The 144,179-nt window shown below is 44.3% G+C and overlaps 4 protein-coding genes and 1 long non-coding RNA gene across 10 annotated transcripts; 2 read left to right on the top strand and 3 right to left on the bottom strand.

Moving 5' to 3' along the window:
- Nucleotides 1-282: 282 nt before the first annotated feature.
- Nucleotides 283-10,879, bottom strand: gins3 (GINS complex subunit 3). The gene is made up of 3 exons (XM_062460862.1): nucleotides 10,596-10,879; nucleotides 1,463-1,696; nucleotides 283-775 (listed from the first exon to the last, which is right to left on the bottom strand). Exons 1-3 carry the CDS (start codon nucleotides 10,764-10,766, stop codon nucleotides 545-547), a joined length of 636 nt encoding a protein of 211 aa, XP_062316846.1. The 5' UTR covers nucleotides 10,767-10,879; the 3' UTR covers nucleotides 283-544.
- Nucleotides 10,880-12,165: 1,286 nt separating this feature from the next.
- Nucleotides 12,166-56,935, top strand: znrf1 (zinc and ring finger 1). 2 transcript variants are annotated; one of them, XM_062460859.1, is made up of 5 exons: nucleotides 12,173-13,408; nucleotides 42,494-42,589; nucleotides 50,837-50,942; nucleotides 52,250-52,337; nucleotides 52,469-56,935. In XM_062460859.1, exons 1-4 carry the CDS (start codon nucleotides 13,024-13,026, stop codon nucleotides 52,305-52,307), a joined length of 645 nt encoding a protein of 214 aa, XP_062316843.1. In that variant the 5' UTR covers nucleotides 12,173-13,023; the 3' UTR covers nucleotides 52,308-52,337; nucleotides 52,469-56,935. The 2 variants fall into 2 exon arrangements, with proteins under 2 accessions (XP_062316844.1, XP_062316843.1); XM_062460860.1 differs by lacking the exons at nucleotides 42,494-42,589; nucleotides 50,837-50,942; nucleotides 52,250-52,337; nucleotides 52,469-56,935 and adding an exon at nucleotides 38,646-38,823 and having other exon boundaries at nucleotides 12,166-13,408.
- A 4,630-nt stretch (nucleotides 56,936-61,565) lies between these two features.
- On the bottom strand, nucleotides 61,566-75,777 carry ldhd (lactate dehydrogenase D). 4 transcript variants are annotated; one of them, XM_062460855.1, is made up of 11 exons: nucleotides 75,573-75,776; nucleotides 75,326-75,438; nucleotides 74,348-74,489; nucleotides 74,122-74,263; nucleotides 71,104-71,263; nucleotides 70,264-70,463; nucleotides 65,882-66,010; nucleotides 65,655-65,782; nucleotides 64,210-64,300; nucleotides 63,734-63,845; nucleotides 61,566-62,198 (listed from the first exon to the last, which is right to left on the bottom strand). In XM_062460855.1, the coding sequence occupies exons 1-11, from the start codon at nucleotides 75,654-75,656 to the stop codon at nucleotides 62,033-62,035; spliced, it is 1,467 nt and encodes a 488-aa protein (XP_062316839.1). In that variant the 5' UTR covers nucleotides 75,657-75,776; the 3' UTR covers nucleotides 61,566-62,032. The 4 variants fall into 4 exon arrangements, with proteins under 4 accessions (XP_062316839.1, XP_062316840.1, XP_062316841.1 ...); XM_062460856.1 differs by having other exon boundaries at nucleotides 75,326-75,488; nucleotides 75,573-75,749; XM_062460857.1 differs by lacking the exon at nucleotides 75,326-75,438 and having other exon boundaries at nucleotides 75,524-75,749.
- Nucleotides 75,778-85,367: 9,590 nt separating this feature from the next.
- On the top strand, nucleotides 85,368-109,356 carry snrkb (SNF related kinase b). 2 transcript variants are annotated; one of them, XM_062460874.1, is made up of 7 exons: nucleotides 85,368-85,645; nucleotides 92,063-92,292; nucleotides 92,525-92,975; nucleotides 96,819-96,960; nucleotides 104,450-104,659; nucleotides 105,565-105,666; nucleotides 105,853-109,356. In XM_062460874.1, the coding sequence occupies exons 3-7, from the start codon at nucleotides 92,552-92,554 to the stop codon at nucleotides 107,078-107,080; spliced, it is 2,106 nt and encodes a 701-aa protein (XP_062316858.1). In that variant the 5' UTR covers nucleotides 85,368-85,645; nucleotides 92,063-92,292; nucleotides 92,525-92,551; the 3' UTR covers nucleotides 107,081-109,356. The 2 variants fall into 2 exon arrangements, with proteins under 2 accessions (XP_062316858.1, XP_062316857.1); XM_062460873.1 differs by having other exon boundaries at nucleotides 85,369-85,645; nucleotides 92,063-92,360.
- Nucleotides 109,357-111,421: 2,065 nt separating this feature from the next.
- LOC134021737 (uncharacterized) lies at nucleotides 111,422-114,518 on the bottom strand. Its single transcript, XR_009930550.1, has 4 exons — nucleotides 114,338-114,518; nucleotides 113,692-113,761; nucleotides 112,959-113,026; nucleotides 111,422-111,992 (listed from the first exon to the last, which is right to left on the bottom strand). It is a non-coding gene; the product is annotated as an uncharacterized LOC134021737 (long non-coding RNA).
- Nucleotides 114,519-144,179: the final 29,661 nt, after the last annotated feature.

Below are 144,179 nucleotides of genomic sequence, written 5' to 3'. Positions count from 1 at the left end.
ACTCTAATGAAAACAACAAATGGCCAAAACCTACTAACCAAATGAATTCTGGAAATGCTAAATACTGTAACCACCAGCTCATGATGAGCACGTCTGAACTCAGGGGAGAGCTCCCTCTGCAGGGTTAACCAAGCACACTAACTGCCCCAGTACAGTGGAAATGGACACACTTGGGAACAAACAGGTCATCTGATACTGGAGCTAATTAGTTTAGAGCGTTTTTAGAAGAGAAATGTCTCAGTTCTGAGATCTCTCTTTTTAAATAAAGCAATCTTGGCTGGATACAATTCACCAGTCTGACGTTTATTTTCATGAAAAACACTTTCCATTAAACAATGTAGCATACATAAAACAATGTAGCATACATAACATATTTCCAGGTTTGGAAGGTTAGAGGCTGTGATGGAGCCGGGTGTCTGGCCTCTCTGGGGGCCTTCCCAGGGCACCGTTAGGGTCAGCCTGTTACAAAGACGGCTTGACGGGAAGGAGGCATGTACAGCTCATTGAAGCATATCCCTGGTCTAAGAGGCAGGGAGTGTGTCCTTCAGGCCTGCAGTTCTGCCATCTTCCTCTTGCGGTAGTTGAGCACCAGGCTGGAGGCGGAGAGGTGCGAGCTGCGGCCCCTCTCCCAGCTCTGGAAGGCGTTGAGGCCGCACTGCCCCGCCCTGAACAGCGCCCTCTCCAGGCAGTCCAGACGCTCCACCAGCGATGACGTGTCCTCGTTGTAGGCATTCTGGGAAGAGTCCATGGTCCGCCGGAAACGCCCAATGAAGGTCTGCAGAATATCAAGCACAGAGGAACAGGAGACGCTGAGCTGTTGGCAGGGTTCAACAGTTCAGCATCACAGGACACGCTCAGAGCTGTTTTATAGGGGCCAAAAACTGCTTCAACCTTGGAAATTAGTGACTAGAGCTCCACCCATATGGGGTTTTCAATGTCCGACGCCTGGTTTTAGAGGGAAGGGCAGCCGATGGCCGATACATAATGCCAATATTGTGAAGTTGGAAACAATTGCCAAACAGAAACCTCACAGAAAGTCTTCAGAATCACAGTGACTTGACCTGGATATTAAGTTTCCGTAGAGCTAAATAATATAACTGTCTGAAAAATTAAGACAGACCCAGCTATTCAGCGGTCGTCATATTTCAGCAGAGGTGCATGAATGGGAAACTGTCTGATTCAGTCAACAGGAATCAACAAGAAACGACGGGATTATGATGCCTGACCCTGGACATTATGTGGGTTCACTTCACTTACCTATCCCCCATACAACACCCAACTATGTCTCTGACTGTCCATGTATCGCTCTGCCCCTTTCCTGTACCACTTTAACCCCCCCTGGATCCCCCTAACCCCCCTGCACCCACCTATCCCCCCAACCTCCCTTCACCCCCCTACACCCGCCTAATCCCCCTACACCCCCCTGGATCCCTCTAAACCCCCTACACCCCCCTACACCCACCTGCAGCACAGCCTGGGCGATCTCTGTGTTCTCTGGGCTTTCAAAGTGCAGCATTTGGGAGCCCAGGCCGTAGTAGTAGGGCCCCATCTTGTAGAGGTCCACCACCGTGGGGTCGGCGCTAAACACGGTCCTCCAGGCCTCGCGGTACACTTTGGGCACCTCCACAGACACCACTCTCCTCTTCCTCTCATACAGGCCCCGGGCCAGCCACAATGGAAGCTCCATCTTGGTTCCCTGGAAAAACAAAAAAGTGGTACATTATATTATTTATACATATGAATTCCAACAGTGAATGTTCATTACAATTTTAATGTGGTTGTTCAGAGGTTACACTATAGGGGTGTAACAATATATTGTGGAACAATATATTGCAAAATGTGTACAATATGTATCGTAGAGTTATGGCAATATTTTTACAGTATGATGTCCGTTTAATCCTACTGGTTGAGCTACCAGCACGCAACCTACTCTGAACCTGCCTCATGCGTGCATTCACTGAATTCACAGAAATCACTTGAACTGAGTTCACTAAATTGTATTATTGAAAATCCGTCGGTCCGTCGTGGTGAAGAAGGAGCTGAGTCGAAAGGCGAAGCTCTCTATTTACCAGTCAATCTACGTTCCTACCCTCAACTATGGTCACGAACTCTGGGTAGTGACCGAAGAACGAGATTGCGAATACAAGCGGACTAAATGAGTTTTCTCCGCAGGGTGTCCGGGCTCTCCCTTAGAGATAGGGTGAGAAGCTCGGTCATCCGGGAGGGGCTCAGAGTAGAACCGCTGCTCCTCCGCGTCGAGAGGGGCCAGTTGAGGTGGCTCGGGCATCTGATAAGGGTGCCTCCTGGACGCCTCCCTGGTGAGGTGTTCTGGGCACGTCCCACTGGGAAGAGGCCCCGGGGAAGACCCAGGACACGCTGGAGGGACTATGTCTCTCGGCTGGTCTGGGAACGCCTCGGGGTCCCCCAGGAAGAGCTGGTGGAAGTGGCCGGGGAGAGGGAAGTCTGGGCCTCCCTGCTTAGGTTGCTGCCCCCGCGACCCGACCCCCGGATAAGCGGAAGATGATGGATGGATGGAAAATGTTTTGGAAATAAATCTGTAATTTCAAATGTTGTTCAAAATATCGTGATACGTATTGTATCGTACACCTAGTATCGTGATACGTGTCAAATTGTGAGCTGAGTGTATCGTTACACCCCGACTATACTGTCACACATACATTTAAATTTCATAAAATTTGTATACATACACATAATTAGCAGAAGTATGAATAGATCTGAGGAGCTGTATTAATATGAATTAAACCCCACAACAGTAGCCTACATAGCTTGTCGTGTGTGCAGTCACAAGAATACAGAACATACAATAGTAGAAAGTGCAAGGGTGGATGACCATCTCCACCATTCTCATCCGGGGAGTATTCCAGAAAGCGGATTTAACAAACTCTGAGCCTAACTCTGCTCTGAGTTGATTTAACCTAAAATGGGAAACTCTCTTTTCGGTGCCAGAACAGCTGATTTGAATGAGTTAAATCAACTGGGAGAACATCCACTCAGAGTTGAGCGTGTGAATGAGGTCTATTAAAAGGGTCCTTGAGCTCGGGACAGGCGCTATAAAAATGTAACATACTACTATTATTATAATTAGTAAATGCCTTCGTTTTACATGGACCTGTTGTTATGAAAACTGCGTTGCGATTAGTTTTAGGAAGATTTTGAGCCAAATCTCAAAATGGTCCTAGGGTCATCAAATCTAAACGTATTTGTATAGCCCTTTTTACAAGCAATGTCAGAGGTGGCTTCACATAAGCCCATAGAACTGCCAACCAACCTAAACCCTCAAGGAAGACAAGGAAAAACTCCCAGAAAAACTCACTAGAGGAGAAAAAATGTAAGAAGAGCAATTCACTGAGGGATCCCCTCCTCCAGAGACAATCAGGGAAGTAACTGTGGTGTTGGTGTGACTGTCTCAAGCATGATGTAATGAATTATAACGCTTATCAATTAAAACTGCACCCGAGGCATCATTCATCATCCTCCTATTTTAGTGTCTATTTTAGAAAACTGCAATAATTTTCTTCATCCACATATTTTTAAGTGTTGGAACTGATACAATTTGTCACTGAAAACCATGTCCTACGGTGTGACGCCATTTCCTGATTTAAAAATGGGCAATTCCACAGACAGCTTTATTTAGTTGAAGGTAGGGCGAAAAATATTTCTGCCGTCGACAAGTCGTTTGATCTAATATGACTTATTTTAAGGGCCTGCAATAACGCGATTTGATAGCCATTGTTCGCGACACCAGTTGATAAAAACAGGCGAGTTGTATGTGTCCATTAAAATAAACGGGTCATTATCTAGCTCTGCAGAAGCCTGGTAACAATCATTCAGGTGTGTTGGAACAGGGAAACATCTCAAACATTCAGGACAGGGGTTCCCTGAGGAGCAGGGTTGAGAATTGCACACATATGCAACCCTCTACGGACACAATGAAGCTTGAGTCGCCATTGGCTAGTACATTTTGTATTTTACTCTCCAGACTTTTTACATGAAATGCATGAACAATGCAACTGAAAAAAAGTACATTATCTGTCTGAATTATTCTTTATGTTGCATATGGATTTAATCTACAATTTTTTTGCAAATGGCTTTCTCTTGCCACTTGACTTCAGCCACCTCTCCACAGCTGATGATGGATCATACTGCTGAAGCTCTTCTGTTGAAATGAAGATCATGTCTGAAAGGCGTGAGGATGTGAGACTGTTGCGGACATCTGATTTTATTCTCCTTTGGGCACTGAAGGCTCTTTCGCAGTTGACCCTGATACAAAAGGCGTTTTACCTGCTAAGCTAGGTTTTCTACTGCAGTACTTACAGGTCATCACATCTTCCTCCTCATCAAATAAAACCCAATCAAAGTCCGACAGCCAACGATTCTGTAACTTTCGCTTTTCCATGACACTTTTGCACTTTTCCACTCCTCACTTTTTTGCATCCATGGTACAACAAAGAAAGAAGACAATGTAGATCTAGTGCTTCAATTCTCTTTACATGGCATCTTTCTCTCACATTGAGTGCGTGTGTGTGAGAGAAAGTGCGCGTGTGTGAGAGAAAGTGCGTGTGTGTGAGAGAAAGCGACAGAGGGCGCCCTCAGCTAACAGACGGTGTGTAAAGATGACTGAGCAGGCATCGATGTCCGCGTTAAACGTTCTTTGCATCTAACTCAATCACAGGCGACTAAAATCTGAAAATGTACTAGCCATTGGCTAATTAAAGACATGTTTTAGTCACCTAGAGTTTAGTCGCATTTGCGTGTGATTTATTCACATTGTAGAGGGTTGATATGTAACTTTTTATGTCACACTGAAAGTGTTAAGTTTTGTTGTCCTTTAGTGTGACACCGTAAAGCATATTTTTAAGTAAAAATATGTATTAAAATACATAATTACGTAAATGTATGCAAATATGTCTTGCTAGCTGCTCATGACAGGTTAGTGAGGAACAGCATGATCATTAACTGACACTAAAGCTGAAATGTCCTTTGGTGTGAATGTCTGGTGTGACCAGGCAAGCTAGTTAGATACAGTAATATCCACCTGCTCCTCACACAGCAGGACAAGACGTCACACAAGAGGACAGTGTCTCTTTAAGAAGCATTTTCAATAATTAAATAAGGTTTGATAACTATTTAATATTATTTTATATCCCTATTATAAATATATAGCTATTTTTAACGCTCTGCACTGCTTGCCTTCTCAGTACACCACGCTAGGGGGCATGTTAGACAAGTTAATACAGAGTTGTAGTTCTCTAAGGTCACTGTTGTACTCATGGCCAAGCGTGCAGACTTGGATTCATGTACTCACAATATCGATCAAAATACCACTTTTACACTACATTTGTGAAAAAATACACAATCATTTAATAGTGCAAGATTACAGTAGATTACATGTTACGCCACCGGTCACTTAACCAGTCGTGTGTTGGCCGGGCTAGCGGGCTAGCAGTGGCACAGAACAGTCACGTAATGTGACAAGACTGAATTCAAAAGTATAAAAACACACCAGGGACACTGACAACATCGGCAACCCTGCACCATACATTATTATTGTAATGTCTTCTTTAAATGAATCTTTAAATTCAGGCTTGTCACATTACGTAACTTTGTTCTGAACAGGACTGGGTGTGCAGCCACACACGATAAGTTTCTCCATCTTGAAACTGTGAAACCTAGAAATGTTTACCATGACCAACGGTTGCTACTTTACAAGAAACCAATTCGATTGGCCAACGCTAGCGTTTAACGCTCCTCATTACATAAAGTTGAGAGATTTCAACTCGCACCGCTCCGTTCACCTTCCCACAATGCCCTATGCGAGCGTTAACCCCCGGCTTCATTGAAAATGAATTTGAAGCAGACGCGCCGCCTGCTCCGCTGTAGTGGACATGCAGCCTACAATAGCAAAACGAACCTAAATCCATACATCTATCCTCCATTTTCCCGACAAAAGAACCATTTTAAAAAGTTAGGCTGCTAGATAATGTATTGATTAATAGTTGGCTATTCATTTAAAACAATGTCAAAAAAAGTCCATTTAGATGTGTTTAGAGGGTGTCTGTTTTTTAATCAATGAAGTAGGACCTCGACCTATGTAGCCTATCGTTCACGTCAATCATGGCGTGTCATTTTATTCTGATGAAGTGGTGGATGAGGGAGCTGCTTAAAGGGAACGTTCTTTCTGGAAGAAGTCACGTGGCCGTGTGCATTGCGTTTTGCCGTGGTGGATCGATATGATTCATGTTCAACTTCTCGGGCAGTCACGGATTCAGAGGGTTGGCCGGGGTGGCACTGGACCCCCTGATATCGGACTGGCCACCCCAGGTGCCACCCCAAAGTGTAATTCGCTATCCCTGGCAATTGGATGCTAATTGACACTTATTGTGTCATTGTTTATTGTTTCTTTTGACATCTGGCAGCGCATTTTTTCAATCGAGGATATTTACACAGTTCACCAGTCAGACACAAATCACTACGCCAGCGTCTGATACAGCATCAGCGGCGGAAGACTAGAGCATCATATTAAAGTAATCGTTTTAAAGTTTAGCATTGGGGTTGAGGCTTTCTGTTGAGTTGCTGGGCCGCAGAACCATTGAAAAAGATAAATTTTTCTATGGCTCTGCTGTGCAGATGCATATTGGCAACAGATTCAGATAAGAGAAATGTCTCTGTTTTTGTTTAGCGCTTAGCACTACCTTGGTAGCAAATTGCACAGTATCTTACTGTTGTGTACTTGATTCAATGTAGTTGTTTTTTTATTTTCATTTATAAAGCACACTTTTAAAACAACAACAGATGTTTTCATTTAGCCATTTGAAATCTATTGTAATGACCGGACTAGGTCAGAAAGGAACAATCGTCCAGGCATAAGATGACGTTCCCGAATTGACGTTTATTAACCACACGGTACACAGGCTACTGTTTGGCCGTAGCCCACGCCAAATAAAAGAAAGGTAGCCCAAAAAACAATAGTAACCGTCTCTTGTGAAACCCAGACGTAACAGTAAGAACAAATGCTAAACCTGGTCTTAACTTCCAATGCTCCATCCCTTCTGCCCAACCCCCCTCCATGCCCCTCCGCCAACCACCAGGATGCCCGGCATCCGAACATTCCGGACATTCCCGTGATTGGCAGACAGCAGGTTGATTAGCATTTCGGACCCCGCGAACACAACCAACTAACAGCCTAACATATAACACATGTCTCTCTGTGCGGGTCGCTACACTATTTTTGTACTTTAACTGCTAAGATTCCTTGATGAGATGCATTATCAATCTATTAACGTTACTCAAAAGATTAACACACTGCAATTAGATAGCTACCCTGTTTGCTATTGTATAATGCCTGTTTGAAATATGTATTTCAGAGTAGGGATAGCCATGATCTAGTAACTTAAAGCCTGGTAGTTGATTGAAGATAATAATGGGGATATGTTTAAGATTGAGATTGGACTCAAATGTGGGTAATTGGATGTGTAGGCCTACATGTTTTAGCATAGGGTTCACTTCAAACATGAAAAGTAAGGGTGAGATAGCAGACTTCTTCAAAAAGCTGAGTAAACAGGATCAGGTGGAAATAGACCCCAGTCCTTGCACCACCCCAAGACCTCAGAGCAGCTCCCTTCCCGAGGCTAGTCAGAGTCTGGATGTGGATGTGGTCAGACTTCACAAGGACCCTGTCTACCAGCACCAGGTCAGAACATACTAGGCAGTCGGTCACATGCCATGTAGAGACACAGTCTATTCATAGCAAATGTAGAATTTGATTAAAGTAACCCTAGTGGACCATACTAGGCCACTCTGAAGAACTCAGGCTTAACCCTTGTGCTGCCTTCGGGTCACATGACCCAAAGGTTCACAACGAACCATCGTTGTGTTGGGACAACTTTACCCAATACAAAAACAAATAAAAAGCATTTTCTTTTAACCTTCGCGATGTGGGGGGTCTGAGACAGCCCGACGGTTAAAAGCATTTTGTTTTTGTATGCGGTAAAGTTGTCCCAACACAACGGTGGGTCACAATGACTGATGGGTCAGAATGACCCGAAGATAACACAAGGGTTAAGTGAATTATAATTTCTACTTCTAATCTGAAATCATATGAATAATTGACACTCCTTAGGATGCTGTAAGGGTGGGTGCCAACCTGCCCCCACCTCTCATATGCTAAAGTGTGGAGTTTCTGGACGGTTTAAACTTGATGGCCCTCACACCCCATTGAAGATTTGGTCTGATTGGTTGGTCTTGTGTATAAAGGGAATTGTAATGCTTTGTTCTGTGGATTCTTCATCTCCTGAGACCTTTCTCCTCAGTTCTCCCTTGTCCTACTGTCCTACTCCTTGCTCAAGTCTTGCTTTCTCTCTGATTTACAATGATCATAGTAGAGTAGGTAAGATTTAAAGCCTTCATTTTTTAACAAGTTTGCCTTGTAATTGATTTCATTCATTTGCAAATTTATTAAATCCATATGTAATTTTAAACTTACTTTGACCATTCTTTATCTGATTTAACTGATAGTCAAATAACTATAATTTCCATTTCCATTTGTATTGGCATTATTTGGTTCATGCTAATACACTTCAGTTTCCCATCTTCCTTTAAACCATAGGGGAATTCGTTTTGGTTGTTTGGATGATATTTAACCCCCTACAATGCCAGGCTAAGGTTACACACACATTTTCAATCTTGGTCTCTGGACCCTCTGAAGTAGCCCTGGCCACCCCTTGGACACCCCATATATAGAAGTCTGGTTCCGCCACTGCTCTCTGGCTGCTTAAGAATAGGGTGCACGCGCAATTATCTTGACTTCTTGAATCTTACTTGAATTAGTCGGATTGCGTGAACTATAATTGTCCTTTATGGAACAGCTTTAGGCCCGACTGACTTGTTATGTTAATTCAAGTCAGGTTTGGGATTTTAAGTCCAACTTTTTTGAGCGGCCTTTATTGAACAGGCCTCTGGTATTATTTGGGGCAGATGATTAGGAAGGTTTTTCTTGAAATTGATTTGCTGGAACACCAGTTACAGGTGGGGGCATGGTCACATGTAAATAATGTTAATTGTAAGAACAATATATGTTTCAGAAATAATTATTTCAGTGCCAAAAAGCATTTGGTCAGTTCTGAGTGCTCGTCCACGGTGTGTAACTGAGAATGTTGCTAAAATAAATTATGGAGTGTGATGGAAAACGGTAAAGTTCACAGTATTCATCAGGGAATTAAAGCACATAATCGCAGTCTTACAATCCTCTCCCGATGTAAGCCCGTTCTCGCATAGGGTGAATTCGGGTAATCTGGGACATTGGGTAATGTGGGACACTTAAACTCGAGATCATTTTCTTCCCTCCTATGACAATGTCTAGTCCACAGAACTTGTGACTATAGGTTTAGCATGGATGTTATCTGACCGTAATCACAAAACATGATTGGTGTGGTTCATGTTGTTTAATTGTAATTTGTTTAACTACATGCTCCTCTGGTTCTTCCCATTGGCACTCATTTGCTTTTCAAAATGTATGCTTCATGTTTTTGCTACCTGCAATGTTTTTGGGGCTATCTCGTTGTTTATGATCATTGACCTATACACTTTTTGTAAAGCTCAATCTTGGAAGTCGCTTTGGATAAAAGCGTCTGCCAAATGAATAAATGTCATGAAATGTAATGTATGGTGACCAGATGTCCTCTTTTACCCGGACATGTCCTCTTTTCGAGACCTAAAAAATGCTTCCGGCAGGGATTCCAAAGTCGTCCGGGATTTTGCCTTGTCGGACATTTGTGTTTCTCTGGGTCTTTCACAAAATAGTTATTGCGCCCTCACAAGTTTTGGAAAGGGTATCTTGCGTGAGCTCTGACTGTAGAGAGAACTGTCATTGGTCGACCGTCTTCCCAGTGTTGCCAGATGCACGATAATTATTCTTCAAATACGATCATTTTGCGCCTTTGGTACAACACCATTTCCAATCTGGCAACACTGAGCACCTTGACGCATTTGTTACCATTATTTCTTTAATATATGAGGAGGACTGAAAAGTGTCTTAATTTTATTGTTTTAATATGTGGCCATATAAAGAATTTAGTATTTAGTATTTTGAATTCATCATTATTGCTTTAATATATGGACAAGACACATTAAACAACCACTGAAAGCCACAGAAGCACTGGACTAAATGCCACAAAAAAGATTTGTTTTACATTTGCACTTTGCAATTTTGTTACGGTTCAATAAATAAATGATCATATAGCCTATATCATTTGTGTCATTTGTGTGTGTGTGTGTGTGTGTGTGTGTGTGGGGGGAGGGGGGGGGGGGGGTCGAGAAGCCACCTCCCGGAAATGAGTCTCTGCAAGTTGGGATGTCTGTAGAAGTGTCCTCTTTTTCACAGAATAAAATATGTTCACCCTATGTAATGTGGTGTCACAGAAAGGGTAAGAACAATTTCCCATATTACCCGAATTCACCCTACGTTAAAGTAAAGCGAGAACACGGGGATAAAGATGTAGTATGCTTAGTTAATATCTTGAGAACAATACTGTAGCTACACCACGGCGTTGGCGTGCTTCCTAGCTGCGTTTACTAACCTCCGGAATGTCCCGAGTATCGCTTGACTTCTCTAAAAATCCAAGTCGGGGGAAAGAGCACTCTGTTCTGCTAGCCAGTCTTTCGTGAGACAGCAAAATGTCGTCCAGGGAAAAGAAGTTCTCCTCCATTCCCACCCCTGGAGGAATGGGCACATACGACTGTGTTTCCATGTAAACCTTTATCTCAAAAATTCAATCACTATTACGAACGACATTTGTTTACAACACCAGACAGCTGCTGTGTTTACTTCCCTGTTGGTAGGTTTGGCGCGAAATTGTTAGTGCTTCCGGTGGTGTCGAGTTTGGAAAGAGCAATCGAAAACCGACAATGGAACATCGATGGAATAAAGTTATTTAATGATAACATAATAAAGTTATGCAATAGTACCATTGTTTAACATTGCCTCTGTTGATAATGATACTATAATGGTGGTCATTAATTTAGCTAACGTTCAAATGCATATGTAACATCGTGTACAGTACTTCCTATGATGCGTGGTGATTATGAAGAAGATGAAGTAGATTATCATCATAATTAAATGGGGAGGATACTGACAGATATTGTCAGCTACATTATTCTTAAACTTACTGTTTCAGTAACGGGGTTGTTAGACTAAGAGCATGGCTATGGCAACCCATGGGTCTAGACCAAAGAGAGACGTGTTGATGTTGGTGATGTTCCGGGACAGACGTTAACGGGTCCAGCAGACACGCTGGCGGGTAACCTTGGATCCGCACGCTCTCTATGACAGAACCCTACGCTGCCATCACACAGGCCCCACTGTTTGATGATGCCAGATCTGCAGTATTTGATCTGGCCTACAGATGGCGCTATAGTCTATGATTACAACTAATATCAGTCCAGACACCTGCAGAGTACAACATTGATAACGTCTACACGGGTCGCTGCTGCTCTTGGCTTCATACTGTGGTCTAAACATAGAAATAAGGCTTACAGATCTGCAGAGACACCATTAGCCTATGTGTCTATAGTGATGATTTATTGCTGTTAGATGCACTTCTGATCCTTGGGCCTATGCACTATTTGTATGTCGCATTAGATAAAAGCGTTTTAAATGAATTCAATAAAATGTAATGTAAAATGTAATGTATTGCAATTGCCTATAGTGTTCTTTTTTTATACCTGGTTGCAATGAGCAAGCATTTCATATGCCTTGTGTAGCCTACCCTATGCATGTAACAATCAACTTCTAAATTTATTAAGTGTCTTAACCTACTTGTTGTCATTGTCTCCGAACTTTTAGCTGTGTTTATTCTAACTGTTAGTAGGCTACATTGATCTCTTGACATCCTTTTGTATCATATATTGGCCCGTGCAGCTCGTCCCATGCCTCCACGCTCCACGTTCTTAGAAACACTTAAAGGAAAAGTATTGGAACAACAGACATACCGGGTGACGTCAGAGACATGACTGAGTGTGCCAATCACTTCATTTGGGGGATTTCAGTAATCCCATGTCTGACACGAGCGCTTAATCTGAATAATTCAGCATATGGCAAGAAATCTGACAGCCTGGCCAGCTAGCATGTTCAAGTTTGTCATGGCAACCATAGCCCATAATGAGACCATCTGTAGCCCACGGGCCTTGTCTGCTCTCACGCGCCTGAGTTCGCACACGCAGACACTCGCCGAATATCTGTAAGGGATTTTAGAACCTATTGCTGGAGATTAAGAATTGGCCTGTATACACACTGTATTTCACCACACCGTGTCTCATTGTTAATCCGAGTTTGCGCACTAAACGCACCCAATGTCTGGCGGCACAGAGAGACAAGAGCGAGCGTGATGAGAGTACGTGAGAGCGGCAAACACTGACCCGAATCTCTGGGAGCTTGAGGAACGAACGGACACGTTCACGTCGATAGACAGATAGACTGTCTAGCCGACAGACAGCAACAGTTGTCATGGCTTCGATCAGCTGAGCCAGTCCTACAGACAAATACTAACAGGAAGGCAGTGCTGTTGCGGAGTAGCGCGCCTCATCGAATTTGTTGTTGCGCTTCCTGCTTGTCATCAACGTTATTGTGATTTGGGGCAGATTGTCCTGTCAGCCTTTTAGTGGAGAAAACGTGTTGCGTTTTGCTCGTCATCTCGTGGAATTATTTATCTGTATTTGTCTTTCATCGTCACCATCAATCTGATTTCGTCTGGTATTTTTCTCTCGCTTGAGGAGAATCAAGACATTGGGTCGCTCATGTTTCGGCGAGGAGGAGGCTGGGCTGTTGCGTCTGCTGTGCACAGCAGCTGTGGTCAGACTTGACAACCCCGGGATTACAGCTGCCGTGTTGACGCGGGGAAGGGGCGAGAAGACCGCTGCAACCAGGCGTGTCGGGGTGATTCCAGTGACGCTCGCGGCTCTCTGCGGAGCCCCCTTTCAGCCACCCCACCCACATCTAGGGTGCTTTGGATGGGGGGCAAGCAGAGTACGGCCGGGCGGCCGCGGGGTGCTTTTTCCGGTGTCTCAACAGATGACAGCGCAGTGCCGCCCTCGGCCCATTTCGGGCACTACCGACCGAGCGGAACCATGGGTTTCCGCAGCCGCTCAGTGAGCTCCGTGGCTGGGATGGGAATAGAACACAGTCCCGCGGTGCCCTTTGGATTTTACACACCCAGAGGAACGGACTCGGACAGAGCCGGAGGGGGGTCTGGCACGAATGCTGCTCACGGTAACGGTTATCAGGAAACGGTCGGCGGGCATCACACGGACGGTATGCTCTATCTAGGATCCCGAGGGTCGTTGGCAGATGCCTTGCCCCTGCATATTGCCCCGCGGTGGTTTAGCGGCCACAGTGGTAAGTGTCAATCTCACGGATCACCTGCACGTATCTGTAACCCCTTCATAACGAGGCTTAACTGGGAGTAGGCTACATGACATCAATGCAGATGTTATTAAACTCTGCCAGCCATGCATACACTTTGTGTGTGTGTGTGTGTGTGTGTGTTAGAAGTAAATCAGAGAAGTGGATTAGGAGAAATGATAGGAAATATGCATAATTATCTAATTCCTTTGTGTCCGAGTGCTGTTATCTATGATAGAGGTGGGATTCCTGGGTGCAGGGGAATGGGGTAAAGGATAGGCTAAAATGATAGTTTTGTAATGTTTGTTTTCTGCTTGGAGTGTGTGTTTGTATCTATGTACACTGCCTTGGCTCATCATGCCAGGGGGGGAAGGGGGGGGGGGTAATATGGGGGGAGGGGCAGAAAAACTGTTTTGTCACCATATTTGTCATTTTCTGACTGTGATGATACTTCCCCCTTACCTTATACAAACAATAAATAATTCATTTGATCACAAAATGAAATCAGAAAAGTGCAGTGTACTTCCATCGACTGTTAGTTTAAGGCAGCCCTGGAACTGTTGTGAGAAATGACTCCAATACGTCGTGCTGAGTCAGGTAGCGTCTGATTAGAGAGAGAGATACAGGAGGGGAAGGACTCATGGATATCATCCGCTTAAATCTATCCACAATATGTCTGTGACCGGGCCTGTCAGTCCCTGACGACACTGCTGCTGTCTCCAAGGGCTCGTTATCAAAGCCCAGACCGGTGGTCTCACAGGAGAACCAAGACTCAGATGTCAACATGCTCTTCGTTACTGCCTAGCTACCCTGATGATGCTACCAGAGGGAGCAGACAGCATCATAGGGGATGGGGGGTGTGATGGGAGCAGACAGCACCATAGGGGATGATGCTACCAGAGGGAGCAGACAGCATCATAGGGGATGATGCTACCAGAGGGAGCAGACAGCATCATAGGGGATGATGCTACCAGAGGGAGCAGACAGCATCATAGGGGATGATGCTACCAGAGGGAGCAGACAGCATCATAGGGGATGGGTGATGCTACCAGAGGGAGCAGACAGCATCATAGGGGATGATGCTACCAGAGGGAGCAGACAGCATCATAGGGGATGGGGCCAGAGGGAGCAGACAGCATCATAGGGGATGGGGCCAGAGGGAGCAGACAGCATCATAGGGGATGATGCTACCAGAGGGAGCAGACAGCATCATAGGGGATGGTGCTACCAGAGGGAGCAGACAGCATCATAGGGGATGGGGGGGGTGTGATGGTTAGGGGATGGGGGGGGTGTGATGGTTAGGGGATGGGGGGGTAGAAGGTTGGAGGGTGGATGGTTAGGAGTGAGGGGGTGGAAGGTTAGGGGGTGAGTCAATACGGAGTTTAAGGGGGAAAAGGGTAAGCGGGTTATTGCGGAAGGAGAGAGAAGGGTGGGAGGTTAAGGGAGTCAGGGGTGAGGGGAGTGAGAGGTTGAGGGAGTCAGGTGTGCCAAAATGACGTTGTGTCCTTGGGCAAGGCACTTCACCCTACATGCCTTGAGGGGAGTGGGAGATTGAGGGAGTTAGGGGTGAGGGAGGTTGAGGGAGTCAGGGGAGGGGGGTGGGAGGTTGATGGAGTCAGCGGTTAGGGAGGTTGAGGGAGTTAGGGGTGAGGGAGGTTGAGGGAGTCAGGGGTGAGGGAGGTTGAGGGAGTCAGGGGTAAGGGGGGTGGGAGGTTGAGGGAGTCAGGGTTGAGGGGGGTGGGAGGTTGAGGGAGTTAGGGAGGTGGAGGGAGTTAGGGGTGAGGGAGGTTGAGGCAGTCAGTGGTAAGGGGTGAGGGAGGTTGAGGGAGTCAGGGTTGAGGGGGGTGGGAGGTTGAGGGAGTTAGGGGTGAGGGAGGTTGAGGCAGTCAGTGGTAAGGGGTGAGGGAGGTTGAGGGAGTCAGGGGTGAGGGAGGTTGAGGGAGTCAGGGGAGGGGGGTGGGGGAGGTTGAGGGAGTCAGGGTTGAGGGGGGTGGGAGGTTGAGGGAGTCAGGGTTGAGGGGGGTGGGAGTTGAAGGAGTTAGGGGTGAGGGAGGTTGAGGGAGTCAGGGTTGAGGGGGGTGGGAGGTTGAGGGAGTTAGGGAGGTGGAGGGAGTTAGGGGTGAGGGAGGTTGAGGCAGTCAGTGGTAAGGGGTGAGGGAGGTTGAGGGAGTCAGGGGAGGGAGGTGGGAGGTTGAGGGAGTCAGGGGTGAGGGAGGTTGAGGGAGTCAGGGGTGAGGGAGGTTGAGGGAGTCAGGGGTGAGGGAGGTTGAGGGAGTCAGGGGTGAAGGGGGTGGGAGGTGGAGGGAGTTAGGGGTGAGGGGATCCGAGAGTGAGGACCCTGCATGTTCTGCTGCTGTGCTATCTCTCTCTCCCTCTCTCTCTCTGTCTATCTCTCTATCATAAAGGGATAAAACAAAGGGAGGACACAAATTCCCATCGCCATTGTGTCTGTTTGTGTGTGTGAAATATGGATAAGGTATGTTTAGAATGTAGGATCCTGTATGAACCTAACCTAGTAGTGTTACTGTGATCACTTGGAATTGAGAGTACTGTTAAAAAGGTAATTCTACAGGTACTCAAGTCATTATACTAGTATTATAAGTGAGCCATAAGTTTATAAATGGGGTTTATCTGTGTTGGTGTGGCACTAGGGCCACCTGAACATGATACCCTGTTGGATGCAGTACTGAGACACATAGAGAAACAACATGATAATCAGCAAGCAGACAGACAGACAGACAGATGCAGGCAGTAATTCCAGCATGATCACAATGTAAATATGCATATACTGTACATAATATCCAATAATGCTTTTATCATTATACATGTCACAGAGTCTGGTGATGTTACCAACATCCTTGGTCCTGCAACAGCATTAGTATTTAATAAATATAGAATTTATTCAATATTCCTGACTGAAAGAATCTGGTAGGAAACATCCTCAGGACTTAACTCAGCAACAGCAACACTATTCGTAGCAATCCTAACCCAACAGCTACAGAACTCTACACAACTACTCTACGAGCAGCTGGTCAACACTGTGACAAAACTAAGAGTTGTTTTACTATAAAACTAACCCGACCCAGGAAGCCCCTGGACCAACTGTTCACTGTTTCTCAAAAGCCAGCTAGATGGAAAGGTAATTTCATGCAGTCATGAAAGGTCAGGTGTTTAGCCAATTATGAAAAACACTTAGTCAACCAGACCCAGATAAGACTATACTAGATCCAGACCAGACCAGACTACATCCAGACCAGACCAGACCATATGCAGACCAGACCAGACTATACTATACTAGATCCAAACCAGATCCAGACCAGACTAGATGCAGAACAGACCAGACTAGATCCAGACAAGACTAGATCCAGACCAGACTCGATGCAGAACAGACCAGATCCAGACCAGACCAGACCCAGACCAGAACAGACCTGCTCAACCACTAGAGCAGGTCTCCTGTCTCTGGTGACGCAGCATTTCTTGTAGGAGGGTTAGAGGGAGGAATGATGAAGATAAACAAGCCCAGTGTCTGCAGCCTCCATGCCATTTCCTGCAACAGCAGAGTGTGTGGTGTGTTTCCTGTGAGGCCAGATCATGATGATCTTTCGGTTGATTAGTGTTGTCATAGACACTGATCTGAAGTCTGTCAGCAAAGAAAACTGTAAAAAAGAACATATTTATAGTTTGAACACTGTGACATTGCTTGTGAAAAGGGCTATACAAAACTACATTTGTTTTGATTTGAGTTTAGTAGCTTTTTTACCAACCCTTCTAAATGTAATTGGGTGTGCTTTGCCTTCGGCAAGGGCACAACCTTTGTTCTCTCAGATATTATTATTGGGTGTGCTCAAGCCTTCGGTGAGAGCACAACCTTTGTTCTCTCACATATATATTTATTATTATTTATTTTTTCCCCCCTAAATCTTTGTCAATATTTGGCCTACATAGACAACCTAGGTGTCAAAAGTTTTGTCTTGGTAGCGATTGAGTTGCTTGTATTTTTATTTACGTTCCGTTGCATGGTTTAGGCTGAAGTTAAGTTTTTGTGGCGAAAAGTGAAGCTAACGGTGGCTAATTTGCTAGCCACACTCACTGACGTTACTAACGTCACTACGTCACTAACGTCACGAAAACACGCGTGACTACCTTTGGCAGAACATTCATTTCGCATCTGTTAACTTGGGGGATAGCTAGGCTAACTATAGCTTTACTGCAAGGCAGCTGCAGAAACGCCACAAGCAAAGAGGCCAGGGTGATAACTATTTACTCATTTTACTTTGTGATATGACACACAATTGTGATGTGTAATGTACAATATAAGCTGATATTATTAAGGAAGTACATCTACTTTCGGAAACAGTAGTCTAGCAGAAGTATTAGCATCATGACATTAGCCTGTGTTGCCCGGGCAACAAATACTACAGTGGTCTATGATATATGTTTTCAATCGTTAAAATAAACATTCCTCACATATACATTTTCGTTGTAGGATTTATTCTGACATTAGTAAACGATTTGTTGGTGAAATTACCATTACCTGTGGTTTCAAACCGGTGTAGCTAGCTCACTGCAACGCTGTAGCTTACGCGAGACACACTACAAAAACATCTACAGTACACAGCTGTTTAGGAAGTCAAACGGCGACAAAACATCGGCACTCTCCTTACTTAAATCAAAAATCTATCTAACTACTAACCTTAACTTCATTGCCACAGCCTGAACTTTGTCAATCTGTTCATGAAAATAATTAATTTCAGCCTAAACCGTACAACGGAACGTTAAATCCAATTCAACCAACGCAATCGCTACCAAGACGAACACAACAGTAGTCTAGTACTGTACTGTAGTAGTAGAATTTACCGGGGCAGCTTCTCCACACAGGGCTATATCGCATTTTGCGTTGTTACTGACTGATCGCTACCAGTGAGCTTTTTATGAATGAGCGATTTTCCACTAAATAAATGTCAAGCTTATTTACGTTTTTGGGGGCATATTTTCAGTTAGCAGATTCCATCTTCTACTGCCGGTAACGTCGTAGAATAATCTTCAAAGAGGGTTCTTTATTAATGAATGAATGCAATATGAGTAGGCTAAATGCCTGAAAATATCACGAGAAGGGAAAACTTAAAAGGACGTTTAAATCATAGAGATTAGGTCAATTTTTACACCGGTCTGCCAAATTTATTCGTTTTGATTCAGCTATGAGGCTGCCTCTTGCAGGGGAAATGAGAAGACATCATATTTAATTCTACACTTCACTCGTATTTTCAGTTGTAAACGAGCAGCACAAAAAAATGCTTTTAAATCTATGTAATCTTTATAAATAATAAGTATGCATTTTTATATAAAATATACAGAAATATCAGTTGTAAAAATGTCATTCAAAGGGTGACATTTGGGTGTGCTTTGCCTTCGGCAAGGGCACAACCTTTGTTCTCTCACATATTTATTTATTATTGTGATTCTCACTATTGTTTTCCTGTTTCTCTTTATTATTGTGAGAATGCTGTTAACCCTTTGACACGTACGAACACACCGGTGTGTTGAGAACTGGCTGGTCCCTGAAGCGTACCAACACACCGGTGTGTTGGAACGCGTCCTTTAGAACGTCCAATTTTGTTCAAAAACGTCACAATAGAGAGTTCAACATTAGCCTACATGTATATTATGAACATGTGTTTACCTTACCTTTACAAGTTAACCTTATCCATATGAAAACGTTCAGACAATTTAGTTTAGCTAATGTGAGCTAACAGCTAACCAAAAAATAACTCACGCTTCACTCACTGCACCTAGTAAACCATGATATTATCCGTTTTCCTTGACTTGGATATGACTTTCAACACATTTTACTATAACCAACCAGAGATCGAAATAATATACATACACTGTATATTTGGAGAAAGTTTACCTTTATTATCTATATGAAAACGTTCAGACAATTTAGTTTAGCTAATGTTAGCTAACAGCTAACCAAAAATAACTCACGCTTTACTCACATCACCTAGTAAATGTGTTGAAAGTTTCAACACATTTTACTACTGTATAACCAACCAGAGATCGAAATAATAGATATACATTCACAAATATGCATCCAAAACATCCGACAAGCGTCTGTCTTTCGTCTCGTTTTGAGCTACTAGAGGCCATCTTTGATTCTTTTTGTGTTCCGGCAACAGATATGACCCTTGATGATGTACCACTTGACCCTGTACACCTCAGTATTTTCTTGTGAGAAGAGTAGTTTATCTCGTTGACCCTTTGACACCCACAATGCATTGAGTACTGATCAAAACAAAAAAACATGGCAGCCTACATTATCGGTATTAGCCAAGTTAGCTTGTCAACAGCTACACTACGATAATATATCATATCCATTCACTGTGGATTCACTTGTGTGAATATTTGAAAATCGGAACAGTAATGACAGTACTAAGTTATTTTAATAAATATTTTAGTAAGTTAAAAAACCCACACAAACACGTTTATTAATTTTTACCACAGTATCCCTTTACTCATTTCAGGTACATGTCCAGGAAAGGGTACAATCTCGTCATTGTCACGTTACATAACAAGGAATATCATTACCACAAACATACAGCACACAGCTATAAAAAATATATACAAATTATTTAAAACCTTGATGCTGTGTAGGGGTAGGCAAGGCTTCCTTCAACATATCGGCAAAAAGGTACAGCATGTTTGAGTTGTGTGATGTACTGGCTATATTTAGGACATGATCCATTACACAGGATCCACTATGGACATCCAGGATCATGAAGGGCTTGGGATTTCTGGGTCTGTTGTCAAGTCAACTGGCATTTATTGTCATCATATACTTACAGTACACAATGAAATGAAACAACATTCTTCCAGGACCTAGACAACTACAACAACTACATAGAATTAGGTTAAAAAAAATTGGTCCAACAAGACAAGATCCAATTTGTGACAAATGCCTCAAGACACCAATAAGTGGGGATACTCTGAATGTAAACAAGTAGGCTAGTGCAAGGGAAACTGAATGTAAACATAACCTACTAAAATCATATGTGGACATCAGTTATTGAGGTAGCAGCCATATGCAAAAAAAAAGAGTGGAGTGATGATGTACAGGAGCCTGGGGGTGCATGGGTTTGTCCACAATGCGTGTGGCTTTGGGGATGCAGCGTTTGTGTTTGTGAGGGAAGAGAGATCCTGACTATCTTCTCAGCTGTCCTCACTGTCCTCTGCAGGCCGTGATGCAGCTCCTCGGGATGCTCTCTATAGTCCCTCTATGCAATGTGGTGAGGATGTGGGATGGGAGATGGGCTGTCAGCCTTTGCAAAAAATAAACATGCTGCTGGTACATCAAGGAATTAGGTGTTCGACGGTCTCGTTGATGTTCAGCAAGGAATGGTCACTTTGTGCTGACCGTACTTGCCCGACACCTGAGAAAAGGCCATGTACTATACATGGACAGTTTGTACAGCAGCGCTGTCATTTTCTGTCTCTTGGAACGGGGCCTGTGCGGGCCAACATTCACCTGTCAAATTAGAAAGGGAGATGTTCAATATATAGAAAACGGTCAACAGCAGGCAATAAAGTGGTATGACAAGTGGTGCGTTTCATTACCCTATGAAACATTACAGTCATACATTGCCGTCTTGTCATTTCAATAGGTTGTTAGATTGAATAAGCATAAAGTCTGGTTTATTCTACATGTCGTCCATCAACTAGCCCTAGCCCAGATTTTCCAAACAAATTACACTTGCCTCTCATTTTTGCTTGAAATGTGGCCTGACAATAAATGAGGAATACATTTTCTATCAACACGGAAATTAATGACAGTAGATGGTAGCAAGAGATCACAAAACATAGCCATCAATATAGAATGGATGTCTGAATTATTGTGTTTGCTTTAATTTGACTAAACATGGCAAGTTAGTAATCGCTAGTTACCTGAATAATACCCTTTACTACGAGCTAGCTAGCAAAAACATCAGATAGTGGAAAACAACCACAGGTCATGCTTTCGTCTCAATATCATGCCACAGGTATGTGTATATTTTGTGGGTATAAATAATCTACTCACCAGAAAAGTTTCCCAGATAAATTGAAGCCAACCAAAAAGGTTTGAAGGTATCCAAGCAGCATGAGCTTGCTTGATCGCCTTTCGTCGAGGTGTCTGGGAGTCATGTTCCAGTCTCGCCTATAGTTCAATTTGGTTGACGATCAACAGTTTTTGCTAATTTACTTGGCTATGTTACGTAGTTTGTGTAGTAGGATTATAACAAAGTAATGCAAGTGCATCTAGTCAGTCTAGCGTGTTACTAGGAATGTAATGTATCGTTTTGTTTTCGTTTAGCTGGCTTCCATCCAGTAACTTATTTTGTGAACACGGGCTGCGTTGCCAACTCAGAAGGTTTACGAGATGGAAGCCAGCTAGAGAAAACAAAACGATGCATAGCAATCAAATCAGACTGACTGGATGTATCCGAATTATTTTGTATTCGTTATAATCCGACCACACAAACAACGTAACATAGCCTAGTAAATTAGCAACAGCTAACTTGTTGATTGACTCTTTACTACACTACGAGCTAGCTAGTTTGGCAAAAACTTCACCTCGTGAAATACAACAGTTCATGCTTTCATCTCAGTATCGTGCAAACTATATGGGTGGTATAATTTGAGTTATACAAATACTTCAGTCACCAGAATAATAGCCAAACTATCTACTTTGAAGGTTTCCGTCAGTCCCCTGAAGCAGAAGAAATACGTAACGAGAAGGTGGATAAACAAAACAACCAATGAATGGAGTATTCGTCACTAATACGGGGTGCAAACTAGGTCAATGGAAAATGCGAACCGAGAAATACTGAAATTGTATAGCAATTCAATTTTAATGCGTCATAATCAATTTCTGGAACGTTGATATTGATCCAAAGTCACGCGCATAAAAAACTCACTCTGGGGGACCAGTCAAGGAATTTAGAACCTACGTGTGAAAGGGTTAAGCATTCTCACTATTGTTTTCCTGTTTCTCTTTATTATTATTATTGTGAGAATGCTGTGAAGCATTCTCACTATTGTTTTCCTGTTTCTCTTTATTATTATTGTGAGAATGCTGTGAAGCATTCTCACTATTGTTTTCCTGTTTCTCTTTATTATTGTGAGATTGTTTTCCTGTTTCTCTTTATTGTTTTCCTGTTTCTCTTTATTATATTGTTTTCCTGTTTCTCTTTATTATTGTGAGATTGTTTTCCTGTTTCTCTTTATTGTTTTCCTGTTTCTCTTTATTATTGTGAGAATGCTCACTATTGTTTTTTAACTTCTTAGTTTTTCCGCCGTTTTTTGGCCTTTAACTCGTTCTGCATACTTTAACCGATTCCTACAACTTTTGTATCAAAACGTTCAGCTCCTTCAGGAGATGATGGCTATGACTTTTGGTATTTCTCACTTTTATACTTTTTAAGACATTAAGGTTTTTGTGCAAATTATTCTCCCATTAAAAGTAATGGTAAATCCTTTCAAATCATTAAAAAGCTTCCTCCTCTTTCAAACGTAACTACTTCAGCTTACTTTCAGCTAGAGACACTATTCAACCTTTAAAATGTTCACAAGACATTCAGCTATTCCCAAATGATTCAGCTTTTTCAAATGTTCAGCCAATTTTGAATTATGACAGTTTGAAATACATTAAAATGTTTGCTCCTTGATTTTTATGAATGAGCAGCTTGCTGCTCTTTTTCTGATATTCAACTAATTTGTCAAACAAATTCCTCTAACGTTCATATAGTTTAACTTACAGAAACAAGTTATACCTTAAAATGTAGGAAAAATTGTCCTCTTTCAGCCAATGTAACTACTAAAGAGCTCACATTTACAGATTTTCAGCTATGAGCCTTGAAGCGAGAGCAGCCTTTCAAATTCTCTCACTAACTTCAATGGAGAGGTGAGTAAAATCAGTCAGAGAAAGCAAGAAGGAACAAGATTTTGAAACTGCCGATAGAGTCGTATTTCTGACCGCACAGACATATAAAGGACATCTCTGGTTTCGGCAGAGTCTTGGGTCTCGGAAAATATCCTTATATTTTGGATTGGACGTATAGTTTTGCGTCTAGGTCAACTTGTTTGAGGTGTGGATGCTAGGTAAATGTTCGTTTTTCTCTCTGCCTAGCTCGTTAGCTATCACAGCTGCGCCATCACCGTGGCAACCAAACAAACAAGCACCAGGAAAGCAAAAGGAACACGTTTTTGAAACTGCAGGTAGAGTCGTATTTCTGACTGCACAGACATATAAAGAATATCTCTGGTTTCGGCAGAGTCTTGGGTCTCGGAAAATATCCTTATATTTTGGATTGGACGTACAGTTTTGCGTCTAGGTTATCTTGTTTGAGGTGTGGATTCTAGCTACATTTCTCTTATTCTCTGCCCTCAGCGCGTTAGCAATCATAGCTGCTCCATCGCCGTGGCAACCAAACAAACACGCACCAGGAAAGCAGAAGGAACACGTTTTTGAAACTGCAGGTAGAGTCGTATTTCTGACTACACATACATATAAAGAATATCTCTGGTTTCGGCAGTCTTGGGTCTCGGAAAATATCATTAGATTTTGGATTGGACGTACAGTTTTGCGTCTAGGTTATCTTGTTTGAGGTGTGGATTCTAGCTACATTTCTCTTATTCTCTGCCCTCAGCGCGTTAGCAATCATAGCTGCACCATCACCGTAACGACAGACACGCACCACTCAGTCTCTCACACAGGTGATTGGTACGTTTACTTGACCATGAGAAACACGATTACTAGCAATTGTCGGTTTATGCCAATAATACGATTACTCCGTTTACATGTGTAATTAGTTATGCGATTACTCAATAAACGCGTCTACATGATTCTTTTTTATTAATCGTTGTATGCTCCACGGACAAAACTTGCACCATCATCCTTCTGCAACAAAGTGTCGCCGTGTCTTCCTGTATCGGCTCTACTGCTGTATGTTTCATTCCATCAACACATTGAATCCTACTAAGAAAGCCGAGTAAACGCACTCAATGGTAGGCTACATCTGCTACTGCTATTACTATCCCAACTATAATTTAATCTGTTAAAACGATAATATTCTTGTTACGAATAGCTAGCCTACTTCTTCTTCTGTTTAACAGTTCAGCTTTCAGCTTCTCCCACATTGTAGGCTATTTTAGCTATTTTAGCTCTTTGAAATTCATTTCAGCTTGCGGGTATTTTCTCATTTCTCACTTTTATACTTTTTAAAATATTAAGGTTTTTGTGCAAATTATTCTCCCTTTAAAAGTAATGGTAAATCCTTTCAAATCATTGTTGGAATGCTGCTCCAGCCCCTTTCAAAAATACCTTTCGGTTGCTTTGAAGCTTCAGCTTATAACTTTCTACTAAATTTTCACTATTTTCAGCTTTTTTAGCATGGTCAGCTATCCCCATTCAGGTTTTCAGCATTCTCACTGCTGTTTCGCAGGAACAGCCGTTTCTAGTTATTATTATATCAACTTCTTAGTTCTTCCGCCGTTTTTTGGCCTTTAACTCGTTCTGCATACTTTCACCGATTCCTACAATTTAGGTATCAAAACGTTCAGCTCCTTCAGGAGATGATGGCTATGACTTTTGGTATTTCTCACTTTTATACTTTTTAAGACATTAAGGTTTTTGTGCAAATTATTCTCCCATTAAAAGTAATGGTAAATCCTTTCAAATCATTAAAAATCTTCCTCCTCTTTCAAACGTAACTACTTCAGCTTACTTTCAGCTAGAGACACCATTCAACCTTTAAAATGTTCACAAGACATTCAGCTATTCCCAAATGATTCAGCTTTTTCAAATGTTCAGCCAATTTTGAATTATGACAGTTTGAAATACATTAAAATGTTTGCTCCTTCTTGATTTTTATGAATGAGCAGCTTGCTGCTCTTTTTCTGATATTCAACTAATTTGTCAAACAAATTCCTCTAACGTTCATATAGTTTAACTTACAGAAACAAGTTATAGCTTAAAATGTAGGAAAAATTGTCCTCTTTCAGCCAATGTAACTACTAAAGAGCTCACATTTACAGATTTTCAGCTATGAGCCTTGAAGCGAGAGCAGCCTTTCAAATTCTCTCACTAACTTCAATGGAGAGGTGAGTAAAATCAGTCAGAGAAAGCAAGAAGGAACAAGATTTTGAAACTGCCGATAGCGTCGTATTTCTGACCGCACAGACATATAAAGGACATCTCTGGTTTCGGCAGAGTCTTGGGTCTCGGAAAATATCCTTATATTTTGGATTGGACGTATAGTTTTGCGTCTAGGTCAACTTGTTTGAGGTGTGGATTCTAGGTAAATGTTCGTTTTTCTCTCTGCCTAGCTCGTTAGCTATCACAGCTGCGCCATCACCGTGGCAACCAAACAAACAAGCACCAGGAAAGCAAAAGGAACACGTTTTTGAAACTGCAGGTAGAGTCGTATTTCTGACTGCACAGACATATAAAGAATATCTCTGGTTTCGGCAGTCTTGGGTCTCGGAAAATATCCTTATATTTTGGATTGGACGTACAGTTTTGCGTCTAGGTTATCTTGTTTGAGGTGTGGATTCTAGCTAAATTTCTCTTATTCTCTGCCCTCAGCGCGTTAGCAATCATAGCTGCACCATCACCGTAACGACAGACACGCACCACTCAGTCTCTCACACAGGTGATTGGTACGTTTACTGGACCATGAGAAACACGATTACTAGCAATTGTCGGTTTATGCCAATAATACGATTACTCCGTTTACATGTGTAATTAGTTATGCGATTACTCAATAAACGCGTCTACATGATTCTTTTTTATTAATCGTTGTATGCTCCACGGACAAAACTTGCACCATCATCCTTCTGCAACAAAGTGTCGCCGTGTCTTCCTGTATCGGCCCTACTGCTGTATGTTTCATTCCATCAACACATTGAATCCAACTAAGAAAGCCGAGTAAACGCATAGGCTACATCTGCTACTGCTAATACTATCCCAACTATAATTTAATCTGTTAAAACGATAATATTCTTGTTACGACTAGCTAGCCTACTTCTTCTGTTTAACAGTTCAGCTTCTCCCACATTGTAGGCTATTTTAGCTCTTAGCTTTGTTAAGATGATGCAGTTCAGCTTCCACACTGCCTCTTTTGTGTGACTCACACATTTTTGAAATTCATTTCAGCTTGCGGGTATTTTCTCATTTCTCACTTTTATACTTTTTAAAATATTAAGGTTTTTGTGCAAATTATTCTCCCTTTAAAAGTAATGGTAAATCCTTTCAAATCATTGTTGGAATGCTGCTCCAGTCCCTTTCAAAAATACCTTTCGGTTGCTTTGAAGCTTCAGCTTATAACTTTCTACTAAATTTTCACTATTTTCAGCTTTTTTAGCATGGTCAGCTATCCCCATTCAGGTTTTCAGCATTCTCACTGCTGTTTCGCAGGAACAGCCTTTTCTAGTTATTATTGTGAGAATGCTGTTAAGCATTCTCACTATTGCTTTTCAACTTCTCAGTTCTTCCGCCGTTTTTTGGCCTTTAACTCGTTCTGCATACTTTAACCGATTCCTACAACTTTTGTATCAAAACGTTCAGCTCCTTCAGGAGATGATGGCTATGACTTTTGGTATTTCTCACTTTTATACTTTTTAAGACATTAAGGTTTTTGTGCAAATTATTCTCCCATTAAAAGTAATGGTAAATCCTTTCAAATCATTAAAAAGCTTCCTCCTCTTTCAAACGTAACTACTTCAGCTTACTTTCAGCTAGAGACACCATTCAACCTTTAAAATGTTCACAAGACATTCAGCTATTCCCAAATGATTCAGCTTTTTCAAATGTTCAGCCAATTTTGAATTATGACAGTTTGAAATACATTAAAATGTTTGCTCCTTCTTGATTTTTATGAATGAGCAGCAAGCAGAGTGGCACACTCTGCTTGCTGCTCTTTTTCTGATATTCAACTAATTTGTCAAACAAATTCCTCTAACGTTCATATAGTTTAACTTACAGAAACAAGTTATACCTTAAAATGTAGGAAAAATGGTCCTCTTTCAGCCAATGTAACTACTAAAGAGCTCACATTTACAGATTTTCAGCTATGAGCCTTGAAGCGAGAGCAGCCTTTCAAATTATCTCACTAACTTCAATGGAGAGGTGAGTAAAATCAGTCAGAGAAAGCAAGAAGGAACAAGATTTTGAAACTGCCGATAGAGTCGTATTTCTGACCGCACAGACATATAAAGGACATCTCTGGTTTCGGCAGAGTCTTGGGTCTCGGAAAATATCCTTATATTTTGGATTGGACGTATAGTTTTGCGTCTAGGTCAACTTGTTTGAGGTGTGGATGCTAGGTAAATGTTCGTTTTTCTCTCTGCCTAGCTCGTTAGCTATCACAGCTGCGCCATCACCGTGGCAACCAAACAAACAAGCACCAGGAAAGCAAAAGGAACACGTTTTTGAAACTGCAGGTAGAGTCGTATTTCTGACTGCACAGACATATAAAGAATATCTCTGGTTTCGGCAGAGTCTTGGGTCTCGGAAAATATCCTTATATTTTGGATTGGACGTACAGTTTTGCGTCTAGGTTATCTTGTTTGAGGTGTGGATTCTAGCTACATTTCTCTTATTCTCTTCCCTCAGCGCGTTAGCAATCATAGCTGCACCATCACCGTAACGACAGACACGCACCACTCAGTCTCTCACACAGGTGATTGGTACGTTTACTTGACCATGAGAAACACGATTACTAGCAATTGTCGGTTTATGCCAATAATACGATTACTCCGTTTACATGTGTAATTAGTTATGCGATTACTCAATAAACGCGTCTACATGATTCTTTTTTATTAATCGTTGTATGCTCCACGGACAAAACTTGCACCATCATCCTTCTGCAACAAAGTGTCGCCGTGTCTTCCTGTATCGGCTCTACTGCTGTATGTTTCATTCCATCAACACATTGAATCCTACTAAGAAAGCCGAGTAAACGCACTCAATGGTAGGCTACATCTGCTACTGCTATTACTATCCCAACTATAATTTAATCTGTTAAAACGATAATATTCTTGTTACGACTAGCTAGCCTACTTCTTCTTCTGTTTAACAGTTCAGCTTTCAGCTTCTCCCACATTGTAGGCTATTTTAGCTCTTAGCTTTGTTAAGATGATGCAGTTCAGCTTCCACACTGCCTCTTTTGTGTGACTCACACATTTTTGAAATTCATTTCAGCTTGCGGGTATTTTCTCATTTCTCACTTTTATACTTTTTAAAATATTAAGGTTTTTGTGCAAATTATTCTCCCTTTAAAAGTAATGGTAAATCCTTTCAAATCATTGTTGGAATGCTGCTCCAGCCCCTTTCAAAAATACCTTTCGGTTGCTTTGAAGCTTCAGCGTATAACTTTCTACTAAATTTTCACTATTTTCAGCTTTTTTAGCATGGTCAGCTATCCCCATTCAGGTTTTCAGCATTCTCACTGCTGTTTCGCAGTGTGGTAACCCGAGGGTAATAATGCACGCACATTTGTACTTAGTTTTGGGTCTTTACTGAAACCAATGCTCACAGCATGGTGGTCAAAACGTACCTGAGACATGCAGGTGGCGCCAAAACAATACCCCCCCGGCGGGGTACGCAGGTGTCGGTCCAAAGGTTCCGGGGTGCAACACTAACTCAGTATATAACACTTCTCCCCCTTTAAGTAAACACTTATAATACGGTTACCCAAACAAACTGAAATTGCATGTATGTCCCCTTATAAAGTACAGAAACTATATTGCACGAAATTAACTTAAATTCACATTCCAACTTTAGAATTCTAACAACAGGCAATCAACAACATCCGGTAATGCACAACAGTTTTGTTAGTTTACCAGTTCAGTCTCTCTGGAGGCTTGTGTTGCCTCTCTGACCTTCTTGGTGCAACAGGAGAGTCCACAGACTGGGTAATAGACTGTGCTGTACTGGGAGGAATTGGGGTAGCGGCAGGGGCAGGTGAGGTAGTTTGCTCAGACAGTCCATCAATGCACACCGGTGCAACACAGTCCATAGAGCTACTCACACCGTCCTTGTGTGAAACACTCTGAGACCCCGTCTCCTCTGCATCAGTGCGGACACGCACGTGATCTTGGTGCCTGCGAACCTGCCTGCCGTCCAACAAGTCAACCACAAAAGAAACTGGACCAGACTGGCGGTGAATAACTCCTGGCAGCCACTTTGAGCCGCTGGCAAAGTTCTTGACATACACACAGTCCCCCTGCTGTAAAAGCCGCTCCTTTGCATGTTGGTCCCGTCTCACTTTTTGGTTCTCCTGTGATCGGGCAACTTTTGCTCCTACATCCGGGCGAAGGAGGTCCAGATGAGATTTGGGCTTTCTCCCTAGCAACATCTCTGCTGGAGGCAAACCAGTGGTTGTGTGTGGGGTAATCCGATACTGGAATAAGAAACGTGCCAGCTTAGTCTCCAGCGTGTGCCCTGTCATTTTCCGCAGTCCCTCTTTCAGTGTCTCAACAGCACGCTCTGCTAAACCGTTGGAAGCAGGATGGTATGGTGCAGTCAGGATATGTCGGATTCCATTTTTCTCCACAAACTCTTTGAAAACTTCACTTGTGAAAGTGGGCCCGTTGTCACTGACAACCGTATCTGGTAGCCCGTGGGTGGCAAAGATGCTTCTGAGCGTGTCAGTGGTAACTGGGGCTGTGATATTTGACATGATGTGTGCTTCCATCCACTTTGAATGAGCGTCCATCAGCACCAGGAACATGTGGCCCATAAACGGACCAGCGAAATCCAGGTGGAGCCTGGACCACGGGCGTGCCGGCCACTCCCATGGGTGGAGAGGCGCAGGTGCGGGCATCTTCTGGTTACTTTGACACTGTGAACATGCTTTTACCTTTTCTTCCAAAACACCGTCCATCCCAGGCCACCACACAAACGACCTGGCGAGGCTCTTCATCCTCGACACCCCGGGGTGAGCTTCATGCAGCACTTCCATTATCTGAGCCCGTCCCGCAGGTGGAATAATCACCCTGGAGCCCCAGAGGATACAGCCATCCAGCACACTTAGCTCCAGCTGACGCTTGACATAGGGCTTGAGCTCCTCCTGCTCAACTGATACTGGCCAGCCCTGCAATAGCCATCTCTGTACTTGTGACAGCACCGGGTCTCTTTCAGTCCACTGTTTGATTCGCTTTGCTGTCACCGGAGAGTTAGACAGTCTGTCTAACAAAAACACAGTCTCTGGAAGTAGGTTAGTTTGGCTTGGTGACTCTGGGAGGGGAAGACGGCTGAATGCGTCTGCATTTGCATTTTCACTTCCTGCCTTATACACAATGTGATACTGATATGCTGACAAAGTTAATGCCCAGCGCTGCACTCTTGCTGACGCCATGGGTGAAATACCCTTAGTCTCACTAAACAGGCCCAGCAAGGGCTTATGGTCGGTAACAATGGTAAATGGGCGACCATACAGGTACTGGTGGAACCGTTTCACAGCAAAAACTACCGCTAGTCCCTCTTTCTCTAGCTGAGAGTAACCCTTTTCTGCTGATGTGAGAGTGCGAGACACGTACCCAATAGGTTTTTCATCTCCGTCCTCCATACAGTGCGATAGGACCGCCCCCACGCCGTAGGGCGATGCATCACAGGATAGGACAACGTCTTTGTCCGGGTCAAAGTGCACGAGTAGTGTTGCTGAGTGCAACAGTTCTTTTACCTGCTGGAAAGCTGTCTCATGAGCTTGCCGCCAAGTCCAGGAACAGTCTTTGTGCAGCAGCTGATAGAGGGGGGCGAGCACAGTGGAGAGCTCAGGCAAGAACTTCCCGTAATAATTCACTAAACCCAAAAACGACCTGAGCTCAGCCACATTCTTTGGAGAAGGAGCTTCCTTTATCGCCCTCACCTTCTCTGTCATGGGGGAAAGACCCTGAGCGGAAATCCTGTGACCCAGGTATGTGACACTTGAAACCTGAAAAACACATTTACTGCGTTTTAAACGCAGCCCGGCCTCCTTCATCCTCTTCAGCACCTGGTCGAGGTTTTGCAGATGCTCCTCTTCTGTTTTACCTGTCACCAAAATGTCGTCTAGGTAGACAGCGACATGGGGAATGTTCTGCAGGAGGTTGTCCATGGTGCGTTGAAAAATGGCTGGGCTGGACGCGACGCCGAAAACCAGGCGGTTGTACTTAAACAGTCCCTTGTGGGTGTTGATGGTCACATATTGTTTAGAGTCCTCATCCAGCAACAGCTGTTGGTACGCGTGACTCATGTCCAGTTTTGTAAACGTTTGTCCTCCTGCCAGTGTGGCGAACAAATCCTCAACTCGTGGCAGGGGATACGTGTCAAGTTGTGAGGCTTGGTTAATTGTCATTTTGTAATCACCACATATCCGCACCGCACCATCCTCTTTCAGCACAGGCACAATCGGGGCTGCCCAGTCAGAGAACTCCACAGGTTCAATAACACCTGACCGCTGCAGCCTGTCCAACTCTGCTTCCACCTTAGCCTTCATGGCGTATGGCACCGTGCGTGGTTTACAAAAACGTGGTTTTGCGTTGGGGTCCACGGTTAACTTCACTGTTGTGCCGCGGAGGGTACCAAGCTCATCCTTAAAAACGTCTGCATACTTTGATAGGATGTCTCCAACCACTCTCATGTGCATGATTTCCCCCCAATTGAGGCGGATTTTCTTTAGGAGGTCCCTTCCCATCAGACTAGGTCCCTCCCCGTCTACCACTAACAGCTTCACTTTAGCTGACTGGCCTTCATACATCACGTCTACTTCTATAGCTCCCAGTAGAGGAATGCACTCACCGGTGTATTGTCTCAGTCTGATGTTAGTCTTCCTTAAAGCAGGCACTTTTCCAGAGCACCACAACCTGGAGTAGGTGGCTTGACTTATCACCGAAACTGAGGCACCCGTGTCCACCTCCATCGTCAGCTGTTTTCCGTTTAATTGTAGCGTTGCGCAGACCGGGTCTGCCCGGGGTTCACTCAGGTCCATATTAAACATGTTAAATGAACACTGCTCCTCCGGCTCTTCACTTTGCACATGATGCGTTTTCATTTGGGGTTTTGACTCTTCCCACTCCTTTTTCCATGTCTTTTTAGAAACTCTGCACTTCTTGGCTATGTGCCCTTTTTTCTGGCAGTTATGGCAAGCGGCATCTTTAAACCCACAGTCATTAGCAAGATGCGCTCCCCCACAGCGGTAACACTCAACTGACTTCATCGGCTTGCCTCTCCCTGCATTAAACAGACGGTTAACGGCGCCCTGTGGCACACTGGCGTTAGCTGCTTGAATGTCTTTAGAGTTGATAGCTGCCGTTTCCATTGCATGAGCAATCTCCAACGCTTTCTTGAAGGTTAGCGCAACTTCACCTAGTAATCGGCGCTGAATGCTGTCATTGTTGATACCACAGACTAACCTGTCCCGTAGCATGTCGTCAAGCACCGGTCCAAACTCACAATATTCCGACAGTTGTCTCAGCTCCGCCACGAATGCAGCAACTGAAACTCCAGCTTTGCGTGAATGTGTGTGGAACTTGAAGCGCTGAACAATCACTGACGGCCTGGGGTTGTGATGCTCTTGCACCAGCTTCACCAAGTCTTCGAATGACAATTCGCCTGGCTTCCGTGGCGTTGCTAAATTGCGTATCAACTTGTACGTCTTGGCACCGCACGCACTGAGGAGAATCGATCTTTTCCTTTCGACCTCCTTAATGTCATTCGCCAGGAAAAAGTGCTCCAGTCTCTCGACATATTCAATCCAGTCACCATCCAGCTCAACGAATTCACCGAGCGTGCCGACCGTGGCAGTAGCCATGCTGCAAGCTAAAAGTCACACGGAACTTCGTCTTCGACACTAACGTTACTCCGTCATCTACGTTTTAATCCTCGTCGCCAAAAGTGTGGTAACCCGAGGGTAATAATGCACGCACACTTGTACTTAGTTTTGGGTCTTTACTGAAACCAATGCTCACAGCATGGTGGTCAAAACGTACCTGAGACATGCAGGTGGCGCCAAAACAATACCCCCCCGGCGGGGTACGCAGGTGTCGGTCCAAAGGTTCCGGGGTGCAACACTAACTCAGTATATAACACGCAGGAACAGCCTTTTCTAGTTATATCAACTTCTTAGTTCTTCCGCCGTTTTTTGGCCTTTAACTAGTTCTGCATACTTTCACCGATTCCTACAACTTTTGTATCAAAACGTTCAGCTCCTTCAGGAGATGTTGGCTATGACTTTTGGTATTTCTCACTTTTATACTTTTTAAGACATTAAGGATTTTGTGCAAATAATTCTCCCATTAAAAGTAATGGTAAATCCTTTCAAATCATTAAAAAGCTTCCTCCTCTTTCAAACGTAACTACTTCAGCATACTTTCAGCTAGAGACACCATTCAACCTTTAAAATGTTCACAAGACATTCAGCTATTTCCAAATGATTCAGCTTTTTCAAATATTCAGCCAATTTTGAATTATGACAGTTTGAAATACATTAAAATGTTTGCTCCTTCTTGATTTTTATGAATGAGCAGCTGCTCTTTTTCTGATATTCAACTAATTTGTCAAACAAATTCCTCTAACGTTCATATAGTTTAACTTACAGAAACAAGTTATACCTTAAAATGTAGGAAAAATGGTCCTCTTTCAGCCAATGTAACTACTAAAGAGCTCACATTTACAGATTTTCAGCTATGAGCCTTGAAGCGAGAGCAGCCTTTCAAATTATCTCACTAACTTCAATGGAGAGGTGAGTAAAATCAGTCAGAGAAAGCAAGAAGGAACAAGATTTTGAAACTGCCGATAGAGTCGTATTTCTGACCGCACAGACATATAAAGGACATCTCTGGTTTCGGCAGAGTCTTGGGTCTCGGAAAATATCCTTATATTTTGGATTGGACGTATAGTTTTGCGTCTAGGTCAACTTGTTTGAGGTGTGGATGCTAGGTAAATGTTCGTTTTTCTCTCTGCCTAGCTCGTTACCTATCACAGCTGCGCCATCACCGTGGCAACCAAACAAACAAGCACCAGGAAAGCAAAAGGAACACGTTTTTGAAACTGCAGGTAGAGTCGTATTTCTGACTGCACAGACATATAAAGAATATCTCTGGTTTCGGCAGAGTCTTGGGTCTCGGAAAATATCCTTATATTTTGGATTGGACGTACAGTTGTGCGTCTAGGTTATCTTGTTTGAGGTGTGGATTCTAGCTACATTTCTCTTATTCTATGCCCTCAGCGCGTTAGCAATCATAGCTGCACCATCACCGTAACGACAGACACGCACCACTCAGTCTCTCACACAGGTGATTGGTACGTTTACTTGACCATGAGAAACACGATTACTAGCAATTGTCGGTTTATACCAATAATACGATTACTCCGTTTACATGTGTAATTAGTTATGCGATTACTCAATAAACGCGTCTTCTTTTTTATTAATCGTTGTATGCTCCACGGCCAAAACTTGCACCATCATCCTTCTGCAACAAAGTGTCGCCGTCTCTTCCTGTATCGGCTCTACTGCTGTATGTTCCATTCCATCAACACATTGAATCCTACTAAGAAAGCCGAGTAAACACACTCAATGGTAGGCTACATCTGCTACTGCTATTACTATCCCAACTATAATTTCAGCTGTTAAAAAGATAATCTTGTTACGACTAGCTAGCCTACTTCTTCTGTTTAACAGTTCAGCTTTCAGCTTCTCCCGCATTGTAGGCTATTTTAGCTGTTAACTTTGTTAGATGATGCAGTTCAGCTTCCACACTGCCTCTTTTGTGTGACTCACACATTTTTTTAAATTAATTTCAGCTTTCAGCTTGCGGGTATTTTCTCATTTCTCACTTTTATACTTTTTAAAATATTAAGGTTTTTGTGCAAATTATTCTCCCTTTAAAAGTAATGGCAAATCCTTTCAAATCATTGTTGGAATGCTGCTCCAGCCCCTTTCAAAAATACCTTTCGGTTGCTTTGAAGCTTCAGCTTATAACTTTCTACAAAATTTTCACTATTTTCAGCTTTTTTAGCATGGTCAGCTATCCCCATTCAGGTTTTCAGCATTCTCACTGCTGTTTTGCAGGAACAGCCGTTTCTAGTTATTATTTATTTTTGCCCCCCTAAATCTTCGTCAATATTTGGCCTACATAGACAACCTAGGTGTCAAAAGTTTCGTCTTGGTAGCGATTGAGTTGCTTGTATTTTTATTTACGTTCCGTTGCATGGTTTAGGCTCAAGTTAAGTTTTTATGGCGAAAAGTGAAGCTAACGGTGGCTAATTTGCTAGCCACAGTCACTGACGTTACTAACGTCACTAACGTCACGAAAACACGCGTGACTACCTGTAGCAGAACATTCGTTTCGCATCTGTTAACTTGGGGGATAGCTAGGCTAACTATAGCTTTACTGCAAGGCAGCTGCAGAAACGCCACAAGCAAAGAGGCCAGAGTGATAACTATTTACTCATTTTACTTTGTGATGTGAAACACAATTGTGAAATGTAATGTACAATATTAGCTGATATTATTAAGGAAGTAGGCCCACATCTACTTTTGGAAACGGTAGTCTACTATTTCACTGAAGCATTAGCATCATGACATTAGCCTCTGTTGCCCGGGCAACACATACTACAGTGGTCTATGATGCATCTGTTTTCAATCGTTAAAATAAACATTCCTCACAAATATATTTTCGTTGTAGGATTTATTATGATATTACATTACAAGTAAACGATTTGTTGGTGAAATTATCATTACCTGCGGTTTCAAACCAGTGTTGCTCACTGCAACGCTGTAGCCTAGGCGAGGCACACTACAGTACAAAAACATCTACACAGCTGTTTAGGAAGTCAAACGGCGACAGAACATGTTCGGCACTCCCCTTACTTAAGTCAAAAGTCTTTCAATAGGTGAAACTATCTGACTACTAACCTGAACTTCATTGCCACAGCCTAAACTTTGTCAATCTGTTCATGAAAATAATTAATTTCAGCCTAAACCGTACAACGGAACGTTGAATCGAATTCAACCAACGCAATCGCTACCAAGACGAACACAGCAGTAGTCTAGTACTGTACTGTAGTAGTAGAATTTACAGGGCAGCTTCTACACACAGGGCTATATCGCATTTTGCGTTGTTACTGACAATGATCGCTACCAGTGAACTTTTTATGAATGAGCGATTTTCCACAAAATAAATGTCAAGCTTATTTACGTTTTGGGGGGCATATTTTCAGTTAGCAGATGGTACTGTTTGAATCGCGATTCCATCTTCTACTGCCGGTAACGTCGTAGAATAATCTTCAAAGGGGGAAAAACTTAAAAGGACATTTAAGTCATAGAGATTAGGTCAATTTTTACACTGGTCTGCCAAATTTATTCGTTTTGATTCAACGATGAGGCTGCCTCTTGCAGGGGAAATTAGAAGACATCTATTTCATTCTACACTTCACTCGTATTTTCAATTGTAAATGAGCAGCAAAAATCTATGTAATCTTTACAAATAATAAGTATGCATTTTTATATCAAATAAACTGAAGTATCAGTTGTAAAAATGTCATTCAAAAACGGACCCCTGTGCAACCGACGCAAGCAAGCACACCCTACAATTTCCCCAGAAATTGTACCCTCTCTAGTTAGAATATACATTCTCTCTCCCTCTCTCACTCTCTTCCTCTCGTATGTCTACATGTCTGTCACATTCACACAGACACAGATGTATTGTACATTTCTGCATTTCTACATACATACAGTACACTTGTGTTGTGGCTCTGTTCCATGGCAAGTTTGTTGAACATCTTTTCTCAACTGTCTATCTGCAGGATTCTAGATTATAGGTCACCATCTAGATTTATTTCGATTTTCTCTTTATCTTGCTCTTACACTCTCTCCATCTCTGTCTTGTTTTTATTAGCTCCATCGTACATCACACTGCACACAGAGGCTCACGTGCACACACATGCCTATGCACACACATGCACACAAACACACACAGACACAAACACCCACTGTACACAGGGAAACAAACACAAATACACACACCACACTGTTCAGAAGGAAAGTGCGACACCAGGGGTTGTCTGAGGGAGGTTTTCAGTTGCTGTGACAACCGCATAGCTGCCTGCCATGGCTGGTTTCAGTATGCTGGATCCTTTACCCCCCCCACAATGTCCTGACACTCACTTTCTTCGCACACAAATGTACACACACATACACACTCACATCACATACACACACACACGTACATTGAAAAAAGTTCAGTACTGTCAATGCACATTCTTTTTCTCACACACACCTCACTGACTCGTTTTAGACACACACAGGCCTGTGTGTGTCCAGTCAAACACACACACACACAGGCAGGCAGGCTGACAGACCAATACATAAACAGACAGAGAGAGAAACCAACAGATGGACAAGCAGGCAGTCAGACAGACAGACCAGCAGACAGTCAGACAGACCAGCAGACAGTCAGACAGACCAGTAGACAGTCAGACAGACAAGCAGGCAGGTAGACAGGCATATAAAAAGACAGTGCATGTGGCTGGCCAATTAGGAGTCAGGGCCTTGGCACCAGCAGAGCCAGTGGTGACCGTTGCCATGGGAACTTAATCCCTGTCATCATACAGAGTTCTAAAGATAAACTTCAGCAGGGTTAGTGTGTGTGTGAGGGTATCAGGACTAGGTGTGTGCGGGTTGGGGTTAGGGCTAGGTGTGTGTGGGTTGGGGTTAAGGCTAGGTGTGTGTGGGTTGGGGTCAGGGAGTTGTGGGAGTTAGGGTGTCGGGGAAAATAGGTGAGAGAGAAATAAAGAAAAACATAGAGGCAGACAGAGAGAGGAACTGGGAGAAAGAGAATAATAGAGAGAGGCTGTTTTGCTAGAAGCACAGATATTGCGCTTTATGAAAGAATCTCTGAGCGCCCAATCAACCCAAAAATGTTAGATCTGCCAACAGATAGAGGACCTCTTTTTGTGCTTTCCAGCCCCTCCCAACCTCTTGTATTTAAGGTCATATTACCTTCAGAAATCAGCGCTAAACTAACCAAACTAAACAATACGTCTCTCTCAGTCTCTCTTTCTCCCCTTCTCTTCATCTTCACCACCTCAATTCCCTTCCCTCTCTGTCTCTCTCTTTTTCTTACTGTTTCCCTCTCCCCCTCTCTCTCTGTCTCCCCTTCTCGTATATACCTCCTCATTTCCTCTCTCTATCTCACTCTCTCCCTCTGTCTCATTTAGCTGTTTCCATGGAAACTGCTGCTCTTTCCGGTAAGGTAAAAAGTTGTCAGGAGTTGCATGGAGTTGGCAGTGATGCAATCAAATGGCAGGTACCATATTTGGGCATGGTAGTCATGATTCCTTCCACACAGGACAAGATCTTCCTAGACACGGTGGGTCCACCATGACGAAGCACTGATCACTCAGTCAGCAAGATGACTCAGTAGATACTAATGATGGTGTGTGCCATTTAAAGGCTGAGATTTTGTCCTGTTGTCCTTGTTGTTGTCAAAAGGTACGTAGATATTTGAGCATGAACTGAGTGCAGGGACACTTCTACAGAGAGAACTGATAGTCTGATTTCTGATTTGAACTTTGTTTTTCTACTTTTCTCCATGTCTCGCTTTCTCAATTTCTCAAGATTTACTAATCCTAACCCTACTCTACTCCTGCCTCTCTCTACTCCCATCCCCTGCTGTGTCTTCAGTCCACTATTCCTTTTCATACATTTACATTTAGTCATTTAGCAGACGCTCTTATCCAGAGCGACTTACAGTAAGTACAAGGACATTCCCCCGAGGCAAGTAGGGTGAAGTGCCTTGCCCAAGGACACAACGTCAGTTGGCATGACCGGGAATCGAACTGGCAACCTTCGGATTACCAGCCCGATTCCCTCACCGCTCAGCCACCTGACTTCATAACCCCACCCCTCTTCCCCCTCTCGCCCCCGATAAACCCCTTCAATATCCCTCTAGCGCCCCTATGAAGACCTCACCCCCTCTACCTCCCTCCAACCCCCTTATAAACCCTGTTTACTTTCTCTCTCAGCCTGTCGATCTCTGTTTCTGTCTGTTCTTACTCTGTCAATTTCTCTCTAACTGACTCTATGTTTCTGTGGCAAAGGACGAAGACTTGACTTAGTGTCACAGTGACACAGTGTACAGGATGGTATTGTCCGGCTGTGCTTCAATCAAGCATAAGCAGAATATCACAGACAAGCTGCTTGTGGTGCATTTGTTACATATCTTTTCATTCTTTTTTAATCCACACACACGCGCACAGACAAACGCACACACACGCACACTACCAAGCCTCCTTACCTTTCCTGGTATGCCTGATCACTCCTTCCATTTTTGTCTCCTTTTGTCCCCACGGAGCATCTGGAAATAGCGGCCTTGGGAAAACTGGGTCAGCAAGGGGTCTAGTCTACCCACTACATTCACTCTACCTAGTTCATAGAGTCTGGTGGAGAGATGGTCTGGTGGTAGTGTTGTCACAAAAACCGATACTCCTGTACCAAATCAATACTCAAACCCAAAAAACAGTACAATATCAGAATTTCTGAAGTTTCGGTAGTACCGAGTAGCAGGTCTAACCGGTACCCATGCAGAGTCGGATGCTGACAAGCACAGTGTTGTCAAAAAAATCTCACCAGAAGTTGCAAGTGGCTCTCTGAAAAGTCGCTAAATGTTGCTAGATTTGTCACTAAATTTTATTTTTTGTCATAAGGGAAGGCGAAAAGTCACAAAATATAGCAACAAAGTTGTTAAATTGGCAACACTGGACAAGCAGATAATGCTGCAGGGTTTCCACTAAAAGTTGACAACAAGAAAAGAGGAAGAGTCACGTATGGAAATACTTTGGGTGTTACGCAGATGACAATGAGAACATTGTTGATCCCCAGAAACCAATTAGCAAACATCACCGTTCATGTCCTTTATGGTTTGCGGCAAACTGCAAATGCAATACCTAATACTGGGAAATACGAAAGGAGAGGGAACAACAAGTTTAACACCTTTTTACAGAAGCTTTTAGATAGTTTTCAGGAATTTTTGTTTTCGAGTTTGGGATGTATATGAAGCATGTTGAATCCAGTCTTTCTACTTCTTACAGTCATGATTTATATTTATATTTGAACTCTACAAATGATCTCTAAGTCATCTGCAGAGTTTTCTTAATGTCTACACCCAGTCCACACACATTTTTTGCCTTTAGGCCTACATGCATTGTGATTGTATTCATGTTCTGTTGTTGTCATAAGTAGGCTTAGATGTTGTAGGTGACTGTTACTGTCAACAACTTTTTAAATATTTCTTTGGTTTCGAAAATGGTATAGAGTACTGAAATTGTGGTATAGTGACAAAACTATCTGATGGTCTAACTGACTATCTGAGATGGTCTGGTGGAAAGGTGGTTTGGTGGAGAGATGGTTTGGTGGAGAGATGTTCTGGTGGAGAGATGGTCTGGTGGAGAGGTGCTGGTGGAGAGATGGTCTGGTGGAGAGATGGTCTGGTGGAGAGATGGTCTGGTGGAAAGATGGTCTGGTGGAGAGGTGCTGGTAGAGAGATGGTCTGGTGGAGAGATGGTCTGGTGGAGAAATGGTTTGGTGGAGAGATGGTCTGGTGGAGAGGTGCTGGTGGAAAGATGGTCTGGTGGAGAGATGGTCTGGTGGAGAGATGGTCTGGTGGATAGATGGTCTGGTGGAGAGATGCTGGTGGAGAGATGGTCTGGGGGAGAGATGGTCTGGGGGAGAGATGGTCTGGTGGAGAGATGCTGGTGGAGAGGTGCTGGTGGAGAGATGGTCTGGTGGAGAGATGGTCTGGTGGATAGATGGTCTGGTGGAGAGGTGCTGGTGGAAAGATGGTCTGGTGGAGAGATGGTCTGGTGGAGAGATGGTTTGGTGAAGAGATGGTCTGGTGGAGTGGTGCTGGTGGAGAGATGGTCTGGTGGAGAGATGGTCTGGTGGATAGATGGTCTGGTGGAGAGATGGTCTGGTGGAGAGATGGTCTGGTGGAGAGATGGTCTGGTGGAGAGATGGTCTGGTGGAGAGGTGCTGGTGGAAAGATGGTCTGGTGGAGAGATGGTCTGGGGAGAGATGGTCTGGGGGAGAGATGGTCTGGTGGAGAGATGCTGGTGGAGAGGTGCTGGTGGAGAGATGGTCTGGTGGAGAGATGGTCTGGTGGAGAGATGGTCTGGTGGAGAGGTGCTGGTGGAAAGATGGTCTGGTGGAGAGATGGTCTGGTGGAGAGATGGTTTGGTGAAGAGATGGTCTGGTGGAGTGGTGCTGGTGGAGAGATGGTCTGGTGGAGAGATGGTCTGGTGGAGAGATGGTCTGGTGGAGAGATGGTCTGGTGGATAGATGGTCTGGTGGAGAGATGGTCTGGTGGAGAGGTGCTGGTGGAGAGATGGTCTGGTGGAGAGATGGTCTGTTGGAGAGGTGCTGGTGGAGAGATGGTCTGGGGGAGAGATGGTCTGGTGGAGAGATGGTCTGGTGGAGAGATGGTCTGGTGGAGAGGTGCTGGTGGAGAGATGGTCTGGTGGAGAGATGGTCTAGTGACTGGAGAGGTGCTGGTGGAGAGATGGTCTGGTGGAGAGATGGTCTGGTGACTGGAGAGGTGCTGGTGCAGAGATGGTCTGGTGGAGAGGTGCTGGTGGAGAGATGGTCTGGTGGAGAGGTGCTGGTGGAGAGATGGTCTGGTGGAGAGGTGCTGGTGGAGAGATGGTCTGGTGACTGCAGAGGTGCTGGTGGAGAGATAGTCTGGTGACTGGAGAGTTAGTTGTAGGTAGTAGTAGCTGCTATATTGGAATGCTTAGGTATTCCTCAGTGGTTAGAACATTTGACTACTGATCCAAATGTTGCAGATTTAAATTCCCCTATGAACATCGCTTTGGATAAAAGTGTCTGCTAAATAAACACCTTTGTTATTATTACTGGTTCAAACAGAGAGCCATAACACTCTGGGATCTGACTCAGACAAATACCACTGTACACACTGATTGTTTTTTTTTGCATGATAGTCCAAAGGGGACTACATTGGTAATCTCAGATCAGGATTGATTATGTCTGTCTGATTGATCCTTTTTACCAGGGTTCCAGTGCCCTGTATGCTCCAAGTCTGTGGCATCCAATGAAATGGAGGTCCACTTCATCATGTGTCTCAGCAAGCCCCGCCTCTCCTACAACGGTAAGACTCACTCTTCATGTCCTCTCTTTGACAAGACTTAGGCCGAATCCTAATTCTTTGTCTTACCCCTTCACATGAGAGCAAGGGCTGTCCCAATACTCGTTTTGATCGAGTTGTAGGGCTAAGGGGTAGGGGTACATACCCCTTAAAACCACGTTTTTTCGGGAGCTTACTTGAAACCAAGGGGTATGGGAATACTGCGCAACCGGCAACAATGGCGGCCAGATCATCCAGAGTCCCATAAATGTTATATTTTCGGCTTAAATAATTTATTTTAAAATTACGACAGTCTTGTTTTGTGTTCTACACAGTCCTGTACATATATATTTGCAACCATGTTCTTAATTGAAACGTTTTTAAAAATCACTAGTTTGCTACGCTAACATTACATTGCTGATTTGCACAACAGTCCCGCATTTCTCTGACTAGCCTTGAATGGACTCCATGCATGTCTACAGTTTTAACTAAACTCCATTAGCAGCAAATTTCGTTTGGTATCAGTGCATAACACTACTTGATTTGGAGACATTGATATATGTAACCGTAACCAAGTTGTGTCTCATTTCATAGGGGTATGTTTTCACCCCTAGCCCTTACCCCTCAGTTTTGAGGGACAAGGGCTAGGGGTAAACTAAGGGGGAAGGGAAAGGGGTAAGACAGATTATTGGGATTCGGCCTTAACCTTTAGAGACAGATGGATTAGCGAGATCACAACTATGTAAGAATCCATCTTGCCAAGCTTCAAGTTGCCACATTGGTTCCGACCAATCACTCCTATGAGGAACTACTGGCAGCTAAAGGCATGGTTGAAATTAAACCGTGATTGATGGTGATAGAGAGATGGTTCATCCAATCACCTGCCAAGTAAGGTTTTTTTTTAACTGCCTGCCTTTTTCCAAAGTTTTCAAGGACGACTTTCCATATGGTTATGTGTAACAACCATCTGGTGAATCAGGTTGGATAAGACTATCATCAATAATTGTAATAATTATTATGCATTTTACAGTAGAAACCTAATGAATTTGATCAGAAATGGAAATCCTTTACGTAGACCAACCTGACAGATTTTATTGCACTGGTCACAATAGTGCTCTTAACATACTGTATGTCTTTGTAATCGCATTAAATGAAACTCTGTTTTTGGTAGTGATAGTGTGTGCTCACATGCGTGTTGTATGTCAATTACAATTCTCAAATACAATTCTAACAATACTTGTTATACTTGTTACTTGTCAACTACCATAAAATAGCATACTAGAGTTAGCTGGGCCCTTCCGTTCCCTCTGCCCAGATCTGAGGTATTATGGTCTGTCTGCTTGTTGCCAAGGGCCTCCAGGGGCCTGTACTACGAATCAAGATTTGGCGTTAGCGAGGTAACTTCAGGTTCAACCCAGGGTTTTCTGTACTACAACGGTGGATCACTTGTTACCGGGGTAGGTCGCCATGGTAACACATGCTGAACGGTTAACCTGGTCGGGAGCAGGTTAAGTTGGAGATCAGAGATCAACCGGTATAAAAGCCCCGCCCACTAACTCATTCTTGAGGATAATGCCGTCACCGTTCATAGAAGATCCTGCGGAGCTTGGTGCGCGGATAGTGAGAGGTGCGCTCAGAAGAGCAAGAACATTTAGAGACCGACAAAACCCTTTCGCATTCCCTCATGAGTATCTTTATGAAAGATATAGAGTGCGCTCACAGTCCCACAATATATAGCGTTTCGTTATTTCGCTACCTACTTTTATAGTGTGGGTGATGCGGAGAACCTGAGCAAGAACACGGTCTGCCGCGCAATTTGCAAAGGATTTTCTTCAATGGCTGTTGCCACCATATTCTGATTAATGGAGAGATGAAAAAGAGATATCCAAAGTGCCCTTTGTAAAAACTTTGGACTCTAATATGTTGACAAAATGAAACAAGGATTTTCATTCTGTCTTCATGCAATGTTCTGATTTCCGTTCTGGAAATGTATGCAAATTATATCATATTTTACAACTTAATGCATCATTTGCTCATTTAAACATACATTTACAGGAAACTAGTAATGAAAACAATATTTGACCTAATATTAGTTATCACTGGGGAGGTTTCATGTTGATATGTTATCCCTGGGGTGTCTCCCCTTAACCCATTCTGTTGTCCTTGGGTTGCTTTGAGCCTTTTTCTAATTATTTCCATATCAGAAATGTGTGTTTCTTTCAACCAAAACATTTCAAACCAAAAAGAACAATGTGTATGGTACAATACAATGCTCTTCGCAAGTTAAATAAATGATAATTTCACTACTTTCATTGAATTTGGATGTTTCATTCACTTTTATAGCATTTTTCAAAAAGAATAAATAGGACATTGAAAGAAAGAAATGGTGAAGGGAGTCAGGTGGCTGAGCGGTAAGGGAATCGGGCTAGTAATCCGAAGGTTGCCAGTTCGATTCCCCGTCATGCCGACTGACGTTCTGTCCTTGGGCAAGGCACTTCAGCCTACTTGCCTCGGGGGAATGTCCCTGTACATTAGTCCCCTCCAAGTAGGGTGAAGTGCCTTGCCCAAGGACACAACGTCAGTTGGCATGACCGGGAATCGAACTGGCAACCTTCGGATTACTAGCCTGATTCCCTAATAAAACTAACGGCAAAAAACTAGGAACAGATAGAGGAACAGTAGAGAGAGACTGAGAAGAAATAATGGAATACAGAGTGATGGAGCGATGGCTGATAAAGAGTAAGATAGATGTCCTCTCATGACTTCTCTGTCTGCCCTGGGTTCCAAGTACATTACTCTCTAACTCTTTCCATCCCTCTCTATCTCTCAATCTTTCTCTCTCTCTCTGTCTCTCTCCCCCCTTTATCTCTCTCCATTGCTCTCTCCCCATTCCTGCCTCCCTCTCTCACAGGGAGAGCTGTGGCTTATCTTATTTCCCAGAATGCTCTGGGGTCTATTGTCAATCAGCTGGGCCCACCGACTGTCACACATCAGCAGATCTGGAGTTCACACACACACAAACACACATGCACAGACACACACGTAAACACACAGAGGGACACATAACCCAGACACACACGCAAACAGAGATACACACACACACATATGTAGGCACGTGCACACACGGACACAAACACACATTGCTGGTGTGTAATAAGTCTGTCTGTGTATTTGTTGATGTGGGGGGGGATGTGCTGGTGAGTCTGGATACGTTGAGGTGAACCAGAAACACTAAGATGCAGAACACACCAGAAACACTAAGGGCCCGATCTTGCACCCAGCGCAATTGACTTTGTCAACGACGCAAGTATCATTCCTAGTTTGCACTCGACGCAAAGCGGACTTTTCCCTCCACAGACGCACGTCGAAATGACCTTGCGCTCCCGTGGGCGGTTCAGCGAAAAAGGAGGCGTGTTCCGGCGCAAACATTCCCTGGTGCTATTTTGCAGTTTGCGAAAAACAATTCCGCCACTGACCAGGAAAAACGTGGTCTAAAGTCAATGGCGCATTATTCAGATGCTATTTTAAGGGCGCAAGCTTGGTCTGTGCACACTGCTGGCGAGGCCAGGGTCTTCTTTCTGCGAAGCTACGTTACATTGTTTTGATTTATGGCGTGTTACATTTCTCCAATGATTATAAAAAGATTTCATGAGAAATCTCTATGTATGTGAACATGATTTGTAACAATTGTGGCAATTTTCTCCCACGCCTGTTTAACCGAAGCTAATTTGGGTGGGTTTCTTCTCCCATCTCCATCAGAATCAGAATTCGGTTTATTCGCCATGTAGCCTATGTTACACAAACACGGAATTTACTGTGGCAGGAAGGTGCAAACAATAAACATATACAGGTTTTAAATTAAGTAAAAAAGTATAATAGTTAAACTAATTCCAAGAACCAAACAATTAAAAAAATAAAATATAGGGTAGGCTATATAAAAATAAGAATAAGAATTTGAATGAGCAGCATGAGCGGGCAATTTAGTGCAATGAGAAAACTGCTCTGCCTTTCCCATACAATGTCACTTATCTATCTGTTACGGCCCTGACTAGAACGTCGGTCTCCTTGGCTGTGAACCGCTCCTGGCGTGCGCCTGGCAAATCCGCCGTTATAATAGCAATCCGCCATGGAACAAGCGCTGCTCTTAAAGGGAATGTGAGATGACGCTCTGATTGGTTTATTGCACGTTACGCCCAAACCACACCCATTAGTAATGTAGCTACTTCGGACCTACCCATTTTAGATTTGCGCCAGGCGCAAAGTCATTTATCCCGCCGGCAAAATAGCAACCGAGCCGGAGTCCCGCCCACAAAGTTACTTGCGCTTTGCGCTTTGATACTTGCGTTTCAGATCGTCAAAATAGGGGGGTAAGATGCAGAACACACCAGAAACACTAAGATGCAGAACACACCAGAAACACTAAGATGCAGAACACACCAGAAACACTAAGATGCAGAACACACCAGAAACACTAAGATGCAGAACACACCAGAAACACTAAGATGCAGAACACACCAGAAACACTAAGATGCAGAACACACCAGAAACACTAAGATGCAGAAAACACCAGAAACACTAAGATGCAGAACACACCAGAAACACTAAGATGCAGAACACAGCAGAAACACTAAGATGCAGAACACAGCAGAAACACTAAGATGCAGAACACAGCAGAAACACTAAGATGCAGAACACAGCACCAGGTTGTTCCCTGCTGGTTTCCATGGTGACCATGTGGAGTCATGGAAGGAGGCTGCGGCAGTATGCCTGCCATCCCAACCTGAGCAGCATAGATCTATATAATCAGAAACACAAGGTCATCACTTCCCATCCCCTCCCTCGCCCTGCTGAGACTAACCAACCCTAACTAACCCTAACCCTCGGACAGCTGCCTGGGTAGAGTGAACCTCAATCAAACCTTCTGCAGGATTAGTCTGTTTGCTTTCAAACTTTGTTCTGTAAACATACTTTTACACTGGACGTACATAGCAGACTCTCATCTCAAGTCAGATGTTTCCCTGCTGCTGTCTCTGTCCTTCAAGCGGCAGCAGCAAACACCACCTCTCTCTCTTTCTGTCTCTATGTCTCTCTCTGTTTCTGTCTGTCTCCCTCTGTCTCTGTGTCTCCCTCTGTCTCTGTCCGTCTCCCTCTGTCTCTGTGTCTCTCTCTGTCTCTGTCTGTCTCTCTCTGTCTCTCTCTGTCTCTATCTGTCGTTCTGTCTCTCTCTGTCGTTCTGTCTCCCTCTGTCTCTGTGTCTCTCTCTGTCGTTCTGTCTCTCTCTGTCTCTGTGTCTCCCTCTGTCTGTGTCTCCCTGTGTCTCCCTCTGTCTCTGTGTCTCCCTCTGTCTCTCTGTCTCCGTCTGTCTCCCTCTGTCTCTGTGTCTCCCTCTGTCTCTCTGTCTCTCTCTGTCTCTCTCTTTCTGTCTTTCTCTCTCTCTCTTGCTGTGTTGGGGGAGAAAGGGGCCTTGTGCACAGTGAATGGGTAGAGGACTTAAGTGTTTAAGTTGTAACCAAGAGGTCTTTTTTGTTTAGATGAGATTTTTTTTATCTGTAAAATGCTGATTTGAGTTTTTTGTTTCAATATGAGTAAGTAGGATCCAAAATTGTTGTTGTAATGTAACTAGTGGCTAGCTAGCAGTTTTTATTGTGCAGTCAAAACTGCTAGCTAGCCACTAGTTACATATATATATATATATATAGTCAAAGTCAAAGTCTCCTCTCCTGTTTCTGTCTCTCCCCCTGTCTTTCTTCCTCTCTATTGGTCAGGTCTATATTTAACCACAGCTATTAAAATATCGTCATGCAAAGGGTTAGGGTCAGCTCCCATGGCCTGGATATGACTACACTATCCCCCCACACACACACATACACACTATCCCCCCACCACACACACATACACACTATCCCCCCACCACACACACATACACACTATCCCCCCACCACACACACATACACACTATCCCCCCACCACACACACATACACACTATCCCCCCACCACACACACATACACACTATCCCCCCACCACACACACATACACACTATCCCCCCACCACACACACATACACACTATCCCCCCACCACACACACATACACACTATCCCCCCACCACACACACATACACACTATCCCCCCACCACACACACATACACACTATCCCACTTAAATTCACTACAATTGACTTCACTCACTCTCAAACTCTGTCATACTCACACTGACACACTTACTCTCTCATTCGTACACACATACACACACAGACTGACACGATCACACACACACACACACTATCAAAGACTGAGAAACACATATACGTAACTCACCTATGTGTGTGTATATGCAATATTGTATATAGTAATTCAGGAGGAGGGGAGAAGAGAGAATGAGAGGGCGTGAGAGAGAACAGTAAAAGGGAGAGAAAGGCAGAGGAGGGAGAAATACAGAAAAATTGAGAAGAATATAGAGGACAGAATGTTGGTCAGATTGGAGAAGAAAATACGGCAAAAGATGAAGTGAGACAAAAGACATCAGGCTTTGACTATAAATTAGCTTAGCTCGCTACAAAGCCCCACACCATGCCTCGTTTAACTACAACCTCCCCTCTTTATCCACAACCCCCCCTCTCTACACATAACCCTCATCTTTACCCCCAACTCCAATCTTTACCCACACACAAATTCCTTCTAAACACTCATGTCAATACATAACTACACTACTTCCTGTACTAACCTTAATAACACCCCATACCAACCCTGACCCTTCCCATACCAACCCTGACCGTTCCCAGACCATCCCTAAACCTTCCCATACCATCCCTAAACCTTCCCATACCAACCCTGACCCTTCCCAGACCATCCCTAAACCTTCCCATACCAACCCTGACCCTTCCCATACCAACCCTGACCCTTCCCATACCATCCCTAAACCTTCCCAGACCATCCCTAAACCTTCCCATACCATCCCTAAACCTTCCCATACCAACCCTGACCCTTCCCATACCAACCCTGACCCTTCCCATACCAACCCTGACCCTTCCCATACCAACCCTGACCCTTCCCATACCATCCCTAAACCTTCCCATACCATCCCTAAACCTTCCCATACCAACCCTGACCCTTCCCATACCAACCCTGACCCTTCCCATACCATCCCTAAACCTTCCCATACCAACCCTGACCCTTCCCATACCAACCCTGACCCTTCCCATACCAACCCTAACCCTTCCATTACCATACCAACACTGATCCTTCCCATACCATCCCTAACCCTTCCCATACCAACCCTGACCCTTCCCATACCAACCCTGACCCTTCCCAGACCAGCACCAACCTCTATGCTAACCCCAGAACCCCATACCACCTCCAACACTTCCTATATTTCTATGCTAACCCTAACCTTCACACAGCACTACCCTATAAACACAAACCCCCAACATGTTCTTCTCTTTATAGAAATCATGAAATGATGACTATCTTTAACTAAAGGCCGATTTATACTTCTCCGTTTTTACGGAGACGGACACAGGGAACGCCCTCTCTGATGAGGAATTCCCTCTCCGTGCCCTCTCCGAGCCCCTCGGAGGACTCTACGTGCACCTCCTGATTTTCCTGACTATCCGTCCGTCATTTTACGGATACCCCTTGGCTGTGATTGGTCCGTATTAAGAACCGCTTGCGTCAGGGGCGGGGTTGCCGTGATAAACAGGACGAACAGAATCCTTTGACCACCATTGCTGTAAGTTTTTACAATTCATATTTCAGCTAAACAGTACATGTAAATCAGCATCTGAATTAAAATGTGGCGAGAAATGGGCAGTGTTGTTGCTGAAAATGTGCGTATTTTATTGATGAAACGGCTAATTTGTACATTTGCTCCGACTTCTCGATAACCTAGGTAAATAAACACTCCACGACGACTTACAAAAAAACGTTGCGCCACCTACTCTTCTGGCGGTGAATTGTTTTCAGCACCCACAGACTTCGGAGTACTATAAATTCAATCAATACGTCCGACTCCGTCCGTCCGTCTGTCCGTAACGGAGTCGGAGAAGTATAATTCGGCCTTTATTTAGATCCCCCCATGCACACACACACACACTTCTCAAGGCTGTTGGGATTGTTCGTGGTTCCAGACCCTCAGATGGGATCTGGGAGAAGGTCAGGGGTCAACTTGTGCTGATACAACACTGACACTGATGCAGGGCTGTGGTCTATGGAGTTAAAGGTGCACTTCTGATCATTTGCTGTGATGTTGTTCTTTCTTGTTGTGTGTGACAGATGATGTGCTGTCCAGAGATGCAGGTGAGTGTGTGATCTGCCTAGAGGATCTGCAGCAGGGAGACACCATAGCCAGACTGCCGTGCCTCTGCATTTACCACAAAAGGTGAACACACTCACACACACGTGCAAGCATGCGCACACACTCACACACACACGCTTAACACACACAGAGACTCACACACACAAAGACTCACACACGCACACGCTTCACACACACAGAGACTCACACACACACATGCTTAACACACACAGACTCACTGTCAGAAATATTAAACTTTTATCAAGTATTGCACAATCGGTGAAGAAGTCAAGGAAGCTTTATTACTTGCGGCTGGCTGCAAGGAGACAAGTAGCCATGGTGGTTACAAAGTTTGTCTGCTAGCTTGTGTGCTAGCTAACCATTTAAATGACATGCTCTCAACAGTCATTGGTTCGTACAAAGACATGCAACTGTCACATGGCTCTTCTTTTATTGTCTCCCTTGCATAGATCTTGCGCACGTGTGTGAGTGTCTGTGTGTGCGTCTTGAAGTGGCCCTGCTTAGGCTAACTAAATGACATCCTCAGATAAGATAAGGGATCTTCCTGTTTACCTAAGCCTGGTCCTTGCCTATAGTTCATTTGGGGGTGGCCTCTCTACACACAAAGCTAAACACAGTATCATTTTATACAGAATAAAAGGTTACATTCTTAACTTTTCTGACACTCACACACACACACATGCTTCACACACACAGAGACTCATACACACAGACTCACACTCACACATGTATACCGTATGAAACATAAATCATGCACTAATGTGCCTCTGCACACAAGCATGAGAGTTTGTGAGTCTGATTCTGATTAAACACACACAGTTAGATTGATAACATACAGAAGTGATTATCTACATTATCCAGAGGGATCCAGTCAGGGCTGTGGCTCAGGATCCTAAAACGTTCTATACTAACATGCATCCATAGGGACCTGTTAGCATGCTCTCCATAGGGACCTGTTAGCATGCTCTCCACAGGGACCTGTTAGCATGCTCTCCATAGGGACCTGCTAGCATGCTCTCCACAGGGACCTGTGGGACCATAGGGACCTGTTAGCATGCTCTCCATAGGGACCTGATAGCATGCTCTCCACAGGGACCTGTTAGCATGCTCTCCACAGGGACCTGTTAGCATGCTCTCCACAGGGACCTGTTAGCATGCTCTCCACAGGGACCTGTTAGCATGCTCTCCACAGGGACCTGCTAGCATGCTCTCCACAGGGACCTGCTAGCTTGCTCTCCACAGGGACCTGCTAGCATGCTCTCCACAGGGACCTGCTTGCATGCTATCTATCGCGACCTACTAGCAAAGTTTCTTTAGGAAAAATCAGTACAAGATGTGCATTAACAGTGAATGAACCCTGTCTTTCACAGCTGTATAGATTCCTGGTTTGAGATAAACCGTTCCTGCCCTGAACACCCCTCTGACTGAACAGTGTGCTTACTATAACAACTGCTTGAGGTACGAGACACTCACACTTTCTCACATACACACTACACATCCCACGCACACATTTTCACACAGACTCACACACATTTTCCTTATGTGTTTAAATATGTTTATTCAGTATCCGTCCCTCTCTTCCCCCACAGGGCGTGGTCCTGGTGGGGCTATCTGGACACCACTCAAAAAAATTAATAAATCAATCTATAATTCCATCAAAAAGACCTGTTTATCATATTGATCAATATATATCCACAGCTCCCATAAAACAGAACCAAGAGTTACTATGAAGCTTATCTTGTCACTTACAGCCACCTGCATTACAGACCCTCTCCCATTCACTCCTCCCTCCCAGCACTACTGATAACTACCCCACCACCACCAGCAAGGCCAGCCTCTGCCCAGGGCTGGGGGCCTCTATCTTCCCAAATGGAGGCCAGTTGCGCACATACTATGGGACCACTCTGGAACTGTGGGCCACTGGACTCCATCTTGGATCTGGCACAGTGCCCAACTGTTCTGTGGCCCCTAGACAGGAGAGAAGTATGAAGAGAAAAAGGAAGATCTGTATTGAGAGGTGTGCCTGTGTCTGGGCTTCACTGGAACTCAGAGGACCTGGCCTCCCCAACATGGGTCCCCCCAGACAGCACCCCCAGACAGCCTGTGTCTGGTTGCCCGGGGCTGAGCTACTGTTGGTGTCAGTGTTCACTCTGTATCCAGGAGTGGTTGGTGGCAGGGTTGTAGCTTGTGCTTCTGTGTGTGTGCGTGTGTGTTGGGGCTGTTACAATGTCAGTCAGGTTAAACTTCCGTGTGTGTGTACTTGTACATGTGTATTGTGGGGGACTGTGTCCATGTGCTAGGTTAACAGGGTGTCAGTCACATGTGTATGTGAGGTTGAAGTGATTGGTTTAGTGTGTTATCACCTGACCTACCAATGCACTTGTCAGAGCATGGGACAGTACGAGTCCGCATCCCGAGAAGGGACATGATGACACACCACATTAACGTAACTACACACCACACCACACCACACTGTTCAGACAGCATTGTTGCCATGCCGTCTGGTCTGATCTCATCTCGTCTAGTCTACTTTTATCTAGCCTGGCCTTATCTAGATTGGTCTGGTCTCATCTAGTCTGGTCTATTCTGGTCTCATCTAGTCTGGTCTAGTCTGCTCTCATCTAGTCAGGCACCAGTTGCATAAACTTAGTTTAAAACTAGTCTTAGCCTTAGAAAGTCTTTAATTGTCAGGTTAGACTAGTCTACTTAAGCCTGTCTGTTGCATAAATAGTAAGACTGACTTAATTTGCATTAGGAAAGTTAGCCACCTCTCCCCCTGGCTAAACCTTGCCATAAGGGTTTAGTTGCTATGCCAACAATCTGTTAGTACGTCATTATTTTAGCATAATTATTACAAAAGCAATTAAGTTTAATTTAACTGGGGTCTGCTTTTCCACTAAAATATCATTTTATTAAACGAGTTAGTAGATGACAACATAAGTCATTGCATTGACTCCAGCCTTCTGCATTGGATTGTTGGATATAAATAGAAGTAGCGTTAGGGTTAAATTAAGAAGCTTAAAGACGCATACAAATTAACTTTATAACAACTTTTTCAGTATTGTATTCCTCCAAACAGATCAGGTTTTCAGCAGGGTGCAATGTATCGATCTTCCTCTGTTAAGTGTAGCTGTTGTGTCCGCAATGTTTTCTTTTTTCGCGAAGTATCTTATTTTACCCATAATGCAAAGCGCGACAGAAGTCAGTCTTACGTTAGTCACTCATAGGAAAGCTTTATGCAACTGGTAAATTGAAGTGTCTGTGGCAAGTCAGACTTAAAGTTACATTTAAGTCTAAGGCCCCATTTTAACAATCTGAAACGCAAGTATCAAAATGCAAAGCGCAAGTAACTTTGTGGGCGGGACTCTGGCGCTGTTGCTATCATACCGGCGGGATAAATGACTTTGCGCCTGGCGCAAATCTAAAATGGGTTGGTCTTATGTAGCTACATTACTAATGGGTGTGGTTTGGGCGTAACGTGCAATAAACCAATCAGAGCGTCATCTCACATTCCCTTTAAGAGCAGGCGCGCTTGTTCCATGGCGGATTGCTATTATAACGGCGGATTTGCCAGGCGCACGCCAGGAGCGGTTCACAGCCAAGGAGACCAACGTTCTCGTCAGGGCCGTAAAAGCCCTTATTTTTATATATTATTTTTTAAATAGTTATATTTTTTAATTGTTTAGTTCTTAGAATTAGTTTAACCATTGTACTTTTTTACTTAATTTAAGACCCGTATATGTTTATTGTTTGCACCTTCCTGCCACAGTAAATTCCGTGTTTGTGTAACATACATGGCGAATAAACCGAATTCTGATTCTGATTGGGATGGGAGAAGAAACCCACCCAAATTAGCTTCGGTTAAACAGGCGTGGGAGGAAATTGCCACAATTGTTACAAATCAAGTTCACATACATAGAGATTTCTCATGAAAATCTTTTTAATCATTGACATGAAAGAAATGTATCACAGGCATACAATAAATTAAAACAATGTAACGTAGCTTCGCAGGAAAAAGACCTTGGCCTCGCCAGCAGTGCGCACGGGCCAAGCATGCGCCCTTAAAATAGCATCTGAATAACGCGCCATTGACTTTAGACTAAGTTTTTCCTGTTCTGTGGCGGATTGTTTTTCTGAAACTGAAAAATAGCACCAGGGAACATTTGCGCCAGAACACGCCTTCTTTTTTCGCTGAACCGCCCCCGGCAGCGCAAGGTCATTCCCTAATTTACCTGTGTGTCTGTGGAGGGAAAAGTCTGTTTTGCGTCGAGTGAAAACTAGGAATGATACTTGCGCTGGGTGCAAGATTGGGCCCTAAGACTAGGTCTATTTTTATGCAACTGGCCCCTGGTCTGTTCTGGTCTGATCTAGTCTCGTCTGGTCTAGTCTGGTCTCATCTAGTCTGGTTTAGTCTAGTCTGTTCTGGTCTCATCTAACCATGGTCTAGTCTGGTCTCATATAGTCTAGTCTGGTCTAGTCTGGCCTCATCGAACCATGGTCTAGTCTGGTTTCATGTAGTCTAGTCTGGCCTCATCTAACCATGGTCTAGTCTGGTTTCATGTAGTCTAGTCTGGTCTGGTCCACAATACATTAATCTGGGCCACATAACACGCTATTTGAAACATAAAGGACAATGAAAAGATTACGCAGCACACATTATACTACTGACATCTGCGTAGTTTCATAATTGCTGCCTCTGAGGAGCACAAAGTTAAAGACAGTACCTACGTCAGTTTCTTGGAACATATTTCCTCCAATATTTGGCTACCAAAACAAACATGGCTGCCATACAGCTCACAACTGTTTGTACATTATCATTGTGATAGGTTGCAGATCTGTTTTGTCTGACATGTTTTACAGACATTCAGGAGTCCATACTAGCTACTAGCTAGTTTATGTGAGGTGAGCATTGTGCATGTTTTTCACTCATCTTGTGTCGCAAAACTAATCTAAAACACGAGTCTTTCACTCACACACACAAAATGATTACAGCTACGACTCTACAGCGCAACTACTGTGGGGTACCAGCAAAATTGTTGCCACAAAGACTTGTCAATGGCCTTCGGCAGACAAATACAAAAAAAGGAAGATGTTAGACAACAAGATAAAAGAGAGAAGTTAGACATGAAATGGTTGGATGGTGTTTTTCCCTCCATTTATACCTTATGAGGGAGTAGAGATCCTGGCCTGAGGCTCTCTTCAGAGGCCCACTGAGGGTTAGGGTCACTAACTCACCATGGCAACATCCCGATGGTTTCCACCCTTCCCTTCCCCATTCCACACAGGAGAAGATGACACGCCATAACCTGAAGAGAACCAGCTGATCTGACCAGACAGCACCAGTAGGAGGGAGGAGTGGAGGTGGGAGATAAGAGAATGACTCCTGGAGACCCAGATGAGTTTCCATCAGATCATTCATCAGCTTGTGTAGGCCACTATAGTGCCTGAGGATTGACCTGCCTAAGCAACAAAGGTTAAAAGGGGAGAGTATAGCTCGTTGGTTAAATAATTTGACTGTCCAGGAGGTTGCAACTTTAAATCCCCCCTGTACTGTATATCTCTTTGGATAAAATCACCTGTTAAATGAATATATTATTATAATACAAGTACATTAGTAAATCATTTGAACAAAACTTTAACATTTATGAGTTTTCTGAGACCTGGTTTTGTTGTGATGACCAGTCAGGTCAAGCAGCCTGCCAGTACTATTACATACAGGGGTGCACTTCATTTAGGTCAACCTGTAAAACTGCGCCAATGGAACCAACCTGTAGTGTAAACTCAGACAAAAATCAACCACACCTTCAGTACTCCTGTTATATTCAGGTGTTTACTTTAAGCCCCCCTCCTATCCTTTCTCTATAAGCCTCCCCACACCCATCCACCCCCAAGGGCAGTACTCTACTCCCATCTTTTGCTTTCTTTCTTTCATTTGACTTTGTATTTGTTTTTCAGAGGATGTGAATGGCTGCCTGGGTTTTGAGGTACCAGATTACTGTCAACTGGATGTGCAGTACAATATATATATATATCTATATATATAATGACAATAAAAAAAGGTCAAAATTAAATTTCTCCCGTCTCATTTCCACAGTTTCAGTTTGAGCTGCATCACTACTTTGATGAGTGTCCTGTAACTTCTGGACATATTTACCATCTTCACTGTATTGTTTAATTCTGTAAATAACCTTTAACCTTCACTGTCCTTTTCATTGATGTAGGTTTGACTACATGAACATAATAAGTTGATTTCAAAACATTATTTTCCTGAACATGAAGTTACAGTAAATACAGTTTTGTATCTTCAGCTCACCTGGTTACCTTAAAGTTGTAAGTGCAGTCTAACAGTATAACTGTTATTATTAACTCTATTAGCTGTTCCAGGAGAGCTTTATGTTGCTGTTCCTGGTAATCTGCCTGACCCGCGGTAAGCCCTGCCTGCAGCACCCTACAGCTCCTCACTACACACTAACCCTCCCAGCACCCTACAGCTCCTCACTACACACTAACCCTCCCAGCACCCTACAGCTCCTCACTACACACTAACCCTCCCAGCACCCTACAGCTCCTCACTACACACTAACCCTCCCAGCACCCTACAGCTCCTCACTACACACTAACCCTCCCAGCACCCTACAGCTCCTCACTACACACTAACCCTCCCAGCACCCTACAGCTCCTCACTACACACTAACCCTCCCAGCACCCTACAGCTCCTCACTACACACTAACCCTCCCAGCACCCTACAGTTCCTCACTACACACTAACCCTCCCAGCACCCTACAGCTCCTCACTACACACTAACCCTGCCAGCACCCTACAGCTCCTCACTACACACTAACCCTCCCAGCACCCTACAGCTCCTCACTACACACTAACCCTCCCAGCACCCTACAGCTCCTCACTACACACTAACCCTCCCAGCACGCTACAGCTCCTCACTACACACTAACCCTCCCAGCACCCTACAGCTCCTCACTACACACTAACCCTCCCAGCACCCTACAGCTCCTCACTACACACTAACCCTCCCAGCACCCTACAGCTCCTCACTACACACTAACCCTCCCAGCACCCTACAGCTCCTCACTACACACTAACCCTCCCAGCACGCTACAGCTCCTCACTACACACTAACCCTCCCAGCACCCTACAGCTCCTCACTACACACTAACCCTCCCAGCACCCTACAGCTCCCCACTACACACTAACCCTCCCAGCACCCTACAGCTCCTCACTACACACTAACCCTCCCAGCGCCCTACAGCTCCTCACTACACACTAACCCTCCCAGCGCCCTACAGCTCCTCACTACACACTAACCCTGCCAGCGCCCTACAGCTCCTCACTACACACTAACCCTCCCAGCACCCTACAGCTCCTCACTACACACTAACCCTCCCAGCACCCTACAGCTCCTCACTACACACTAACCCTCCCAGCACCCTACAGCTCCTCACTACACACTAACCCTCCCAGCACCCTACAGCTCCTCACTACACACTAACCCTCCCAGCACCCTACAGCTCCTCACTACACACTAACCCTCCCAGCACCCTACAGCTCCTCACTACACACTAACCCTCCCAGCACCCTACAGCTCCTCACTACACACTAACCCTCCCAGCACCCTACAGCTCCTCACTACACACTAACCCTCCCAGCACCCTACAGCTCCTCACTACACACTAACCCTCCCAGCACCCTACAGCTCCTCACTACACACTAACCCTCCCAGCACCCTACAGCTCCTCACTACACACTAACCCTCCCAGCACCCTACAGCTCCTCACTACACACTAACCCTCCCAGCACCCTACAGCTCCTCACTACACACTAACCCTCCCAGCACCCTACAGTTCCTCACTACACACTAACCCTCCCAGCACCCTACAGCTCCTCACTACACACTAACCCTCCCAGCACCCTACAGCTCCTCACTACACACTAACCCTCCCAGCACCCTACAGCTCCTCACTACACACTAACCCTCCCAGCACCCTACAGCTCCTCACTACACACTAACCCTCCCAGCGCCCTACAGCTCCTCACTACACACTAACCCTCCCAGCACCCTACAGCTCCTCACTACACACTAACCCTCCCAGCGCCCTACAGTTCCTCACTACACACTAACCCTCCCAGTACCCTACAGCTCCTCACTACACACTAACCCTCCCAGCACCCTACAGTTCCTCACTACACACTAACCCTCCCAGCACCCTACAGCTCCTCACTACACACTAACCCTCCCAGCGCCCTACAGCTCCTCACTACACACTAACCCTCCCAGCACCCTACAGCTCCTCACTACACACTAACCCTCCCAGCGCCCTACAGCTCCTCACTACACACTAACCCTCCCAGCACCCTACAGCTCCTCACTACACACTAACCCTCCCAGCACCCTACAGCTCCTCACTACACACTAACCCTCCCAGCACCCTACAGCTCCTCACTACACACTAACCCTCCCAGCACCCTACAGCTCCTCACTACACACTAACCCTCCCAGCACCCTACAGCTCCTCACTACACACTAACCCTCCCAGCACCCTACAGCTCCTCACTACACACTAACCCTCCCAGCACCCTACAGCTCCTCACTACACACTAACCCTCCCAGCGCCCTACAGTTCCTCACTACACACTAACCCTCCCAGTACCCTACAGCTCCTCACTACACACTAACCCTCCCAGCGCCCTACAGTTCCTCACTACACACTAACCCTCCCAGTACCCTACAGCTCCTCACTACACACTAACCCTCCCAGCGCCCTACAGTTCCTCACTACACACTAACCCTCCCAGTACCCTACAGCTCCTCACTACACACTAACCCTCCCAGCACCCTACAGCTCCTCACTACACACTAACCCTCCCAGCACCCTACAGTTCCTCACTACACACTAACCCTCCCAGCACCCTACAGCTCCTCACTACACACTAACCCTCCCAGCACCCTACAGCTCCTCACTACACACTAACCCTCCCAGCACCCTACAGCTCCTCACTACACACTAACCCTCCCAGCACCCTACAGCTCCTCACTACACACTAACCCTCCCAGCACCCTACAGCTCCTCACTACACACTAACCCTCCCAGCACACTACAGCTCCTCACTACACACTAACCCTCCCAGCGCCCTACAGCTCCTCACTACACACTAACCCTCCCAGCACCCTACAGCTCCTCACTACACACTAACCCTCCCAGCACCCTACAGCTCCCCACTACACACTAACCCTCCCAGCACCCTACAGCTCCTCACTACACACTAACCCTCCCAGCGCCCTACAGCTCCTCACTACACACTAACCCTCCCAGCGCCCTACAGCTCCTCACTACACACTAACCCTCCCAGTACCCTACAGCTCCTCACTACACACTAACCCTCCCAGCACCCTACAGCTCCCCACTACACACTAACCCTCCCAGCACCCTACAGCTCCTCACTACACACTAACCCTCCCAGCACCCTACAGCTCCTCACTACACACTAACCCTCCCAGCACCCTACAGCTCCTCACTACACACTAACCCTCCCAGCACCCTACAGCTCCCCACTACACACTAACCCTCCCAGCACCCTACAGCTCCTCACTACACACTAACCCTCCCAGCACCCTACAGCTCCTCACTACACACTAACCCTCCCAGTACCCTACAGCTCCTCACTACACACTAACCCTCCCAGCGCCCTACAGCTCCTCACTACACACTAACCCTCCCAGCACCCTACAGCTCCCCACTACACACTAACCCTCCCAGTACCCTACAGCTCCTCACTACACACTAACCCCCCCAGCACCCTACAGTTCCTCACTACACACTAACCCTCCCAGCACCCTACAGCTCCTCACTACACACTAACCCTCCCAGCACCCTACAGCTCCTCACTACACACTAACCCTCCCAGCACCCTACAGCTCCTCACTACACACTAACCCTCCCAGCACCCTACAGCTCCTCACTACACACTAACCCTCCCAGCACCCTACAGCTCCTCACTACACACTAACCCTCCCAGCGCCCTACAGCTCCTCACTACACACTAACCCTCCCAGCGCCTTACAACTCCTCACTACACACTAACCCTCCCAGCGCCTTACAACTCCTCACTACACACTAACCCTCCCAGTACCCTACAGTTCCTCACTACACACTAACCCTCCCAGCGCCCTACAGCTCCTCACTACACACTAACCCTCCCAGCGCCCTACAGTTCCTCACTACACACTAACCCTCCCAGCGCCTTACAACTCCTCACTACACACTAACCCTCCCAGCACCCTACAGCTCCTCACTACACACTAACCCTCCCAGCACCCTACAGCTCCTCACTACACACTAACCCTCCCAGCACCCTACAGCTCCTCACTACACAACACACTGTTACGTGTCTCCATCCTGGCTGGCTTCCTGCATGTTAGAGGATGTAAAATCAGGTTTGGACCAGGAATTTCAAGAGGAGAGAAACTTATGAACAGGACATATTTCTTTAATCAAAATTCTTTTTTGAACTACATAATCTTGAGTTCTGTACCAGCACTCCACCCAAGTGAAGCATAGAAAGAAATGTAATCTAAATTCATTTATTTATTCCCACACAATCAATAAATAAACTGGTTTTATCTATACAAATAAGCATCTTCTCATTCTAAGGGATCTAAAAAAAACGGATACATTAACTGTTTTATTCTTGGTGCTTATGACAGAAACACAAAACATCACACTACTGACGTCTGGTGGCTGGGAGATGTACTGCATGTGCCAGTGCTATTTACTGTATGGCATGCTCAGGTGAAGACTCAGTAACCTCCCTGGCTTGCACATATATAACATATATAAGTTATAAACTCACATAATACCACATTGCTGCTTCATAGTAGAGAAGACTAGCCATCTGGCCTGTAGATCAATAGAAGACCAAATTTAATTTAATAGATTAGATTAAAATATATTTTGCTGGTACAATGTAATATAATAACGTGTAATGGGGTTCCTAGCTCCTCTGGTTCCAGCTGGTCTCAGATATTGAACCCATGTGTTAGAACAGACAGTTTACCAGGGAGTGTATCACATGATCAGGACTGGGTCATGGGCCAAACAGAGCAGAGAACAGGAGGCTATACTGGAAACACAGCAGGCTACAGAACCTTCCCAGGATTCATCAAGTTCTTGGGGTCCAGGGAAGCCTTGAGGCCCTGCATGACCTCCATGGCCTGGGGCCCCACCTCTTCCCTCAGCAGAACACGCTTCCCCAAACCCACACCGTGTTCCCCAGTACAGCTGCCATCCAGGGCCAGGGCACGCCTGGGGGTGGAGGAGGGGGCAAAGGAGGAGGAGGAAGGGGCAGAGGAGGAGAATATATGTAGTTAATCCAGGGCACGCCTGGGGGGCGGAGGAGGAGGTGGAGAATATATGTAGTTAATCCAACCATGTACCACAGTCGCACAGTAGATAGATAGATACCACCACTGAAAATCAGTTTGGCTTTAAACCCAAGCATAGTACCGACCTATGTATTTATGCTCTGAAAGAGGCAATAGACACATAGAAGGCAGGGTTCTACTATGCTTATAGGGTTTATTGATGCATTTGACCGCGTCCACCACTTTAAGTTGTTTAATAAGCTCAAGATTAGTGGTGTGCCCAGTAGCTTAGTACGCATCCATTGCATTGCAACGCATTGCATTGGTGGTATGCAAACCAGAGCATGAGAGTAAGATGGGGGAGCACCTTATCTACCCCTTTTAAAGTTGGTAACGGTGTCCGGCAGGGGGGTATATTATCCCCACCCCTTCTCAATATCTATATGGACGACCTTTCCAGGCAGCTGGGGGGATGCAGAACAGGTTGTATGATAGGTGATTCCCATGTCAACCACTATATGTATGCAGACAACCTAGCTTTACTATCCCTTAGTAGCAGTGGGTTGCAACAGCTGCTTAACATCTGCTCTAAATATGGGGTCGATTTTGATGTTAAATATAATGCCAAGAAGAGCATGGTAATGTTCTGTAGAACTAAGGATGACATGGATATTAAGTTCCCTGCCTTTCATCTTTCTGGGCAAACTCTGGGGGTGTCCAATAGTACCAAATACTTAGGGCACATTATTAGACACGTTGGAGGATGATGCCGACATGTTCAGACAGAGGGGATTGCTCTATGTCCAAGCTAACATGTTGGTTAGAAAATTCCACCACTGTACATTTGATGTTAAAATTAATTAGTTTAGAGCCTACTGCACCCCTCTCTATACAGCCCCACTCTGGGTGAAATACAAAAAGGAGAGCTTGCGTAAATTGAAAGTAGCCTATAATGACTGTCTTAGGATACTCCTGAAGAAACCCAGAAGTACTACAGCCAGTGAGCTGTTCTGCAATGTGGGTCTAACCACCTTCATGGCCTTGCTGAGGAACCTTACTTTTAAGTTTATGAGTCGGCTGGACCGCTCTGCAAATGTTATAATTGATCTGAAGACAGACCCTGGCCGCAGCTCTGTCAAGTACACCTCTAAGATCTGGGAACACTGGCATGAGTGCCTTTTTTAGCCCTTCTTTCCTTGTATATTTCTATGTAATGAATTGTTTGTATGTCTTTTTTTACCATGAAGGCCTTGAGCCTGTAATAAAGTTGATCAAATAAATAATAGATAGTTTTTATTGTCATTCAACAGTACAGCTAAGTGCATATAAGAACGAAATGTTATTCTATCTATCTACTGTATGAATGTGGTCCATGTTAGGGAAGTTACCAGCAGAGGGTGTGCTGGGACAGGGGGTGGCAGGGAGAGTAGGGAGGGAAAGAAAAAGACACAGAAAAGGAGAGAGAGAGAAGCCTACCTGGCGAGTCTGTCAGTGAAGAGGTGAACCCTCTCCACCTCATCCTGATCCTCTGGGTCCAGCACCATGATACAGTGGAAATTCCCATCCCCCACATGACCTGCAATCGGCCCTGCAAGAGACACACACACACACTCACACGCTCCGTCTCTCCCATGTGTGTCTGTGTGCATGTAGGTGTGTATATGTGGGTGTGTGTGTGCATGTGGGTGAATACATGTGTGGGGTGTGTGTGTGTACATGTGGGTGTGTATGTGTGCATGTATGTGTGACACACACACACACTCACACGCTCCGTCTCTCCCATGTGTGTCTGTGTGCATGTAGGTGTGTATATGTGTGGGGAGTGTGTGTACGTGTGGGTGTATATGTGTGGGGTGTGTGTGTATATGTGTGGGGTGTGCGTGTGTATATGTGTGGGTGTTTGTGTGTGTGTATGTGTGTGTGGGGGGGTGTATGTGTCGTGTGTTTGTGACCTGTGAGGTGGTTCTGGATCAGGTCCCTTTTGGTGTCCACGATGATCTGAGGGAGGTGGGACAGAGGCACACACACATCTGTGGAGTATGCCTGCGCACACACACAGTTATTACACACACACACGCAGAGAACACAGTAGCTCCACACACACCAACAGATCCCCCCACATACACAACCCTAATCCCAGACAGCCCAGGTGAGGACCCATACCCCAGACAGCCCAGGTGAGGACCCATACCCCAGACAGCCCAGGTGAGGACCCTAACCCCAGACAGCCCAGGTGAGGACCCATACCCCAGACAGCCCAGGTGAGGACCCATACCCCAGACAGCCCAGATGAGGACCCATACCCCACAGCCCAGGTGAGGGCCCATACCCCAGACAGCCCAGGTGAGGACCCATACCCCAGACAGCCCAGGTGAGGACCCCTACCCCAGACAGCCCAGGTGAGGACCCCTACCCCAGACAGCCCAGGTGAGGACCCATACCCCAGAAAGCCCAGGTGAGGACCCATACCCCACACACACATCTGTGGAGTATGCCTGCGCACACACACAGTTATTACACACACAAACGCAGAGAACACAGTAGCTCCACACACACACCAACAGATCCCCCCACATACACAACCCTAATCCCAGACAGCCCAGGTGAGGACCCATACCCCAGACAGCCCAGGTGAGGACCCATACCCCAGACAGCCCAGGTGAGGACCCTAACCCCAGACAGCCCAGGTGAGGACCCATACCCCAGACAGCCCAGGTGAGGACCCATACCCCAGACAGCCCAGATGAGGACCCATACCCCACAGCCCAGGTGAGGGCCCATACCCCAGACAGCCCAGGTGAGGACCCATACCCCAGACAGCCCAGGTGAGGACCCATACCCCAGACAGCCCAGGTGAGGACCCCTACCCCAGACAGCCCAGGTGAGGACCCATACCCCAGACAGCCCAGGTGAGGACCCATACCCCAGAAAGCCCAGGTGAGGACCCATACCCCAGACAGCCCAGTTGAGGACCCATACCCCAGACAGTCCAGGTGAGGACCCATACCCCAGACAGCCCAGGTGAGGACCCATACCCCAGAAAGCCCAGGTGAGGACCCATACCCCAAACAGCCCAGTTGAGGACCCATACCCCAGACAGTCCAGGTGAGGACCCATACTCAAGACAGACAGACAGCCCAGGTGAGGGCTCATACCCCAGACAGCCCAGGTGAGGACCCATACCCAAGACAGTCAGACAGACAGCCCAAGTGAGGACCCATACCCCAGACAGCCCAGGTGAGGGCCCTTACCCCAGACAGCCCAGGTGAGGGCCCTTACCCCAGACAGCCCAGGTGAGGGCCCTTACCTCAGACAGCTCAGGTGAGGACCCTTACCCCAGACAGCCCATGTGAGGGCCCATATCCCAGACAGACAGACAGCCCAGATGAGGGCCCACCTTGCAGCCTGGTCTCAGAGCCAGGGCAGCGTACCAGGCGTCGTGCCTAGCCTTCCACAGACGCCCTCGTGTCTCTGGGTCCCGCGCCCAGCTGAAGTCTGACCCCCCGTTCTCCTGGACGATTTCCTCTGATCACACACATACACATACATACAACATACAGTATATACACACACACTATATTTATATTTATACACACACCGACAAACACCCAGACACACCCACACCTGTGGAGGTCACCTGCTCCTCCAGGCTCTTCTCAGTCCCGTGGAACTCCAGGAAGAGGGTGGGGCAGACTGGGTAGGAGAGGGAGCTGAACCGGTTACATGCTGCTATCATCACGTCATCCAGGAACTCTGGTGGACACACACACACACACACTTAAGGCCGAATTATACTACTCCGTTTTCACGGAGACGGACACAGGGAATGCCCTCTCCGATGTGGAACGCCCTCTCCGAGCCCCTCGGAGAGCTCTACGTGCACCTCCTGATTTTCCTGACTATCCGTCCGCTCGTCCGTAATTTTACGGATACCCCTTGGCTGTGATTGGTCCGCAATTGGTTCCACACACAAAGACGTCATGTGGCAGGATTAAAAAATGTTGCTCCACCTACTTTTCTGGCAGTGAATTGTTTTCAGCACCCATAGCCTTCGAAGTACTATAAATTCAACGCATCCGTCCGACTCCGTTTGTCTGTCTCTCTGTAACGCCTGGGACACACAAAGCGGAAGCGCCGCGCAGCGCCACGATCGGCTACGATCGTCTCAAAGCTGTTCACACCAGACGCGCATTTCTCTGCGCCGGTCACCAAGCCTTTCAGCTACTCTGAGCTTTCCTTTACGCTGACATGGTACATAAACATGGCATTGGCTATATCCCAGCATTGATCCTTATCTACCAGGTTTTTTCCTGCATAGAGAAAATTTGGGCACGCACCAAAGCCGTTTTCCCAAGCACCAATGACAAATTCGGAGCGCCAAAGGCAAAAAAAAGTCTGCAATAAAAAAAAAAGAAAAAAAGCTGTGTTTATCACGCGTGCAATGCATGTCAGCGAATATGTTCTCAATAGTATGTTTCAAATAGGCTACAGCCAAACCCTCGTTCTGTTTTGATCAATAGTCATCGAGTTGATAAGCGTGTCTTCTTGTCTGATCAATACGCAACTGTGAGGTGCGCGAATGGACAGAGCGGCCAGTAAACTATCGTTCCGCTGCGAGGGCCAGCCCGACGTGCACGAATACACCTGTACAAATGCGAATGAAATTTCCACTCAAAATGCTGACAGAAGTTTAATTCACGATTTCCAACGCAGCCTCCATTGGTATTCTTAACCTTAACAGTGTTTCCTCTATGGCTAAATTTCTGCCACGGTATCAAATCAGGCTGTACAACATTTTAGGCCGTCTATCAGCAGTGATTGCATGTCAGAGAATTGCACGGACACACGCTTCACACCGCAGTTGAGATTGCGTGTGTGCGTCCTTGAGAACTGTAAAGGCCGAATTATACTTCTCCGACTCCGTTACGGACAGACGGACGGACGGAGTCGGATGGATTGGTTGAATTTATAGTACTCCGAAGGCTGTGGGTGCTGAAAACACTTCACTGCCAGAAGAGTAGGTGCCGCTGCACTGCGATGCTAGCTAAGTTATCGAAAAGTCGGAGCAAATTTACAAATTAGCCGTTTCATCAATAAAATACGCACATTTTCAGCAACTACACTCCCCATTTCTAGTCACATTTTAATTCAGTTGCTGATTTACATGTAATGTTTAGCTGAAATATGAATTGTAACAACTTACAGCAATGGCGGTCAAAGGATTCTGTTCGTCCTGTTTATCACGGCAACCCCGCCCCTGACGCAAGCGGTTCTTAATACGGACCATTCACAGCCAAGGGGTTTCCGTAAAATGACGGACGGACAGACGGATAGTCAGGAAAATCAGGAGGTGCACGCAGAGCTCTCCGAGGGGCTCGGAGAGGGCACGGAGAGGGCGTTCCTTGACGGAGAGGGCGTTCCCTGTCTCCGTCTCCGTAAAAACGCAGAAGTATAAATCGGCCTTTAGTCGTATAACTTATGTTGTCAGTTCATTTAAGCCTGTTATTGTATACGTCTATAGTTCTTGCAAATTTAAATCAAGTTAACTGGTGATTTTCGTTGTTTGTATTCTTCCCCTGCTAGCTAAATTGTCTGTTGATTCGATAGCGATTGATGCCCTTGCTCAGGTTTGTATTTTAGGTGCATTATTATGCTGAAGTAGTTTTAATTAATAAAAAGTGGATTTATTGTTATTATTTTCTACAGAATGCTTAGCCTACCAAGATCAAATGAAGCAGGCAGTGTACATGCTTCAGAGTGGCCTACCTTAATCGATAGCATGGGCGTAGATTTAGGGGGGGACGCTAGGTACTAGTCCCCACCAATATTTTAAGATGACAAAATTGTCCCCACCAATATTTTAGAGAACTCCTTTGTGCTGTAATTTGGATTGATTCCGAAAAAATATTTTGCACAATATATTTGCAAAACTCATTTGTATTATTGTTCGTCGCCCAGAAAAGTGAAAAATACATTTTCAAGTTATCCAATGCGCCCTCGAGCCTGCGAGACAAGATGATGTAATTTAATTGGCTGAAGTGGCAGTCAGAAACACTTCGTGAATCTTGACTTGCAGAAAGAGAGCTGTCAGTAGTCTGACACGGTAAACTACTAAATACGCCAGGAAATAATAAAGCCTCATATTAGTATTTTGTGTTAGTGTCTGTATTAAATTGAAGAATTACTGTGCAGGAAAAACAGCACTCTGAAGCTACAGATGTAGAGCAGGTTGGTGATGAATCAGCATCAGGGGTTCAGGTTAGAAGTTGAATTTGTCAATTTTGGTAAAGATTGCATTAAATTGCTGTTTTTTAAGGGATGTTTAGACAATGTTACCCATGAATGTTATCATTCACACTTATACTTGTAGGTAGTAAAAAGGTGCTATAAATTGGGATGCCCAAATATAAATCCTTATTTCATTGCTCAGAAGTCCAGTACAGATGATGTAGGCCTAGTACAGCTTTAGTACTGCTAGTTTATGTACCCTTAGTATAGATAGTCCACATATTTAAATTTTAGGTCCCTATATGTTTATTGTATGCACCTTCCTGCCAAAGCAAATTCCTTGTCTGTGCAAACTTTCATGGCGAATAAATCCCATTCTGATTCTCCATAAAACCTAAACCAATTACCTACATATATATATTTTTTTTTATGGGGGGGGGGGGGGGGCGTTCAGTGTCCCTACCAAAGCTGAGACCAAACCTACGCCCTTGATCAATAGGCTAGGCTACTGACCATTTACAATAAGTTGTTATGTCAATTATTAATTGGCAGCATTTATGCCATTTACAACATACTTTGTGAGTGCAAGGTGTCTTTAAGTAGCCTAACTTTATTGCTTTAGGGGAAATAGGACGAAAATATGTGCAATATTACATAAGCTATTAGACTATTACATTAACCTGTTCCAAGAATATATATATATACATATTATTATTTTTTTTGACCCAGGAAAAACCCTGTCTAGGTTGTCCTTGTCAAATTGGTGCTGGGCGTCATACAACTCTGTGCTTTTCAACTTCGAGAATACATTTGATCTCGTCCATCTCCTTGAATTTCTAGCTGATTTTATAAATCGACTTGGGGGTTTTCTCCCGGTAGGCTATATCTGCACGTGTGTGTGTTGCGTGCAACGCGTGACAACTCGTTTCTCTCAAACAAACAAAACAACTACGGGCATGCTGGCTCAACAGATCAATCCGTTTATTTTCATCAGGATAACCACATGGAAAGGCCGTTCGTTACCAACATTGTGTAGTTAGGTTTTATATAGAGTGAATATTGTACGTAGGCCTCCAAAGTAATATAAAAAAAATATTTATAATGTCTACAACTTTACAAATGTTTACTGTAGTCTACAATTAATGTAGTAAAATCACATTTTAATAAGCGTCAAATAACGTTTTTTTTTCTCAAATATATAAACTAATATGGTGTATCTTATCATCCTGCAGCCGATTTCGCAAGCGTCTCGTGATAAAATTCGACCAGCTGCCGAAATGATTGCTGCAGATCGCAGGCAATCGCGATGCTTTGCAGCGCTTCGCAGCCAGTGTGGTCGGTCCCATTTGATAACGTGGGTGCCGAAAGAAAAAAGGCGGCGCTTCCAGGCACTTAACACCAGATCGCAGCAGAATGCACGTAGTGTGTCCCAGGCGTAACAGAGTCGGAGTAGTATATTTCGGCCTTAACTCTATCCCCCGTTCCTATGCCTATCCCCTACCCCTCCTTACCTACCCTTAACCTTCCTCACCCATCCCTAACCCCACCGCTAACCCTACCCCTCTTCACCTACCCATACCCACCCCTAACCCCACCAATACCCCTACCCCTCACCTTCCTCACCCACCCCTACCCCCACCCAAACCCTCCTTACCTCACCTACCCCTGCCTACCCCTAACTACACCCCTCCTCACCTACCCCTAACTCCACCCCTACCCCTCCTCACCGACTCCTGGTGACCTACTCCTAACTCTATCTCACCCCTATCCCTCCTCACCAATGCGAGCGATGGGCACCCCTGCCTGCAGGACCTGCACCGTGCTGTCCACAGCAGCCTGGACAGAGGGGAAGGAGCACACGGCCGACACCACGGCCTCAGGGACACCGTAGAGACGCAGCGTTGCCTTGGTGATGACCCCCAGCGTGCCCTCAGAGCCCACAAACAGGTTGGTCAGGTTGTAGCCTGCAGACGTCTTCCTGACAGAGACAAGCAGACAGGTAGACAGACAGGCAGACAGGTAATAATAATATTAATATAATATTTTTTTTGTAAAGCGCCTGTCTTGCACTCAAAGCACTACAGTACAGTTAAAATTATAATCATAAAAACATGATATACAATAACAATAAAAACAGACTAATAAATCAAATTAACCAATTAAAAACCTGATTAAAAAGATACATTTTAAACAACTTCTTAAATTGGCAAAGCGAAGGAACATTTCTGATTGAAACAGGAAGTTCCACAGTTTAGGAGCAGTGCATGAGAAGGCCCTTCCATCGAAGGTTTTAAATTTGCTGAGAGGCTGGTACAGAGTATAGAAAAGACAGATAGACCGATCTGCTACTTCACTGCTGAAGGCTAATCAAGTTCCTCTTGTTCACTCCTCAACCATCCTCCTCCTCCTCTGCTCCTCCTCAACCATCCTCCTCCCCTTCCTTTCCTCAACCTCTGTCCTCAATCTCCTCAGCCTCTCCTCCTAAACCATCTTCCTCTTCCTCACCCTCCTCCTTTCCTCATTTTACCCACCTAAACCTCTCCTCCTAAACCTCTTCACCTCCTCTCCTTGACCTCTCCTCCTCAACCTCCTTTCCTCCTCTCCTTCTCCTCCTCTACCTGGGCCTGCGGCGTTGCCCTGCGGTGTGGAGGATGGAGCCGTCAGCCAGGACCACCTCCAGGTTCAACACGTTCTCCTTCATGGTGCCGTAGCGCACTGCGTTGGTGCCCGAGGCACTGGTGGCTGCCATGCCACACAGAGATGCATCTGCACCAGGATCTGGGGAGGTGGAAGAAGGAACAAAGGCCTTCGTAAGACTGAAAACAGAACTCCTCATCATCCCGGCCAAACCCTCCATCTCCCACGATCTCTCAATCACCCTGGGATCTGCGACGGTGACCCCTTCATCCTCTGCCAGGAACCTCGGGGTGACCATGGATGACAATCTCTCCCTCGCAGTCACATTGCTGCGGTCTCCCGGTCGTGTAGATTCACCCTGTAGCATAGTCACCGACAAACCACGTGCCATCACACCTTTCCCCTACCCCCGACAAGGAGAAAGGGGGTTTCCCCCCTTGTCCTTATCTCCCAGAGCAGGAGCTTCAAAGCTTCTGGCCCAGCATGGGGTCAGAAACAGAGACCACATGGCCTCAGTATCAGACAAAGGATTTACAAGGAAGAACTTTCTTATGTGGATTTACAAACATATTCTCAAGGACTACATGGCTCATGGACACTATTTCAATGACAGTAGTTGATGTGTTATAATGTGTGTTTTTCTCATTTACTTAGAACGTTGTTTAATTGAGGTTTGATTATAACTTCCCTTCAAGTATGGTTAAGTCAGCCAATCTTGATATCAAAATAATTGTACCATACTAACAAATCCATTTATGAATGTTGTATTCTGAAGTTTAAGAATTCCATGGACAGTTGAAATAACGGAACTCAAAAGGTACAGCCACTTCACACCTAGGCAGATCTCAGGACGATGCCCAGGTGGGGGGAAACTGACCAATGAAAGAGGTCACCTTCACGGGGACCCCCCCTTGTTCTTTGGAGTATAAAACCCCCAAACGTACAATCACCCTCGCTTGTTCGGAGGATTAAACTGAGGTGAACGCGTCACTCTCTAACCTATTCCTCTCAATTGGCACATTCACTGAGCGCCCGGAACTTTGACGAGAGATTCCGCTTTCTATTCGTTGGACATAACGAACCTTTGACTCCTTCTTCAAACCGACAAAAGTAACTGCGATTTGCAATATTTCTTACTTGTGACATATTGGCATGTTGTGATTAAATTGTTGATGTTTGATTGTATTTTACAAATGAGTTAACTTAACCCTCGTTAAGTCAGTTGCCCTTGCTCGTCCATTGTTACCAGAAAGGCCTACCTGTCCCTCTCTACCCCTCTCCCTCCCCCCTTCACACGCGCTCTACACAGCCATTGTGTTGCTCGCCCTCATTTGCATCCAGCCACTGTACTACTCTGACTAACCCATAACTTATCTGGTATTTGTTCATTATAATTACATTTTCCTAAATAAATCATTGTGTATAATATTCGCGTATCACTCACGTTATCTGATCTGCTCTACTTTCATAGAATTCACTACTTAAGATTAGACTGATTATTACGAAGGCTATTATTCAATATTATTCAATAAGGTTTCCTCTGTCCCTTTAACAAATAAGAGGTTGTGCCCCCAAGAACTACATACTTTATTATAAATTAAGTATTGCTAATCTTAAACGAGCAAACCCCGCTACAACCCTATACAACATCCGGAAGATCAGGAGATACCTGTCTGAGCATTCCACCCAGCTGCTAGTACAAGCACTTGTCCTCTCAAAGTTGGACTACTGCAACTCGCTGCTAGTCTTCCAGCATGCGCAACCCGCCCTCTCCAGAGGATTGAGAACAAGGCAATGGTCGTCTGGTCCGTCTGGTCTTCAATCTGCTCAAGACGCTCCCATGTTACCCTGCTCCTCATCTCCCTCCACTGGCTTCCCATCACGGCCAATATCAGATTCAAGACCCTGGTACTGACCTTCCGAGCGGTGAACGGGACTGCACCCGACTACATCAAGTCTCTCCTCCAGCCTTACACCCCCACCCGCGGTCTTCTTCTGACAATTGTCTGGTGGTCCCACCGCTCAAGAGCGCCCGGTCCCAACACAAGCTCTTCTCCTGTCTGGCCCCCAATGGTGGAACCAACTCCCCACCTCCATCAGAGACACAGACTGTCTCCCCACCTTCAAGAATAGGCTCAAGACGCACTTGTTCCGGGAGTATAATGGCACTTAGGAATGATTGGCTGGACCTGATGTTTCAGGATCACAATGACTCTTATTGAGAGTCTTGTTGCTCTTGTTGGTTAGTTGTAACTGACTTAAAACTATTGTACTTGCTGTGTAATATATTTTTGTTGCTTGCTTTTTCCCCACAGGTACACCCTTACACTTTTGAGGTTCATGTTGTTAAATTGTTTAATTGTAACTTGTTCAACTAAATGCTCTTATGGTTCTTCCCTTTGGGACTTATTTATTTTTCACAATGTATGCTTCATGTTTTGGCTACCCGCAATGTTTGTGGCTATCTCGTTGTTATGATCAGTGATCTATGCACTTTTGTAAAACTCTCTTTTGGAAGTTGCTTTGGATAAAAGCGTCTGCTAAATACATAAATGTAAATGTGATGATACTGAGATAATCTGAACCTGGTTCTGAGTGAGACACAGATACTCCCTTTCCACCTAAGCTAACCTGGTTCTAGTTCAGGGATGTTGCTAGTGCTGGTTTGCAGTTGGTTCAGCTTGCAAACCTTATTAGAACCGGTTTGCTTTTCAATGGGCAAGACAGCTACGTCAATGACATCACTGCATTGGTTTCTTCACTGGGGATACTATGTGCAACTAGCTAGTTCTATTTGTTAGCTGTTAGTGTCCTTGTTTGCATTGTTGGTTTTAGAATAAACCGATGAAAAGGTGGTGATGGCGAAGATGGTACTAGCTAGCTACTATGTTTTTGGGTTAGGGTTAGAGAGAGACAGAGAGAGAGAGACAGACAAAGAGAGAGACAGACAGACAGAGAGCTTTGGGAAGTCTACGAGGCAGCTTAGACAGCTTGCTCACCCACAGGGAACCACAGGCCCGTGTCTCTCAGGTAAGAGTTGAGGGCCTTGCGTGTCACACCTGGCTCCACCGTTACGTCAAAGTCTTCCTCATGGAGGTCCAGCACACTGTCCATGTTCCTCAGGCTGAAACACACTCCGCCCTTACAGAGAGACACACATGCTCACACACGTGCTCACACACGTACCAGCAGTGTTAACATCAGAGTTGTCAGACATCCTCTCACCTTCAGAGCTCCGACGCCACCCTCCAGACCTGTCCCGGTGCCGAAGGGGATGATGGGAAGGCAATGATGGTTGCAGATCTTGGCAAGAGCACTGACCTCCTCCACTGACCGTGGCCACACCACCACGTCAGGAGGACAGCACCTGACACAACACAGACACTGTTACACATCTGATACACACAGCAGACAGGTGTGCTGTCAGACAGACAGACCTACATACAGGCAAAGGCAGATAGACTGACCCTAACCCTTAAATGCAAATACACATTTCATTCATTTAGCATAGGCTATACACTAGTATAGTATGGTTCTATACACTAGTATAGTATGGTTATATACACTAGTATATCAGAGATCTATACATTAGTAAAGTATGGTTCTAGACACTAGTATAGCAGAGATCTATACATTAGTATAGTATGGTTATATACACTGGTATAGTATGGTTCTATATACTTGTATAGTATGGTTCTATACACTCATATAGCAGAGATCTATACACTCGTATAGTATGGTTCTATACACTCGTATAGTATGGTTCTATACACTCGTATAGCAGATATCTATACACTTGTATAGTATGGTTCTATACATTAGTATAGTAGAGTTCTACAGTATTTTGGTGGCCAGAGTCAAGGTGCAGTCTGTATTTACTAGCCACTGGTAACATCACCATGCAACAATTACATCTCAACTCATCTCAAATTAGGATCTCAATTCCTCAACTACAGTCTAACAAGGACGTTTTGATAACAGTAGTGCCTACTGCCTAGTACAGTTCAATGCCTAGTACAGAAACAACATGTCTTACGTACAACAACAACTAGGCTACATCAAATACAAAGTACAGAATACAAATTGTCCCTTTGGTTCAGGGACAAAGTACCTGTATCACCAAAAGTTATAATTTGCGGAAACAGGAGTTGGGCGAAGTAAGATTGAAGAGGAGCGTCCAAAAAGACAGACAGACGAGCTCACCTGTGTACTGATTCGTCTCTGCCATGTTGCTCTCTGACAGCTTGGCTTAAGGACACGCCATCTTCTCCACACACTGACCGGAAAGCAGAAACCACGCGCTCCAACCCACCATTCTGTGACATACACGCGCATGCACAGCACTGGAATTCAAGATGATGTTGTGCTACATACACAGAAAATGAGAGTATATTACGCTACCTCAAATTTATGAAACGAAAATGTCGTCCACTTTCCTGAATATTCTTACTTTTAACGAGTGTCCTTTGTTGATAAAACGGCATTGTGCAAGACGGGACATGCGAGGGATGAAGCAACGGATCGCGAAAAACATGATATTAATGTCTAACTAATTGACCCAGAAACCAAGGAACCAGCAGGACTCTCTACAATGTACTTTGGATCCAAGTCAATAACTCCTACACGATCTGCTCCTACTAGACAACCGTATTACAACCAGAAGGACTAAATATACTTCCGGATCAGTTCATGACGTCGCGTGGCAAAATGTTTTGGCAACTTGCTTTCACTTTCTACCTGGCATTCTACCTGGCATGTTAATAGGTGCGTTGGACATGAACTGACTTCATGCAGCGCTGCAGCCGGCTGCAGGCGGCTGACTTGAAACTGTGAATTCTGGTTAGACTTTTTGTCCGACTTGAGACGGCGCCAAGGCTAGGTCACTGTGACGTAGCCATCAAAGTACCGTGAGATCGATTCGAGAACTGCCGGCTGTGTAGCCGAGCGCATTTTCTCAAGAGCAGAGCCATAGAAAAAGAGAGTTGCGACACGCTTTGATCTCGCCGACACGTGATCACGTGGTTTATGTAGGTCGCTGTAGTTCCAAAAAAACCCACTGCTGTCAACCGGTTTGAATGGTTTTCAATGAAGCTGGCCAACGGAAGTCGCTTTCTCAGGCAAATGATGAATGAAACAGGCTCAGTTAAAGAAATCCGATATTCTGGCTATCTTCAGCAGACTCGTATCTACAAAAGGCAGTCCTCCCTGACGTGTTTGGTGTAGAATGGAGTGAAATACAACATTGTGAACACTCACTGCCAGTGAAACACAGGAAAAAGGCTAGAGCTTTTTTGTCACGTGGTTCCGGTAGCTCCCTGTAGTTAAACAAAACCCCCACTGCTGTCAACCTGTTTGAATGGTTTTCGGCGGGACAGACATCAGCACCATCTCGATTCACGGACATTTTCGGTATATTAACACAATGTCAATTGGTTACTGGTGTGTTGTATCATGTATGTCTGATACTTTATTAACATGTATGTATTACATGAACTTATACATAACGCAATATTGTGAAGCAGAGCTAGAAATGGCTATGCTAGCTACCATACTGTACAAACGGTACTGTACCATACTGTACATACCAAACAGTAGCCTAATGAGGACTATATTGTTCCACTTAACGTTTAACCTTAGACGGTTGAAGTAAATGGGTCTTGTTAAACGTTTTTTTATTCATCAGCCCACTTACAATTTAACCTACCACATTAACAACACTTATATTTGTAGTACTTGATGCAAGTTGAATCTAACCATTATCACCAGCAACTGCTCAACTTAAGACAAGAAAGGAGTTTGGTAAATAGAACAGAATAAACAAGGCAACCAACTGCATTCAATAAAACATTTTATTGTACAATATGTCCTGTTTTCTTCCACTCCTTTTGTTTGTAGTGATCCGGTGATCTTCTGGCTATGATACATGTACAGGTAGCTAGAGTAAAAGTAAAACTGCAATGCAGCTCCAACTGCATTTAGAATCTAACAAGCTTACGATAAACTTTAACTAAAGCTGGCTATATAAAATAATACTAATAACAATTGATATGTGGTGGTCGAAATATGAAAAAATGCAGGATTTTCGTGAATTTACCAGCTAACTTGCTTCGGACCACTTAATTTGCAATTCATTGTTGCTAGCTCTACTAACTAGGCTAATAAGAGCTATATATAGAAGACTTACTTTGTATGCCAACGAACACCAATAATTTGAACTAATTTGACAGACTATAAGCCAACTGACTTCTGGTTATGATACACGTGCTCTCTAGGTAGCTTCAGTAAAAGTGTTGCTTATGTTACTAGCTAGACCTACAGTCTAGCTCTAACTGCGTTTCGAATCAAACAAGCTATAATCTTACGATAAACTTTATCTAAAGCTAGCTATATGAAATACTACTAATAACAATTGATATGTGGTGGTAAAAATATGAAAAAATGAAGGATTTTCATCAATTTACCAGCTAACTTGCTTTGGAAACACTGAAAATGAATGGGGTTGAACGGTGGAAAATGCAATGTTTGGAACTACAGGTCGCATGTGACACGCTTTACTTCCGCATTCCTCGATAACAGGAAGTGTCGCAACTCTCTTTTTCTATGGCTCTGCTCAAGAGCAACTGCAAGGGTTCTAATGACGACACAGCTATTTCATGATTGGCCAGACTCACACACGACAACTTTGACGCGTGTTTCGTAATTATTCTGACACCTTCAGTTTCGCCAACGCTCAAATCCAGACCAAAAAGTTTAATTGAATTAGAAATGTGTTGAAGAAAGGGTTTTAGTCCGCATCTTCACTAACGGAAAGACTAAGTTTAATTATAAATACAGTAAAGTAAGCAAACAGCGCTTGATCGACCATGACTGACGTCAACGCAGCAAACCACGAGATGCTGGAATGTCCGACTTCACAGAGTCGTTTTCAACTCCTCCTATTTTCGCGCCCCTAAAACTCAGTCAATATTTGGCCTACATAGACAGGTGTCAAAAGTTTCGTCTTGGTAGCGATTGAGTTGCTTCTATTGGGATTTACGTTCTGTTGCACGGTTTAAGTAGAAATTGAGTTTTTGTGGCGAAAAGTGAAGCTAACGGTGGCTAACTTGCTAACCACAGTCAATGACGCTACTTACGTCACTAACATCACGAAAACTCGCGTGACTACCTCTAGCAGAACAGTTTAGCAGCTCCTTAACTTCTGGGAGATAGCTAAGCTAGTAACTACTTTACTGCAAGGCAGCTGCAGAAACGCCACAAGCAGAGGCCAGGGTGATAACTATTTACTCATTTTACTTTGTGATATGACACACAATTGTGATGTGTAATGTACAATTTAAGATGATATTATTAAGGAAGTACATCTACTTTCGGAAACAGTAGTCTACTATTTCACTGAAGTATTAGCATCATGACATTAGCCTCTGTTGCCCGGGCAACACATACTACAGTGGTCTATGATGCATCTGTTTGCAATCGTTAAAATAAACATTCCTCACAAATACATTTTCGTTGTAGGATTTATTATGACATTAGATTACAAGTAAACGATTTGTGGGTGAAATTATCATTACCTGTGGTTTCAAACCAGTGTAGCTCACTGCAACGCTGTAGCCTACGCGAGACACTACAAAAACATCTACACAGCTGTTTAGGAAGTCAAACGGCGACTGAACATGTTCGGCACTCCCCTTACTTAAATCAAAAGTCTTTCAATAGGTGAAACTATCTGACTACTAACCTGAACTTCATTGCCACAGCCTAAACTTTGTCAATCTGTTCATGAAAATAATTAATTTCAGCCTAAACCGTACAACGGAACGTTAAATCCAATTCAAACAACGCAATCGCTACCAAGACGAACACAGCAGTAGTCTAGTACTGTACCGTAGTAGTACAATTTACCGGGGCAGCTTCTCCACACAGGGCTATATCGCATTTTGCGTTGTTACTGACAATGATCGCTACCAGTGAGCTTTTTATGAATGAGCGATTTTCCACTAAATAAATGTCAAGCTTATTTACGTTTTGGGGGGCATATTTTCAGTTAGCAGATGGTACTGTTTGAATCGCGATTCCATCTTCTACTGCCGGTAACGTCGTAAAATAATCTTCAAAGGGGGTTCTTTATTAATGAATGAATGCAATGAGTAGGCTACATTCCTGAAAATATCACGAGAAGGGAAAAACTTAAAAGGACGTTTAAGATAGGTAAATGTTTACACCGGTCTGCCACATTTATTCGTTTTGATTCAACGATGATGCTGTCTCTTGCAGGGGAAATGAGAAGACATCTATTTCATTCTACACTTCACTCTATTTTCAGTTGTAAATGAGCAGCAAAAAAAATATGCTTTTAAATCTATGTAATCTTTATAAATAATAAGTATGCATTTTTATATAAAATATACAGAAATATCAATTGTAAAAATGTCATTCAAAAACGGACCCCTGTGCAACCGACGCAAGCAAGCACACCCTACAATTTTCCCAGAAATTGTACCCTCTCTAGTTGGGTGTGCTCAAGCCTTCGGCGAGAGCACAACCTTTGTTCTCTCACATATATATTATTATTATTCTTTTTGCCCCCCTAAAACTCAGTCAATATTTGGCCTACATAGACAACGTAGGTGTCAAAAGTTTCGTCTTGGTAGCGATTGAGTTGCTTCTATTGGAATTTACGTTCCATTGCATGTTTAGGTTCAAGTTAAGTTTTTGTGGCGAAAAGTGAAGCTAACGGTGGCTAATTTGCTAGCCACAGTCACTGACGTTACTAACGTCACTACGTCACTAACGTCACGAAAACACGCGTGACTACCTTTGGCAGAACATTCGTTTCGCATCTGTTAACTTGGGGGATAGCTAGGCTAACTATAGCTTTACTGCAAGGCAGCTGCAGAAACGCCACAAGCAAAGAGGCCAGGGTGATAACTATTTACTCATTTTACTTTGTGATATGACACACAATTGTGATGTGTAATGTACAGTATAAGCTGATATTATTAAGGAAGTACATCTACTTTCGGAAACAGTAGTCTACTATTTCACTGAAGTATTAGCATCATGACATTAGCCTGTGTTGCCCGGGCAACACATACTACAGTGGTCTATGATGTAGCGTTATCTGTTTTCAATCGTTAAAATAAACATTCCTCACATTTACATTTTCGTTGTAGGATTTATTCTGAAATTAGTAAACGATTTGTTGGTGAAATTACCATTACCTGTGGTTTCAAACCAGTGTAGCTCACTGCAACGCTGTAGCTTACGCGAGACACACTACAAAAACATCTACACTACACAGCTGTTTAGGAAGTCAAACGGTGACAGAACATGTTCGGCACTCCCCTTACTTAGATCAAAAGTCTATCTAACCTGAACTTCATTGCCACAGCCTAAACGTTGTCAATCTGTTCATGAAAATAATTAATTTCAGCTTAAAACCGTACAACGGAACGTTAAATCCAATTCAACCAACGCAATCGCTACCAAGACGAACACAGCAGTAGTCTAGTACTGTACCGTAGTAGTACAATTTGCCGGGGCAGCTTCTCCACACAGGGCTATATCGCATTTTGCGTTGTTACTGACAATGATCGCTACCAGTGAGCTTTTTATGAATGAACGATTTTCCACTAAATAAATGTCAAGCTTATTTACGTTTTGGGGGGCATATTTTCAATTAGCAGATGGTACTGTTTGAATCGCGATTCCATCTTCTACTGCCGGGTAACGTCGTAGAATAATCTTCAAAGGGGGTTATTTATTAATGAATGAATGCAATGAGTAGGCTAAATGCCTGAAAATATCATGAGAAGGGAACAACTTAAAATGACGTTTAAGTCATAGAGATTAGGTCAATTTTTACACCGGTCTGCCAAATGTATTCGTTTTGTTTCAACGATGAGGCTGCCTCTTGCAGGGGAAATGAGAAGACATCTATTTCATTCTACACTTCACTCGTATTTTCAGTTGTAAATGAGCAGCAAATATTTTTTTTTTTTTATCTATGTAATCTTTATAAATAATAAGTATGCATTTTTATATAAAATATACAGAAATATCAGTTGTAAAAATGTCATTCAAAAACGGACCCCTGTGCAACCGACGCCAGCAAGCACACCCTACAAATTCTCCAGAAATTGTACCCTCTCTAGTTATTATTATTTTCCCACCCCTACAACAAGCTTGAATATTTGCACTACATAGACAACGTCGGTGTCAAAATGTTCGTCTTGGTCCCGATTGAGTTGCTTGTATTCGCGCGAATGTTCCGTTGCATGGTTTAAGTTGAAATTACGTTTTTGTGGCAAAAAGTGCCTTTTGTCAACAAAGGGTACTCAGTGCTAGCCTACGCCATAACGTCAGCACACGTTAGCAACGACGTTAATATGTCGTTCGTGAACGATCCTTACAAGGACTTGGGAGTAACGAGTCCTCTCAAAGAGTGATTCGTTCATTTTCTCGTGGCCGCGCATCGGGACTGTTGCATAGGCTCGTCCAAGTAAACAGAAATGATTCGTTCATTTCCCGACTCGGTCTTCGGGTACGAGTCTTTGGATCATTTTTCACGTGACCTGCATAGGCTCTGTAGTGGTAGCTAGAGGAAACACTAGAGGGAACGATTCGTTCATTTCCCGACTCGGTCTTTCTACGAGTCTTTGGATCATTTTTCACGTGACCTGCATAGGCTCTGTAGTGGTAGCTAGAGGAAACGAACTATTCGTTCATTTCCCGACTCGGTCTTTCTACGAGTCTTTGGATCCTTTTTTCACGTGACCCGCATTGTATTTTTTAGTAGAGGAAACAGTTTCCTCATTCCCTTTAGCGTGGCCGCTGTTTTAGTAAGACGTGAATGATATTCGCTCGCAAGTCATCATACTGACTGGTTTTGTTATTTTCACTTTACATCTACACTTACAGTTTAGTGCAGTGTAATTGTTTGCCGTGATAATTAAATGCTAGTGTGATAATAAATGACCAAATCATACAAACTGTCATGATACATTATTTTAATGCAGGAATTTCTTTTAAAATAGCATATGCTGGTGCACATGTCATGCACTAACCTACATGAGAATAGGATATGTGTTTTCAGTGGACGGATAGCCCCCCCCCCCCCCCCCTCCCCCCCGAGATTCCCCCAGTAAAATCAGTAAAATGATCCGAACTTCCCATCACTAATGCCTTGTGAAGCTTTGGTGGTTTCTTCCGGATTGTGCCGAACAAAAGATCAAAACTATTGGCGCAATGAAATTGGAGAGCACAGTTACATCTAGTGGTCAGCTAAAATTATAGCAGCCGTTTAAACTAACTGGATGAGATGTACCAGTAGTTTCTGACGGTACTTCGCCTGTTAATTATTCAATGTCGTTCATTTTTGTAAGGCTACGTGATGGTCTAATATTCGTGTTCATTCATTAAAACCATACATGTGTATTTGAGAACTGTGTAATTTTCATACAATACATATGTTTTACTGTGATGTTCAACTAGTCTACACCACACTTTGTAATGTTCAGCAAACAGTATAAAGGCGGTAGAATGCTTAAGTGTATGGAAGTATTAAATGACCGCTGATACAGAGTAGTAGCCTACACGACCACTCTGCTTATATAGCTGTCTCTTTCCTTACATTTGTGATATGTATTGTGAATCAGGGGAATACTTGGGACAGTGGGGATGTGCTTGTGCAATAAGAAAAGGCAGTGTACCATAACGGGGTTCGGGGGAATGTGTTTGTGCAACAGTCTTATTTGATAACATTTATAAATTCTTATTCAGGAACAGGATTTGTTACTTGTTTGTTGTTGTTTAGAAGTGCGCCACAACTTTGAACCAGTTCGTGCTAATTTTCAGTTAGCAGGTGGTACTGTTTCAATCGCGATTCCATCTAGCTAATACTACTGCCGGTGAGAACGTTGTTACTTAGAAAATCTTGTTTCAAGGGGGTTCAGCTTTTTTCAAAGGTGGTTCTTAATGAATGAATGCAATATGAGTGGGCTAAATGCTTGAAAATATCACTACTGTAGAAGGGAAAAACTTAAGGTGACGTTTTAGTCATGTAGGTTAAGTTCATTCTACATTTACAGTACATTTTGTCATTTTAGCAGACGCCCGTATCCAGAGCGACATACAGTAAGTACAGGGACATGCTACACTTAACTTTTTGTATTTTGAATTGTACATGAGCAGCAACAAATTTAGGCTATGCTTTTAAATCTATGCGATCTTCATAAATAATAAGTAGGCATTTTTATATAAAATATACAGAAATATCAGTTGTAAAAATAGCAGTTAATAAACGGACCCATCTGCAAGCAAGCACACCCTACAATTTCCCCAGAAATTGTACCCTCTCTAGTTTAAGATGGCCTGTCCTTAAATACAACCGGTAGATGGCGCTGCGGTGTTCCAAAGGGAAACTGCTTTGTTGGGAAGTTTTTGGGTGGGTCTAATGTAAAATCAACGGTCCAGAGGTTTGAAACTTAGGGAAACTGAGTGTGTGTGTGTGTGTGTGTGTGTGTGTGCGTGTGTGTGTATGTATGTATGCTTGTGTGCATTCGCCCGAGCGTGTTTTGAGACAGACAGACACATACAACCTACTACAAACACGCACTAACTAACAACTAGTTAGTTTATAGTTTTTTGACACAAAATGATTAAACGTTTAGGTCAGAACAATATCCAAATAAATCAAATATACAATAAACTCATAAATTAGGGTTACCATAACCCATAAATTAAACCCAACCCTAACCCTAACTGTGTTAAACCCAACCCTAACCCTAACTGTGTTAAACCCAACCCTAACCCTAACTGTGTTAAACCCAACCCTAACCCTAACTGTGTGTGCATGTGGTACTAGCAGTAGTCGGTAGCCTATTTTCTTGATCCCCAAAGGGAAATTTCAAATATGAAATAATAATTAAAAAGAAGTTACCAAAACAAAATATTAAATATACAAACACAAGAGGGAAAAAATACAAATATACAAAATGAAGCTTGCGCAAGTTCAGTCAGGCAAGACCGATCCCTGCACTCGGGCTTAATCGTAGTGTACACTACTCACTCCCCCCGCTAAGAACGCCCTACCTTCCCCCGTTCCCTGTTCGGGCGGTCACTGGGGTTCAGGTCGATTAGCGCTCCCGCTATCAATTAATGGCGTCACATGATCCGTGCCTTTAAATATGATTCTTTCCCTGTGTAGTTTGTCCATGCTATCAAGTGCGCGACCCTCCACCACCCCGTCACCACCCGGTTCCTGTCTCAGTCTTCGGCTCGATTGGTCGTCGGCTGCCGCCACCGCCACCAGCGTCTGGACTCCGTGGGGGATTCTTCTTCGGGCGTTGGGCAGGCGCCCGTTGATCTATATAATTCCCGTGGGGTTCAAGCTCCAAACACCATAGTACATTTATTATTCTCTAATAAACATCTTTCACTCATCCCAGGTCTCTCCTGATTGACATACCCATTACCAAAAATACACAGACCATTTTTAAATACCCAGGCCTACACGAGCAGACACACAGTGATGGGATGCAAACAGGAAGTGTTGTTGTAGTGCTGACTGTTCTGACCAGGGCCCGTGGGTTGTTCCTTCAATCGTTCCATTTGTTCCATTCTTAACATTCAATAGAAGCTTTCACTCGCCTTATAGTTGTAGGCTATAGAAAGTTGTCTGTTTAAACAGTACTCCTGTGTCCTTGGGATTACAGTATTGCACTCATACACTCATTTGAGAGTATTACTCACCATCTGAAGTGAATTCAGGACTACAATATTTATGGTGACTATTTAAAGGATTTAAAGACTAACCCTAACCCACACTGAGCACATCTAACCCCTCCCATAACCTTTCTCAGGCAAATATGTAAAGAATGCGTATGGTTAATTATGTGTCTTGCGTTTCCCCGCCTATTAATCATAAACGCGCTTACTAGTTGCGTAACAGCCTTCTGAAGTCTATTCCTCCCTCCCTCCCTCTCTCTCTCTCTCTCTCTCTCTCTCTCTCTCTCTCTCTCTCTCTCTCTCTCTCTCTCTCTCTCTGTCTCACATCGCTCTTTCCCTTCCTTCATTCCTCTCTCTCTCCCTCTCTCTCTCCCTCTCTCTCTCTCTCTCTCTCTCTCTCTCTCTCTCTCTCTCTCCCTCTCTCTCTCTCTCTCTGCAAGGCACACCATGGGCCGGAGGGTGAAGCAAGCTGGAATGCATTGACGTCAGAGGCCAGCAGCTTTCAGAGCCGTTCAGCGCGAGGAGACTGCGCGAGCACTGCAGAAGAGACGCACTGAGAACAACAGGAGCTAGGACTCGCGCTCAGACAGCATCTCTGTTGCCTAGTGTTTAACGGAGATGCCCGGACACAGACCGCAAGTGCAGTTTATAGAATATCAGTTGATAAAATCTGGTTGTATTGACGACTTGGTATCAATTGTGTTTTTGATAACTAATCAGTAGCTTGTAACAAAGTGCAGAGCTGTGAGTTGTCGCTACTTTAACCTAAAGGATACAACATCTTTATTGACGATGGTAAGTTCTCTGTTCGTCGTTAGTGTGTCTGTATGTTTAGAAACCGACCGTTTTCAGCAGCGCATTTTTATTGGACGTGTTTGAGGCAGTGTAATGTTACCATGACCCTGTTGTGCATTTCATCAGGGGTGTAGATGCGTATTTATCACCTCGGTACTGCAGTGGAGTGGACGTTTACCAAGGAAAGTGATAACGGTCAAGAGTAGACCTCTGCTTGGAGAAGGCGTGTATTTTGTAGGTATTAGATTTTCAGACGGACTAAAACAATAAATATAAGCCCTTCTGCCAGTTTGTAGAGTTGATGGACACTTTCTAAACTTTGCTTAACTTCAACATAACTTAAGGAATTCATTTTTATCAGGACTAGTCTGATCTTGTTTGACCTGACTTGACAGACAGATACACGGACAGACAGACAGAAAGAGAGACAGGAAGACAGACAGGGAGGCAGGCAGAGAGAACAGGAACAATCTGGCAGCTAGAACACCAGATTAAACCCATTAAATTACATTGATTAACCGTAAAATAATTTTTATTTTCCTGTACCAAATTTACAAGATATATCTGTAATATTACATTACAGGCTGTTCTTTGCCGGTAAATATGACTTTTATTTATTGAACTTCTCTGTAAAAAAACAGCATTTCTAATTTAAATGTGTACTATTATCCTGAATAAACCAGATTTGCGGGGGAAAAACGATTTGTAATTGTACAAACATATACGTTGCGTACGTTCACATTATAAACCCATGTTATGACAAATTCCAGTACCGAATTTATAAGATATATCTGTAATATTACATTACATGCTGTTCTTCACCGGTAAATAATACTTTACATTTACATTTATTCATTTAGCAGACGCTTTTATCCAAAGCGACTTCCAAGAGAGAGCTTTACTAAAAGTGCATTGGTCAATGATCATAAACAACGAGATATCCCCCAAAAGGCTTTAGCAGTCTTTGATATTGACTGGTGCATGCTGGGATTTCATGACGTCAACTACCCGAGCTCAGTTCCTATGTGTAAACCAAAAATTATGTTAAGAAGTTATTTGTCCGTGGGATGAAAGTAAATATCTGCAAAATAACTGTTAAAATAGCTAGAAATTATGTGTTTTAACAGAACATTTTGGTGAAAAAGTTATTATTATGAAATGATGTGTTTTAACAGAACATTTTGGTGAAAATGTTATTAATATTTGTTAAAAAAAGGACATTTTAGTGTATTTTTAAGTAACAACATTTGGCTGTAATATTTATGTAAAAATATACATTTACAGTTTGCCATTGTCTTTCTATCTGTATTTCCTGTAATTCATAAATCGGAAAAAAACACGTATAATTAACAGTGTAGATGCAACGTTCTAGTAAGACAGACAGCGATATCAGCGAGCCCTTAGCATTAGTACAACAGTCAGGTGAATCAGGGGGGGGGTCAGGTGGCTGAGCGGTGAGGGAATCGGGCTAGTAATCCGAAGGTTGCCAGTTCGATTCCCGGTCATGCCAACTGACGTTGTGTCCTTGGGCAAGGCACTTCACCCTGCTTGCCTCGGGGGAATGTCCCTGTACTTACTGTAAGTCGCTCTGGATAAGAGCGTCTGCTAAATGTGAATGTAGTACTGTAGCTAAAAGTTGAGGCTACTTTTCACTAGGTACATACAAACATGTCTTAATCTGCTAGACAAGTTGGTTATCCCTTCGTTCTTTTGGTGAGCAGTCTCACAAGCCCTACTTACCCGGCGTCATGGAGCCGACCAGCTAAATAGTTATTTAGCACTAGTGTTGCTACCTGCATATACCCTGGCAGCTGTGCGCCGTTTTGCTCCTAGATTCAGACCAAGCCCCAGTAAATTGTAGAGCTAGCCCTAACCCTAACTTCTAGACTTCTGCTGTGTGGGAATTGCAGGAGCTAACCAGTCAAAGGACGTACAAAAATACAGGGTGTTGATATTCACAGCCTGGAAACATACCCTTCTGCAACTGACGCAAGCACACCCCACAATTTCCCCAGAAATTGTACCCTCTCTAGTTTCCTCTCCATCCTCTCCAGATAATGAGAATCAGAATCTGAGCAGTGGAGATGTTGTTCTACCCAGACAGGAGTGAAGACATGTCTCTAAATCTGCTTGATGATAATTGAGGGAATTCGTAAGAGAGACCATTTCCCTGCCTGCCTGCCAGTCTGTGTGCTTACCTGTCTGTCTGTTTGACTTCTTGCCTGCCTGTCTGTGTGCTTACCTGTCTGTCTGCCTGTCTGTCTTCTTGTCTCTTCCTGTTTCTAAGTTCTCCCTCCTCCTACCTCCCTCCTCTCTGTCTCAGGCTCCCTCTTCCTATCTCCCTCCTCTCTGTTCCTTAGTTCCCACGGTGACCTCACCATGCTGAATATTGCATGATGGGAACAGAACAGAATATGAGATCATACCTTGTCTGTCACTTCTCTTCTCCTCCCCTCCCCTCCCCCCACCCTCCTTTAAGAGAGAGATGAGTCATACAAGCTCTTGATGGTGTGCATGCGTCTACTGTATGTGTATGTCTGCCTTTGTGTATAAGTACCCGTATGTATTTCTGTCCATGCCCTTGTGCTAGTGAGGAATGTCTCCAGTGTTGTGGGTCTGCCTCACATGGCCTGTTCCTTGGTGTTCAGTTCTGCTGAACTAGCAGCTTCCCAGCAGCAGACTGGACATGGGAGACTCCTCTGCTGACGAGTCTGGAACCCTGCATGGTTTGTCTGAGACTGTGTGTGTTGTTATTATAAATGTGTGTGTTTTTTATTATGAATGTGTGTGTGTTGTTCTTATAAATGTGTGTGTGTTTTTTATTATGAATGTGTGTGTGTTGTTATTATAAATGTGTGTGTGCTTGAATGTCCTGTCCTGGCAGGGAGTCTGTGTGATACAGCAGAACACTTCCCCCTTCTGGTACAACTTTGGACAGAGCTGGGGTAGTTAAATAAGGCTGGGGTAGTTAAATAAGGCTGGGGTAGTTGAATAAGGCTGTGGTAGTTAGACACAGCTGGGGCAGTTAAATAAGGCTGGGGTAGTTAGACACAGCTGGGTTAGTTAAATAAGGCTGGTGTAGTTAGATAAGGCTGGGGTAGTTAGACACAGCTGGGGTAGTTAAATAAGGCTGGGGTAGTTAGACACAGCTGGGGTAGTTAAATAAGGCTGGGGTAGTTAGACACAGCTGGGGTAGTTAGATACAGTGGCATCCCCACACCCCAGAGCTCACATGATGTTCTGTTATTGTATTGCTCAGTAGTACTTATGATGGAAGACTGGTATCTTACCCTATGCCACATCTTTATACACATCTGCCACACACACACTCTCCACACTTACACCTCCACACTTACACCTTCACACACACACTCTCCACACTTACACCTCCACACACACACCCTCCACACTTACACCTTCACACACACACACCTTCACACACACACCTCCCACACACACACCCTCCACACTTACACCTTCACACACACACCTCCCACACACACATCCTCCACACACACACCCTCCACACTTACACCTTCACACACACACACCTTCACACACACACCTCCCACACACACACCCTCCACACTTACACCTTCACACACACACCTCCCACACACACACCCTCCACACTTACACCTTCACACACACCTCCCACACACACACCCTCCACACACACACCTTCACACACACACCCTCCACACACACACCCTCCACACTTACACCTTCACACACACACCTTCCGCACACACACCCTCCACACTTACACCTTTACACACACACCCTCCACACACACACCCTCCACACTTACACCTTCACACACACACCTTCCACACACACACCCTCCACACTTACACTTTCACACACACACCCTTCACACACACACCCTCCACACTTACACCTTCACACACACACACACACTTTCACACACACACCCTACACACACACACCCTCCACACACACCCTCCATACACACACCCTCCACACACACACACTTTCACACACACACCCTCCACACACACACCCTCCACACTTACACCTTCACACACACACACTTTCACACACACACACCCTCCACACACACACCTTACACACACACACCCTCCACACACACACCTTCTACACACACACCCTCCACTAGGGATGCGTATTGATAAGATTTTAACGATTCCGACTCCTTATCAATTCCTGCTTATCGATTCGATTCCTTATCGATTCTCTTATCGATTCTCCCCTCTACAGCCAACTAGGTCTGTGCTACCTGCACCCCCCCACACACACACTCGTTCTAAACGAATTTCTCAAACTGGCTTTGACTGGCTTTGAAATGAGCTAATACCTACCACTTCTAGGCCTCTTCAGGCCTCTGTTTTCAAAACAAAATCTAGTCGGAGATAGAAACTTTCAGTTTCCTTGTGTTCAAGCTTCTATTACTCAACACCAGTAGGACTTACAGGGGTCCTAACAACAGGGGAAATAACTTCAGTGTCACCTTTCAAAAGAGACCATTTACATGCATGTACTCCAAATGGTTCAATAACAGCTTTCAATGTACTTTGGGTATGTTGTTTAGGCGTTTTCAGGCACATTTAACAGGACTATTAAAAGGTTAAACAATTAAAATGGTAAGTTTAATAATGGATTAAAAATCGATATGCTCAGTTTAATAATGGGACACGCGAACGTTTGCTGATAACACACGCCGCCCCGATAACGTGAAATGATCAATAAGATCAATACTAATGGGAGACGAATGCTGGAGCTAAAATGTATGCTTCAAACGACGGGACAGAAGATAACTAGATCGACTACACACAATAAAGGCAAACTGCTTCACACGGTAACAAGTGGTTGTGATCACTTTTGAGCAGTTTAGCTCTACCTTAGATAGTTAGAGATGAAGCGCGAACGTTAGCTGCGCTGCTGCATGCATTGAACACATGACATTCCAGTAACTTCATTCCATGCTGTGTTCAAATGCTTCTTCATATTTGTAGTATTTCCTCCCTTTGACGAAATAGACTTTTTACACTCGTTACAAGTGGCGTTGTTGTCATTTTGTTGTGTGAAATACAACCAAACTTTAGAAAGCTACTTCCTAGTTGCCATGTTTGCTGCAGTCTGTCTGAATAAACTATAAAAGTTCGCGCATGCACAACGGCACAGAGAATCGTTAACAGAATTGTTAAGGAATTTTGCTAACGATTCCAAGGAATTGATTCACTGGGAACCGGTTCTAAACAAGAACCGGTTCTCGATACCCATCCCTACCCTCCACACACACACCCTCCTCACACACACCCTCCACACTTACACCTTCACACACATACCCTCCACACGCCTGTATTTTTCATTGACAGGAGACATTTATTTTATTTAAAATGGAGCATGTACAGACTACATTTACATTTTACATTTATTCATTTAGCAGACGCTTTTATCCAAAGCGACTTCCAAGAGAGAGCTTTACAAAGTGCATAGGTCACTGATAATAACAACAAGATAGCCACAAAAACATTGCGAGTAGCCAAAACATGAAGCACACATTGTGAACAACCAAAGTAAGTGCCAAAGGGAAGAACCATAAGAGCATGTAGTTAAACAAGTTACAATTAAACAACATGAGCCGCTATAAGTGCTTAGATTAGAACATAAATGTCACCATTTGATGCACCAAATTAGATTAGTACAGAATAAAAACATAAAACAAACCCACAAGACACACACTTATCTCTTGTCTCTGGAGGAGGGGATCCCTCTCTGAATTGCTCCTCCCAAGGTTTCTTCCATTTTTTTTTCTCCTGTTGAGAGTTTTTTGGGAGTTTTTCCTTGTCTTCCTTGAGGGTTTAGGTTGGTTGAGGGGCAGTTCTATGGGCATATGTGAAGCCCTCTGTGACATGCTTGCGTGTAAAAAGGGCTATACAAATACATTTGATTTGATTTGATTTGACTTATAACATACATTTTAAGTATGTTAAGCGCCACAGCATCAGGGTATTCTACTGTGTTGTGACTTTCACAGAAAAAGCTGATTGCCCGTGACTGCCAGTGTTTGTGTGTATAAGGACTCAAGAGGTCTTGTGACTGGTTGAAGTAATGGTGTGACTTGTTTTGTAATGTCAGATCTACAATATGTAAAATACCAAACAACATGTTGATAGCTGTTGTGTCATGTGAATTGTGTAATAGATGTAGACTGCACACAGTGTAAGAGGCGTTAACCTTAACCCTATGGAAAGTCTTTGTGGCCACTGTGTTCATGTCCTCTTTACGCCACTATTTATCCAGACAGACCAGTATGCACCTGCATGACTTGTGTAAAACATGTCTATCTGTAACGTCCTGTGTATTTACCTGTGAAAGAGTACATTGCATGGCCTGTATCTGACCTGCTTCCTCACCTCTCTGTCTCAACAGGTAATACATAAGGTCCTGCTCTAGTCGCCCCTCATAGCCCTCCCCATCTCTCTGATGACCCCATTCCCTGACCCCTGTCCCCTGTTCGTGACCCTGTACCCTGTACCCTAACCCTGTCCGTAACTCCTGACCCTGTCCCCTGTTCCTGACCCCTGTCCCAGTCATGGCGGCCGGCAGGAGTGGTCCCGAGGATCAGATTGCTGGCATGTACGAGCTGGACCGAACGCTAGGTAAAGGCCATTTTGCTGTGGTCAAACTGGCACGACACGTCGTCACTGGCCTGCTGGTGGCCATCAAGGTACGACAGAGTGTAGGTAGAGTGCAGGTATATAGAGTTGAGTGCACGGTAGGGTACTGTTGCATAGGTCTTTCTTGGCTTTGAAACATAGTGATAGGTTATAGTACCAGATGGAGTGATTATTTCGAAACAATAAAAGCATTATCATCATTCCCGTCACACAGGTAATCGACAAGACCAAGCTGGACGCCATGGCGACAGGCCACCTCTTACAAGAAGTGCGCTGCATGAAGCTGGTGCAGCACCCCAACGTGGTGCGCCTGTACGAGGTGATTGACACGCCCTGCAGGCTGTACCTCATCCTGGAGCTGGGCGACGGGGGGGACCTGTATGACTACATCCAGCGCCACGAGGGAGGCGTGGCCGAGGGCATGGCCAGGGTATTGTTTGCCCAGATCGTACGCGCCGTGGCCTACTGTCACCGTCTGCACGTGGTGCACCGTGACCTCAAGCCAGAGAATGTGGTGCTCTTCAACCAGCAGAGGGTCAAGATCACAGACTTCGGCTTCAGCAACCTCTTCCAGCCCGGCGCCATGCTGAGCACCAGCTGTGGATCCCTGGCCTACTCTGCCCCCGAGATCCTTCTGGGGGAGGCCTACGATGCCCCATCCGTGGGTAAGGAGGGGGGGGGGGGGAGGGAGGAGGAAGAGGCCTACGATGCCCCATCCGTGGGTAAGGAGGGGGGGGGGAGGAGGGAGGAGGAAGAGGCCTACGATGCCCCATCCGTGGGTAAGGAGGGGGGGGGGGAGGGAGGAGGAAGAGGCCTACGATGCCCCATCCGTGGGTAAGGAGGGGGGGGGGAGGGAGGAGGAAGAGGCCTACGATGCCCCATCCGTGGGTAAGGAGGGGGGGGGGAGGGAGGAGGAAGAGGCGTACGATGCCCCATCCGTGGGTAAGGAGGGGGGGGGGGAGGGAGGAGGAAGAGGCCTACGATGCCCCATCCGTGGGTAAGGAGGGGGGGGGGAGGGAGGAGGAAGAGGCCTACGATGCCCCATCCGTGGGTAAGGAGGGGGGGGGGGAGGGAGGAGGAAGAAGCGTACGATGCCCCATCCGTGGGTAAGGAGGGGGGGGGGGGGAGGAGGAAGAGGCCTACGATGCCCCATCCGTGGGTAAGGAGGGGGGGGGAGGAGGGAGGAGGAAGAGGCGTACGATGCCCCATCCGTGGGTAAGGAGGGGGGGGGGGAGGGAGGAGGAAGAGGCCTACGATGCCCCATCCGTGGGTAAGGAGGGGGGGGGGAGGGAGGAGGAAGAGGCCTACGATGCCCCATCCGTGGGTAAGGAGGGGGGGGGGAGGGAGGAGGAAGAGGCCTACGATGCCCCATCCGTGGGTAAGGAGGGGGGGGGGAGGGAGGAGGAAGAGGCGTACGATGCCCCATCCGTGGGTAAGGAGGGGGGGGGGGAGGGAGGAGGAAGAGGCCTACGATGCCCCATCCGTGGGTAAGGAGGGGGGGGGGAGGGAGGAGGAAGAGGCCTACGATGCCCCATCCGTGGGTAAGGAGGGGGGGGGGAGGGAGGAGGAAGAGGCGTACGATGCCCCATCCGTGGGTAAGGAGGGGGGGGGGGGAGGGAGGAGGAAGAGGCGTACGATGCCCCATCCGTGGGTAAGGAGGGGGGGGGGGGGGAGGAGGAAGAGGCCTACGATGCCCCATCCGTGGGTAAGGAGGGGGGGGGGGAGGGAGGAGGAAGAGGCGTACGATGCCCCATCCGTGGGTAAGGAGGGGGGGGGGGAGGGAGGAGGAAGAGGCCTACGATGCCCCATCCGTGGGTAAGGAGGGGGGGGGGAGGGAGGAGGAAGAGGCCTACGATGCCCCAGCCGTGGGTAAGGAGGAGAGGGGAGGCAGGGAGAGGGGGGGGAGGATGGGGGAGGGAAGATGGATGAGGGGGCAGGGGGGGAGGAGGAGTGCAATGCCCCAGCTGTGGGTAAGGAGGGGGGAGGGGAGGAGGAGGGTGGGAGGAGGAAGGGTTGGAGGAGGAGGAGGAAGGGGGGAGGAGGAAGGGGAGTAGGAGCACAGAGAGGGAGGGAGGGACAGAGGGAGGAGGTAGTGGCTGACGGGTCCAGATGTTGCTGAGCAGCAGAGAAGAGATGTGCTGGCGAGGCCAGGGTCTTCTGTTGCTGACAGAGATAAGCTTATACCTGAGTGACAGTGACTCACGCTGTCAACGCACATAATGTCAAGACATACACCGATACACACACACATACTCTTAACACACACACACATATAATGTCAACACACACACACACATAATGTCAACACACACATACATAATGTCAACACACACACACAATGTCAACACACACATACATAATGTCAACACATACACAGATACACACACATAATGTCAACACATACACAGATACACACACATACTGTCAACACACACATGTATACACACCAAACACACTCAAAACACACAAACACACTCCATATATCAACCATTCTTTCTTGTCTTTTTGGATGTAGAGAAAGTACAAATAACCTGTGTGTGCGGGAGTCCTTGGACAGAGAAAGCAGTACTTGTGTGTGTGTTGTAAGTGTTGGTGCGTATGTGTGTTGTGTTTGGGTGTGTGTTGTTTTGTGTATGTTTTGGTGTGTGTATGTAAGTTGTGTTTGTAGTAGAGTATGTACAGTGTACAGTATAGTGTAGCATAAGTAACGTAGTATCTGTTGTTTAGTATTTGTAGCATACTACGTATGGTATAGGTAGTATGTTGTGTTGTATTTTTAGAATACTACTTATGGTATAGGTAGTATGTGGTGTAGTATTTGTAGTATTCCCCCAGACAGGTCCCATTCAGGGTCTGGTTCAGGATTAAACTAAATTCACTGAATTCAGAAGTGAGACATTTCAGGAGACTTTCATGTCCTTGTGTAACACTGCCCTGTGTGCTTGTGTGGCTGTCTGTTTGTGTGTTCTTGTGTGCTTGTGGCTGCCTTGCCTGTGCAACATAAGTATGTGTGGTAAGGATGTAAGAATGTATGTGACACGGATCAATGCTTGACCATGCTCAAATGTGTGTGTGTTTTTGTAAGGTGTGTGTATGTGTGTGTGAAAGTTTATATGGGACAATGTAGGCCAGGAAAAGTGTGAGGAACATTGTGTACAGTTTTATGTCTTCTTCTGAGAAAGTAGCATGCAATAACCCATGTGAGTGTGTGTGTGGAGGGTGTGTGTGTGTAGCTAATACCCACAAACAAAACTGTGTCTGTAGATGTGTGTGTGAAGGCAGTTAGAACACCATCTCTGTCCCAGACCTCAGAAACACATGATTGTGAGAAACATGCACGAGGAGGAAAGGAAGGGTCAGAAGGCTGAACATTCTTAGAATAGAACATTTCCTCTCTTCTCCCTCCTTTCCTTTCATTTCCTATCCTCTCTCTCCTTTTCTCTCCTCTCCTCTCCTTTCCCCTCCTTTCCTCTCTCTCCTTTCCTCTCCTCTCCTCTCTCTCCTTTCCTCTCCTTTCCTCTCTCCTCTCCTCTCCTTTCCTACCCTCTCTCTCCTTTCCTCTCCTCTCTCTCCTCTCCTTTCCTCTCTCTCCTCTGCTCCTCACTTCCTCTCTGATGAACCGGTCACCATGTTCTGTGTCCAGGATGTTCCTGGCAAGTTCCCAGAGACTTCAGGTTACCATGGTTACTCCGGCCCCTGCCCAATCCTGAGGAAGGTGGAAGGGGAGGAGACAGGAAAGGAACACGCTAAAGAATGTGTCAGCACAAGCGAAGGCCATGTGGACATTGTGTGTGAATGTGTTCGTTATTGAGTAGATGAGAGGTTAAACTGTCTCAAGGTCTATCCTGTGTGGACACTGTGTGACTATACAGGCTAGAGTGGCTGCGTGAACAAGGAATTGCAAAGGTACCAGTGCTCCAGGATTCCAGATAAGGCATACAGTCCAACACTATTAGGGGTTATATGAAAAGTAGTGAGGAAGGTTTCAGAGAGTCGCAGAGTAGGGTAAAAAAAAAAGGATTTAAGGAGCTGCTCAACTAGGGGGTCAGATGGCTGAGCGGTTAGGGAATCGGGCTAATAGTCAAAAGGTTGCCGGTTCGATTCCTGGACGTGCCAAATGAAGTTGTGTCCTTGGGCAAGGCACTTCACCCTCCTTACTGTAAGTTGCTCTGGATAAGAGCGTCTGCTAAATGACTAATACAAATGTGACTAGACGCACAACTGTTTGTTACATCGAACCGCCTGCCAGGATTTAGCAGTAGGTGTCAGAGCTTAGTCTTGGCTAGCCAAGCCAGGTTCAATTACCTCAGACAGAGTTTAGAATAAGTCAAGTCTCACGTTTTTTAGAGGGAGGCCAAGTCAAATCTCGTCAAAAGTCCCTTTCGTCAGTAGTCCCTCTCTTTTGTAACTTTGTTTCATGATCTCTTCCGGATTAATTATTAACAAAATGAAATATAAATGAATTGACAAGATGATTATAATGATATATATACATGTGTGTATTTCAGACATCTGGTCGCTGGGGGTGATTCTATACATGTTGGTGTGTGGTCACCCCCCCTTCCAGGAGGCCAATGACAGCGAGACGCTCATCAGGATCATGGACTGTCGCTATGCCATGCCCACACACGTCTCACAACGCTGCCAAGAGTAGGTACTGAGGGAGGAGAGAGAGCAAGAGTAGTACTGAGGGAGGAGAGAGAGCAAGAGTAGTACTGAGGGAGGAGAGAGAGCAAGAGTAGTACTGAGGGAGGAGAGAGAGCAAGAGTAGTACTGAGGGAGGAGAGAAAGGTGGATGGGGAATGAAGGGGAGGATGGGTGAGGGGAGAGGAGGGAGGGAGGATGGGTGATGGAGGAGAGAGGAATGGAGGGAGGGAGGAGAGGAGGATGGGGAGGGGAGAGGAATGGAGGGAGGGAGGAGAGGAGGATGGGGGAGGGGAGAGGAATGGAGGGAGGGAGGAGGGGAGGATGGGGGAGGGGAGAGGAATGGAGGGAGGGAGGAGGGGAGAGGAATGGAGTAAGGGAGGAGAGGAGGATGGGGAGGGGGGAGGATAGGTGAGCGGGAAGGGAAAGGAGAGAAGGGAGGAGGGGATAGGAGTGAGGATCGGGGGGGGACGACGTAGACGTAAGTTAGTAACTTGCTGTCCCCTTGTGTCTGGAGGGGGTGGGAGCAGGAATGGTGGAGGAGGGGTGGAGGGAGGGAGGAGAAGGGAGGCAGGAGGGAGAGAGGGAAATGGTGGGGAGGGACAGAAAGAGGGAGGAGGAGTGTAGGGAAGAGGAAGGGTTAGGAACTTGTTATCCCTTTGTGTCCTCTCACCCAGACTCTAAACTCACACTCCTCTGTCTAACCCATACACACACTCCTCGGGACATGCTGTTCTGGTGTGAATAGCATTCTGGTGTGTTTGAGTGTGTGCCCTGGGTCTATAACCTTAACTGACCCCCAGCTGCCCCACACACACACTCTGTTCCTCCGCTGATATCTCTCCTCTAGACCCACTCCTGACTTAGATAAACAGCACTGTATCAGATCCCATCTAGGTTTATTAGTGGAAAGATCAGCCTTCTGGCCTCTCCATTCCTCCTTCCATCCATCTCTCCATCCTTGTAGACCCCTGGGGTGTGTGGATGGTCCTGTGTGCAAAACGTAAATCCAGTGTTCAACTTGGGTCAGAGTTGGTAAATGTCAATTTAAGCAGAGGTAGCCACAGGGCTGGGGACTGTGATCGGCGCAGCATCACAGGCAGGGGAATGAGGAAAGGGACCGGGAGCTCGCTGTTGACTGTAAACTGGTGTCCACTTGGCGACTAGACCCATCTTTGGCAGACTGTTACAGATTTATGTCCACCTGCGACCAGGTCCAACGTTGGCAGACCGACAACCAGGCAGGTGCTGACAGCTCAAACCCCCCACACCACAGGGGATGTGTGGAGGGGGGACAGAGAGAGGAGAGCAGGAATTAGAGAATGCCAGGAGCAGCTAACAGTTACAGTATTATTAGAACGAGGTCCCCACCGGTCAAGTGTGGACTAGTGCAGCAATTTAGCAGAGCAAAAAGGGTATTTGATGCAGCCCTAGACACTAAGACAGCGCCAGCCCCCCTCAGTTGGAACATGAAATCTGTTCCAGGGAAGAGAAACTCTAAAATACGAAGAAGCCCCGTCCCCCGTCGTCTCCAAGTAGTAACAGAAACAATAACAGGAATAATATACAGTAGCAGGTTTACTTTATTTGTCAAATCAAGTCAGGCCTCCATGGACATATAGAAACTTTATTTGTAATTTAAAAGTTAGAGCCAATTTCTTATCCTTTCTTTTCCTAGGTTTGAGTGGGGCAACAGAGTCTAGTGATAGCTGAAGATCCAAATTGAGAGTATAGAGTAACTATACAAAATGAGGGGGGGGGCAGGAGTAGTAGCATTAATCCTCTTTAATGTAGTTGGTGGTTTTATTAAAATTATTTTAAATGTTTTGAAGGTGTTCACAGATTTTAGGCTGAGGTTGAATCTGGCTTCATATATCATAGCAACACCACCACCTTTCTTTGAGACACGAGGAATGTGTGAGTACGCGAAATCTGGAGGCAATGCTTCATTCAGAGCTGAATATTCGTCAGATCAATAATCAAAACGGCATTTGTGGATAGGGATCTGATGTTTAGGAGCCCAATATTCCAGTATGGGTTTTTGGCAGCTTTAGTCATAGATATTTCCTCTGAAAAGGTGGCACTGTTAGCAGCAAACTTAGTAGTATGGACAACGGGGGAGCAAGGCAGGCTATTACTCGATGCCTACTCATCTTTTGAGCAAGGTCACATGCCCGTGCTATATTAACCTTTGTGACCTCTGACTGCCTCAGCCTAACATCATTGGTGCCGACATGTATGACAATATTCTCGTACCTATCATCAGTGTATGCGCCATGTGCCTTAGCTTTGGCCTTAGTGCTAGCCACACTATTAAAAAAAAACTTGTAAAAAAACAGGAACAATCTGGCAGCTGGGACGCCAGATTAAACCCTGGGAGTCAGGTGGCTGAGCGGTTAGGGAAGCGGGCTAGTAATCTGAAGGTTGCCAGTTCGATTCCCCGGCTGTGCAAATGACGTTGTGTCCTTGGGCAAGGCACTTCACCCTACTTGCCTCGGGGAGAATGTCCCTGTACTTACTGTAAGTCGCTCTGGATAAGAGCGTCTGCTAAATGACTAAATGTAAATGTAAACCCATGAAATTACAGTAAAAAATATATATATATTAACATGAATTAACCGTAAAATAATTGTACTTTTCCTGTACCAAATTTACAAGATATATCTGTAATATTATATTACAGGCTGTTCTTTGCCGGTAAATATGACTTTTATTAATTGAACTTCTTTGTAAAAAAACAGCATTTCTAATTTTAAATGTGTACTGTTATCCTGAATAAACCAGATTTGCGGGGGAAAAAACGATTTGTATTTGTACAAACATATGTACGTTGTGTACATTCACATTATAAACCCATGTTATGACACGTTTTTTTTTTGTTCCATGTAAAAATCAGCATTTTCAATAAATACAAATATTCAATAATGCCAAATCAAGATGTAACGATTTAACATGTTCAATCCAAACAAGTCGTGTGCACAACTTACAGCCATTATATACAGATATTTACAACTGTAGCATCAGCTAGCTGTATGAATTGGAGAGGAACATTGCTGACTGGACGTTTATATTAAAAGACATGTTAGATGGCCATCTAACTGGACAACAGTCACACTCAGGGTGAACACTTAATTTATCCAAACTACAGACCATCACATTACACATATCAAAACAGAACGAACACAACAACAAAACTCCAAACAATGCTTATCTAACTAAGCTTAAACCTTTAACTCTGTAGCTTTTCAGCTTGCCGCGGGGCATTCTGGTTAACATGAGCGTTGCCGCTACACAACTATCTAATCAACTTTCCTTCGTCCTACTCTGGAGTCTTTACATTTATTCATTTAGCAGACACTTTTATCTAAAGCGACTTCCAAGAGAGAGCTTTACTAAAAGTGCATTTGTCAATGATCATAAACAACGAGATTGCCCCAAAAAGGCTTTTGCAGGCTTTTGTAGTCTTTGATATTGACTAGTGCATGCTGGGATTGCATGACGTCAACTACCCGAGCTCAGTTCACAATTCAAGGTTCCTATCTAAACCAAAAATTATGTTATTAAGAAGTTATTTGTCCGTGGGATGAAAGTAAATATCTGCAAGATAACTGTTAAAATAGCTAGTTTTGAAATTATGTGTTTTAACAGAACATTTTTGTGAAAATGTTATATTTATGAAATTGTGTTTTAACAGAACATTTTGGTGAAAATGTTATTAATATTGGTTAAAAAAAAATGTCATTTTTTTGTATTTTTAAGTTAAAAAAAAAAAGTATATATATAACAACTTTTTATGTAAAAATATAAATGTACAGTTTGCCATTGTCTTTCTATCTGTATTTCCTCTAATTCAGAAATACAGAAAAAAAGCACGTATAATTTACAGAAAAAGTGCGCTAATTTAATTTTAAAAAATTACAGTGCAGCACACTAAGTTTAGCTTCTATGTCGGTAGCTCTGGCCCAGGCACACAGTAAACTGTCGCTGGTGGCTCTAATCTAATGTTACGAGTGATGGAGTCACCGATCACTAACGTCTGAGGAGTCCCACTCCCACCAAGCTGCGAAGGCGAAACTGGTGGGGCTAGTCTTGAGTCCTCCCTCGCGCTAAGACTCCCTGTCGGTGATGTTGCGCCAGTCGCATCTAAAGTTACTAGCTTACTCTCTTCCTCGAGCGACTGGATACGTCTCTCTAGGAGAATCAACCTATCGAGTAAAATGTCACATGTAGTACAATGTGAGTGGGTGAGAGACATTGTAGTCAACTTACGTTAATAGCTTATGCCAGCCAAGAGAATCCATCAAGTGCGTTGGAGTTGGCTAGTCGAACTGGTACAGTAGCGTCGAGTTCCAGGAGGAAAAACCACATAGAGAAAAACTATAGATAATACTATAAATGTGTAGATTGAATCGGGAAAGAGAAAATAAATTAAGTAATATATAATATATAGCTATTAACAGGAAAAAGTGTGTAAAAAAGTATCGTCAGATACTCCTCCATCCCTCCACCCCTGCACTTCCTCCCCCCTCCATTCATCCACCCCTGCACTTCCTCCCCCCTCCACCGCTCTATTCATCCACCCCCGCACTTCCTCCCCCCCTCTATTTATCCACCCCTGCACTTCCTCCCCCCTCCACCCCTCTATTCATCCACCCCTGCACTTCCTCCCCCCTCCACCCCTCTTTTCATCCACCCCCGCACTTCCTCCCCCCTCCACCCCTCTATTCATCCACCCCTGCACTTCCTCCCCCCTCCACCCCTCTATTCATCCACCCCCGCACTTCCTCCATCCCCATCTCTCTCCCCATGCAGTCTTCCCAAAGAATGCAGGATAAGTTAGGACAGTATGTCAATTATTCATGAGTATATATATTTAAGGATGTTTATGAACCACCTGTTAACAAGACAGCTGAGGGGACCTGTTAGTCTGAATGGACTGCAGACTCAGTCCCTACAACAAGTGGGAGCTATTGAAGTCGAATGAACTGCCAACATACACACATACACGTGTTCCATGTGAAGCGGAAGAACCTGATTGAGCAGTGCTCCTTCTCCTGGTCATACAGGTGTACTGCAGAGTCAAGTTCCCCTCTGCAGTGCAATAAAACTGTCAAATAGATGAGTGCCTTTGCATAACTCCCTGGAGACAGCTTTGTCTGGCAAATGGCATGAGAGAGTGGCAGGTTAATCAGAGCAACGTTTGGAGGGTGTAGACTATTTAGAGTATGAATTTGCAGACAAGAGGGAGTTTTGTAATCTTTCCCTTTAATGAAATGGTAGAGAACCTCAATGATGCACTATTATCCGTGTTAGACTCTGTTGCACCACTGAAAACCAAAAAGAAGTGCACAAGCAGAACCTCCCCATGGCTGAGAAATAAAAATGTTAGTGAAACGAAAAGAAAATGCTGTGCAGCAGAGAGAAAATGGAGGAAAACAAAAATCACTATCCACTACAATATCTACAAAGATACACTAACCACCGATAACAAAATCATCCGTCTAGCAAGGAGAGAATATTTCTCCAACATTATTACAGAAAATGCCAGAAATTCCAGAGTTCTTTTCTCCACCATTGACCAGCTGCTAAACACTGTCCCTGCTCCACCTCCATCCTCAGCAGTTAAATGTGAAGAGCTTGCTTTGTTCTTCAAGAACAAAATAACTTTGATCAGAGCTAGTATTATTAATAGTGGGGTCGAAACTGACATCAGTAGATTCTGCAACATAACCATGAGCACATTTACCTGTATCACACTTAGTGAACTTTCCAAAATTGTCAGCGAATCTAACTCCACAACCTCAGATATTGATCCTATACCCACAAAATTCTTTAAGCGAGTGTTTGATAGTGTCTCAGGTCCGGTGCTAGAGATTATAAACACATCCCTTAGAACTGGCGTCTTCCCAAATGCCTTCAAAACAGCTGTTGTAAAGCCCCTATTAAAGAAACCCAAATTGGATAAGTCTACTTGCAAATTACAGACCAATATCAAACCTTCCATTTATTAGTAAAGTACTGGAAAAGATAGTTTTAGTCCAATTAAATTATTTTCTTGAAGAAAATAACATCCTGGAAGTCTCGCAGTCAGGTTTCAGGAAATATCACAGTACTGAAACTGCTCTCACCAAAATAATTAGCGACCTCAGACTAAACTCTGATGCAAATAAAGTCTCTATCCTTATCCTGTTAGATCTCAGTGCAGCATTTGATGATCCTGATCACAGGAAGGAAGTTTTATGTTAGTTTAGGAGACCATATGTCCAAGAAACATGAGAACTGCTACGGGGTTGCTCAAGGAAGCTGCTTAGGTCCATTACTTTTTTCTCTTTATATGTTACCACTCGGCGACATAATCAGAGAACATAACATAGATTTCCATAGCTATGCGGATGACACACAACTATATATATCCACTGAACCCAACGATGCAACGGCCACCAATTCCATTACCAACTGCCTGTTGGCAATAAACAAATGGATGAATGATAACTTTCTTAAATTAAATGAAGACAAAACCGAAGTCCTACTATGTGGCCCCAAATCCAAAAGAGAGATGCTTACTAAGAATATAGGAGGCTTAACCCCCTGTCTTAAACCAGGGGTGACGAGTCTCGGTGTAATCCTGGACTCAGATTTAAATTTCAACTCTCACATTCATAAAGTGACCAAAACAGCTTTCTTTCACCTGAGGAATATAGCAAAGGTACGACCATTCATAAACCAAAATGATGCAGAGAAGTTAATTCATGCTTTTATATCCAGCCGGCTGGACTACTGTAACGCACTTTTCACTGGTCTTCCCAAGAAAACCACTGAAAGACTACAGCTCAATCAAAATTCTGCAGCTAGATTATTAACCAAAACTAAAAGGAGAGAACACATTAGTCCTGTCCTAGCTACTTTACACTGGCTCCCCGTTACCTTCAGAATTGACTTTAAGGTCCTTTTCCTCACATACAAAGCTCTACACGGACAAGGACCTAGCTACATTGCTAACTCCCTTATAAACTACACACCAGCTAGAACACTGCGATCATCAAATGCAGGCCTATTAGAGGTCACCAGAAGCAGTCATAAGAAGATTGGTGATTCGGCCTTTGTCAATTACGCCCCAAAACTATGGAACAAATTACCCATAAATATTAGGGAAGCAAATACGCTAGACATTTTTAAAAGACAGCTTAAAACCTTTTTACCGAAGCATTTAAGTAATTTGATCTCAGAAGGGTTTTACTACTTTTATTAGTTATATTATTGTTTTTATAATTTGCTATTTTAATTATTACTTTTATCACTTGTATTATTGTTTTTATTGATTTTATGTAAAGCACCTTGAGCTACAATTCTTGTATGAAATGTGCTATATAAATAAAGTCTTACTTACTTACTTTACGTCTCTCTCCTCCCACTACCCCTTTCTCTTCCCTACACCCTTCTCTCCTCCTCCGGTCACGTCTCCATCTTATTATATTCCTTTCTCCCGCTCTCCCAGTCTCATCTCCAGGATGCTCCAGAGAGCGCCGTGCCAGCGGGCACCCCTGCAGGAGATCGAGGGTCACCCCTGGCTGCAGGGTGTGGACCCAGCCCCCCATGGCTCCTCCAGCCCCCTCTCCTCCCACCTCAGCTTGACCCCAGAGGAGCACCAGTCCATCCTGCATGCCATGGTCAGCCGACACATCGCTGACCAGGACACCATCCAACAGTGAGATACTCCTCCTCCCTCAGTCTTCCTCAGGTTGAGGTTCAGGTTAATTTACTTGTACCCGTAGGTAGATTTGGTCTGCAGTGGATTGCGAGTCCATACATCTTGACACATAAAAAAATTGAAAACATTGAATCTGAAAAAAGTGCTCAAAGTTCTCCTTATTCAACATGGATAAAGTACAATAAATAAGGACTTAAATAAACATTACTTTTGTATACTGTATCTATGCAAGATTGCTAGGACTGAGTAATAGTTGCTGGAACAAAGCTGTTTCTACTGTTTTTTTCTGCACTGTGGAACTATATACCTTCATCCAGAAGGAAGTAGTTGGAATTCACTGTGCAAAGGATGGGAGTCATCCTTTAAGATCGATCCATTCATCCGCTTTAACTGTGTGGTGTACAGTGACACAGTTGTAACTCCAAAATCAACCCTACTAGACTGTTTAACAATTTGACTCAAAGAATATATATATATTTTTAAGATAGATTTATGTGGGGAGTTTCATGTTGTTCAATTGTAACTTGTTTAACTGCATGCTCTTATGGTTCTTCCCTTTGGCACTTATTTGGTTTTCCACAATGTATGCTTCATGTTTTGGCTGCTCGCAATGTTTGGGGCTATCTCGTTGTTATGATCAGTGACCTATGCTCTTTTGTAAAGCTCTCTCTTGGAAGTCGCTTTGGATAAAAGCGTCTGCTAAATGCGTAAATGTAAATGTAGATTTACAAACCAAGATAAAATTTATGAAATTGATTACCCCCCTCTCCTCAACACTCCTCCTTCTCCTCCATTCGTCCTCCTCTCCACTCTTCCTCCTCCACTTCTCTGTACTACCTTCCTCTGTTTTCTAACCCTTTGTTTCTCTCTCCTGTCTGGTGGTGCTTGCATGTGTGTGTCAGGGCATTGGAGGCTGATCTCTACAACCACATCACAGCTACCTACTATCTGCTAGGGGAGCGTATCCTTGGAGACAAGGAAGACCGGCCACCTCAGCTGTCACAGTAAGACCCAAAGCATATACCCTGTATGTGTGTGTATACATGCAAGTAGCCTGCAACATATACACCACAGCTCCCAGCACACTCATTCTATCATTCTCAAAGTCTCCACCCTCAAAGTATTGGGTGTTAGTAGTGTTAGAAACACAGATCCCTATGATTTTCTGACTTGAGAATCTGTATCTACAGGACCCCTCTGGTACCGTCCCTGGGTCTGCAGGACAGGGGGTTCCACCATGGGGCTGTCAGAGGGGCGCTGCCTGCTGGCTCTGCCCACAGGGGAGCGTCTGAGTCTTGGAAACTTCTCGCCGCGAGGCCCCTGCTTCAAACAGGCCGTCCAGAGAACCCTCTGTCTGAGTACACCCCTGTACCCTGTCAAGTTCTCTCTCTGCACCCAACCCCCCCCAACCCCCCTGATCCCCCCCTCAAGAGTCTGGGAGCCCTGCGGCTGATCTGTGAGGAAGAGGAGGAGGAGGAAGAAGAAGAAATAGAAGAAAAGGAAGAGGCTCAATTGCTCAGACAGGGCTTGCTGTCCAGTACAGTGCAGACAACACAGGCTGTGCCTACCTCCTCAGATCCAGGGGGTTCTGGGGGGCCGCAGAGTCCCGCTAGACCAGCCCTTGTCCAGGAAGAGGGAGCAGGACAGCTGGGGGCTCTGGAGGGAAGCCCGAATGAAGAGGTGGATACTGTGGTCATGAGGAAGGAACAGGAAGAGATGGAGGACCAGAAGGAGCAGAAAGAAGAGTACACGATGGAAGAAGAGGATAGTCAGAACAGGGAAGAGGATGATCTACATGAGCCAGCAGTACAGGAACAGAAAATGATGCGATCTGAGCTTGTATCCATGTCTGACACATCTGAGCCACTGAAGGTGAAGTCAGGCAACCATGTTACTGCTGATCAGCGAATCAGTGGGGTGGACAACCAGGTTCACACAGTGGTAGACTCGCCCCCACCATCACCCTGTCTCGAAGGGGTGGTGCAGTGTTGCCGGGGGAAACGGGAAATGCCTAATTGGGATCCCAGTTCTGGCGTTCTGGAGAACAACAACAACACAGCGGCCAAGCTCAGCCAGAGCTGTTTCCTCTCCAGCAACGACTGTGTGGACCTGGGCCCAGATGGGGTGGAGGCACGTAGGGTGGCGGTGCCCAGCACCGAGGGGGAGGAGGGAGGTAACACAGAGAAAGGGCTCCACCTGGCGAGGTCTGACTACCAAAATGCACCTCCGGACATGTGTGTGGCAAAAGAGGCGGGCTGTGAGGCGCCACTGAGGGTGGAACCTGGGAAAGGGAAGAAGCTAAGAGAACGGCTGCTGAAGCTCCCGTTGTGTGAGAAGGCCCTTTCCTTCAACATCCAGCCCACCTCCAAGGAGAAGCTGCTGCCCTTTGCCCAGTACAACTGCTGTCATGTCCTTTAGGTGTTGGGCTGGTCTGATCTGGTCTGGTTTGGGCTGGTCTGATCTGGTCTGGGCCGGGGTGTGCTGGCCTGCCTGCCTGGGAACTACTTTTTTAACTTGATCAAAACTCCTGTATTGAAATAAGCTATTGGAATAGAAACAAGTGTAAATGGTATTGACCGCTTAAAACCACTACTGTGAATGGTATTGACAGGAATTTATGATCTGTTACCTGGACCTCGACTCCTTTCACTGTGGAATAGAATTCATAGAATTACTGAGAGTTTTGACATTCTCCTTCTGTCTGGCTGTGTGTGTAAGTGTGTGTGTATGTGTGTGTGGAGATTTGGCAGGTATACTTTTTTCAACTCCAGCACAAGATGCCCTGCTTACCTTGCTACCTGAACTTCATCACAACGGACCGTGGAAAAGAGAAACAGTTCTCAAAGCTCCATAAAGTTCATAAAGTCTCAACATTCTACTTGAACTTCATTCTACTGTGACCTCACCGGCTTGGTGTTCTACCCCCTAACCGGGTTAGCCCCTCCTCTCTTAACTTAGGCTGGACTTGCTGCTCCTCCTCCGAGAAACCTAAGGGTTAGGGTTGAGCCCCACACCCACATCTTCGGCCTTAGATAGCAACCTGAACCAAAACACATTTTGCAGGCAGAATATGTGGAAACCTGTAATCTGACATTACTGGTCTACTGGCCTGACATTCCTGGAATCCAGTGGTGTCACTGCAGGCCAATAGTAATAATAATAACGTGTCCACTTAGCAGACACTTTTATTCAAAGCAACATACAAGAGGGATTTGAACTTGCTACCACTTGATCTGCAGTAATATTCTCTACCACTGAGCTATACCCATCCCCATGCTCTACCACTGAGCTATACCCATCCCCATGCTCTACCACTGAGCTCTACCCATCCCCATGTTCTACCACTGAGCTATACCCATCCCCATGCTCTACCACTGAGCTATACCCATCCCCATGCTCTACCACTGAGCTATACCCATCCCCATGCTCTACCACTGAGCTATACCCATCCCCATGCTCTACCACTGAGCTATACCCATCCCCATGTTCTACCACTGAGCTATACCCATCCCCATGCTCTACCACTGAGCTATTTACATTTAGTCATTTAGCAGACGCTCTTATCCAGAGCGACTTAGAGTAAGTACAGGGACATTCCCCCCGAAGCAAGTAGGGTGAAGTGCCTTGCCCAAGGACACAACGTAATTTGACACGGCTGGGAATCGAACTGGCAACCTTCAGATTACTAGCCCGACTCCCTCACCACTCAGCCATCTGACTCCAGCTATACCCATCCCCGTGCTCTACCACTGAGCTATACCCATCCCCGTGCTCTACCACTGAGCTATACCCATCCCCGTGTTCTACCACTGAGCTATACCCATCCCCGTGTTCTACCACTGAGCTATACCCATCCCCATGCTCTACCACTGAGCTCTACCCATCCCCATGCTCTACCACTGAGCTATACCCATCCCCATGCTCTACCACTGAGCTCTACCCACATTAATAAAAATACTCACTCTTCCCATGTCCAATTTTCAACTATATTTAACAAACTATATTTTATGTAAATATACACATTTAAAGTATATGTAATTATATAAATAACATATATAAAATACATGTAATTTTTGTACATAATTTGTTACATTTTAACCGTAACCCTATGTAAATTATTATTATATGTAATTATTTAAATATTTGATGTGAAAATGTTACACATAACTGAACTCATTGTTATGGGTGTACTGCGAACCTAATCCCAAACAGGACAGACTCCTAATCCTAACCAAAGTTCACGTTTTATCTGAAAGAGATTGACTATGGTATGATGACTATATGAATATGATATGATGACTCTATGACTGTGATATGATGACTATATGACTATGATAAATTTCAGGTCTTATATTTACTATGGATATGCAGGTCTTCTTCATTATATAAATATACTTTTGTAGACAAAATCTTGAATCCCTTTCTTTTGAAATGCTATTGAAGCCTTTTATTATATTAGAAAACATTGTGTTTTGACCAGCAGAGATAGTTTGAAGCTGCATACTTGGTTAATATTCTACACATAACTATTTAATCCTATAAGCAATTATGATAATGATGAGACACAAACCTTATGTTATCTATATAGTATATATTTCTCTGTGGGCATCTCTTCAAACAAGCTGTCTCCCTGAATGCAGATCTTGCTAGGACCTGACTAGGGATGTATAGTATCATGTACGGTATGACACAAACACACTACATACACACAAGTACACACACCACATACACACAAGTACACCAACACACCAGGACACATCATTCCTCACCTGTGTCTCTGTTGACAGGAAGGGTCTCTATTCCATCGCTTAGATCTCCTCTGCATCTGGCCACGGCTGCGTTCAGGAGTAAGAAAAGTTGAAATGAATACACTTTCTGGGGGATGTCAGAAATGTGTAACGATGCAGAGCATTCAGGAGGGATGTGATGATGATCGCTTAGGTAGAAATACTGTAGACAAGTGGACTAAGAGTATAGGGGCTTGGCGTCTTGCTGGGTATGTGCTAGAACTATACTACAACCTTGAGGAGATTCATTTATTTTTGTATTTATTTATTAAAACAAATTAAACTAAATAATTTGTGTTTAGTCTGGTGTTTCTATGTAATACCTAACTTTGTGTTCTTGTGTATCCTGCTTGCAGTGCTGCACGTTACCCTGGCCACCACACACTAGGGGTGGAACGGTACATGCATTCGTACCGAACTGTACGGTACGGGCGTCATGGTTTGGTGCATGAAATTACACAGATAATACACGGTATAAAAATCAATAAAACTTGCGTGCAAATTAATTAATGTAATGCGGAACTACTGTTAGATACTTGTGTTCTTTAGGGACATTTAATCTGTAGCTCTGAAGCTCTGATTGGCGCCGCCGTGAGTCACGAGAGATAGAGGACAAGCCGGCCTTTTTAAGATTGCAAGTTTGGGAAAACTTCGGTTTCCCATTCAGTTACAGTAGTACAGGCGAGAGAGTGGTGGATAAGACAAGCACTGTGTGTCGGCGTTGTTCAGCAGTTGTGGGCAGTGACGTGCAGTCTGGGTAGGCACTGCCTACCTGCCAGAATTCAAATGTAAACATTTTTATTAAATCATTTTATTTAATAAACTTGTATTTGTATTTTTACTGTTTATTCTTGTGATTTATATATGCAATATGTGTGTTATTCCAATTGTTTAGATGTTACGATGACGAATGTAACAGTTACGCATAATCAAATACAAAAAAAATTGTTGAATAAGCAGTGCTTTTACTGTCCGTTCACTGCGGACAACAAGCGAAAAACTCACTTGCGCACTTCGATCCTGTATTCTTCAACATGTACAGTACCAGTCAAAAGTTTGGACACATTTTCCCATTCAAGTGCCTAGAGCTAGCCTCTTACTGACATCACCGCACGTCACTGGTTGTGGGGTATGTGAGTGTAAATACATCTAACATGCTAACGCATATAACCCATCTGGCGTGTGCTAAATGACTAAAAATATCCGACGCCATCATCCAGGTGTGCCAATCACTGGAACGAGACAAAAAAAAAGTTCAACTTCTCCCTACAGTGCTTAACCAGCCATTAGATACACATACAAATAGGGCCAAAAAATTACTGATGCAATCGGAACTTATACACTGTAAAAAAAAATCACGTAAAAAAACAGAGAAAGCACTGGCAGCAAAGTTTCCAGACCGATTCTGTAAAATTACAGTAAATAATCATACCACAAAATTACATGTAATAAGCTGTAAAAATACAGTGCATGGTCTACACCCAAAATGAATTAAATTACAGTTTAGTACTGTTCTTAAATGTTAATTAAACCGCAGAAAAACAAAAATACTATGTTAAAATACATTTAAAAACAACTAACTTTAAGGTTAATCTCCGTAATTTTAGGGCATTTGTTTGTTGCTACATGAAACATTCCTGTCTATTTACAGTAATTTCTTATGATTTTTATTTTTTTTTTGTATAATGACTAAGAAAAAATGTATAAAAACGCAAGAAATACATAAACCCCAAGACAAATGTCTGTAAATTTACGGTATTACTCAGTCAATTTAAAGAATTTATAGATATAAAAATGTTCATTGGACAGTGGAAAAACAAGCTTAGTACATAAAGATAGCTACATTTACGGCCAATCAATGTAAATGTAGGCTTTCTAGTAGTTAATTTATGAAAATGCCCTGTGTACCAACAGTGATTCCCTGTAGAATTGTGGTTGTGCCAACTAAAAAAAAACTACAACAATGTATAAATACTGAATATGTACTTTTAATCAAAAAGGAATGTCAGCACATTTACAGTATTAATCAGTCAATTTAAAGAAATTATAGATATAAAAATGTTAATTGGACAGTGGAAAAACAAGCATACTTAAAAAACAGCTACATTTACAGCCAATCAATATAAATTTAGGCTATCTAGTGGTTAATTCATGAAAATTGGTCCAGCATTGAGCAAGATTGCTGTGAACCGGGCTGCAACGTTATATAGGGCAACTGTGCATGGTCAGTTAGTGTCACTAAAAGTTCTGTTTTTGCAGCTGACAGGCTCATATTATTAAGTGTCTGATGCTGAGGCTCCATGATGATCTTTTGAAATGCCTCAAAGGTGTAGCGGAGCTTTGTAGGGTGCTGCATGTTCAAGGCATAAGAGCCCAAACAACATTGCAGAAGCAAGTGCTACATTCTCAAGATCTTGAAGCACCATCACACCTTCGAGGACTATCCTGACATCAGAGGGTTCACTGCTGGCAGTGTCTTTCACAACATAGATCCCCACTGTCGTTCTCTCCATGGCACTGAGGAAATCGGTCTCAGCCATTTCCTGGTCAAAAGAAAAGATACAATTCTTTAATGATATGTTCAGCATCTTTTCACTTGGCTTGAAAACAACCGGTTAATAATTTCTACCTTCCATTAAGGACAAACCATATCCGAAAATAGTAAAAAAAAAAAAACGTAAATAGATCCGATGCCCCACTGTTTATGACCTCCGACCCAGGCAAAGCCGCTGCAGGATGAAAGGTAATGTTTTCTCTTCAATTTTTTCAATTCAATTTATTTGATCAAGAGGGACAGTGTACATTCATGAACATTAAAATGTAAATGCACCCAATTATATCCAAAAGGCTAGTTTCCATTGGCAGTCTTCCTTCTGTGTTTGAATGTCGGTCTGTATGTGTGTGAACAGGATTACGAAAAACTACCAGCCCGATTTGTATGAAACTTGGTGAAGGGGTGTAGCATGGGACAACATAATTCTGACCATGATTCGTCATTAGGCTCCTTAACGATCAGTGCAAAAGAGCTGCAGTTCCTGTGCAGAGACAGGAGAACCGAGCAGAACAACCATCTCTCCACCTCTCCATCGCAGCCATAGCCCACCTGAGAGGTCACGACAGTTAGCCAGACTCGTTAGATCAGAGAGGTATATTAACATCGCATCGTTTGAGTATCGTAAAAGTCGAGACTTCAGGACCCCGGGTCTGGACTGGATGGAATCCTACAGAGATGGCGTTCTGTCAGTCTCCTATGTATGCACAGGAACACTGAAGCAATGTAAGTGTCTCTTTTTAGTACAGGTTTACTGTGCAACACTAGTTCACTCCTACTATAAAAAAGTTGCTAAAACTCATGATTACCGAGATCAGATTGTTTTTCATCGCCGTAGGTTTTGTGTTTTGAAATACATGCAAGTGAATGTCTGTGACAGAAAGAACCTCCATCAACGGTCTTGACATAAACAGTCCACACAACAATAATGGCAATTGCAATTTCATGTAGTACTCACCACAAAAACTTGGGCCCACGGTTACAGAGCTGACTCCAGGTGACAATGTAGTGTGAGAAAATGTAAATCTGCAGCAACAGAAAAACACAAGTATCATGCAAGCAATTTCTCCCGTGTGAGTGTTTGAATGTCGGTTTGTTTGTGAACAGGATTAAGCAAAAACTACCAGCCCGATTTGTATGAAACTTGGTGAAGGGGTGTAGCATGGGACAACATAATTCTGACCATGATTCGTCATTAGGCTCCTTAACGATCACTGCAGTTCCTGTGCAGAGACAGGAGAACTTAGCAGAACAACCATCTCTCCATCGTAGCCAAATCCCACCTGAGAGGTCACGACAGCTAGTCAGACTCGTTAGATCAGAGAGGTATATTAACATCGCATCGTTTGAGTATCGTAAAAGTCGAGACTTCAGGACCCCGGGTTCTGGACTGGATGGAATGCTACAGAGATAGCGTTCTGTCAGAGTCTCCCATGTATGCACAGGAACACTGAAGCAATGTAAGTGTCTCTTTTTAGTACAGGTTTACTGTGCAACACTAGTTCACTCCCATGTTAAAACGTTGCTAAAACTCATGATTACCGAGATCAGATTGTTTTTCATCGCCTTAGGTTTTGTGTTTTGAAATACATGCAAGTGAATGTCTGTGACAGAAAGAACCTCCATCAACGGTCTTGACATAAACAGTCCACACAACAATAATGGCAATTGCAATTTCATGTAATACTCACCACAAAAACTTGGGGCCACGGTTACAGAGCTGACTCCAGGTGACAATGTAGAGTGTGAGAAAATGTAAATCTGCAGCAACAGAAAAACACACGAGGGCTTCACTTAACCAAACTTAAGTTAGCCTACACAATTCCCCTAACTCAACATTACTCAACAAAACACTCCTATTTAGACAGTTCTCTGTACAGCGGCACTTTGCCAGCTCCACAATTAATTATCTAATGAATTAACATTCTTTTATCAACTATGTACAACACTAACATTGAACAAGTGCCTTCGTTTTTCATAAAATATTTCCTACCGACCTAGCTAGCTAGCAGCTAACATTATACTGAGGTAAGAGGAAAAAAATAAAATCAACATAACGTTATAGTAGAGATGGTCTACAAAGCCACACATTAGTCATGCAGGTCATAACGTTAACCGAATTTTAGGATTGCAAATGGCAGATTTAATTAACTGACATTAGATAGCTAACGCTAGCTGAGCTCTATAACCCCTGAGCTAGCTAATAGTCACTCTAAATAGCTAATGCTAACGTCAGCTAGCAATTTGCCTTCAGTTTGGTAAAAGTCCATTCCGTTTTGACAAAAAAAGGTTGTGAAAAACATATAACGCACTATATCAGCTTAACATTAACGTTACCTCTGAATCTCTTTGTCTCTTCTTCAGTCAGTATAATTCCTGAATCCTATAACTTCTGGAGCAGCTGAAACCTCCATTCTTCTCCGGTTTTCGCGCCATGTGCGGCAGTGACAGTTGGGAGAAGCAAAGTGCTACTGCTACAACCACTGCGCATGTGTGAACCTTCCTCATTCAAAAATCAACATTCAATGTTGTCTCCGAGATAAATATTTTTACTGTCCAATTCATTGTTGATTTCACAGAGTTTTCTGTTTACTAGCATTAATAACAATAGACTTACTGTTTCTAATCTCCTAGGAAATTCCTTGACAGCCCTGAGGCAGTAGTCATCCCATCTCCCAACATAAATTTGGTCACACCATGGGTCACACACTGACATCTTTCTTATTGCATTTGTACCCCTATATGTTCGAAAAAATGTACATCTTTCCAAACCAAGCACAAGTCATATCATACATTTCTGTGTTGGTTACAGGGTAAATTTGTGCAACAAATAAGTTACTTTTTTATAAACTGGGGCTTTATCCCATGACTTGTCCAGATCATATGCTGGACTAAAAGGTTGGTGCCAATGTGAAAGGTTTTACTCAGAATGCATTTTATAGTGGCCCCAATCGCAGAGTTACTTTATGCATAATTTTGTGGAAATGACCAGAAAACTGACATTAGGCCTATTTGCGTTACAAATCCTACCGGCCAACACAATGGTAAAGTATTAGAAAACTAGAATAATGTTCTTAGTGTTTTGGACACTGTGCATTTTTGGATATGTGTTAGCAAGATAACCTACCACTATCAGTAGTTAAAATAACCTGGTGACCTTGTGTAGCCAGAACAACCAAGAGCTAATGCTCTTAAGACAGTGGAGATGTTTGTGGACTACTAAGAATACAGCCCCAGTAAACCCTGTGGAGTCCTTCCGCTTCCTGGGCACTATCCTCTCCCAGGACCTCAAGTGGGAACTGAACATCAGCTCCCTCACCAAGAAAGCACAACAGAGGATTTACTTCATGCAGCAGCTGAAGAAATTAAACTTGCCAAAGACAACAATGGTGCATTCTACACAGCCATCATTGAGTCCATCCTCACCTCTTCCATCACTGATCTGTTATGATCAGATCATCCATCGGATGATACGCTGCAGTCTGCTCTTGTCCTTGGCAGTGGCAGCAGCGTATCATCTGCACTGCTGAGAAGGTGATCGGCTGCAATATGCCTACCCTCAAGGACCTGCACACCTCGAGGACCCTGAGGCGAGCGAGGAAGATTGTGGCCGACCCCTCCCACCCTGGACACACAGAAGACTGCGGTCCATCAAGACCAAAACCTCACGTCATAAGAACAGTTTCTTTCCTTACTTACAATAGGTGCTTACATTTACAGTTAAACAACTCTAAGTAAACAAGTACAACTCAACTATATATTGTACTAAAACATAACAAAGTTCTGTTTAATGGGCAATGATGAATAGAACTTGTATCCACCATCCATTCTTGTGAAGACAAATACACCTCAACCATGTCTCAATAAATGTATGTTCTCTATCTCCAAGGAGGATAATGTGCATGGTAGCATCGGTTTGTCTAGAAGAGATCCAGAAGTCAAGAGCCCCAGAGTCCCCTGAAGTTCATGAAGGTCACAGACTCATAGAAAGACAGTTGGCTATTGACTATTATGTTGGCATTTTTTTTGTTTTAGAGCTGTTAACACAGTAATTAACAGACCATTGTCTGTTTTAAAAATTTCAACACAGCACTTTTGATACTGGCCCAATGTTTTTGTAATATGGAATAAAAGGTGTTACATAAAGTTTAGACTCTTGACTATTTTTTTTAAACGTGAGGCAGGCTTGGTGACAATACATGCATTGAAGTCATTAAAGAGGCACTGGACCATATAGATATTTCTGTCCTGCCAGGGGAAGCATGGGTGCATCCTTTCTGCTGTTTATTCCCAATAATAAATTACTTTTGTGTCTGTACAAATACTACTAATTAGTTTAAAAAACATAAAATCACAATTTTAAAGAAAACCCAATGACCAACGATTTCTGTAATTTCACATGCATTTCTTCATTATTATTAACCTGAAAAAATCTGTTAAATATTACCTCCCATGTAATGTAAAATTACATTTGAATCTGTACAATTACAATGAATTGTCATTAAATAAACATCATATTCATGTTATCTTAAATTAAGGTAAAATGCCTGTGATTTTAAGGGTGTAACATTTATTTGACATCAAATATTGGTAAATCCGCAGGCATATCATTGTTTTATGGAAAAAGAGGAAATATCTGTAAAAAATACAGTGCATTTCATGGTAAAAAAAAAGGTTATTTTTTACAGTGTATGTCATCTTCAATGCGCCGTATTCACTCGTAGAGGAACCTGGTTTGTTTTGCTTTTCCCTCCGTTGTACCGAACTCATACCGAACCGTGATGTCTGAACCACGGTATGAACCAAACCGTGACTTCAGTGTACCGTTCCACCCCTACCACACACACACACAACAACTTCAGAAATACACTTTACACAGTGTACAGTTGATAGTGAGGACAGCAGGTATGGTGTTGGATTTATGTCAAAAGTTGCGGGAGCATAGATTATTTCACATGGGCAGAAAAAGTTTTGAAACCAAGTTTTGACATCTGGTCTTGACACCAGGGGCCTCCTGTATAAATGTTGAGTACACACGAAAAGCTTGCGTACGCTGGTTTTCACGCACACGGTGGGATGTATAAAAATTAACTTGATGTGAGAATGTGTGGGCCGTCACGGAAACTGTTGAGCAGACGTGAGAATGTGCGGACCATCCGCAAAGTCTTGTCTGGCTCTGTAACGTGGCGAATTCTAACTGAAAAGTGCAGAAACTCACAAAACATAACAAAATAACGTTTCCACTACAGTTACTGTAGAAGATAAAAATAAAAGTTTGATCATTAATCAAATCAAAATGTATTTGTATCGCCCTTTTTACATGCAAGCATGTCAACCAACCTAAACCCTCAAGTAAAAACTCCCAGAAAAACTCACTGGAGAAGAAAAAATTTAAGAAACCTTGGGAGGAGCAATTCACATCAATAAAGTGGATGTTCACATCAAAATGCCAAAACCCAAACCAGGTTCACATTAAAATCCGCCACCACTTAATAACTTCTGTTAAACTTGATGGTGTCAAACGAATAACAAAATCACTCAGGAAATGCATTTCACGCTAACCCTTTGCTGCCATGCTGTTACGATGCACCACCACTTGTTTCTTAATTTCGAGTTTTACATCGGACCATTTCTTCTTCATTTCTGCCATGGTCCGGTTCTCCGAACCCACAGCATTTACGGCCATATAATAATAATAATTGTATTTGTAATGCACTTTAAATTTAGCTAAATCTCAAAGTACTACAGGTAAAAAAAAAAGAAAGGGCGCAAATAGTGACAGTTTTCTACTTCGCCGACTTTCTTTTGTTGCTAATACCTGATGACAGGCCGCCAAACAGGACACATTTTCTCGCCTCCACCTCTGTTGTTAGAACCTCGATCTTACAGTCTGTGAAATTTTTCTTTTTTGCATGTTTAGCAATTTTAATTCAGACAAAGAAATGACCTCAGGAGCACATTTATAGGCCATCTACATATTCATTTATAGGAGGAGGCAAGGCGGGGTCAGTGGCTAATTCACGTGCGGTCGATAAAGATAAGGATAATTTTATTGTCATTCCAAAAACATTTGCATGAGCCGGAACGAAATTCGGTACTGAGGTTCCGGTTAAAACCGCTCACAAATAAATAACTAAAACCACTCATCCTATACAATAAGTACAATAAATACAGACCATATCACACCACCAATCATACACACACATCGATACATACTAAAATAATCTGAGATAATAGCAGCATAGTGGAAACAATACAATGTAACAGTTCAAGTTTGTCCGTTCTGGGGTGTGGCAGAGTTAATAGGTGCGTTCGACATGGACTGCAGCTGCATGAAACGACCGGCGAGAGTAGCCGCTTGCAGTCTGGGAGGAGTTAAAACGGCTCTGATGTCGGCTATCCAGCTTCTCGTGGTTTGCTGCGTTGACGTCAGTCATGGCCGATCAAGCGCTGTCTGCTTACTTTACTTTATTTATAATTAAACTTAGTCTTTCCGTTAGTGAAGAGGCGTACTAAAACCCTTTCTTCAACACATTTTTTATTCAACTAGAGAGGGTACTAGTGATGGGCATTCCGGCTCTTTTTCGTGAGCCGGCTCGTATGGCTCAGCTCACCAAAAAGAGACGGCTCTTTTGGCTCCCGAACGGCTCTTTAAAAAATACATGTTTTAACTATGAATTTGACTATGATGGGTGTGAAAACAATTTAAATTAAATGATGAAATGAAATCATACTCGACCGTAACCACATCTTTAAAAATTCATTGATTTGTCATGGCTCTCCTCCGATTTTTGACTACTCTCTCACTGTGTGTGAGTTGGCTCGGCCCTCCCTCATGCAGGATTGACAGGAACAGAATGTGAGGATGATCGCGTGCGCCTTTAAGCCTACAAGTATTTTTTTGTTGTTCTTTGAATTAGTCAATTATTTTAAATACAATTAAAATTCATTCTTTCATAATCATTTAGTTTTTATAGGCTGTATTAATCTATTAAAAATAGAGTCGGCTCTTCAGATATGCGAGCCAGCTCCCGACGTTCACCTTCAAGAGCCGGCTCTTAGAGCCGAATCGTTCGCGAACGACCCATCACTAGAGGGTACAATTTCTGGGGAAATTGTAGGGTGTGCTTGCTTGCGTCGGTTGCAGGTGGGTCCGTCCCCTTAAGTTTTTCGCTTCTAGTGACATTTTTCAAGCATTTAGCCTACTCATATTGCGTAATTCATTAAGAACCCCCTTTGAAACAAACTACTGTAACAACGTTGTCACCGGCAGTATTTCAGATGGAATCGCGATTCAAACAGTACCATCTGCTAACTGAAAATATGCCCCCAAAAACGTAAATAAGCTTGACATCTATTTAGGGATAATTTGCTAATTCAAAAGAGGTTTGCTACAAGCAAGCTAGTTGCGGTGGCTAGCCAAACTTCACTGAGTGAGGGGATTGTTTGAAAGCGCCGGAAATGATAATGTTTGTTTTGACATAAAGTTTAGGCTGTGCCACTGAAGCCAGCGACGCACCATACAAGCTTGAGTTTAAATACATTATTTAATGTTACATTACTTACTGTACATGCAAGTCTTGATTTGCTTAAATGTACATGTATGATGCTGCTAGTACACCACGGCACGATACTCGCTGTGCAACAGCACATCTATGCACGTTGTATCCATGCGTCGTTGCTAACGTGTGCTGACGTTGTGACGTGGGCTAGCACTGATACCCTTTGTTGACACAAGGCACTTTTTGCCACAAAAACTTAAGTTCAGCCTAAATCGTGCAACGGAACGTAAATCCCAATAGAAGCAACGCAATCGTGACCAAGACGAACATTTTGACACCGACGTTGTCTATGTTGTCCAAATATTGACTGATCCTTAGGGGTGGGAAAATAATAATAACTAGAGAGGGTACAATTTCTGGAAAAATTGTAGGGTGTGCTTGCTTGCGTCGGTTGTACAGGGATTTTAATGACATTTTTACAACTGATATTCCTGTATATTTTATATAAAAATGCATAGGGCCTACTTATTATTTATAAATATTACATAGATTTAAAAGCATCTTTTTTTTGCTGCTCATTTACAACTCAAAATATGAGTGAAGTGTAGAATGAAATATGATGTCTTCTCATTTCCCCTGCAAGAGGCAGCCTGTTATGGCAGTTTTTGACATAGTTACAATATCTATGTTTCTTTAAGCGGTAAAAAGTAAGTTCCTTTGTTATAGACAGACAAATGTAAGAAACTGAGGCTCTGTGGTGTGGTTTACTCTGTAGAATGGACACTCAGATTGTCTTAAGGTATTTATGATACCTAACTAAGAGCCAGAGGGTCTTAGTTAGGTCTGGGGGTTGGGGGAGATTGTTATCTCAGTTGAGCGAGCTGACCTAACCTTTTGGCCAAGGAGATTGTGTCCTGTTTGTGTATCATTAATCATCTCCTTCTTTAGAGAGGGAGCTGGGGCATCAAAGAACTGTGGGACACTTGATGTGGAGTCAAACTGTCACTGAGTAGTGCTAGCCAATCACAGAGACCGCTATATTGATGGATTGACCATCAGAAGAACCATTTGTTCTAAGTTTATATAAGGCAGGGTTTTAGGGTTGTTCTTCACCACTCTCTCGGACGACCAGTAGGTTATATCTGCATGTCTTTCGCTATGACCGGTCCAGAGTACTCTGTTAATTCTTAAATTGTACAAACTAAATAAATTATATTGAAACCGCCATCTTGACTATTCAGATCTACACAGTGCCACTTGAATTTCCGCCATGTCAAGCCTCATAGCTGAATCAAAACGAATACATTTGTCAGACCGGTGTAAAAATTGACCTAATCTCTATGATTTAAACGTCCTTTCAAGTGTTCCCTTCTCGTGATATTTTCAGGCATTTAGCCTACTCATATTGCATTCATTCATTAATAAAGAACCCCCTTTGAAGATTATTCTACGACGTTACCGGCAGTAGAAGATGGAATTGCGATTCAAACAGTACCATCTGCTAACTGAAAATATGCCCCAAAAACGTAAATAAGCTTGACATTTATTTAGTGGAAAATCGCTCATTCATAAAAATCTCACTGGTAGCGATCATTGTCAGTAACAACGCAAAATGCGATATAGCCCTGTGTGGAGAAGCTGCCCCGGTATATTCTACTACTACAGACATTACAGGGGGGTATTCGTCGTAGCTCGCTAAGCGGTTTAGCGAGCTAATTTTCAGGCTAAGATAAAAAAAACGCCCCTCTTTTTGGTTCGTGGAAGCAACTTTGGATAAATCATCATGGTAACATATCAATTAGCACTAACCTGCTCCAGAGCAGGCTAACATAAGTGTAGCTGGATAAGCTTGCCACACCCCCGAAAGAAAACATGGCAGCTCCCTTTTTGAGAGACCCAGTTGACGAAGGAGCTATTCTAGTTCGATTAGCTTTCCATACCGATAGAGTTATTCGCGATCGCCAAGATCCTTTGTGTCACACGGATGAGTTTCTGTTTGAGCGATATCGATTCAGCCGACAAGGACTCATTTATTTGTAAGACCTTCTCGGGCCGTACATTGCAAATCTCACACGCCGCAGCAGAGCTTTAACTGTGCTTCAGACTCTGCATAGCCTTGAGGTTTTTTGCGTCAGGTACATTTTTATACAGTGTAGGCGATGCAGAAAACATTGGCAAAGCCGCAGCATGCGTTGCTGTAAGAAAAGTGTACTTGGCGCTCAACCAGCTGATGAATAAATTCATCATATTCCCAGGCCATGTCCCAGTCAATGACATCAAAGAGGGAGTTTATGCAATTGCAGGTAATTGAGTAAATAAATATTTGACCATTTCATGAAAATGCATTCTTATCACTATTCATTACGGAGCTCACATTATGCAGAGTTTCCTAATGTCAGTGGCGCAGTGGACTGCACCCATATCCGCCTGAAAAAGCCCTCTGGGCCAAACAAGGCCGATTTTGTGAATAGGAAGGGCTTTCACAGCCTTAATGTGCAGGTACTTATTACATAATTTTCCTCAAATTACATTGCTCTAAAAACAATCATTTGTCTTTGACAATAGACATGGACCTTGCAATTGCCTGCTGTAGGCTACCCATGTACTGTACAATACCCATGACTTGACTGCAATTCATCTTAGATGATCTGTGACTCCACTTGCCTGATCACAAATGTTGAGGTCAAGTGGCCGGGGTCTGTCCACGACTCCCGGATATTCCGAGACTCCACACTATGCCACAGCTTTGAGCAAGGTATAGCAAATCTCATGTCATTCAGAAATTGATTATTTTATGTAGAGGTGATCCAACATTGTTCATATCATATACTAGGTAACTATGATGGGCTCCTAATTGGAGACAGGGGTTACGCCTGCAGGCCCTGGTTCATGACCCCCTATCCCGAGCCAGCCCCAGGCCCTGAAGTGCGGTTCAACGGTGCTCTCGCTAGAACGAGGGCACGGATAGAGATGACCTTTGGCCTACTAAAGGGCAGATTTAATTGTCTGCGGGGGCTGAGGGTGGAACCGGACAGGGCCTGTGCGATCATGGTGGCATGTGCCGTGCTCCACAATGTGGCCACTCTCAGGAGGGAGAGGGTCCCAGTGATCGTGGCCCATCCTGAGGACGATGTGGAACCGATCCATCTAGATGAGCGGTCTGGACCGGCTGCAAGGGACATAATTGCCCAGCATCATTTCAGATAGCTGTCCAGATGACTTTGGGTAATGTTGGACTCATTTCATGTTCTTTATGTTTGCATGTTTCATTTATTTGGTTAGCCACCCTCTTTGCTTTTAAGTTACCCATTAATAGTCCATCCTCAGCCATCATCGAGTCCATCCCAACTCAGTCTGGTTTGCACCTTCACTGCCAAGGACCAAGGCAGACTGCAGCAGATCATTTGGTCCCACCCTGACCTGTTCCACTCCAGGACCAGCAAGAGAGCAGGCAGGATCATTGCTGACTGATGACTAAATGTAAATGTAACAAGGGACTCACAAACAAGCCCCTGCACCACACTGACTCTGGGACCCCCGCACACAATGCACTGCAGTTTGCATCCTTATTCATTCAATTCATTCTGATTCTGAATAGAGGAACATGCTGAAGAATAATGTAAGAGATCCATGTTGTACAATAAAGCCTTTAGTTTTTCCCCTTTATTGGTCATCCTGTAAATGAAGGTGCACAAGAAATAAGATTTTCAGTTTAGTTACAATTCATGGCAAAGCTCACAAATACTTTAGCCAAAGCTTTGCTTTACAGGGTTACACTTACATTCAGCTGCCGTTTAAGCAATTTAACCTCCAAATCCAGCTTAATTGAGCTTAAGTGGAGGTTGTGAATCTTGGCACGCAAGTAGCGCTTGTATAGCGTGCGCACATCTTCAGTGTCAGTCTGGAAAAAATACAAACCATTCATAACTTTGTTCAGTGTGGTGGTCAGATGCCAACTAAACTCAGACCTCACAATGTGAGGGTATTTAATGAGAACTCACCTCCCCATCCCCAGTTCCCAAAGAGCGAGAGGGGCCAGGCTCCGGCGGAGCAGGCCGTGGTCCAGCAGGATTTGCCTAAAGGAATGCATTGATGTAGTGAGTGCCAGGAGTGAGTGGGATAGGAGTATTAGTTAACACAACTTGCATTTACCAAATCGCTGGAGAAGGCGGAAAGTGTGTCCTCATCGTCTAGACCAACCTCCTGTTAGTGAATTAGGAATTATTAGGAACTGTGGGAAAGTGCCTTCGGTTTGAAAAGACACACACTATGAACATGTTTCGTATCATTACACAATGATGCAGCAATATCAACTTACATCAGTGGGCTCATCTCCCCTGACCAACACATTGGGAGGTGGCTGCAGGAGTGTGATCGAACCTCCGGCCACTGCAAAATGTGACGATGGTTAACCAAATGACTAATTATGAAGGAAACTCATAGAATGAAGTGCACCTACCTTGGACATACGGATTCTCTCCTGCCACCACCTCTCCAGAGGAGCTGCCCCCAGCTATGCCCTGCATAATTGGCCTACCCCTGTTATTGGCCAGGGCCAGCTCCTCAGCAGGGGTTAGCTCAGGACCTCGGGGTCCTCCCCCCGTCTTCAGCATATCCGCCTTTTTCTTGTTTGCTAAAATATGAAGGATATGACACTGACAAGCTGTTCAATACATTACCATGGCACATATTGTATTGACTCACCAGCCTGAATGATGTTTTTGTGCTTCACTTTGACTTGCTCCCAAGTCCTTTTAGAGGCCAGGTTGCAACTACATGGGGGTTGAGAGCACTCATAATTAAATGACAGTGTTATTAGTACACCATACCATATCATTATTGTTGGAAATGATTAAAGTGGACTCATGATACGGAGAGAATCTAACACAGTTTCTTTTCATTGCTTCAATTGATTGAATAATACATAGCCTACATACATACTGTGATCCGCCCATACACAGATTTGCACATGCATATTCAAACTCATACTTCTATATGGTCATCTACACATACATGCATATGCACATATATAGTACATGATAAATAAGCGCTTTCAGTACATACATCATCATAAGTGTCTATGAATTCGTATCAATTAGATACTCTTTGACCTTTTTTTTGGTTTTATCTAGGCCTACTTATTCTGTAAGAGTTGAGATCATTATTTTCGCTAGCAAGATCTCATTCGATGATTAATTTCCATTAAGCCTACTGCCAGCAGGCACATTTAAAGAAATGTGATCTGATTGGGTTAATGAGGCACTTAAGATGAGCCTATACATTTTCCCAAAACTTACGCATTTAGCTTATCGGCAATTTTTTGCCAAGCTGCCTGTCTTGCTCTGGCAGCAGTGGCGGTGTTTGACTTAGCCATTATTATTTCTTTATAGTCTTCGTAGAGACTCATTATTATCGTTTGCTCCGATGGCGAGAATGTCACCGCTCTCTCTTTAACGTTTGTCATTTCCGCCATAATACCGTTAGAAAATCACGGTTTTGGGGATCGACCTTTCCTGCCTTTTGAAGTAGGAAGTGCACGTGCAATTTCCCTGATAAGTTTAGCCTGATTGAAATTAACCACATGATTTGGATGCGGATCAGCCGTTGACGAACCGATATTGGCCGGGTTTCCCAGATTCGTTAAGAAGCTCTTAACGCTAAGAGCTTCTTAGGAGCGTTCTAAGAACGCTCTAGAACGCTCTTAGAACGCCCCTAAGAAGCTCTTAGCGTTAAGAGCTTCTTAACGAATCTGGGAAACCTGGCCATTTGCTGTTCTCACTCATCTCGCTAATGTTAATGGGCTAAAGGGACAATTGATTAACTTAGCTTCAACCCTTACGACGAACGGGGCCCAGTACTAGACTACTGCTGTGTTCGTCTTGGTAGCGATTGCGTTGGTTGAATTCGATTTAACGTTCCGTTGTACGGTTTAGGCTGAAATTAATTATTTTCATGAACAGATTGACAAAGTTTAGGCTGTGGCAATGAAGTTCAGGTTAGTAGTCAGATAGTTTCACCTATTCAAAGACTTTTGATTTAAGTAAGGGGAGTGCCGAACATGTTCTGTTGCCGTTTGACTTCCTAAACAGCTGTGTAGATGTTTTTGTAGTGTGTCTCGCGTAGGCTACAGCGTTGCAGTGAGCAACACTGGTTTGAAACCACAGGTAATGATAATTTCACCAACAAATTGTTTACTTGTAATGTAATGTCATAAGAAATCCTACAACGAAAATGTATTTGTGAGGAATGTTTATTTTAACGATTGAAAACAGATGCATCATAGACCACTGTAGTATGTGTTGCCCGGGCAACAGAGGCTAATGTCATGCTAATGCTTCAGTGAAATAGTAGACTACCGTTTCCGAAAGTAGATGTGGGCCTACTTCCTTAACCTTTTCATGTTCCTGTTAAATTTGCCTGAAAACGCCTAAACAGCATACCCAAAGTAAATTGGAAGCTGTTCTTGAACCATTTGGAGTACATGCATGTAAATGATCTCTTTTGAAAGCTGACACTCTGAAGTTATGTCCCCTGTTGTCAGGACCCCTGTCAGTCCTTCTAGTGTTGAGTAATAGAAGCTTGAACACAAGGAAAGTGAAAATTTCTATTTCCGCCTAGATTTTGTTTTGAAAACAGAGGCCTGAAGAGGCCTAGAGGTGGTAGGTATTATCTGGAAGACTAAATTGGACCACAGGTTGAAGCCTTACCCAATTCAAATCAAAAGTCAAACATAATACCACAATATATTCATATTTGACACATGTTTTTATAAGAGTACATCCAGGAATTTTCTAAAAGGGTCTTTTGGAGACTCCAAAATGACCCTTTGTAACCAAGGTCAAGGTCAAATAAAAAGGTATTATTTTTCATAATTGTTATCTCTGGCCCATCTCTGGTACTTAGAAATATCATATATAATAGCTAAATCCCTAATTAGTAATACTGAAACACAAAAACTGAAGCATGAACACATTGGAGTGCTTTATCTGATTCCAAGGATTGGCGCACAAAGAACACTGATTCTGTCAACCATATTGCGCAATCGACTGTTATTTTGAAGGCTCCACAGACGCATACAAATGAGGTATTGGCATTTTCAGCTAGCTGTCAGCTACAAGGCTAACGAGCTAATTTCAGAGCCAGTCGAAGCCAGTTCGAGAAATTTGTTTAGAACGAGTGTGGGGGGGGGGGGGCGGGGGGGGGCAGGACGCACAGACCTAGTTGGCTTTAGAGGGCTGTCAACGGGGCATGGAAGCTCCTATTGGGTCGAACAAGGTGTCAATCAAAAGGGGAGGGTTCAACGGACATTTTGAGACCTTCATTTTGTAAATACTCCGTTGATAAATCGGAGAAAATAACACTTTTATGTGAACAAGTTGTTTCTTCCGTCGGCTAACTTGCATAATGAAACAAAGGATAATGGCTATTCATGAACGTAAAACATTGTATTTGGACGAATTACTTTACATGGTTAGATACTTTGAACCCTTGGGACTTACGCAGATCAAGTTTTGATGGCATGATTTGCACACCTGGACCTATTTGAACAACTTAGGGTGAGTACAACTTTTTTCTTTGGCATTGTTGAAGGAATGTTCACCGGAAAAAGACGTTGACTTTGCTTGCTATTGCGACTTGATCTTGAATTGGTTTATTTCAATGGAAGCACAAGAATCGTAGCTTTCCAACGATGTATAACATGTGTAGCGTCTAAAAAATATATTTTTTAGAATTTAGTGCGTCGTAACTGAGGAAGGGGGAGGCAGCATTTTTGTCTCGCGGGCGAAACAGGAGCGTAAACAGGTTAATAATATCAGCTAATATTGTACATTACATTTCACAATTGTGTTTCACATCACAATGTAAAATGAGTAAATAGTTATCACCCTGGCCTCTTTGCTTGTGGCGTTTCTGCAGCTGCCTTGCAGTAAAGGTATAGTTAGCCTAGCTATCCCCCAAGTTAACCGATGCCAAACGAATGTTCTGCTACAGGTAGTCACGTGTTTTCGTGACGTTAGTGACGTAGTGACGTCAGTAACGTCAGTGACTGTGGCTAGCAAATTAGCCACCGTTAGCTTCACTTTTTGCCACAAAAACTTAACTTGAGCCTAAACCATGCAACGGAACGTAAATAAAAATACAAGCAACTCAATCGATACCAAGACGAAACTTTTGACACCTAGGTTGGCTATGTAGTCCAAATATTGACGAAGACTTAGGGGTGTGAAGAGAAATAATAATATATATGTGAGAGAACAAAGGTTGTGCCCTTGCCGAAGGCAAAGCACACCCAATAAATATAGCTGCAAGCAGCGATGCGGGTTCCTCCGCAAAATGGCAAAATATTATAAACATGTACACTGTTGAAGATGGAGAGTTGGACAACAAGAGAGCAAAACTGCTTCATGTTTGGCTGACAACAATAGGCTGAATGGGGATTTGAACTCATGAGCATAAGGTCACAAGTCAGTCTCTCTATTCTCTCTGCTACACACCAACTGTTGAGATTGTTTGAGTAGAAAGGGCAGAGTATGAGCTTTGGTCAGCTTTGGGACAAAGGTTAAGAAACGGTTGACATTTCAAGGTAAAATTGCATAGAATTGCACATGGTACATCAGAATGATGTCACCTTGAAGCCAATAAGGTTTGAAAAACCATCAGTCAAAATTATATTTGATTTATTGACACAAACATACTGAGGCAATGTGGACACTTACATAAATACACCCCTTTCAGACATTTTGTATTGCATTTCTCATTCCATTTCACCCTATATAAAGACACATCTGCCCGCACACTATCCCCATCCATGCTGTTTCCCTCTCTCCCAGCGCAGGTCATGCCAAAGCAGAAATGCTGCAGCAGCCGCATGAGGTTTACATATAGTCCAAAAATTACCTCCCACAATCAATACATATCAACTGCAACAGTGTTTTCAAACTTTCTCAAAGATGGCTTGATAACCACGGATATTCACTTTCTTCTTGAGTAGATCTCAAGAATAGCTGTCGCTAGCTGTACCTGTCGTTCCCCCCAACCGAACCGGGGATCTCAGCTAGGATTGAGGCCTGCCTCACAGACATCTCCGCCTGTATGACCGAGCACCACCTCCAGCTGAACCTCGCCAAAACAGAACTTCTCATCATCCCGGCTAAACCCTCCATCTCCCACAATCTCTCAATCACCCTGGGATCTGCAACGGTGACCCCTTCATCCTCTGCCATGAACCTTGGGGTTACCATGGACGATGAGCTCTCCCTCACGGCCCACATTGCTGCAGTCTCCCGGTCGTGTAGATTCACCCTCTACAACATCCGGAAGATCAGGAGATACCTGTCTGAGCACTCCACCCAGCTACTAGTCCAAGCACTTGTCCTCTCCAAGTTGGAATATTGCAACTCGCTGCTCGCTGGTCTCCCAGCATGTGCAACCCGCCCTCTTCAGAGGATTCAGAACGCAGCGGCCCGCCTGGTCTACAATCTACCCAGACGCTCCCATGTTACCCCGCTCCTCATCTCTCTCCACTGGCTCCATGGCCCGTATCAGATTCAAGACCCTGGTATTGACCTTCCGAGCAGTGAACGGGACTGCACCCGTCTACATCAAGTCTCTCTTGCAGCCTTACACCCCCACCCGTCACCTATGGTCTTCTTCAGACAACCGCCTGGTGGTCCCACCGCTCAAGACCGCCCGGTCCCAACACAAGCTCTTCTCCTGTCTGGCCCCCCAGTGGTTGAATCAACTACCCACCTCCATCAGAGACACTGACTGTCTCTCCACCTTCAAGAAAAGGCTCAAGACGCACTTGTTCCGGGAGTACAACGGTACTTAGGAATGGTTTGCTTGACCCGATGTTAGTTTCCTCAAGGATCACAATGACTCTTGCTTAGAGACTTGTTGCTCTTGTGGTTAGTGGTAACTGATTAATTTTTTTAAAAATCCAATCCAAAACACGCCCGTAGAGGGGACTCTGATGAGCAGACCAGACCAAGTTTGGGGCATGTAGGCCCTTTCTAGGCAGAGTTATGGGCCGGACAAAAAGGGAAGACAAATATGGTCAATTTTTTAAAAATCCAATCCAAAACACGCCCGTAGAGGGGACTCTGATGAGCAGACCAGACCAAGTTTGGGGCATGTAGGCCCTTTCGAGGCAGAGTTATGGGCCGGACAAAAAGGGAAGTCAAATATGGTCAATTTAAAAAAAAATCCAATCCAAAACACGCCCGTAGAGGGGACTCTGATGAGCAGACCAGACCAAGTTTGGGGCATGTAGGGCCTTTCTAGGCAGAGTTATGGGCCGGACAAAAAGGGAAGACAAATATGGTCAAATTTTTAAAAATCCAATTCAAAACACGCCCGTAGAGGGGACTCTGATGAGCAGACCAGACCAAGTTTGGGGCATGTAGGGCCTTTCTAGGCAGAGTTATGGGCCGGACAAAAAGGGAAGACAAATATGGTCAAAAATCGTAAAATCCAATCCAAAACACGCCCGTAGAGGGGACTCTGATGAGCAGACCAGACCAAGTTTGGGGCATGTAGGCCCTTTCAAGGCAGAGTTATGGGCCGGACAAAAAGGGAAGTCAAATATGGTCAATTTTTTTTAAAATCCAATCCAAAACACGCCCGTAGAGGGGACTCTGATGAGCAGACCAGACCAAGTTTGGGGCATGTAGGGCCTTTCTAGGCAGAGTTATGGGCCGGACAAAAAGGGAAGAAAAATATGGTCAAATTTTTAAAAATCCAATCCAAAACACGCCCGTAGAGGGGACTCTGATGAGCAGACCAGACCAAGTTTGGGGCATGTAGGGCCTTTCTAGGCAGAGTTATGGGCCGGACAAAAAGGGAAGTCAAATATGGTCAATTTTTTTGAAAATCCAATCCAAAACACGCCCGTAGAGTGGACTCTGATGAGCAGACCAGACCAAGTTTGGGGCATGTAGGGCCTTTCTAGGCAGAGTTATGGGCCGGACAAAAAGGGAAGTCAAATATGGTCAATTTTTTGGAAAATCCAATCCAAAACACGCCCGTAGAGGGGACTCTGATGAGCATGTTTGGGGCATGTAGGGCCTTTCTAGGCAGAGTTATGGGCCGGACAAAAAGGGAAGACAAATATGGTCAAAAATCGTAAAATCCAATCCAAAACACGTCCGTAGAGGGGACTCTGATGAGCAGACCAGACCAAGTTTGGGGCATGTAGGGCCTTTCTAGGCAGAGTTATGGGCCGGACAAAAAGGGAAGTCAAATATGGTCAATTTTTTGGAATATCCAATCCAAAACACGCCCGTAGAGGGGACTCTGATGAGCAGACCAGACCAAGTTTGGGGCATGTAGGGCCTTTCTAGGCAGAGTTATGGGCCGGACAAAAAGGGAAGTCAAACATGGTCAATTTAAAAAAAAATCCAGTCCAAAACACGCCCGTAGAGGGGACTCTGATGAGCAGACCAGACCAAGTTTGGGGAATGTAGGGCCTTTCTAGGCAGAGTTATGGGCCAGACAAAAAGGGAAGACAAATATGGTCAAATTTTAAAAAATCCAATCCAAAACATGCCCGTAGAGGGGACTCTGATGAGCAGACCAGACCAAGTTTGGGGCATGTAGGGCCTTTCCAGGCAGAGTTATGGGCCGGACAAAAAGGGAAGAAAAATATGGTCAAATTTTTTAAAATCCAATCCAAAACATGCCCGTAGAGGGGACTCTGATGAGCAGACCAGACCAAGTTTGGGGCATGTAGGGCCTTTCTAGGCAGAGTTATGGGCCGGACAAAAAGGGAAGTCAAATATGGTCAATTTTTTTAAAAATCCAATCCAAAACATGCCCGTAGAGGGGACTCTGATGAGCAGACCAGACCAAGTTTGGGGCATGTAGGGCCTTTCTAGGCAGACTTATGGGCCAGACAAAAAGGGAAGACAAATATGGTCAAAAATCTTAAAATCCAATTCAAAACATACCTGTAGAGGGGACTCTGATGAGCAGACCAGACCAAGTTTGGGGCATGTAGGGCCTTTCTAGGCAGAGTTATGGGCCGCACAAAAAGGGAAGACAAATATAGTCATTTAAAAAAAAAATCCAATCCAAAACACGCCCGTAGAGGGGACTCTGATGAGCAGACCAGACCAAGTTTGGGGCATGTAGGGCCTTTCTAGGCAGAGTTATGTGTCAGACAAAAAGGGAAGACAAATATGGTCAAAAATCTTAAAATCCAATCCAAAACATGCCCGTAGAGGGGACTCTGATGAGCAGACCAGACCAAGTTTGGGTCATGTAGGGCCTTTCTAGGCAGAGTTATGGGCCGGACAAAAAGGGAAGTCAAATATGGTCATTTTTTTTTAAAATCCAATCCAAAACACGCCCGTAGAGGGGACTCTGATGAGCAGACCAGACCAAGTTTGGGGCATGTAGGGCCTTTCTAGGCAGAGTTATGGGCCAGACAAAAAGGGAAGACAAATATGGTCAAAAATCTTAAAATCCAATCCAAAACACGCCCGTAGAGGGGACTCTGATGAGCAGACCAGACCAAGTTTGGGGCATGTAGGGCCTTTCTAGGCAGAGTTATGGGCCGGACAAAAATGGAAGACAAATATGGTCCATTTTTGTTTTAATCCAATCCACAACACGCCCGTAGAGGGGATTCTGATGAGCAGACCAGACCAAGTTTGGGGCATGTAGGGCCTTTCTAGGCAGAGTTATGGGCCAGACAAAAAGGGAAGACAAATATGGTCAAAAATCTTAAAATCCAATCCAAAACATACCTGTAGAGGGGACTCTGATGAGCAGACCAGACCAAGTTTGGGGCATGTAGGGCCTTTCTAGGCAGAGTTATGGGCCGGACAAAAAGGGAAGACAAATATAGTCATTTAAAAAAAATAATCCAATCCAAAACACGCCCGTAGAGGGGACTCTGATGAGCAGACCAGACCAAGTTTGGGGCATGTAGGGCCTTTCTAGGCAGAGTTATGGGCCAGACAAAAAGGGAAGACAAATATGGTCAAAAATCAATCCAATCCAAAACATACCTGTAAAGGGGACTCTGATGAGAAGACCAGACCAAGTTTGGGGCATGTAGGCCGTTTCAAGGCAGAGTTATGGGCCGGACAAAAAGGGAAGTCAAATATTGTCAATTAAAAAAAAAAAACATTCCAAAACACGCCCGTAGAGGGGACTCTGATGAGCAGACCAGACCAAGTTTGGGGCATGTAGGGCCTTTCTAGGCAGAGTTATGGGCCGGACAAAAAGGGAAGTCAAATATGGTAAATTTTTTTGAAAATCCAATCCAAAACACGCCCGTAGAGGGGACTCTGATGAGCAGACCAGACCAAGTTTGGGGCATGTAGGGCCTTTCTAGGCAGAGTTATGGGCCGGACAAAAAGGGAAGTCAAATATGGTCAATTTTTTGGAAAATCCAATCCAAAACACGCCCGTAGAGGGGACTCTGATGAGCATGTTTGGGGCATGTAGGGCCTTTCTAGGCAGAGTTATGGGCCGGACAAAAAGGGAAGACAAATATGGTAAAAAATCTCAAAATCCAATCCAAAACAAGCCCGTAGAGGGGACTCTGATGAGCAGACCAGACCAAGTTTGGGGCATGTAGGGCCTTTCTAGGCAGAGTTATGGGCCGGACAAAAAGGGAAGACAAATATGGTCAAAAATCAATCCAATCCAAAACATACCTGTAAAGGGGACTCTGATGAGAAGACCAGACCAAGTTTGGGGCATGTAGGCCGTTTCAAGGCAGAGTTATGGGCCGGACAAAAAGGGAAGTCAAATATTGTCAATTAAAAAAAAAAAACATTCCAAAACACGCCCGTAGAGGGGACTCTGATGAGCAGACCAGACCAAGTTTGGGGCATGTAGGGCCTTTCTAGGCAGAGTTATGGGCCGGACAAAAAGGGAAGTCAAATATGGTCAATTTTTTTTAAAATCCAATCCAAAACATGCCCGTAGAGGGGACTCTGATGAGCAGACCAGACCAAGTTTGGGGCATGTAGGGCCTTTCCAGGCAGAGTTATGGGCCGGACAAAAAGGGAAGACAAATATGGTCAAAAATCGTAAAATCCAATCCAAAACACGCCCGTAGAGGGGACTCTGATGAGCAGACCAGACCAAGTTTGGGGCATGTAGGCCCTTTCAAGGCAGAGTTATGGGCCGGACAAAAAGGGAAGTCAAATATGGTCAATTTTTTTTAAAATCCAATCCAAAACACGCCCGTAGAGGGGACTCTGATGAGCAGACCAGACCAAGTTTGGGGCATGTAGGGCCTTTCTAGGCAGAGTTATGGGCCGGACAAAAAGGGAAGAAAAATATGGTCAAATTTTTAAAAATCCAATCCAAAACACGCCCGTAGAGGGGACTCTGATGAGCAGACCAGACCAAGTTTGGGGCATGTAGGGCCTTTGTAGGCAGAGTTATGGGCCGGACAAAAAGGGAAGACAAATATGGTCAAAAATAGTAAAATCCAATCCAAAACACGCCCGTAGAGGGGACTCTGATGAGCAGACCAGACCAAGTTTGGGGCATGTAGGCCCTTTCAAGGCAGAGTTATGGGCCGGACAAAAAGGGAAGTCAAATATGGTCAATTTTTTTTAAAATCCAATCCAAAACACGCCCGTAGAGGGGACTCTGATGAGCAGACCAGACCAAGTTTGGGGCATGTAGGGCCTTTCTAGGCAGAGTTATGGGCCGGACAAAAAGGGAAGTCAAACATGGTCAATTTAAAAAAAAATCCAATCCAAAACACGCCCGTAGAGGGGACTCTGATGAGCAGACCAGACCAAGTTTGGGGCATGTAGGCCCTTTCTAGGCAGAGTTATGGGCCGGACAAAAAGGGAAGACAAATATGGTCAATTTTTTAAAAATCCAATCCAAAACACGCCCGTAGAGGGGACTCTGATGAGCAGACCAGACCAAGTTTGGGGCATGTAGGCCCTTTCGAGGCAGAGTTATGGGCCGGACAAAAAGGGAAGTCAAATATGGTCAATTTAAAAAAAAATCCAATCCAAAACACGCCCGTAGAGGGGACTCTGATGAGCAGACCAGACCAAGTTTGGGGCATGTAGGGCCTTTCTAGGCAGAGTTATGGGCCGGACAAAAAGGGAAGACAAATATGGTCAAAAATCGTAAAATCCAATCCAAAACACGCCCGTAGAGGGGACTCTGATGAGCAGACCAGACCAAGTTTGGGGCATGTAGGGCCTTTCTAGGCAGAGTTATGGGCCGGACAAAAAGGGAAGTCAAATATGGTAAATTTTTTTGAAAATCCAATCCAAAACACGCCCGTAGAGTGGACTCTGATGAGCAGACCAGACCAAGTTTGGGGCATGTAGGGCCTTTCTAGGCAGAGTTATGGGCCGGACAAAAAGGGAAGTCAAATATGGTCAATTTTTTGGAAAATCCAATCCAAAACACGCCCGTAGAGGGGACTCTGATGAGCATGTTTGGGGCATGTAGGGCCTTTCTAGGCAGAGTTATGGGCCGGACAAAAAGGGAAGACAAATATGGTCAAAAATCGTAAAATCCAATCCAAAACACGTCCGTAGAGGGGACTCTGATGAGCAGACCAGACCAAGTTTGGGGCATGTAGGGCCTTTCTAGGCAGAGTTATGGGCCGGACAAAAAGGGAAGTCAAATATGGTCAATTTTTGGGAATATCCAATCCAAAACACGCCCGTAGAGGGGACTCTGATGAGCAGACCAGACCAAGTTTGGGGCATGTAGGGCCTTTCTAGGCAGAGTTATGGGCCGGACAAAAAGGGAAGTCAAACATGGTCAATTTAAAAAAAAATCCAGTCCAAAACACGCCCGTAGAGGGGACTCTGATGAGCAGACCAGACCAAGTTTGGGGAATGTAGGGCCTTTCTAGGCAGAGTTATGGGCCAGACAAAAAGGGAAGACAAATATGGTCAAATTTTAAAAAATCCAATCCAAAACATGCCCGTAGAGGGGACTCTGATGAGCAGACCAGACCAAGTTTGGGGCATGTAGGGCCTTTCCAGGCAGAGTTATGGGCCGGACAAAAAGGGAAGAAAAATATGGTCCAATTTTTTAAAATCCAATCCAAAACATGCCCGTAGAGGGGACTCTGATGAGCAGACCAGACCAAGTTTGGGGCATGTAGGGCCTTTCTAGGCAGAGTTATGGGCCGGACAAAAAGGGAAGTCAAATATGGTCAATTTTTTTAAAAATCCAATCCAAAACATGCCCGTAGAGGGGACTCTGATGAGCAGACCAGACCAAGTTTGGGGCATGTAGGGCCTTTCTAGGCAGACTTATGGGCCAGACAAAAAGGGAAGACAAATATGGTCAAAAATCTTAAAATCCAATTCAAAACATACCTGTAGAGGGGACTCTGATGAGCAGACCAGACCAAGTTTGGGGCATGTAGGGCCTTTCTAGGCAGAGTTATGGGCCGGACAAAAAGGGAAGACAAATATAGTCATTTAAAAAAAAAATCCAATCCAAAACACGCCCGTAGAGGGGACTCTGATGAGCAGACCAGACCAAGTTTGGGGCATGTAGGGCCTTTCTAGGCAGAGTTATGTGTCAGACAAAAAGGGAAGACAAATATGGTCAAAAATCTTAAAATCCAATCCAAAACATGCCCGTAGAGGGGACTCTGATGAGCAGACCAGACCAAGTTTGGGTCATGTAGGGCCTTTCTAGGCAGAGTTATGGGCCGGACAAAAAGGGAAGTCAAATATGGTCATTTTTTTTTAAAATCCAATCCAAAACACGCCCGTAGAGGGGACTCTGATGAGCAGACCAGACCAAGTTTGGGGCATGTAGGGCCTTTCTAGGCAGAGTTATGGGCCAGACAAAAAGGGAAGACAAATATGGTCAAAAATCTTAAAATCCAATCCAAAACACGCCCGTAGAGGGGACTCTGATGAGCAGACCAGACCAAGTTTGGGGCATGTAGGGCCTTTCTAGGCAGAGTTATGGGCCGGACAAAAATGGAAGACAAATATGGTCCATTTTTGTTTTAATCCAATCCACAACACGCCCGTAGAGGGGATTCTGATGAGCAGACCAGACCAAGTTTGGGGCATGTAGGGCCTTTCTAGGCAGAGTTATGGGCCAGACAAAAAGGGAAGACAAATATGGTCAAAAATCTTAAAATCCAATCCAAACATACCTGTAGAGGGGACTCTGATGAGCAGACCAGACCAAGTTTGGGGCATGTAGGGCCTTTCTAGGCAGAGTTATGGGCCGGACAAAAAGGGAAGACAAATATAGTCATTTAAAAAAAATAATCCAATCCAAAACACGCCCGTAGAGGGGACTCTGATGAGCAGACCAGACCAAGTTTGGGGCATGTAGGGCCTTTCTAGGCAGAGTTATGGGCCAGACAAAAAGGGAAGACAAATATGGTCAAAAATCAATCCAATCCAAAACATACCTGTAAAGGGGACTCTGATGAGAAGACCAGACCAAGTTTGGGGCATGTAGGCCGTTTCAAGGCAGAGTTATGGGCCGGACAAAAAGGGAAGTCAAATATTGTCAATTAAAAAAAAAAAACATTCCAAAACACGCCCGTAGAGGGGACTCTGATGAGCAGACCAGACCAAGTTTGGGGCATGTAGGGCCTTTCTAGGCAGAGTTATGGGCCGGACAAAAAGGGAAGTCAAATATGGTAAATTTTTTTGAAAATCCAATCCAAAACACGCCCGTAGAGGGGACTCTGATGAGCAGACCAGACCAAGTTTGGGGCATGTAGGGCCTTTCTAGGCAGAGTTATGGGCCGGACAAAAAGGGAAGTCAAATATGGTCAATTTTTTGGAAAATCCAATCCAAAACACGCCCGTAGAGGGGACTCTGATGAGCATGTTTGGGGCATGTAGGGCCTTTCTAGGCAGAGTTATGGGCCGGACAAAAAGGGAAGACAAATATGGTAAAAAATCTCAAAATCCAATCCAAAACAAGCCCGTAGAGGGGACTCTGATGAGCAGACCAGACCAAGTTTGGGGCATGTAGGGCCTTTCTAGGCAGAGTTATGGGCCGGACAAAAAGGGAAGACAAATATGGTCAAAAATCTTAAAATCCAATCCAAAACATACCTGTAGAGGGGACTCTGATGAGCAGACCAGACCAAGTTTGGGGCATGTAGGGCCTTTCTAGGCAGAGTTATGGGCCAGACAAAAAGGGAAGACAAATATAGTCATTTAAAAAAAAAAATTCAATCCAAAACACGACCGTAGAGGGGACTCTGATGAGCAGACCAGACCAAGTTTGGGGCATGTAGGGCCTTTCTAGGCAGAGTTATGTGCCAGACAAAAAGGGAAGACAAATATGGTCAAAAATCTTAAAATCCAATCCAAAACACGCCCGTAGAGGGGACTCTGATGAGCAGACCAGACCAAGTTTGGGGCATGTAGGGCCTTTCTAGGCAGAGTTATGGGCCGGACAAAAAGGGAAGACAAATATAGTCATAAAAAAAAAAAAATCCAATCCAAAACACGCCCGTAGAGGGGACTCTGATGAGCAGACCAGACCAAGTTTGGGGCATGTAGGGCCTTTCTAGGCAGAGTTATGGGCCAGACAAAAAGGGAAGACAAATATGGTCAAAAATCTTAAAATCCAATCCAAAACACGCCCGTAGAGGGGACTTTGATGAGCAGACCAGACCAAGTTTGGGGCATGTAGGGCCTTTCTAGGCAGACTTATGGGCCAGACAAAAAGGGAAGACAAATATGGTCCATTTTTGTTTTAATCCAATCCAAAACACGCCCGTAGAGGGGATTCTGATGAGCAGACCAGACCAAGTTTGGGGCATGTAGGGCCTTTCTAGGCAGACTTATGGGCCAGACAAAAAGGGAAGACAAATATGGTCAAAAATCTTAAAATCCAATCCAAAACACGCCCGTAGAGGGGACTCTGATGAGCAGACCAGACCAAGTTTGGGGCATGTAGGGCCTTTCTAGGCAGAGTTATGGGCCGGACAAAAATGGAAGGCAAATATGGTCCATTTTTTGGAAAATCCAATCCAAAACACGCCCGTAGAGGGGACTCTGATGAGCATGTTTGGGGCATGTAGGGCCTTTCTAGGCAGAGTTATGGGCCGGACAAAAAGGGAAGACAAATATGGTAAAAAATCTCAAAATCCAATCCAAAACAAGCCCGTAGAGGGGACTCTGATGAGCAGACCAGACCAAGTTTGGGGCATGTAGGGCCTTTCTAGGCAGAGTTATGGGCCGGACAAAAAGGGAAGTCAAACATGGTCAATTAAAAAAAAAATCCAATCCAAAACACGCCCGTAGAGGGGACTCTGATGAGCAGACCAGACCAAGTTTGGGGCATGTAGGGCCTTTCCAGGCAGAGTTATGGGCCAGACAAAAAGGGAAGAAAAATATGGTCAAATTTTAAAAAATCCAATCCAAAACATGCCCGTAGAGGGGACTCTGATGAGCATGTTTGGGGCATGTAGGGCCTTTCTAGGCAGAGTTATGGGCCGGACAAAAAGGGAAGACAAATATGGTAAAAAATCTCAAAATCCAATCCAAAACAAGCCCGTAGAGGGGACTCTGATGAGCAGACCAAGTTTGGGGCATGTAGGGCCTTTCTAGGCAGAGTTATGGGCAGGACAAAAAGGGAAGTCAAACATGGTCAATTAAAAAAAAAATCCAATCCAAAACACGCCCGTAGAGGGGACTCTGATGAGCAGACCAGACCAAGTTTGGGGCATGTAGGGCCTTTCCAGGCAGAGTTATGGGCCAGACAAAAAGGGAAGAAAAATATGGTCAAATTTTAAAAAATCCAATCCAAAACATGCCCGTAGAGGGGACTCTGATGAGCAGACCAGACCAAGTTTGGGGCATGTAGGGCCTTTCCAGGCAGAGTTATGGGCCGGACAAAAAGGGAAGAAAAATATGGTCAAATTTTTTAAAATCCAATCCAAAACATGCCCGTAGAGGGGACTCTGATGAGCAGACCAGACCAAGTTTGGGGCATGTAGGGCCTTTCTAGGCAGAGTTATGGGCCGGACAAAAAGGGAAGTCAAATATGGTCAATTTTTTTAAAAATCCAATCCAAAACATGCCCGTAGAGGGGACTCTGATGAGCAGACCAGACCAAGTTTGGGGCATGTAGGGCCTTTCTAGGCAGACTTATGGGCCAGACAAAAAGGGAAGACAAATATGGTCAAAAATCTTAAAATCCAATTCAAAACATACCTGTAGAGGGGACTCTGATGAGCAGACCAGACCAAGTTTGGGGCATGTAGGGCCTTTCTAGGCAGAGTTATGGGCCGGACAAAAAGGGAAGACAAATATAGTCATTTAAAAAAAAAATCCAATCCAAAACACGCCCGTAGAGGGGACTCTGATGAGCAGACCAGACCAAGTTTGGGGCATGTAGGGCCTTTCTAGGCAGAGTTATGTGTCAGACAAAAAGGGAAGACAAATATGGTCAAAAATCTTAAAATCCAATCCAAAACATGCCCGTAGAGGGGACTCTGATGAGCAGACCAGACCAAGTTTGGGTCATGTAGGGCCTTTCTAGGCAGAGTTATGGGCCGGACAAAAAGGGAAGTCAAATATGGTCATTTTTTTTTAAAATCCAATCCAAAACACGCCCGTAGAGGGGACTCTGATGAGCAGACCAGACCAAGTTTGGGGCATGTAGGGCCTTTCTAGGCAGAGTTATGGGCCAGACAAAAAGGGAAGACAAATATGGTCAAAAATCTTAAAATCCAATCCAAAACACGCCCGTAGAGGGGACTCTGATGAGCAGACCAGACCAAGTTTGGGGCATGTAGGGCCTTTCTAGGCAGAGTTATGGGCCGGACAAAAATGGAAGACAAATATGGTCCATTTTTGTTTTAATCCAATCCACAACACGCCCGTAGAGGGGATTCTGATGAGCAGACCAGACCAAGTTTGGGGCATGTAGGGCCTTTCTAGGCAGAGTTATGGGCCAGACAAAAAGGGAAGACAAATATGGTCAAAAATCTTAAAATCCAATCCAAACATACCTGTAGAGGGGACTCTGATGAGCAGACCAGACCAAGTTTGGGGCATGTAGGGCCTTTCTAGGCAGAGTTATGGGCCGGACAAAAAGGGAAGACAAATATAGTCATTTAAAAAAAATAATCCAATCCAAAACACGCCCGTAGAGGGGACTCTGATGAGCAGACCAGACCAAGTTTGGGGCATGTAGGGCCTTTCTAGGCAGAGTTATGGGCCAGACAAAAAGGGAAGACAAATATGGTCAAAAATCAATCCAATCCAAAACATACCTGTAAAGGGGACTCTGATGAGAAGACCAGACCAAGTTTGGGGCATGTAGGCCGTTTCAAGGCAGAGTTATGGGCCGGACAAAAAGGGAAGTCAAATATTGTCAATTAAAAAAAAAAAACATTCCAAAACACGCCCGTAGAGGGGACTCTGATGAGCAGACCAGACCAAGTTTGGGGCATGTAGGGCCTTTCTAGGCAGAGTTATGGGCCGGACAAAAAGGGAAGTCAAATATGGTAAATTTTTTTGAAAATCCAATCCAAAACACGCCCGTAGAGGGGACTCTGATGAGCAGACCAGACCAAGTTTGGGGCATGTAGGGCCTTTCTAGGCAGAGTTATGGGCCGGACAAAAAGGGAAGTCAAATATGGTCAATTTTTTGGAAAATCCAATCCAAAACACGCCCGTAGAGGGGACTCTGATGAGCATGTTTGGGGCATGTAGGGCCTTTCTAGGCAGAGTTATGGGCCGGACAAAAAGGGAAGACAAATATGGTAAAAAATCTCAAAATCCAATCCAAAACAAGCCCGTAGAGGGGACTCTGATGAGCAGACCAGACCAAGTTTGGGGCATGTAGGGCCTTTCTAGGCAGAGTTATGGGCCGGACAAAAAGGGAAGACAAATATGGTCAAAAATCTTAAAATCCAATCCAAAACATACCTGTAGAGGGGACTCTGATGAGCAGACCAGACCAAGTTTGGGGCATGTAGGGCCTTTCTAGGCAGAGTTATGGGCCAGACAAAAAGGGAAGACAAATATAGTCATTTAAAAAAAAAAATTCAATCCAAAACACGACCGTAGAGGGGACTCTGATGAGCAGACCAGACCAAGTTTGGGGCATGTAGGGCCTTTCTAGGCAGAGTTATGTGCCAGACAAAAAGGGAAGACAAATATGGTCAAAAATCTTAAAATCCAATCCAAAACACGCCCGTAGAGGGGACTCTGATGAGCAGACCAGACCAAGTTTGGGGCATGTAGGGCCTTTCTAGGCAGAGTTATGGGCCGGACAAAAAGGGAAGACAAATATAGTCATAAAAAAAAAAAAATCCAATCCAAAACACGCCCGTAGAGGGGACTCTGATGAGCAGACCAGACCAAGTTTGGGGCATGTAGGGCCTTTCTAGGCAGAGTTATGGGCCAGACAAAAAGGGAAGACAAATATGGTCAAAAATCTTAAAATCCAATCCAAAACACGCCCGTAGAGGGGACTTTGATGAGCAGACCAGACCAAGTTTGGGGCATGTAGGGCCTTTCTAGGCAGACTTATGGGCCAGACAAAAAGGGAAGACAAATATGGTCCATTTTTGTTTTAATCCAATCCAAAACACGCCCGTAGAGGGGATTCTGATGAGCAGACCAGACCAAGTTTGGGGCATGTAGGGCCTTTCTAGGCAGACTTATGGGCCAGACAAAAAGGGAAGACAAATATGGTCAAAAATCTTAAAATCCAATCCAAAACACGCCCGTAGAGGGGACTCTGATGAGCAGACCAGACCAAGTTTGGGGCATGTAGGGCCTTTCTAGGCAGAGTTATGGGCCGGACAAAAATGGAAGGCAAATATGGTCCATTTTTTGGAAAATCCAATCCAAAACACGCCCGTAGAGGGGACTCTGATGAGCATGTTTGGGGCATGTAGGGCCTTTCTAGGCAGAGTTATGGGCCGGACAAAAAGGGAAGACAAATATGGTAAAAAATCTCAAAATCCAATCCAAAACAAGCCCGTAGAGGGGACTCTGATGAGCAGACCAGACCAAGTTTGGGGCATGTAGGGCCTTTCTAGGCAGAGTTATGGGCCGGACAAAAAGGGAAGTCAAACATGGTCAATTAAAAAAAAAATCCAATCCAAAACACGCCCGTAGAGGGGACTCTGATGAGCAGACCAGACCAAGTTTGGGGCATGTAGGGCCTTTCCAGGCAGAGTTATGGGCCAGACAAAAAGGGAAGAAAAATATGGTCAAATTTTAAAAAATCCAATCCAAAACATGCCCGTAGAGGGGACTCTGATGAGCATGTTTGGGGCATGTAGGGCCTTTCTAGGCAGAGTTATGGGCCGGACAAAAAGGGAAGACAAATATGGTAAAAAATCTCAAAATCCAATCCAAAACAAGCCCGTAGAGGGGACTCTGATGAGCAGACCAAGTTTGGGGCATGTAGGGCCTTTCTAGGCAGAGTTATGGGCAGGACAAAAAGGGAAGTCAAACATGGTCAATTAAAAAAAAAATCCAATCCAAAACACGCCCGTAGAGGGGACTCTGATGAGCAGACCAGACCAAGTTTGGGGCATGTAGGGCCTTTCCAGGCAGAGTTATGGGCCAGACAAAAAGGGAAGAAAAATATGGTCAAATTTTAAAAAATCCAATCCAAAACATGCCCGTAGAGGGGACTCTGATGAGCAGACCAGACCAAGTTTGGGGCATGTAGGGCCTTTCTAGGCAGAGTTATGGGCCGGACAAAAAGGGAAGACAAATATGGTCAAAAATCTTAAAATCCAATCCAAAACATACCTGTAGAGGGGACTCTGATGAGCAGACCAGACCAAGTTTGGGGCATGTAGGGCCTTTCTAGGCAGAGTTATGGGCCAGACAAAAAGGGAAGACAAATATAGTCATTTAAAAAAAAAAATCCAATCCAAAACACGACCGTAGAGGGGACTCTGATGAGCAGACCAGACCAAGTTTGGGGCATGTAGGGCCTTTCTAGGCAGAGTTATGGGCCGGACAAAAAGGGAAGACAAATATGGTAAAAAATCTCAAAATCCAATCCAAAACACGCCCGTAGAGGGGACTCTGATGAGCAGACCAGACCAAGTTTGGGGCATGTAGGGCCTTTCTAGGCAGAGTTATGGGCCGGACAAAAAGGGAAGTCAAACATGGTCAATTAAAAAAAAAATCCAATCCAAAACACGCCCGTAGAGGGGACTCTGATGAGCAGACCAGACCAAGTTTGGGGCATGTAGGGCCTTTCCAGGCAGAGTTATGGGCCAGACAAAAAGGGAAGAAAAATATGGTCAAATTTTAAAAAATCCAATCCAAAACATGCCCGTAGAGGGGACTCTGATGAGCATGTTTGGGGCATGTAGGGCCTTTCTAGGCAGAGTTATGGGCCGGACAAAAAGGGAAGACAAATATGGTAAAAAATCTCAAAATCCAATCCAAAACAAGCCCGTAGAGGGGACTCTGATGAGCAGACCAAGTTTGGGGCATGTAGGGCCTTTCTAGGCAGAGTTATGGGCAGGACAAAAAGGGAAGTCAAACATGGTCAATTAAAAAAAAAATCCAATCCAAAACACGCCCATAGAGGGGACTCTGATGAGCAGACCAGACCAAGTTTGGGGCATGTAGGGCCTTTCCAGGCAGAGTTATGGGCCAGACAAAAAGGGAAGAAAAATATGGTCAAATTTTAAAAAATCCAATCCAAAACATGCCCGTAGAGGGGACTCTGATGAGCAGACC

The sequence above is a fragment of the Osmerus eperlanus genome, chromosome 5, assembly GCF_963692335.1.
Source record: "Osmerus eperlanus chromosome 5, fOsmEpe2.1, whole genome shotgun sequence".
Taxonomy (NCBI): domain Eukaryota; kingdom Metazoa; phylum Chordata; class Actinopteri; order Osmeriformes; family Osmeridae; genus Osmerus; species Osmerus eperlanus.
This window is presented reverse-complemented; position numbering and strand designations above follow the sequence as displayed.

Bases quoted from the DNA above. Each gene is read 5' to 3' on its own strand.
- gins3 (XM_062460862.1), bottom strand. From the start codon at position 10,766: ATGGAAACACAGTCGTATGTGCCCATTCCTCCAGGGGTGGGAATGGAG. The intron at 1,697-10,595 runs GTTAGTAAACGC...TTGTTTTTCCAG, and splicing joins ATACTCGGGACATTCCGGAG to GGAACCAAGATGGAGCTTCC. The intron at 776-1,462 runs GTGGGTGTAGGG...GATATTCTGCAG, and splicing joins TCGCCCAGGCTGTGCTGCAG to ACCTTCATTGGGCGTTTCCG.
- snrkb (XM_062460873.1), top strand. From the start codon at position 92,226: ATGGCGGCCGGCAGGAGTGGTCCCGAGGATCAGATTGCTGGCATGTAC. The intron at 92,976-96,818 runs GTAAGGAGGGGG...TGTGTATTTCAG, and splicing joins CTACGATGCCCCATCCGTGG to ACATCTGGTCGCTGGGGGTG. The intron at 96,961-104,449 runs GTAGGTACTGAG...CCGCTCTCCCAG, and splicing joins GTCTCACAACGCTGCCAAGA to TCTCATCTCCAGGATGCTCC.
- ldhd (XM_062460855.1), bottom strand. From the start codon at position 75,656: ATGTTTTTCGCGATCCGTTGCTTCATCCCTCGCATGTCCCGTCTTGCA. The intron at 65,783-65,881 runs GTGTGGGTGTGT...GTGTGTGATCAG, and splicing joins GGAGCAGGTGACCTCCACAG to AGGAAATCGTCCAGGAGAAC. The intron at 64,301-65,654 runs GTGGGCCCTCAT...GTGTGTGCGCAG, and splicing joins CTCTGAGACCAGGCTGCAAG to GCATACTCCACAGATGTGTG.
- znrf1 (XM_062460859.1), top strand. From the start codon at position 13,024: ATGGGGGGCAAGCAGAGTACGGCCGGGCGGCCGCGGGGTGCTTTTTCC. The intron at 13,409-42,493 runs GTAAGTGTCAAT...CCTTTTTACCAG, and splicing joins GTGGTTTAGCGGCCACAGTG to GGTTCCAGTGCCCTGTATGC. The intron at 50,943-52,249 runs GTGAACACACTC...TGTCTTTCACAG, and splicing joins CTCTGCATTTACCACAAAAG to CTGTATAGATTCCTGGTTTG.